The sequence below is a fragment of the Salvelinus namaycush genome, chromosome 13 (genome assembly GCF_016432855.1).
Source record: "Salvelinus namaycush isolate Seneca chromosome 13, SaNama_1.0, whole genome shotgun sequence".
NCBI lineage: Eukaryota > Metazoa > Chordata > Actinopteri > Salmoniformes > Salmonidae > Salvelinus > Salvelinus namaycush.
Window position 1 is genome coordinate 35,455,875 of NC_052319.1, and position 143,008 is coordinate 35,598,882.

At 43.0% G+C, this 143,008-nt stretch overlaps 5 protein-coding genes and 1 long non-coding RNA gene across 8 annotated transcripts; 4 read left to right on the top strand and 2 right to left on the bottom strand.

The window, feature by feature from the left end:
* Nucleotides 1-2,937: 2,937 nt before the first annotated feature.
* Nucleotides 2,938-34,630, top strand: dcbld2 (discoidin, CUB and LCCL domain containing 2). The gene is made up of 13 exons (XM_039007167.1): nt 2,938-3,286; nt 11,210-11,434; nt 11,698-11,835; nt 21,160-21,284; nt 26,274-26,407; nt 26,494-26,534; nt 26,711-27,051; nt 28,412-28,559; nt 29,603-29,734; nt 29,836-29,929; nt 30,577-30,626; nt 30,700-30,834; nt 32,533-34,630. The coding sequence occupies exons 1-13, from the start codon at nt 3,184-3,186 to the stop codon at nt 32,943-32,945; spliced, it is 2,079 nt and encodes a 692-aa protein (XP_038863095.1). The 5' UTR covers nt 2,938-3,183; the 3' UTR covers nt 32,946-34,630.
* A 254-nt stretch (nt 34,631-34,884) lies between these two features.
* Nucleotides 34,885-40,073, bottom strand: tmem30c (transmembrane protein 30C). 2 transcript variants are annotated; one of them, XM_039007168.1, is made up of 8 exons: nt 39,961-40,073; nt 39,383-39,591; nt 37,548-37,664; nt 37,302-37,409; nt 37,117-37,207; nt 36,800-36,949; nt 35,684-35,896; nt 34,885-35,303 (listed from the first exon to the last, which is right to left on the bottom strand). In XM_039007168.1, exons 2-8 carry the CDS (start codon nt 39,578-39,580, stop codon nt 35,116-35,118), a joined length of 1,065 nt encoding a protein of 354 aa, XP_038863096.1. In that variant the 5' UTR covers nt 39,581-39,591; nt 39,961-40,073; the 3' UTR covers nt 34,885-35,115. The 2 variants fall into 2 exon arrangements, with proteins under 2 accessions (XP_038863096.1, XP_038863097.1); XM_039007169.1 differs by lacking the exon at nt 39,961-40,073 and having other exon boundaries at nt 39,383-39,954.
* A 798-nt stretch (nt 40,074-40,871) lies between these two features.
* Nucleotides 40,872-120,708, bottom strand: cmss1 (cms1 ribosomal small subunit homolog). Its single transcript, XM_039007170.1, has 10 exons — nt 120,610-120,708; nt 45,488-45,624; nt 45,314-45,391; nt 45,049-45,187; nt 42,211-42,270; nt 41,798-41,900; nt 41,625-41,685; nt 41,428-41,515; nt 41,197-41,285; nt 40,872-41,054 (listed from the first exon to the last, which is right to left on the bottom strand). The coding sequence occupies exons 1-10, from the start codon at nt 120,656-120,658 to the stop codon at nt 40,971-40,973; spliced, it is 888 nt and encodes a 295-aa protein (XP_038863098.1). The 5' UTR covers nt 120,659-120,708; the 3' UTR covers nt 40,872-40,970.
* On the top strand, nt 73,857-75,582 carry LOC120058166 (filamin A-interacting protein 1-like). The gene is made up of 4 exons (XM_039006631.1): nt 73,857-73,901; nt 74,117-74,302; nt 74,998-75,174; nt 75,379-75,582. The coding sequence occupies exons 1-4, from the start codon at nt 73,857-73,859 to the stop codon at nt 75,580-75,582; spliced, it is 612 nt and encodes a 203-aa protein (XP_038862559.1).
* On the top strand, nt 89,824-93,251 carry LOC120057720 (filamin A-interacting protein 1-like). Its single transcript, XM_039006202.1, has 2 exons — nt 89,824-89,843; nt 90,117-93,251. The coding sequence occupies exons 1-2, from the start codon at nt 89,824-89,826 to the stop codon at nt 92,917-92,919; spliced, it is 2,823 nt and encodes a 940-aa protein (XP_038862130.1). The 3' UTR covers nt 92,920-93,251.
* Nucleotides 104,679-107,029, top strand: LOC120058482. 2 transcript variants are annotated; one of them, XR_005478016.1, is made up of 2 exons: nt 104,679-105,331; nt 105,981-107,029. It is a non-coding gene; the product is annotated as an uncharacterized LOC120058482 (long non-coding RNA). The 2 variants fall into 2 exon arrangements; XR_005478017.1 differs by having other exon boundaries at nt 106,014-107,029.
* Nucleotides 120,709-143,008: the final 22,300 nt, after the last annotated feature.

Genomic DNA, 143,008 nt, shown 5'->3' on the forward strand with positions numbered 1-143,008 from the left:
CTACAGACCCTGGTTCGATTCCAGGCTGTATCACAACCGGCCGTGATTGGGAATCCCATAGGGCGGCGCACGTGTTAGGGTTTGGCCGGGGTAGGCCGTCATTGTAAATAAGAATTTGTCCTTACAGTTTTTCTCGATTGCTTACACACGAAAACTGTGTCATTACCAAAAACACACACAGATTTCCCATAACGGTCCACACGTTTCAATATTCAAAACTCTTTCTGCAAAACCTTACACAAAAGCGGCCAAATAAATCATTCATTCCACTATATATTCCTTCACCAAACACATGCTCTCAATATAATTAACTCAAGTCATTACAACCTAAACTCAAAGAGCACACCTTTCTCCAGGTGCAAACACTAAGCCTCAAAATGGTTAACACCCCAATCAGAATTGCAGGATCAATAAATGGAGCCTAGAGTCATGTCCATGTGCTTTGTAACAATGGATCCTAACAATGCCGAAGTTGCAAGACAACAGAGAGAAAGAGGACAACAACAACAACAACAACAAAGACAAGTAATCTCAGATGAAATCCGTGCCACCCTAGTTCATCATGTGCTCATATATGGGAGGACTATGAGAGAACCTGGACTGCTAGCACAACCCAACCTAAGCCGTTACACAGTTGCATCCATTGTCCATACTTTCAGAAGGGAAAACAGGTTATTTGTCTTGTTGTTACTGTGATCCATGTAATGTTGTAGTGCATATAGACTGAATCTCAGTGTAGTTTTTAACTACAGTAATGGCTGACCATAGGTCAGTAATGGTCAAATAAAATGTTTGCAGAACTGAGAGGTATTGGAGGTAGGTGGAGACTTCTCACAGCTGAGCAGGAGACTGCCCTGGAGAATATGGTGATTGCCAATAATGCCATCCGTTTGAGGGAAATTCAAACCCAAATAGTTGAAGACCAGGTAGTCTTCCAAGGAATTGACAGCATCAGCATGTCCACCATTGACCGGATCGTTCAAAAGAACCACATAAGGACAAAGCAGCTGTACTGTGTGCCTTTTGAAAGGAATTCAGAGTTAAGGAGCAACGATTCCAATATGTGCAGGTAATTGCTATACTGTACAGAATTTTTACAATCTGTAGAGTATGACCCATCTCTCCAGCATATCAATACGGTACTTTATAGTAATGTGTTACAGTAACTGCAGTACACAATATTTCATTCCAGTACAGTAGTACACTACAGTACTGTATTTGTAGTACAGTAAAAAAAAAAAAAAGTTTTTACTTCTGTAGAGAATCTTTGAACTGGATGCCATGGCTGACCCACAGGAGTACATCTTCATCAACGAAGCAGGGTTCAACCTAACAAAAGGGGGCACAACATCATTGGTCACCGTGCCATCATACAAGTTCCTGGCCAGAGGGGAGGCAAAGTCACCCTATGTGCAGCCATCAGCAATCGTGGCGTCCCCCACCGCCATGTCAAAGTGAGTCCATACAATACGGCACAACTCCTTCAATTTCTAGATCAGCTGCACAATAACATTCTTCAACAGGATGGGGAGCCAGGGCAACCAGAGCAAGCCCAATATGCTGTCATTTGGGATAATGTGAGTTCCCATCGTCTCCTCTGGTTCGCATCTAGTTTAATGACCACCCCAGGTTCACCATTCTTTTTTTTGCCAGCATATTCCCCATTTCTGAATCCGATTGAGGAATTTTTCTCAGCATGGTGGTGGAGAGTGTATGACAGCAACCCCTACGCACAGCAAAACCTCCTGGAGGCAATGGTGGACGCCTGTGGTGATGTGTCTGTGGAGTCTATCCAGGGTTTTCTAAGGCATTTTCCCCACGCTGTCTGGCAAGTAGAAACATAATGTGTGACGTTGATGAGATATTATGGCCTGACCCAGACCTGAGACGAGATGACGAGAACACTGATGCTGAGTAACCTGTACATTTTCTGTATTTGGAAATAAAGCTTTTGGAAAATGGGTATTCTATTGTGCATGGACTCTTCCTTACATGTTTTGTCAGTGTGACATTTCAAAGGTCAGGTTTTTGACCAAAACAGCATATACAGTAGTATTCCCTTATCCACTAATGTAAGGTATTTATTACAGTACTGTTTTGAATTTCTCTCGCCAGGGTGTTCCTGAAAGGGTTATCTGGATAGTCAGTGCTGTGATTTTACAAAGTTCCAAGTTATTTATCTGAAATCTTATTCTAAAGATTTTGGTAGCAGTGTTTTGAATTAATCCCTTCAGTGTGTAGCAAACAGTCATGTAGTCGGTGTTTTTGACAGCTTGTGTGTGTTGTCTGAGGGCAAAGTCTGAATTGGGACACAGAAGTTAGCTGTTTGTACCATTAGGTGTGAGTTTTTAAAATTGTGTGTGAAGATTTGAGAAAATGGTGAGTTGTTCCAGGAATTCTCTAAGCAATTGAGAACTGTAACTGACTTAGTTAAATAAATAGCATGCTGGAAAATATGATAATGATGGGTGTGGTTTTGATGTGACTCTCCACAGTGTAAATCATTTCTGGTTATTAACAACACTGGGGTTATTTTACATCACTAAGTGTTAATTTCACTCTAACAGAGTGAATCCTGAATCAACACAAAACATGTTACACTGAAAAATGAACACTGGCCATTTTGCTGTGTACATACATGGAAAAATTTGTAGATTTGCAGGAAATTAACTTAAAATGTTATCTCAGCTCTCAAGAGGGGGGCCACAAAATGTTATTTTCCTCGGGGTGGAGGGAAAACAAATCTTGCTTAGTGCCCCCAAAATGCTAGATCCGGCCCTGCCTATCATGTCCAACGGGGGAAACTCGTTACAGGCTGCTCACAGGAGCGCAGGGGAAAGTCACGGTTTATTTTTTATTCCATCACACCACTTGGTGGACTAGGGGATTCCTACTGAATCCTATTGCAATGTGGGAGGAGGGGCGGAAGTGGAGGAAGTCGTTCCACAGCCGATTGGATAATGTTTCTTCAGATTCAGTTGTGGAAACGAAGCTGAACGCGACCGCGCAGTGATTTCAGAGAGAGTGGAGAGTGTCGGAGGTTTCAGAGCGCGGAAGGAAGCAAGGGTTAATTTGACGGAAGACGGAGGTTTTGGGAAGCGGCGTTTTAAACTGCTTGTATGGACTAAACTTGGAGTTCACCGGTGTGAAAGCGTGCATTATGCATTCAGACTGCAGGCTGCTATGGGCAGAGCGGTAATGGTGGGCAGGGGACCGACAGGGACCAGGCTTTTCTTCTTGTCGACTGTCATCATCCTCACCGCCAGAAGCAGTCGAGCGCAGCAAGGTTGGTGTCGGTCGGTGCCACTCAATGCAACCAAGTGTAATAAAAGTGTTACAAACTCGATACATATAGTCTGTTACTAGCTATACGTCGTTATGACGCAGTGGTCAAATGACGTTTGGCTACTCGGTTGCACTCGATAGTCAAACGGCAGCGATTATTTTGTTGTCCTCAGCAAGGGGAGCAAAACAGAGACTATATCGCCAGATGGCCTACCTTACATGGCTCGTTCTCTCCCCTATCCAAAATATGTAGCCAGAATCACAGACTGGAAAAGTTCCTCTTTTCTCCAAGTAGTTTGTTAATCATTGAAATGGGTTATTGAAGTGTAGCCCACAGCCTATATATAAAGGGTAGACAGTGCAAAATAAACACTAGTCATTTGTGGGCAGGATTTCAGGTAATGAAAGAGACAGCGATATCACAATTTGGTAGAATTTTGCCAAGGGGTTGAAGTGGTAGAAGGGGGTAAACAACCTCATATCAATTTATCGTGGCATTACAGGTAGTAACTAGTTAACAAATCTTAATCCAGCGAACTAGGTTAATGTGCACGTGGTTTAGAAACGTATTACACTTCTCCAATTGACACTTGCACGGTTGGAAACGGGTTTTGAGCGTTTGGAAACGTTGGTGGTTGAGTACAGTGTTTGGTTAGTGTTGGTGTAAACGGACCCGAAAGCTGCTTCTCTCGAAGTCCAGGGGATGGGGAGGTCACTGTGTTTTTGTCCAGTTCATCTGGCTAATGTCCAGCCAGTGTCAGTGATGTTACATAACACCAGCCAGGCCGCCATAATGTATGACTGTCCACTGTTAACGTGGTCCCCAAAAAATCCATAGCCCATTCCCCTATAGCTTATTAACCATAGCCTGTCCCCCTATAGCTCCTAGCCTGTTCCCCTATAGCTCATTTACCCTAGCATGTTCCCCTATAGCTCCTAGCCTGTTTTCCTATAGCTTATTAACACTAGCCTGTCCCCCTATAGCTCCTAACCCCTAACCTGTTCCCATATAGCTTCTAACCTGTTCCCCTATAGCTCCTAACCCCTAACCTGTTCCCCTATAGCTCCTAACCCCTAACCTGTTCCCCTATAGCTCCTAACCCCTAACCTGTTCCCCTATAGCTCCTAACCCCTGACCTGTTCCCCTATAGCTTCTAACCCCTAACCTGTTCCCCCATAGCTCCTAACCCCTGACCTGTTCCCCTATAGCTCATTAAACCTAGCCCGTTCCCCTATAGCTCATTAAACCTAGCCTGTTCCCCTATAGCTCATTAACCCTAGCCTGTTCCCCTATAACTCATTAACCCTAGCCTGTTCCCCTATAACTCATTAACCCCAGCCTGTTCCCCTATATCTCCTCACCCATAGCCTGTTCCCCTACAGCTCGTTAACCCTGTTCCCCTATAACTCATTAACCCTAGCCTGTTCCCCTATAACTCATTAACCCTAGCCTGTTCCCCTATAACTCATTAACCCTAGCCTGTTCCCCTATAACTCATTAACCCTAGCCTGTTCCCCTATAACTCATTAACCCTAGCCTGTTCCCCTGTAACTCATTAACCCTAGCCTGTTCCCCTATAACTCATTAACCCTAGCCTGTTCCCCTATAACTCATTAACCCTAGCCTGTTCCCCTATAGCTCATTAACCCTAGCCTGTACCCCTATATCTCCTCACCCATAGCCTGTTCCCCCTATAGCTCATTAATCCTAGCCTGTACCGCTATAGCTCATAACCCCTAACCCATTCCCCTATAGCTCATTAAGCCTAGCCTGTTTCCCTGTAGCTCATTAACCCTAGCCTGTTCCCCTATAGCTCATTAACCCTAGCCTGTTCCCCTATAGCTCATTAACTCTAGCCTGTTCCCCTATAGCTCATTAAACCTAGTCTGTTCCCCTATTGCTCATTAACCCTGTTCCCCTATAGCTCGTTAACCCTAGCCTGTTCCCCTATAGCTCGTTAACCCTAGCCTGTTCCCCTATAGCTCGTTAACCCTAGCCTGTTCCCCTATAGCTCATTAACCCTTTCCCCCATAGCTCATTAACCCATCGCCTGTTCCCCCTATTGCTCATTAACCCCTAGCCTGTTCCCCTATAGCTCCTAACCCCTAATCTGTTCCCTTGTAGCTCATTAACCCATCGCCTGTTCCCCCTATTGCTCATTAACCCCTAACCTGTTCCCCTATAGCTCCTAACCCATAGCCTGTTCCCGTATAGCTCATTAACCCTAGCCTGACCCCTATAGCTCCTAACCCCTAACCTGTTCCCATATAGCTCCTAACCTGTTCCCCTATAGCTCCTAACCCCTAACCTGTTCGCCTATAGCTCCTAACCCCTAACCTGTTCCCCTATAGCTCCTAACCCCTAACCTGTTCCCCTATAGCTCCTAACCCCTAACCTGTTCCCCCATAGCTCCTAATCCCTAACCTGTTCCCCTATAGCTCATTAACCCTAGCCTGTACCCCTATATCTCCTCACCCATAGCCTGTTCCCCCTATAGCTCATTAACCCTAGCCTGACCCCTATAGCTCCTAACCCCTAACCTGTTCCCCTATAGCTCATTAACCCTAGCCTGTACCCCTATATCTCCTCACCCATAGCCTGTTCCCCCTATAGCTCATTAATCCTAGCCTGTTCCCCTATAGCTCATTAACCCTAGCCTGTTCCCCTATAGCTCATTAACCCTAGCCTGTTCCCCTATAGCTAATTAACCCTAGCCTGTTCCCCTATAGCTCATTAACTCTAGCCTGTTCCCCTATAGCTCATTAACCTAGCCTGTTCCCCTATTGCTCATTAACCCTAGCCTGTTCCCCTATAGCTCATTAACTCTAGCCTGTTCCCCTATAGCTCATTAACTCTAGCCTGTTCCCCTATAGCTCATTAACCCTTTCCCCTATAGCTCATTAACCCATCGCCTGTTCCCCTATTGCTCATTAACCCTAGCCTGTTCCCCTATAGCTCATTAACTATAGCCTGTTCCCCTATAGCTCATTAACCCTTTCCCCTATAGCTCATTAACCCATCGCCTGTTCCCCCTATTGCGCATTAACCCTAGCCTGTTCCCCTATAGCTCATTAACTCTAGCCTGTTCCCCTATAGCTCATTAACTCTAGCCTGTTCCCCTATAGCTCATTAACCCTTTCCCCTATAGCTCATTAACCCATCGCCTGTTCCCCTATTGCTCATTAACCCTAGCCTGTTCCCCTATAGCTCATTAACTATAGCCTGTTCCCCTATAGCTCATTAACCCTTTCCCCTATAGCTCATTAACCCATCGCCTGTTCCCCCTATTGCTCATTAACCCCTAGCCTGTTCCCCTATAGCTCCTAACCCCTAACCTGTTCCCTTGTAGCTCATCAACCCTAGCCTGTACCCCTACTTCTCCTATCCCCTAGCCTGTTCCCCTATAACTCCTAACCCACAGCCTGTTCCCCGATAGCTCATTAACCCCTAGCTTGTTCCCCTATAGCTCCTAACCCCTAGCCTGTTCCCCTATAGCTCCTAACCCCTAGCCTGTTCCCCTATAGCTCCTAACCCCTAGCCTGTTCCCCTATAGCTCCTAGCCTGTTCCCCTATAGCTCATTAACCCCTAGCATGTTCCCCTATAGCTCATTAACCCTAGACTGTTCCCCTATAGCTCATTAACCCTAGACTGTTCCCCTATAGCTCATTAACCCTAGACTGTTCCCCTATAGCTCATTAACCCTAGACTGTTCCCCTATAGCTCATTAACCCTAGACTGTTCCCCTATAGCTCATTAACCCTAGCCCATTACAATATAGCTCCTAACCCCTCAATGGTTGCAGACCTGTAAAGTGTAGCAAAATGTGACAGACTCCAGCTTGACTTTAAATGGATTAAAGGAAGTGTATGCCATATGGCAACACCTACCTGGTCAAGGGATTGGGATTTCGGATAAGTCCTCTGACTGGTACAATATAGGACCGGGTTAAAGGTAAAGCCAAAGAACAGGGTTCCGGTTGGCCAAAGTCAGCTGCAGTAGATTTGTCCGCAGAACTCTGTTGGTATCCCGATAACTAAACAGTGATGGTGAAATCCTTACCCCTCATTCTCTCCTGTCCACTGTTCAAAGTCTGAACATGTCTACGTCTATCCCACTGATATCTCCAGTTCGACAGTTACCCATAATGTGTGTGTACAGTATTTGTGTAACACAACCCTTATGTGCATATAGGCTACATTCACCCATTATGTGTGGATAGATACATGTACAGTTGAAGTCAGAAGTTTACATACACCTTAGCCAAATACATTTAAACTCAGTTTTTCACAATTCCTGACATTTAATCCTAGTAACAATTCCCAGTCTTATGTCCGTTAGGATCACCACTTTATTTTAAGAATGTGAAATGTCAGAATAATAGTAGAGAGAATTCTTTATTTCAGCTTTTATTTCTTTCATCACATTCCCAGTGGGTCAGAAGTTTACATACACTCAATTAGTATTTTGGTAGCATTGCCTTTTAAATTCTTTAACTTGGGTCAAATGTTTTGGGTAGCCTTCCAAAAGCTTCCCACAATAAGTTGGGTGAAGTTTTGCCCATTCCTCCTGACAGAGCTGGTGTAACTGAGTCAGATTTGTAGGACTCCTTGCTCGCACACGCTTTTTCAGTTCTGCCCACAATTTTTCTATGGGATTGAGGTCAGGGCTTTGTGTTGGCCACTCCAATACCTTGACTTTGTCGTCCTTAAGCCATTTTGCCACAACTTTGGAAGTATGCTTGGGGTCATTGTCCATTTGGAAGACCCATTTGCGACCAAGCTTTAACTTCCTGACTGATGTCTTGAGATGTTGCTTCAAAATACCCACGTAATTTTCCTGCCTCATGATGCCATATATTTTGTGAAGTGCACCAGTCCCTCCTGCGTCAAAGCACCCCCACAACATGATGCTGCTACCCCCGTGCTTCACAGTTGGGTTGGTGTTCTTTGGCTTGTATGCGTCCCCCTTTTTCCTCCAAACATAACGATAGTCATTATGGCCAAACAGTTCTATTTTTGTTTCATCAGACCAGAGGATATTTCTCCAAAAAGTGTGATCCTTGTCCCCATGTGCAGTTGCAAACCGTAGTCTGGCTTTTTTATGGCGGTTTTGGAGCAGTGGCTTCTTCCTTGCTGAGCGGCCTTTCGGGTTATGTCGATACAGGACTCGTTTTACTGTGTGGATATAGATACTTTTGTACCCGTTTCCTCCAACATCTTCACAAGGTCCTTTGCTGTTGTTCTGGGATTGATTTGCACTTTTCACACCAAAGTACATTCATCTCTACGAGACAGAACGCGTCTCCTTCCTGAGCGGTATGACGGCTGCGTGGTCCCATGGTGTTTATACTTGCGTACTATTGTTTGTACAGATGAACGTGGTACCTTCAGGCTTTTGGGAATTGCTCCCAAGTACAAACCAGACTTGTGGAGGTCTACACATTTTTGTTCTGAGGTCTTGGCTGATTTCTTTTGATTTTCACATGATGTCAAGTAAAGAGGCTCTGAGTTTGAAGGTAGGCATTGAATTACATCCACAGGTACAACTCCAATTGACACAAATTATGTCAATTAGCCTATCAGAAGCGTCTAAAGCCATGACATAATTTTCTGGAATTTTCCAAGCTGTTTAAAGGCACAGTCAACTTAGTGTATGTAAACTTCTGACCCACTGGAATTGTGATACAGTGAATTATAAGTGAAATAATGTGTCTGTAAACAATTGTTGGAAAAATTACTTGTGTCATGCACAAAGTAGATGTCCTAATCGACTTACCAAAACTATAGTTTGTTAACAAGAAATGTGTGGATTTTTTGAAAAACGAGTTTTAATGACTCCAACCTAAGTGTATGTAAACTTCCGACTTCAATTATATGTCACATGCGGCTGGTAGAACCTTAATGTGGGAGGATGGCTCATACTAATGGCTGGAACAGAGTTAACTTCTTCTGGCTGCAAGCCCGAGGCCGGCCACAATATGACAACAGCCACTTCAAGTGCAGGGCGCGAAATTCAAAATATATTTTTTAGAAATATTTAACTTTCACACATTAACAAGTCCAATACAGCAAATGAAAGGTACACATCTTGTGAATCCAGCCAACATGTCCGATTTAAAAAAAAAATTACAGCGAAAACAGCACGTATATTTATGTTAGCTCACCACCTAATACAAAAAAGGACAGACATTTTTCACAGCACAGGTAGCATGCACAAAGCCAACCTAACTAACCAAGAACCAACCAAACTAACCAACAAACAACTTCATCAGATGACAGTCTTATAACATGTTATTCAATAAATCTGTTTTGTTCGAAAAATGTGCATATTTCAGGTATAAATCATAGTTTACATTGCAGCTACAATCAGAAATTGCACCGAAAGCAGCCAGAATAATTAGACACCAACGTCAAATACCTAAATACTCATCATAAAACATTTCTGAAAAATACATAGTGTACAGCAAATGAAAGACAAGCATCTTGTGAATCCAGCCAATGTTTCCGATTTCTTAAGTGTTTTACAGCGAAAACACAATATAGCGTTATATTAGCTTACCACAATAGCCAGAAACACAAGCCATTCCCCAGTAGCAAAAGTTAGCGATCGTAACAAACCAGCAAAAGATATATAATTTTTGACTAACCTTGATAAGCTTCATCAGATGACAGTCCTATAACATCAGGTTATACATACACTTATGTTTTGTTCGAAAATGTGCATATTTAGAGCTGAAATCAGTGGTTATACATTGTGCTAACGTAGCATCTTTTTCCCACAACGTCCGGATATTTTTCTGACACTTTTTCTGACACACATATTCTGACCAAATAACTATTCATAAACATAACTAAAAAATACATGTTGTATAGGAAATGATAGATACACTAGTTCTTAATGCAATCGCCGTGTTAGAATTCTAAAAATAACTTCATTACGACATCCAGCTTAGGTATAGCGAGAGAGTACCCAAAAGCTGGGCGCAAACGACTAGCACAACATGTACGACAGATATATGAAATAGCATCATAAAATGGGTCCTACTTTTGCTGATCTTTCATCAGAATGTTGTACAAGGGGTCCTTTGTCGGGAACAATCGTTGTTTGGATTTAGAACGGCCTTTTTCCCTCTCGATTTAGCAAGCACACTTGCCAAGTGGCGCGAATCTCTCCATGTCAACAAACGGAAGAGAACGGAACACGGCAAAACTCCCGAAAAAATTTCAATAATCTGATTAAACTATATTGAAAAAACATACTTTAAGATGATATTGTCACATGTATCAAATAAAATCAAAGCCGGAGATATTAGTCGTCCATAACGACAGCTTATCAGAAGGCAAATCCAGGTCCCTTGACGCGCTCTCCAGAAAACAGGAAACTGGTGACACGTCATACAAAGAGCATTTATGCGAGCCCAGATCAAGTTACACACTCCATTTCTTCTCTCACTGCTTATCGACATCTAGTGGAAGACGTATGAAGTGCATTTAAACGAATAAATATCAAGGACTTTAATAGGCAGGCCCTAGAAGAGAGCATCGATTTCAGATTTTCCACTTCCTGTCAGGAAGTTTGCTGCAAAAGGAGTTCTGTTTTACTCACAGATATAATTCAAATGGTTTTAGAAACTAGAGAGTGTTTTCTATCCAATAGTAATAATAATATGCATATTGTACGAGCAAGAATTGAGTACGAGGTCGTTTGAAATGGGCACCTTTTATCCGGCTACTCAATACTGCCCCTGCAGCCCAAACAGGTTAATGGAATGGTATCAAACACATACAACACTTAGTTGCTTGATACCGTTCCATTCATTCCATTTCAGCCATCGTTATGAGCCGTCTTCCCCTCACCAGCCTCCTGTGATGTATGTATACGTGTCCAGCCATCACTCATTGTGTGTATGTGTGTCCCTGCAGGCGATGGCTGTGGCCTCAGTGTTTTGGGCCCTTGCAGTGGGAGCCTGTCGTCTCTGGGTTACCCCGGTACGTACCCTAACCACACGGTGTGTGAGTGGGAGATCAGTGTGCCGCAGGGCCGGAGGCTCCACTTCCGCTTCGCTGACCTGGACATAGAGGAAAACAACTGTCAGGTCAACTACCTCAGGATCTACGATGGTATAGGACCTCATAGGACCCAGATAGGTGAGAGAGGGAAATGGGGAAGGAGGGAGGGAGATCATCAGGAAGGGGAAGGGGTATGAAATATACTGACACTGTCATATAGTGATTGCCATTGATTATGCACAGTATATGACAGACATATCAATAGAATAACACTGTCTGTACCACTGTATGAATGTAGATAATAACCTCTAGTTCAGAGTACAAGATGAAGTTGTACTGCCAAGGTAGGATCATGGAACTAGTGAGTTCTATGCTATTGAACTGACCCTCTCCTCCTCTAGTGAAGTTCTGTGGTCTGGGCCTGAATGTTCCTGATCTCATCCTGTCCAGTGGGAACCAGGTCACCGTCCAGTTCATGAGTGGGACCCACCAAAGTGGGCGGGGCTTCTCCCTGGCCTACTCCACCACAGAACACACAGGTACCAGGGGTTAAAAGTTAGGGGGCAGGTTCTGAGCTGCTGCTGGTGTCCAAACTTTCAGATATGACAATGTCACTAAGGGCCCAATCATAGGCTGTGTTGACTCTTAGTTGAGATCACAATAGATTGTTTTACAGTAACATTGTGCCCCCATGACTAAGAGAGTTGCCTAGGTAACAGTGTGTGTGTATGTGTTTGCATGATTAGGGGTCTCATGTGAGTCATATTAAAGATGCTTCTCTTCTCCGTCTCTTTTCCCTTTACTCCTCTACTCTCTTCCTTTTCATCCTTCCACCTCTTCCTTACTGGAGAAATAACTATTTTACGTCTATTACAGTGACTGGCATCTGTAAGTGGTGTCTCCTGCTGCTCACCTTCTGTCAGTGAGTGGGAGATATATGGAGTGAATTCAGTTACAGGGAGACGTGAGGGAAGTGATCTGCTGTAACATGGATTGTAATACAGCTGGCTGGCATTTACCTCTACATATAGCTGTGCGTGTGTTACTGCATTTTTGGTTTTACTATCCTTGTGAGGACCAGAAGTCCTTATAAGGATAGTAAAATAAGGAACATTCAGACATGTGGTGACATTTCGCCAGTCCCTACAAGGTACAGGGCTATTTTAGGCATAGGCGTTAGGGTTACAATTAGGGTTAGGAGTTGAGCTTAGGTTAAGGGTTAGGTTTAGGGAAAATAGGATGTTGAATGGAAATCAATTGTTTGGTCCTCACAAGGATAATAAATCAACATGTGTGTGTTTAAATTCTGTGTGAGCATCGTGTGTGTGTGTGAGCATTGCGTGTGTCTTTGTGAGTGTGTGTGTGTGACTAACAGAGAGAAGGTAAAGATGTGGCATAGTGAGAGATGAGGAGGTGAATAGAGAAGGAAGTTCCTGGATAGTTTCGGTAGAGGGCAGATGGAAGGACAGGGAGGCTACAGTGCCTTTGGAAAGTATTCAGACCCCTTGACCTTTGCCACATTTTGTTACGTTACGCCTCGCTCTAAAATTGATTAAATAAAAAAATGTCCTCAACAATCTACACACACTACCCTATAATGACAAAGTGAAAATAGGTTGTTAGAAATGTTGGCAAATTTATACAAAATCAAAAACAGAAATACCTGTTGTGGAAATTCTTACAGCATGACACTCAAAGTCAATCTTAAATGAATCATTGTTTATTGTCAGCGTACTGGAGAGGTTCCAACCAACTTAGTGAACGTCTGTCTGTCAGGAGCTCTAACGAGACAGTCCTGTTTAGTTCTTCTATATACTGCAGACAAGTCATATTTGCATGATTTAGCTTATTCATAATTAATTAATCATTAACGTTTGCTTCATTCAAGTGACCGACCAATACTGGGTCATGCACGTGACAGACCAATACCTCACAGGGCTTCTCTCTAAACTGACACCTTGAAACTGAGATATCCCTTTCCCTAAACAAGGTTCTGGGCGTACTGCCAAATTGTAGACACTGATAGTGAGGATTCGTTCAATCAGTCATTTGCATGAACACACATTGGTTTATAGAAAAGCACAAACGGAGAACACAGAAATGTATGGATGAAAAAGCACCAACATTTTTCATCACATACCTTATTTACATAAGTATTCAGACCCTTTGCTATGAGACTCAAAATTGAGCTCAGATGCATCCTGTTTCCATTGGTTATCCTTGAGATGATTCTACAACTTGATTGGAGTCCACCTGTGGTCAATTTAATTGATTGGACATCATTTGGAAAGGCACACACCTGTCTACATAAGGTCCCACAGTTGACAGTGCATGTCAGAGCAAAAACCAAGCCGTGAGGTCGAAGGAATTGTCTGTAGAGCTCAGACAGGATTGTGTCGAGGCACAGATCTGGGGAAGGGTACCAGTGGCCTCTATCATTCTTAAATGGAAGAAGTTTGGAACCACCAAGACTCTTCCTAGAGCTGGCTGCCCAGCCAAACTTAGCAATCGGGGCAGAAGGGCCTTGATCAGGGAGGTGACCAATAACCTGATTGTCACTCTGACAGAGCTCTAGAGTTCCTCTGTGGAGATTGGATAACCTTCCAGAAGGACAACCATCTCTGCAGCACTCTACCAATCAGGCCTTTATGGTAGAGTGGCCAAACGGAAGCTACTCCTCAGTAAAAGGCACATGACAGCCCTCTTTGAGTTTGCCAAAAGACACCTAAAGACTCTCAGACCATGAGAAACAAGATTCTCTGGTCTGATGAAACCAATATGGAACTCTTTGGCCTGAATGCCAAGCGTCACGTCTGAAGGAAACCTTGCACCATCCCTACGGTGAAGAATGCAGCATCATGGGGATGTTTTACAGTGTCAGGGACTTGGAGACTAGTCAGGATTGAGGCAAAGTACAGAGAGATCGTTGATGAAAACCCGCTCCAGAGCGCTCAGGACCTCAGACTGGGGGAGAAGGGTTACCTTCCAACAGGACAACAACCCTAAGCACATAGCCAAGACAACGCAGGAGTGGCTTCGGGACAAGTCTCTGAATGTCCTTGAGTGGCCCAGCCAGAGCCCGGACTTGAACCCGATTGAACATCTCTGGAGAGACCTGAAAATAGCTGTGCAGCAACGCTCCCCATCTAACCTGACAGAGCTTGAGAGGATCTGCAGAGAAGAATGGGAGAAACACCCCAAATAGAGGTGTGCCAATCTTGTAGCATCACACCCAAGAAGACTCGAGGCTGTAATTGCTGTCAAAGGTGCTTCAACAAAGTACTGAGTAAAGGGTCTGAAAACTGTAGATGTGTTTTTATTCGATTTTTTATTATTAATCTGCTTTGTCCTTATGGGGTATTGTGTGTAGATTGATGAGAAGGAAAAAAAAACGATTTAATCAGTTTTAGAATAAGGCTGTAATGTAACAAACTGTGGAAAAAGTAAAGTGGTCTGAATACTTTCCGAATGCACTGTACGCTTGACATTTAAAGGGAATTTCCAATTGTGCTGACATTGGTATTGTTACCTTGAATGCAATCTCCTGCGAACGCGGTAACATTGCCTTTAAAAGTCGCCTTATCTACAAGCTCAATCGGATGGTATCACAGCCTTAATGATGGGTTGTGTTGTTAACTCACCTCTGAACAGACACGCACACATGCACATATACACACTAGACATAACTTGTGCACTGCTGTTGTAGTTCTAGAGCTTTGTACCATTCTGTGCAGAGCACTTTCTTATCTCTCTGTTTGTGTTGCACAGTTCTAACAGTGTGTGTGCATTACAGTGAGAGTGTCAGGAATAGTGTGTGTGTGTGTGTCCACATCACCAACAAACTATAATGGTCCAAACACACCAACAAAGTCATGAAGAGGGCACGACAACGCCTTTTCCCCTTTAGGAGACTGAATTTTTTTTTCATTGGTCCCCAGATCCTCAAAAAGATATACAGCTGCACCATCGAAAGCGTCCTGACCGCTTGCATCACCGCCTGGTATGGCAACTGCTCTGCATTCGACTGTAAGGCGCTACAGGGGGTAGTGCGTTAGACCTACATACTGGGACCTATATACTAGGCGGTGTCAGAGGAAGGCCCACAAAATTGGCAAAGACTCCTGTTTTCTCTGCTACCGCACAGCAAGTGGTGCCGAAGCACCAAATCTACGTCCAAAAGGCTCCTTAACAGGTTATACCGCCAAGCCATAAGACTACTGAACAATTAATCACATGGCCACCTGGACTATTTGCATTGACCCCGCTCAACTAACATGGATCCCCGCGTATTGCCTGGTTACCGGTACCCCCTGTGCTCATTATTGTTTTTTTATTTTGTTACTTTTTATAATTTTTTTATCTTTAGTTTATTTAGTAAATATTGTCTTAACCAACAATGCAGTTTAAAGAAAATAGAGTTAAAAGGGATTTTTAGTAAGCATTTCACCTGTTGTATTCAGCACATGTGACAAATAACATTTGATTTTGATTTGATCCAGAACCCTTAGATGAATCCTACCTTGTCTCTGTGTGTCTGGGCCTTAGATTAATCCTACCTTGTCTCTGTGTGTCTGGGCCTTAGATTAATCCTACCATGTCTCTGTGTGCCTGGGCTTTGTCACACATCACTCCAAAGAGCTGTACTTCTCTGCAGACTAGAAGAGCCTGTGTGTGTGTGTGTGTGTGTGTGTGTGTGTGTGTGTGTGTGTGTGTGTGTGTGTGTGTGTGTGTGTGTGTGTGTGTGTGTGTGTGTGTGTGTGTGTGTGTGTGTGTGTGTGTGTGTGTGTGTGTACTGAGAGCCATTAGGGCAGTGCAGGTCCAGCGTGTGTGATCACACTTCTGTTGTGTCAGGAGTCTGTCTACATCACCAGTCTCCCTGGAGTACTGTGGGGAGGGAAGAGACAGATGAGATCGAGAGAGAGTGGATTGACAGGAAAGGAAGATGGAGGAGACTAAAGAGGGAAGCAGGGTGAGGGGAAGCAGGGTGATGGAGATCAGGGAGAGAGAGAGAAAGGTAGGAGAAGGGAGGAGTCCATTTTAATTGAAGAGACAAAGAAGAGGGGGAGGGGGGTTGGAGATTGATCCTGCCCAAGTTTTTTATTTTTATTCGCATACTCTGAAAGAAGGATATCAAATTACTGAAGAGAGAGAAAGAGATGGGGTGAATGACAGATTTGTTTGTTATTGCTCATTCACACGTTAGAGAGTGTTATATTGAGATAACATCACTGTGAGCTCCAGTATACAGGCAGTACTGAGCTAATGTAGACCTGGCCTACTCATCATCCTCTTGGTTTAGCAGAGCCACCTAGCAGGGCAGGCCAAGCCTATCTACATAGAATAGCCATCTAAGCGACCAACCGACTGACGGAAGTCATTTTCAACCGCTTTTACATGTAGAATCGGTTTGCAGTTTTCACTCGGTTTGCAAATTATGGGCGGCACTTTGTTCAGAGGTGCGTGGGCGAAATAAGGGAGTCTGACAACGTTACTGCCGGTGTAGATGTCCAATGTTTACCTCGCCATTATCGTTTCATACATGGTACATCTTGTGTCACACTTAATGATGTCCCCATACACCCCAGTTGTAGTGTACTAGTTCCGGTGTAACACCCACCCATCTACATTTTAGTCCGGCAGATGCTTGACAAACCTACGGGTCTGTTCGTGCCTTGACAACTTCTGGGCCTGCGTGCTGGATCACCAGTATAGGAAAGGCAAGCAAAGCAAAAATATATATCATTTGACTCTGTACCGGTTCCCCCTGTATATAGCCCCGCTATTGATATTTTACTGCTGCTCTTTAATTATTTGTTACTTTTATCTCTTACTTTTTTAAATGTATTTTCTTAAAACTACATTGTTGGTTAAGGGCTTGTAAATAAGCATTTCACTGTAAGGTCTACTACACCTGTTGTATTCGACACATGTGACAAATAACATTTGATTTGATTTGAATCAAGAAAGGGACTCATCTGTTTTTAGAGGGGGAGGGGTGTGTGTTTGTGATGGGATGGTGGTTAGCAGTTTGAACAGCCACTCTGCTCTAAATCAAAGTATATTTGTCAAGTGCCTTGTAACAGTGAAATGCTTACTTAAGGGCCCTTCCCAACAATGCAGAGAGAAAATTTGAAAAATAATAGAAAAAGAATAACACAAGGAATAAATGCACAAAGAGTAAGGATAACGTGGTTACAGTATATACACGGGGTAGCAGTACTGAGTTGATGTGCAGGTGTACGAGGCAATGGAGCTACATTGGCTTGCCAAAGTATTTACCCTCCTTGGAATTTTTCCTATTTTGTTGCCTTACAACCTAGAATTAAAATAGTTTTCTGGGGGGTTTGTATCATTTGATTTACACAACATGCCTACCACTTTGAAGATGCTAAGTATTTTTTCTTGTGAAACAAACAAGAAATAAGACAATAAAAACAGAAAACTTGAGCGTGCATAACTATTCACCCCCCCAAAGTCAATACTTTGTAGAGCCACCTTTTGCAGCAATTACAGCTGCAAGTCTCTTGGGGTATGTCTCTATAAGCTTGGCACATCTAGCCACTGGGATTTTTGCCCATTCTTCAAGGCAAAACTGCTCCAGCTCCTTCAAGTTGGATGAGTTCCGCTGGTGTACAGCAATCTTTAAGTCATACCACAGATTCTCAATTGGATTGAGGTTTGGGCTTTGACTAGGCCATTCCAAGACATTTAAATGTTTCCCCTTAAACCACTCAAGTGTTGCTTTAGCAGTATGCTTAGGGTCATTGTCCTGATGGAAGGTGAACCTCTGTCCCAGTCTCAAATCTCTGGAAGACTGAAACAGGTTTCCCTCAAGAATTTCCCTGTATTTAGCGCCATCCATTATTCCTTCAATTCTGACCAGTTTCTCAGTCCCTGCCGATGGAAAAACATCCCCACAACATGATGCTGCCACCACCGTGCTTCACTGTGGATGGTGATGGGAGATGTTGGGTTTTCGCCAGACATAGCGTTTTCCTTGATGGCCAAAATGCTCAATTTTAGTCTCATCTGACCAGAGTGCCTTCTTCCATATGTTTGGGGAGTCTCCCACATTCTTTTTGACGGACACCAAACGTGTTTGCTTATTTTTTTCTTTAAGCAATGGCTTTTTTTCTGGCCACTCTTCCGTAAAGCCCAGCGCTGTGGAGAGTACGGCTTAAAGTGGTCCTATGACAGATACTCCAATCTCCGCTGTGGAGCTTTGCAGATCCTTCAGGGTTATCTTTGGTCTCTTTGTTGCCTCTCTGATTAATGCTCTCCTTGCCTGGTCTGTGAGTTTTGGTGGGCGGCCCTCTCTTTGCAGGTTTGTTGTGGTGCCATATTCTTAAATTTTTAAAATATGGATTTAATGGTGCTCTGTGGGATGTTCAAAGTTTCTGATATTTTTTATAACCCAACCCTGATCTGTACTTCTCCACAACTTTGTCCCTGACCTATTTGGAGAGCTCCTTGGTCTTAATGGTGCCGCTTGCTTGGTGGTGCCCCTTGCTTTGTGGTGTTGCAGATTCGGGGGCCTTTCAGAACAAGTGTATATATACTGAGATCATGTGACAGATCATGTGACACTTAGATTGCACACAGGTGGACTTTATTTAACTAATTATGTTACTTCTGAATGTAATTGGTTGCACCAGATCTTATTTAGGGGCTTCATAGCAAAGGGGGTGAATACATATGCATGCACCACTTCTGTTTTACATTTTGTTTTTAAATTTCACTTCACCAATTTGGACTATTTTGTGTATGTCCATTACATGAAATCCAAATAAAATCATTTTAAATTACAGGTTGTAATTGGGGTAAAGGGGTAAAGGGGTAAAGTGACTAGGCAACAGGATAGATAATAAGCAGTAGCAGCAGTGTATGTGATGAGTTAAAATAGTTAGTGCAAAGGGGGGACATTGCAGATAGTCTGGGTATCTATTTGGTTAACTATTTAACTAACTATTTAGCAGTCTTATGGCTTGGGGGTAGAAGCTGTTCCGGGTCCTGTTGGTTCCAGACTTGTGCATCGGTACAGCTTGCTGTGCAGTAGCAGAGAGAACGTCTATAAAGGTCCTGAATGACAGGGAGCTCGGCCCCAGTGATCTACTGGGCCGTATGCAATACCCTCTGTAGCAACTTGCGGTCGGATGCCAAGCAGTTGCCATACCAAGCGGTAATGCAGCCAGTCAAGATGCTCTCAATGGTGCAGCTGTATAACTTTTTCAGGATTCAAAATAATTTTCAGCCAACTGAGGCGGAAGAGGCATTGTCGTGCCTTCTATGTTAGTTCCTTAGTGATGTGGACACTGAGGAACTTGAACCTCTCGACCCGCTCCACTACAGCCCCGTCGATGTGGATGAGGGCGTGCTCGGCCCGCCGTTTCCTGTAATCCACGATCAGCTCCTTTGTCTTGCTGACGTTGAGGGAGAGGTTGGGACCTGGAACCACACTGCCAGGTCACTGACCTCCTCCTTATAGGCTGTCTCATCGTTGTTGGTGATCAGGCCTACCACCGTCGTGTCGTCAGCAAACTTACGATGGTGTTGGAGGAGTGCACGGCCACGCAGTCGTGGGTGAGAAGGGAGTACAGGAAGGGACTAAGCACGCACCCCGTAGGGTCCCCCGTGTTGAGGGTCAGTCTGGTGAATGTGTTGTTGCCTACCCTCACCCCCTGGGGACGGACCGTCAGGAAGTCCAGGATCCAGTTGCAAAGGGATGTGTTCAGTCCCAGGGTCCTGAGCTTAGTCATGACATTTGAGGGCACTATGGTGTTGAACACTGAGCTGTAGTCAATGAACAGCATTGTCACATAGGTGTTCCTCTTGTCCAGGTGGGATAGGGCAGTGTGGAGTGTAATAGAGATTGCGTCATCTGTGGATCTGTTGGGGTGGTAAACGAATTGGAGTGTGTCCAGTGTGTCTGGGATGATGGTGGTGATGTGTGCCATGACCAGCCTTTCAAAGCATTTCATGGCTGCAGATGTGAGTGCTACGAGGCAATAGTCATTTAGACAGGTTACCTTGGTGTTCTTGTGCACTGCTTGAAACATGTAGATATTACAGACTGGGTCAGGGAGAAGTTGAAAATGTCATTGGAAACAATTTCCACCTGGTCAGCGTATGCTCTGAGTACCTGTCCTCGTAATCTGTTTGGCTCCCTGGCCTTGTGAATGTTAACCTGTTTAAAGGTCCTACTCACATTGGCTACGGAGCGCAAGATCACACAGTCATCCGGAACAGCTGGTGCTCTCATGCATGGTTCAGTGTTGCTTGCCTCGAAGCGAGCGTAGAAGGCATTGGGCATAGAAGGCATTTAGCTCGTCTGGTAGGCTCACATCACTGGGCAACTCGTGGCTGGGTTTCCCTTTGAATCCGTGATAGTTTGCAATGCCTGCCACATCCGATGATCGTCAGAACCAATGCTGTCTTTGGTGACTGGTAGTTGCTTTGGTTACACATCAGGTTGAATCACTACTTGATCATGTGGTCATGACCTGACCAGACATGACCAATATCCCCCATGGTCCAGTGTGGTCAAACCAGACCTTAGCATGGTCAGGCGGGGGAGTTTTCCATTTGTCACCCTCAGTGAATGGATGGGTTTTCTAACCTTGTGGTCAACCCCTCAGTGTTTGTCTAGAATGTTATCCCCTTAGTGTGTGTGTGTGTGTGTGTGTGTGTGTGTGTGTGTGTGTGTGTGTGTGTGTGTGTGTGTGTGTGTGTGTGTGTCTGTGCATACTTGTCTGTCCATATGTGTCTGTCCGTGTGTATCTGTTGCACTTGTGTTTGTGTACCTAGACAGGGTGTAGTGCAGAGCGAGAGCTGAGTTAATGTGATCTGTGTGTATGTCTTTGTAGATCTGATCACCTGTCTAGACAAAGGAATCCACTTCACTGAGGCAGAGTTCACTAGATACTGTCCAGCAGGATGCCTGACATCTGTTGGGGAGATCTCTGGGACCATACCCCACGGCTACAGAGATGTGAGTATATGCACATTACACAGATAAGGGTGTGTGTGTGTTTGCACGCGTACATCCAGGTGCCTGTGTGAGTGTGTGTCTGTGGGCCTGCATGTGTGTGCAGGCGCCAGTGTATGTCTGTGTGTGTGTGTGGTAGTCTGCGTGTCCCAGTCATTGTGGTGTGCACACGGTTCCCAGATGATTCACACTGCCACCCTTCCACCCCCACACACACACACCAAGTCTGTCTATCCTGCTGAACCCTCAGTACCCAACAGTACCTCCACCGCTACCCCACAGGAGCTGATGATTCACACTGCCCCCCCTCACCAAGTCTGTCTCTCTGTCCTGCTGATCCTTCTGTACCCACCAGCACCTCTACCCCACAGGACCTAACTGGCCACAGAGCCATGACTCACTTCATGGTCATGTTCCCTTCTCTTTCTTGTTCTATATCTCTTTTACTTTCTCTTTCTATCTGTTTTCTCTCTCTTTCTCTCTCTTTCTCTCTCTCTTATTAAGGACTATGTAAACAGGGCCTCTCTCTCAGCGGTATATAGGCACGTCCCAGGCTGATGACCTCACAATGCCCCGAAAGTGTCTGAGGTCATGGGGGCTGAGGTAGCCTCTGGCTGATGACCTCATACCTGGGTGGGTCAGAGGGCCCATGGGGTTGGGAAGGAAGGGAGGGTTATTGATGAGGGGAGGCCCAGGGGTGGCTGAGGCACGGTAGAGGGGAAGGGGGTGTGTGTGTCTCAAAAGCACAGGGGAGGGAAAGGGGTTGTAGGGAGGTGAGCTAATTGTTTGGCCGAAGGAACGGTCTGCTAATTCAGCCCAGCTGGAGAAGGGTGCTGAGAGGACTGGTGTGTGTGTTTGTTTGTGAATGGTGATGTGTGTGTTTGTGACTGGTGGTGCTTGTTAGCTTGTGTAGGCGGTGTTGTAGATTACATGGCAGAAAAGGATCCCTGGTTTTCCATGTTCAGCCAAACAGAGATGTAAGGGGTTACAACCATTACACCTAGAGTCAGTCTGACATTAGTTGCCATGGAGTGTTGCTCATTGGACCAGACTAGAGGTCTTTACAGGTCCAACAGGCCCAAAACTCTGAGATCCGACCTGGGACCCGAGCGGGTCCTAAATTCGGACTTTTCTCTCGGATCTTGGTCAGGTCTGATATACAGTGCATTTGGAAAGTATTCAGACCTCTTGACTTTTTGTTAGGTTACAGCCTTATTCTAAAATGTTGTTTTATTCCTCATCAATCTACACACAATACCCCATAATGACGAAGCAAAAACAGTTCTTTAGAAATTTTTGCAAATGTATAAAAAAAGAATAAGTATTTAGACCCTTTACTCAGTACTTTGTTGAAGCACCTTTGGCAGAGATGACAGAAATCCATGTAAGATGTCGGGAACATGGCACCGGCATATCTCTGTCTTTCTCTCGGTCTCTCTAGGGCTAGGCCTAAGCTTGTCTCCTTTAATATATATATTTGCATATGAATATTGTACAGTGGACACCTAGGCCTGTGCCTATATGCATTTAGCCCTCAAATCTGACAGCAGCGCCGTGAGGTAGACAATTACTGTTTTAGGAAAGTCAAAAACAAATCAAACAATAGACAGACTATAAAGTGTTGAATATCCTACACATCGAAACACAACGAATAGTGATTTTGTAATTTGTTATTGGTCGTTATTAAGTACACATAACTGTGGATAATATCGCATGTTTATTGATGGCGCTGGCAGCACCCAGTTGGAGGTTTCTTTCTCTCTCTCTTTCTACTCCCGCGGATCTGAATGGGTCTCTCGGATCCAAACCTGCACGGGTCTGTGGACTGGAAAACAGATCCAAACAGACCCGTGCAGGTTTGGATCTGTTTTCCACAGTCTTTTTCGGAAAGGGTCTGACTGTCCTCGGGTCCATTCGGAACGGGTGTCCGTTTTTTTAGAATATGTATTTATCCATATCAAACCAAATTGTATTTGTCACATGCGCTGATTACAACAGGTGTAGACCTTACAGTGAAATGCTTATTTACAAGCCCTTAAGCCCTTAACCAACAATGCAGTTTTAAGAAAATGCCTAAAAAATTTAAGAAATAAAAGTAACAAATAATTAAAGAGCAGCAGTAAAATAACAATAGCGAGGCTATATACAGGGGGAACCGGTACAGAGTCAATGTGCGGGGACACCGGTTAGTCGAGGTAATTGAGGTTATATGTACATGTAGGTAGAGTTATTAAAGTGACTATACATAGATAATAACAGAGAGTAGTAGCAGCAGCATAGAAGGGGGGGAGGTGGGGCAATGCAAATAGTCCGGGTAGCCATTTGATTACATGTTCAGGAGTCTTATGGCTTGGGGGTAGAAGCTGTTTCGAAGCCTGTATACTTGGCGCTCCGGTACCACTTGCCGTGCGGGAACAAAGACCTGGGTGGCTGGAGCCTTTGACAATTTTTAGGGCCTTCCTCTGACACCGCCTGGTATAGAAGGTCCTAGATGGCAGGAAGCTTGGCCCGGTGATGTATTGGGCGGTACGCACTACCCTCTGTAGTGCCTTGCGGTCAGAGGCTGAGCAGTTGCCATTCCAGGCAGTGATGCAACCCGTCAGGATGCTCTCGATGGTACAGCTGTAAAACCTTTTGAGGATCTGAGGACCCATACCAAATCTTTTCAGTCTCCGGGGGGGGAATAGGCTTTGTCTAGCCCTCTTCACAACTGTCTTGGTGTGCTTGGATGCCAAGGAACTTGAAGCTCTCAACCTGCTCCACTACAGCCCCGTCGATGAGAATGGGGGCGTGCTCGGTCCTCCTTTTCCTGTAGCCCGCAATCATCTCCTTTGTCTTGATCACATTGAGGGAGGGGTTGTTGTCTTTGCACCACATGGCCAGGTCTCTGACCTCCTCCCTATAGACTGTCTCATCGTTGTCGTTGATCAGGCCTACCACTGTTGTCATCTGCAAACTTAATGATGGCGTTGGATTCGTGCCTGGCTGTGCAGTCATGAGTGAACAGGGAGTACAGGAGGGGACTGAGCACACACCCCCGAGGGGGCCACCGTGTTGAGGATCAGCGTGGCAGATGTGTTGTTACCTACCCTCACCACCTGGGGGCGGCCTGTCAGGAAGTTCAGGATCCAGTTGCAGAGGGAGGTGTTTAGTCCCAGGGTCCTTAGCTTAGTGATGAGCTTTGAGGGCACTATGGTGTTGAACGCTGAGCTGTAGTCAATGAATAGCATTCTCACATAGGTGTTCCTTTTGTCCAGTTGGGAAAGGGCAGTGTGGAGTGCAATAGAGATTGCTTCATCTGTGGATCTTTTGGGGCGGTATGCAAATCGGAGTGGGTCTAGAGTTTCTGGGATAATGGTGTTGATGTGAGCCATGACCAGCCTTTCAAAGCACTTCATGGCTACAGACATGATTGCTACTGGTCTGCAGTCATTTAGGCAGGTTACCTTGGCGTTCTTGGGCACAGGGACTATGGTGGTCTGCTTAAAACATGTAGGTATTACAGACTCGGTCAGGGAGAGGTTGAAAATGTCAGTGAAGACACTTGCCAGTTGGTCAGTGCATGCTCTAAGTACACGTCCTGGTAATTCGTCTGGCCCAGCGGCTTTGTGAATGTTGACCTGTTTAAAGGCCTTACTCACATCTTGTGCATGTGCATGTTTCAGTGTTACTTGCCTCGAAGCAAGTATAGCATATAAGTTATTTAGCTTGTCTGGTAGGCTTGTGTCACTGGGCAGCTCTCGGCTGTGCTTCCTTTGTAGTCTGTAATACCGGGTCGGGTGGGAAAGCCACGGATTCATTTTAGAACGAGTCCAACTTTTTGGACCCATGGAGACCTCTAGATCACACCTCATGTCACAGGGGGGGTCAGTGCACCTCACCCAGTCCCTCTATCTTTGCACCTCTCCTTTACTTGGTCACACTCTCTGTCAACTTTCTCAGTCGGAATTTGTCCCTCTCTAGTTCTACCCCTTTGGGTTGGTTTGTGATGTGTTGTAATGAGGGAGAGTGTGTGTGTGTGTGTCTTTGTGTGTGCGTGTGTATGCATTGTGTGAGTGGTCTGTGCTCCGAGTGGCTGGGTGGGGTGGTTTAGTGCAGTGTGTTTGTGTTAGTGGTTTGGTGGGGTGCTGCTTCGGATGTGGTCTATGTTACTGGGATGTTTTAAAGCTGAGAAGGCAAGTGTTCAGTACTTGTGGGTGCCTCAACTATGTGGTTAAAGTCAGTTTGTGTGTGTTTGTGTGTGTGTGTGTGTGCCTTTATCATCTGACAGTGTGTGTATAAAACCATCCCACTTCCCACTTCACTCACCCAGCTAGCTGCCCACTGCTGGGAACTGGTCTCACTAAGTGTGTGTTCACTAGTGTGTGTGCGTGCATGTGTGTGTGTTTTGCTAATATATGCATGAATGAATCCATTTTATGATGTCAGTAAATTACTGAGTCAGTTACTGGAATGCGAAGGGTTTACTAAAGGGAAATAAGGAAAGAGTTTCAACAATCCAACTTCTTTCAGTGATTTTAATATAAGATTAATTGACGGAAGGAGGGAAGCATTTCTAAAGAGTTGAAACAGACCTTGGATCAGCGTTCTTTTCTTCATGCCACTCAGTGTTCCCCCTGCCTGGAAGTGACGTCGTCATGCTGACTTATCTCCTGTTATCTGTGAGGCTGAGAGCTGACCTCTGTGATCTATCTCACTGAAACTTTATACAACCCATTACTGTCCCTCACTGGGATATATGGCCTCTCAGCTGACAGTGGAATAATCACAACCACCGACACACTGCTCCCTTCCTCTCTGTCCATCCTTCTCTCTCCTTTCTCTCTACCTCTGCCACTCTCATGATCTTCTCTCTCTCTCTCTCTTCCTGTTCTAACCCCTTCTCTGCAACAGCAGGGATTCAATTGACGTAGCAGTCATTTTATGAAGATGGTCATACATCTAAATGTACATTTTCCAAACAGTCATGAATGGATCTCCTTCCCCCCTCAGTCGTCTCCAGTGTGTCTAGCAGCCATCCATGCAGGTGTGGTGTCTAACTCTGTGGGCGGTCAGATCAGTGTGGTCAACAGTAAGGGCATCCCTCACTACGATGGTTCGCTGGCAAACAATGTCTCCTCCACTGTGTAAGTACTCCTGTCTGTCTGGGAGAATACATCTGCATTCTCTTCCCTTTCCATCTCTCTCCATCATTATGTCTATCTCTCTCCAGTGGTACCTTGTCCAACAGCCTCTTCACTTTCAAGACGAGTGGTGAGTTCAATCAGCTACAATATACAAAAACAGACCATGATACCACAACCACCATAGCCACACATGCTTCTGTATCCTTTTCAACTACACCTGCCACCACAATCACTTCTACAATATCCAAAACAGCCATGTGTCCTCCCAATTTAATACAGACTCACAGTTTCTCTCTCTCTCAGGTTGCTATGGGACACTAGGTCTAGAGTCGGGCGTTGTTAGGGACTCCCAGCTCTTTGCTTCCTCGGTGTGGGAATGGAGTGACGTGATTGGCGAACCCAGCGAGTGGGGCCCAACTGGGGCCCGCCTTAATGGGGCGGGGCTTCCCTGGGCGTCGGCTCACAGCGACCAGCAGCAGTGGCTACAGGTGGATCTGAAGAAGGAGAAGAGGATCACAGGCATCACCACTACAGGCTCCTCCCTCCTGGAGTACCAGTTCTACGTGTCAGCCTATCGGGTCCTCTACAGCAATGACGGACAGCACTGGAACATCTATCGGGAGGCAGATGCTACCCAGGACAAGGTGATGAAAATATCCCTCTCATCAATAACCTTAAAGGTCCTGAATAGTCATTTTGAAAAGTACTTTTTCCCTCATGGCTAACTACCAGGAAGTTTGAAAAGACAGGCTAAGTGGGCGGGGAGCTTATATTCATGAGCTGGCCTTGACTGACAGCTCTTTGCAACGCTATAGCAACTTGGATGCAGTGAGCAGTGTTGCAGTAAAATCATCTCAAGCTAGTTTAGTGATACACAAAGCAACTCAAACAACATTGAAATTGCATCAATGATGTAATTTTTGTTCTCTTGTGATGAGGTTCAGCACTGACGGATGTGTTGACAACTGGGTGGGAGTTTTGAAGGACCCTTCCCCCCCTTTTGTTCCATGCTGACTGAAGACCTAGCTAGCCAGTAACTAGCTAGCACCAGACACAGATGAAGACCTAGCTAGCCAGTAACTAGCTAGCACCAGACACAGATGAAGAACTAGCTAGCCACTAACTAGCTAGCACCAGACACAGATGAAGACCTAGCTAGCCAGTAACTAGCTAGCACCAGACACAGATGAAAGGGGAAACATTTAAGTATCTTAGCACCAGTAGAGTAGCTATCTAACTATATAAACCACGCCCTTCTGCAAACGCCTTCTCCAATGTTGGTTACAAGGCTGTACTTATTTAAGTGAGGTTAGAGAATATCATGTTACCTTTGGTGTATTAAAATGAGAGTTTAAGGTGTCCCCTTAATCATTAATCCAAGTGTTTGACATGGGGGAGAGGACCAGTAACTTTATGATCAAACTTTATCATTGTAGAAGCAAGTCATTTTTCATACTTTGGTCATCATACTTTGATCCTGTGTCCTTCAAATATCATCAAATTTCATGGAAAACATGATTTTGGCTGTTCATGACCTTTAAGGAGAGAGAAAGCCTATTTAGACAAAATATGGGAGTGCAAGATGGAGTCGTTTGTTTCTATGGCATCAGTAATTGATTGTGGTTGTTTATGGCAGGAAACATGAGCTGACTGTGGTTGTTAAGTGCTGTGGTCAGTCAGACTCAGTCAGGACAGCAGCTCATTAAAGATGGATGGAGATTGATTGAGTGCTTGTGCTAGTCAGGCTCTGTAATCAGGGCTTTTTTTCCTTACTTATACTAGTGAAAATCTATTTTACAAGAGACTTGTCCCAAGAAGGCAGCAATCAAACATTTGTTATACACCATACATAAAATGTACAATACAGTAGACCTGTTGGCAGTAAGCACAGGCAAGATAACATGAGATATAATTAGTTAACATAGCTTCAGTGTAGTATTAGTAGTATATTATTAGGAACCCCATTAGCTATTGCTACAGAAGTCTGTTTCTGTTTCCTGATAGATTTTTAAAGGGAACACCAATTATCTCCAGGAGGTGCGCAATAACTTCATCCCACCAATCGAGGCTCGTTATGTGAGGATAAGCCCCACCCAGTGGCACCAGCGAATTGCCCTCAAGTTTGAGCTGCTCGGATGCCAGTTCCATCAAGGTAACCAAACCAGCCAATCACATGCAGATGTTTTGACTTTGTAGCCAATCAGTGAATTTCAATTATTTTATCATTGTGTGAGGGTAGGCTACCCTCATAGCCTACCCTCACTGTATCTGCCAGCTGTTGGCTAGAGCGCAGGTGCCAGGACCAGAGCAGGTACATTTAGTTATTCAACACAACAGTCTAACTCTCGGTAGAGTTGAAAATGCGATGGAAACACATTGAACTTTACATTTTTAATCGGTACATGTAAACTGAAGTGTGTGCACTACATCATCACTCACTGATTTTTATCTGCAACAAGTCAGTTTGGTGCGAAAATGCGCATATTTTCTTTGCGAATATTCGCATATAAATCTGTTGCCGATAGCGGAGAGGTGCATAAAGATGGCAGCCCCCATGTACTTACCACAAATACCTTGTTTGCTAAGTTCGCCGTATTGTACATTGCTCTTCGCTAATGTTTTTTTTTAAATCGTCATAAGCACAGTATACATGATCTCAATTTTAGCTCTAAGACGCCAGCAATTTGAAAAAACCCAACATTTGATTGTGCTGATTAACAGTGCATTGAACCATGTCGCGCACTGTAGTTAAACTGTGGATAGTGCTAAAACAATGACGTTAAATCTGAATTCCGACATCTTTATGCACCTTCGTCATTGGATGGCAACCTAGCTATTGGAGTTGAGGGATCCTATTGAGGCCAATGTGGATGCTATCTGTACAAAGGGAAATAAGAGCCTGTTCTTCCTGAGGAAACTGTTTCAGGGTGGATAGGACGCTGATGACCATATTTTACAGATAATATATAAAATCCATTTGAACATTCCATATGATCTGCTGTTTTGGCAATATAAACTTAAAGTGTAAGAACAGGCTGGGTAACATTGTTGAAGTAGCAGGATCATTGGTAGGAACTTATATTTGTTATGTGTTCATTGTGTTTTACTACGTGCTGAAAAATGAATAACAAAGATTAGTCTACTTTATTGGAGTCATGTGATCCTAACCGTTCTGTCTCTTCTTCCATTGGACAGCGAGGCCCCGGATATACCACCCCGCTCGGCCTCCCCCTCCCTCAGTGGCCACGGACACCCCCCCAATGTACAGCCGGACCACCCACACCCCTGCCATCAGAAACACCACTATGCCTCCATGCACCATCAACGGTGAGCGAGAGGAGAAAGGGAAAAGAGTCCATGTCTAGTTGATGTCTAGTTGATGTGTTGTTGATTGTTGTTGGTTCACACTGGTTGTGTTGTGGTCGTAGACGTGGCGTTGGCAACGGTGTTGGTGCCGGTGTTGGTCATGATTCTGACCACCCTCATCTTGACCATGGTCTGTGCCTGGCACTGGAAGAACAGGTGAGGATGAACTATAACTAGTAACAACTAAACAGATATCCACTCAGTAGCTCCCAACAACCTAGAACACTTACATGCTGACTAGGCCGGGCACGCGCCATTTCCCGCATGTTGATTTTGTCCATCCACACTAGACCCGATCAGGACACGCAGGTTGATGTGTGAAAACAAACTTTGAACCAACTATATTAATTTGAGGTCAGGTCAAAACACATGCTGTTGCTAGCTAATTTGTCCTGTGATATAAACATTTGGGTTGTTATTTTTCCTGAAATGCAGTCTTTTTTTCTGGATCTTTGTAGAATTTTGACCCATTTTGATTCACACAATTGTGTGTTCTCTACTCCAACAATTAATCCACAGATAAAAGGGGAAGCCTAGTTAGTTTCTAGTAATCCCTCCTCCTTCAGTCTTCTTCTGTGGACTTTATATGGTTGTTGGCAACCAACTTTAAGGTGCGTTACCACCACCAACTGCCCTGGAGTGTGGACCTCAGTTCATCTTTCAATCACCCACGTGGGTATATGCTCCTAAAAACCAATGAGGAGATAGGAGATTTTCAGCGCGTTAACAGTGTACATTTATTTTGCAATGCTTGCGGTGTGGTCAGCATGTTACATTTCTTTCTGTTTTGTCTTTCTCCTCAGGAAGAATAGTTCAGAGGGAGCTTATGACCGGTCTCTCTGGGACCGTACAGGTAAACACAACACTCTCAGTATGTGTGTGTGTGTGTGTGTTTAGATGTTTATTGCGTGTGTGTCTCTGTCCAGACTGGTGGAAGAGTATGAAGCAGTTCCTGCCATCCAAGATGGCGGAGGGGGAGGAGTCAGTCCGCTACAGCAGCAGTGAGGTGGGCCGGCTCAGAGTGAGAGGGAATACCCCCAGACTACGGGCCGAACCCGCAGGTACACACACAGGCCGTGTCCCAAATCTGGCTTGCCTAATACTTACTAAAAAGACATAAGCTGTGTTCGAATACTCATACTAACCGCACTAACCATACTATTTGTAACGTAAATTGAGTTTATAGTATGCTTATTAGTCATAGTATGGATTTAGTTAGTATGCCAACAGTTCCCGGATGTCATACTACCTACGAGGTATACAAGCAGTGGACACTATTGCCATGCTTTTAGGGCCCATAATGCAATTTTTCAGAAAATGGCCCTGGCTTCACAACGTTTTCAGATTTTAATAAAATATGCAGTCGAGCGAATACAAATTCATTGCTTTTACTAATTTTGACAAATGTTAAGCAATCTAATAAAATTAAGACTTTTCAAATAAGTTACAGGTTATGTTGGCTGACAATTTATTGGCTACGCTATCCTTACGAACCGCATATCACGACAGCAGTAGGTACCTAATGTTAGTTGGGTACTAATACATCAAACTTGCCAGTATATTAACTATATGCTATCCAACTAACTACCCAATGTTTATTGACTTTATTATTCACGTCATTCTTAGCAAAGTGGTATAGTCATTGTGCGTTCTCAATGGACATAAATTCGCTCTGGCTATCTACTCTGATTTCAGAGACTCTTGTCTGATTGCAGAATAACTAATGAATTTACAAACGCTCAACACCAGTTGAATATGACCGGTGTCAGTAAACGTTGGCAAAAAAGCATTATTAAAATTGTTCACCAGCAGCACAGTTGGTCACCAACACTCTGGATAACATGAAAACAGCCTAAGCAGCTCTGCCAGGGCAGGTAAAATGGTCAGAGTGAGGTATTCTCTCATTTGCCTGGAAGTAGCTAGCCAGTTAGCGTGTGTGCTTGACTGCCGTTGTGATGATGGTCAGAACGCTCGGATCAACCCTACTCCTCGGTCAGAACGTCCACTGTACTCTCTGAACACTCCAAGAGAGAAACTTTGAATTTACGAACTGACAATCTGACAACGCTGTGAATTTACAAACGCTCAGAGTGCACTCTGGGACTCCAGATTGAATTTACGAACACACCCGAAGTCGTAAAATGTCGAGATGGTAATTTGTTATGCTAGCAATAGCATCAACTTCGGGGAGACAAGCGTACCTCTAGTATGCTCAACTGAAATGATACCGTTCGTTTACAGTATACTAAAGTTAACTAATGGTATATAGTATGTAGTATATACTCATTAAGTATGTTGTAGACAGTATGTTAGTATGGGTATTCAAACACCGCTATACTGTGTTTGAATTGTGAAATAATTGTACTAAAAACTACTTAGAACGTTCTGTTTATTAAAAAACGAACGCAGTAAACAACATATCAACATACTAGGCTCCTGAGAATGTGTAATCTAACGCACAATTGTGTTGATTTGGGTACAGAACGTCCCCTTATCATCTTATCAGCTGTTGTCAGACACACATGAGTCTGGAAAGACTATTCTCTTCCTCAAAAGTCCACACTGAATTCTCCTAGAAGAAAATCCTAAATTAGTATAACATCCTGGCATTTAAAGCATCCTTGAAATTTCACATACTATAAACCTTTCTATTTTTGAATACTCAAAATGCATACTATTTAGATCGCAGGTATGGTTATTCGGACACGGCCACACAGTTGTTTGTATGTTGAACACACCCTCTCCATCTCTTCCATTAGAGTACGCCCAGCCCCTGGTCAGCGGTGTCGTGACATCACTAGGTCAGAGGTCAACTTTCAAGCCAGAGGAAGGTTCTGACCCCGGCTACATGGACACTAACCTCTATGACGCTCCCATGGCAACAGACATCTACCATGCCTACGCTGAACCCCTGCCCGCCTCCGGTGCAGAGTATGCCACGCCCATTATAATTGACATTGCAAGCCACTTATCAGGGAGCTCCACACTGAACCAGCCAACCACAGTCTCCAGCTTCATGGGTCGTGGCCCTGCCTCCCTTCTCACGCGAACAGACAGCGGGCAATCGGGGAGGTCAATGTATGACACGCCCAAGAGTACAGGACAGGCCACACCCACTAAGGATTTAGCCTATCAGGTGCCTCAGAGCAGCAATCAGAAGCCAGTGGGGTAGGGCTGAAGTGAGTACTTTGATTGACAAGGCCATAAACCACACCCCCCCATTGACAGAGGGGGATGGAGAGAGAGAGGGTGAATTAAACTGTAAAGAACATTACCTTCAAGTTAGATGTCTGTATGTGAGTGTGTCTAGAGGAGTCTGTATGCGAGTGTCTACAGAGGAGTCTATATGTGAGTGTCTACAGAGGAGTCTATATGTGAGTGTCTACCTGTACGTGCATGGCCGGAGAGTGCTAGCATAGTACCATACCAGTCCTATCACTGAAACCACAAAGATGAATGTCTACATGAGAGAACGGAAAGAGAGAAGAAACAAGGAGAGATGGAGAGCTCACTACTGTTTCAGCCAGGCTAAGTCCCCTCTGTGTGTCTCTTAATTTGATGTTTTGTCAAACTGAGTATCTATTAGTTCCTTTCGTGTCAATCTAAAAGTGAAACAATAGGTTCTCTGAAGTGGTTGCCTTCTATAGAAAGTCAATGTTTCTACCACTGAAGTGTTCTCTGCATAAAGGCCAAAGGTCACCTGTCTAAAGAGGAGCTTCCTCAGTTTACTATGGTACGCTTTGATTGGAGGCTTGTACTATTTCAGCTTTCAGTTAGTTCACAAAATCAGACCTGTCAAAATGTTTGAGTTTAACCAATCACCTTATACATAAAGCTAGAGTGAAATCCACACCAAAAACCTGTTTGAAGTTTCTGAAAAATTATTTTTTTTATTTTTTTTAAATAATTCCTGCTGAAAATGACTCACAAAAAAAATACACTATGGAAAGCGGTGATGAATCAGCTTCAAATAATTATGGTTACATTTGTCATGGACACCTTGCCTCACGTGACAGTCAAAAAGGACCTCTGCATAACGTTTAGGTGCCATTTGTATTTGCCCGATTGGATTCACACTGCCAGACTAGGACCAGTTACTTGAAGAGGAAGAATCTGCCCTCATGGTGATACTAGAGAGGAGCTGTCCAACAGAAGGGCTGTCTCTAAAATATGTCAGTGAGACTAAACATCGCCTTATGTTTTGTTATTATGCATCATTTATCATGGCCACCGTCTGTAAATTCCCAGAGAATCCAGAGGTTGGAGGACTTCTGTGTGCTAGAGGAAGATGATCCACTCCAGCCAAACTCACACTGGAGTAGTCTAGGTTACCGCGTCAGGTGTGTGTATGGTATGGCGAGAGAACATTATCACTAGTGACCAATCGGCATGCAGAAGTTAATATTTACAGAAACAACAAAGACGGTACGGCAAGATAACATTACTAGTGACCAATCAGCATGCAGAAGTTAATATTTACAGAAACGCCTCATTCTAGTATGTGTGTCTGAATTGCTGTCTACTGTCTCATCAATGTATGTAATGGCTTTCATTAGTGTCTTTGTATGGTTGTCCTAAAGAGAGTATCTGTGTGCGGCTAGCTATGTCTGTACGACTGTCCCTATGAGTGTACTGCATCTGTGTTTGATTAGTCATGTTTGTAGTCAGTGGAGCACATTAGTCCGGTCAATCCCTGTCCTGAACACCAAATCTGAACCTGGACCAGTTGAACTTTAGGTTAAAGGTTAGGGATTCAGTAGGTAAGGCTGGCCGTAGGTCAGTGTTTTCCCTGGTCACTGTTTCTGTCTTCACAGATTGTACAAGGAGAAATAAAGCCTTTTAAAGCTTTAAAAAAAACTTTTAGTCTACAGTGAATAAAATAAAACGTCAATGATTTCGTCATATTTCACATCTTAAAGTGGTTATACTCACGAGCGTGAGTGGTTGGTTGAACTCAAATTGCTAGAGAGCTGGAACACGTAGGGAAAATGACGTAGCAGTTTCTAGAAAAACTGGCTAATTGAGGTAAAACAGTAATTCTGCTCATAGATTATTCATTTATGAACTACACATTGACACACCCAGTGGGAGGCTTAAAAAAGACTTAGTCGTCAAAGTTCTAGAGCATGTCTTTAATGCATATTCAAGCACAAAACAATTTCCTATGGTTTCCCACCTCGTTTCATTCTAACAGCACTACTGCCACCACATGGTCATGTAGGGAAATTAAATCAAATGCTGAAAACACAAACCCCATCTAATCTAGAACTACAAATTTAGACCATTCACTGTATCTACAGTATTATGAATTCCATGTCTCCTCTTCTTCGTCACCTTTTCCATCACTCCTCCATATTCTGTCCGTTCTTACCAAACTTCCACCAGACGGCGGTGAGGATGACAGCGAGGAGCAGGATGAGACAGCCTGTGACCAGGTAGGCTATGGGCAGGAAGTTGTTCTGACCCCCAAACCAGCTGACTGTGGACAGGACCACTTCCTTTCTGCCCTGGAAGTACTCCACTGGGAAGTCTGGAGAGGGGGCAGAGGTCAAGGATAAACATAGCCACATAAGGTGAACACAAACTTTTCATCTAAACAGAGGATTTAAATAGGCTTACTATTAATGGGCTAACAATTGTTTTCACACAAATAATGGAAATAGCTGTTGGTGTTTTTGTGCTATGACTTTCCATTGTTCTTGTAACTGACCAAATAAACATCCAATATTCCAAGCCACAACCTACGGTTTTCACTACCATCCAAAGAGAGACTAGCTACATTAACCCCAATCTACCTAAGGGTTGGAAATAGGAACATGCTGTTGGAATATACAGTAAAAAAAAAATAAGAGTTTTGATTTGATTGACTGTGATCTCCCTGGTAACAGTAATATGCATAACAAAGGATACTGTAGGAGATAAGGACGCTGTAGTTTCCAGCCGGCAGCCCCTCGGTGAAGGGTTCTATGGCTCGGTTCAGGACCCCGTAGAGCTTCTTGAAGTTGGGGAAGGCAGCCTCCCTCATCCACACGATCAGGTCTTCGTTGATGAAGCCGTTGTTGTTGCGGTCCCAGGGGTCCAGGTCATACACTGGCTTCTGCCAGTACAGAGGCTGGCCCGTGCCTGACAACACACAGACAACGGTTACATCTAGAGTCCAGACAATGTTTTAACAACAGCAATACAACGGTTATACGACATTGAGATTTGGAAAAGGTTTTGACAACAGTCATACAACATTTGGAAAGGCAAGAGAGCAGCGATAGAAATGTCTATTAAATTAAAATGTGGTATTAATAATAATCATGACCATGAACACACTGTGTGGGTGCATTGTGACGCTGAACATGCTGTGAACACACTGTGTGGGTGTGTTGTGACGCTGAACATGCTATGAACACACTGTGTGGGTGCATTGTGACGCTGAACATGCTGTGAACACACTGTGTGGGTGCATTGTGACGCTGAACATGCTGTGAACACACTGTGTGGGTGTGTTGTGACGCTGAACATGCTGTGAACACACTGTGTGGGTGCATTGTGACGCTGAACATGCTGTGAACACACTGTGTGGGTGCATTGTGACGCTGAACATGCTGTGAACACACTGTGTGGGTGTGTTGTGATGCTGAACATGCTATGAACACACTGTGTGGGTGCATTGTGACGCTGAACATGCTGTGAACACACTGTGTGGGTGCATTGTGACGCTGAACATGCTGTGAACACACTGTGTGGGTGTGTTGTGACGCTGAACATGCTGTGAACACTGTGTGAGTGTGTTGTGACGCTGAACATGCTGTGAACACACTGTGTGGGTGTGTTGTGACGCTGAACATGCTATGAACACACTGTGTGGGTGTGTTGTGACGCTGAACATGCTGTGTGGGTGCATTGTGACGCTGAACATGCTATGAACACACTGTGGGTGTGTTGTGACGCTGAACATGCTGTGAACACACTGTGGGTGCGTTGTGACGCTGAACATGTTGTGAACACACTGTGTGGGTGTGTTGTGAGACACACCTTCAAACACCTGTGCTAACGTTAGGGTCTTGTTCTCCACCTGTGGGTTGCGGAACTTGACGTTCTTGTCGGTGTACCAGGTGATGCCCTTCCTGAACAGAGGAACCACCCGACTGCTCGCTGCTGAGTGGTACACCAGAGTGAAGGAGTCTGGGATAAACACAAACAAAACTCATCAAGAAATCAAATCAGTCAATTAATCAAAACCAGGTATTTCATGTCAGGGAGAGATTTGATCATATCACTGGATATTAATGCAGTGACATTATTAGCAGAGACTGATGACAAACTGATATTGCTGAGTAATGGTGTAATACCGTTGAACATGCTGTTGGCCACAGCCCCACAAGGGGCAATAGGGAGTCCGTTCTTATCCTTTATGAAGGGCTCGCAATAGGAGCTCGGGTTCTGTAGAGACAGACAGGAAGGATTTGATGTTGTAAAAGCTCAGAATTAACCAGGAAATTAAGAGGATGAAGATTGATAGATTAACAGTAGCTACCTTGAGGTTTTTATTTCTCCCAATCATCTGTCCATCATCCCTGGAGTCCATGTATTGCCGGAGGTTCTGGTGGAAGTTGATCAGGCCGTAATAGAAGAACACATCTCCCTGGGACAGGAAACACATAATCACTGTCCGTCTTACTTGGATTTGGTTTCCAACATTTTTAACACTGACACATACAGTACATTAGCTTGTGGTCTTGTCGAAGTGTACAGACCAAGACAAACACACATACTCACACACCTTGAACGTGTTCTCAATGGTAAACACCACAGTGCAGTTGCAGCTCTGGCTCGCATTGGAACGATTTTTACGCATCTCAAAACACTTATCACATGACCCTGCGTGTGTGTAGTCAACCTGTAGAGGGAGGGAAGGAGATATAGCAGGAGGGAGAGAAATATATACAGTGCATTTGGAAAGTATTCAGACCCCTTGACTTTTTCCACATTTTGTTACGTTACAGCCTTATTCTAAAATGGATTAAATAAAATATTTTCCTCATCAAATCTAAACACAATACCCCATAATGACAAAGCGATTATTTTGCAAATTTATTCTAAATAAAAAACAGGTACTTTTTTTACATAAGTATTCAGACTTTTTGCTATGAGACTCGAAATTGAGCTCAGGTGCATCCTGTTTCCATTGATCATCCTTGAGATGTTTCTACAACTTGATTGGAGTTCACCTGTGGCCAATTCAACTGATTGGACATGATTTGGAAAGGCACACACCTGTCTATAAAATGTCCCACAGTTGACAGTGCATGTCAGAGCAAAAACCAAGCCATGAGGTCGAAGGAATTGTTCGCAGAGCTCCGAGACACGATTGTGTTGAGTGGCCCTCCATCATTCTTAAATGGAAGACGTTTAGAACCACTAAGACTCTTCCTAGAGCTGGCCGTCCGGCTAAACTGAGCAATCGGGGCAGAAGGGCCTTGGTCAGGGAGGTGACCAATAACCTGATTGTCACTCTGACCGAGCTCCAGAGTTCCTCTGTGGAGATGGGAGAACCTTCCAGAAGGACAACCATCTCTGCAACACTCTACCAATCAGGCCTTTATGGTAGAGTGGCCAAACGGAAGCCACTCATTAAAAGTTCGCCAAATGGCACGTAAAAGACTCTAAGACCATGAGAAACAATATTCTCTGGTCTGATGAACTCTTTTGCCTGAATGCCAAGTGTCACAACGGAAGGAAACAAGGCACCATCCCTACGGTGAAGCATGGTGGTGGCAGCATCATGCTGTGGGGATTTTATTCAGCGGCAGGGACTGGAAAAGTAGTCAGGCTCGAGGGTAAGATTAACGGAGCAGAGTACAGAGAGATCCTGATGAAAACCTGCTCCAGAGCGCTCAGGACCTGAGACTGGGGCGAAGGTTCACCTTCCAACAGGACAACGACCCTAAGCATACAGCCAAGACAACGCAGGAGTGGCTTCGGGACAAGTCTCTGAATGTCCTTGAATGGTCTAGCCAGAGACATGACTTGTACACAATCGAACGTCCCTGAAGAGACCTGAAAATAGCTGTGCAGCGATGCTCCCCATCCAACCTGACAGATTTTGAGAGGATCTGCAGAGAAGAATGGAAGAAACTGTGCAAATACAGGTGTGCCAAGCGTCATACCAAAAAGGCTGTAATCGCTGCCAAAGGTGCTTCAACAAAGGGTCTGAATAGTTATGTAAATGTGATATTTCATTTTTTTTTTAATGGGGTAGTATGTAGATTTAGAGAGAAAAAAACAATTTAATCCTATTTTCGAATAAGGCTGAAACGTAACAAAATGTGTAAAAAGTCAAGGGGTCTGAATATTTTCTGAATGCTCTGTATAGCCAACACATTAAAATCTATATGAATCTTATGTTTGTTTCCCACAGCTATTTATTATACTGTAGCTTCACTTCTTCACAGAATACCCTGGAAGTCCTCTCTCTTATCGTCTCTTTCTACCTCTATCTTGTGTTCATGGTTAGATAAGCTATGCACTCTGGAGGGTGTTACCTGCTCCATTTCAAGTTATTGTGTGCAACGGTAGAATAAAAAAATATTTTATCTGAAAGGATCGCTTACTCACCTTCAGTTCATGTGTATTCTGCACGGTGACAAGTAGCCACACTCCCAGCAGCACACACACAGTGGCCATACCGTAGAAGAAAGGCAGGACGGTTTGAGCTGTGAGCATGGGGGACCAGGCAGGCAGTCTCTGCTGTTTGAAAGCAGAGTTATCAGGCCTCCGGGCCAGGGGCCCAGCGTTGGCCTTCGCCTTGCCCATGAGAGCTCCGGCTGGGGAAGGGTGATGAGACCGGGAAAGTCAGACAACCAGAAAACAAGCAAGGAACAGGAGTCTTCCCTCTCTTCTCTTCCGGTCTTCTTTAACGCAGTCTTATAAACATTTCTCTCCCTCGCTCCCTGCCTGCCAAGAGACTTTTCCCAGCAGGCTTAGGGCTAGGGTGGGGAAGACCTTTGAGACAGGCTGCTGGCTGTTACTCATTAACTAGAATCCTCTGCTCTACTTCCTCTTTTGTTCTTTTTCTACTGTTCTTCGCTCACTCCTTCCCTAGCGATTCAGTCCTACATACATACATACACACTGATGTATTACAGCCTATCATCCAAGTACTAAAATATCTCTGATTTATTTTCCGACAGTACCTTACGATCCGTTATTTCTTCCCCACTGAACTAGTTGCCGTTGTTCCAGCCTCCTTGTTGTAGAACACACTTACACACAGGATGTTATGACAAACCAGACTACCTACTGGACGAAACAACTCATGACATCACAGACTCAGTGGGAGGGGCTTCCCGCTGGTGTGAACAAACAAGAGAGTCTGGTTCCATTCAAATGTCTTTATTCAAACCATCACACAAAGGGCTGTGTCACACAGAGGGCTGTGCTATTGTTGAACTACAACACTGTATAAACCATATCAGACATTTTACATGGTCACTTAAAATAGAACAAGAACTCAGTGTCACAGAGAGAGAGGGTAAAAACAGGATAGGGTAGATGGTTGAAATGTCCAGCAGTCTTTGTCTGTTATGGAGACAGGATTGGTTTGAGGGGCCCCAATTAACTTTGTTGCGTGTGAGTGTTTGTGCGCGCGTGTGAACAAGAGCATGATGAGAAGAGGTCCAGTCTGACTTGGTTGGGTGTGTGTTTGTATGTCAGTATATAGCAGAGTATGGCACTAGGTGTGTGTTTGTATCTCAGTATATGGCATCAGATATCTGAGCAGCTCACCGATCGCTGCAGCTGTACACAGCCCATCTGTAAATCGCCCATCCAACTACCTACCACATCCCCATATTGTTTTTATTAACTTTTTTGCACACCAGTATTTATACTTGCACATCATCATCTGCACATCTCTCACTCCAGTGTTAATTTGCTAAATTTTAATTACTCTGCTACTATGGCCTATTTATTGCCTTACCTCATTACTCCATTTGCACACACTGTATATAGATTTTTCTATTGTTATTGACTCTACTTTTGTTTATCCCATGTGTAACTCTGTGTTGTTGTTTTGTCGCACTGCTTTGCTTTATCTTGGCCAGGTCGCAGTTGTAAATGAGAACTTGTTCTCAACTGGCCTACCTGGTTAAATAAAGGTGAAATTAAAAAAATGGAGGATTATGGCACTAGGTGTGTGTTTGTATCAGAACAGTCCCACTTTGACTTTTCCTTCCCTACAACCTTTCAAGATCCCCATATCCAGCAGCTTCAGCAAGTCACCTTTGACCTGGAAGTGAAAAAGAGGGCTGTGTTATTAAGAAACTCCATATAGTCTGTCTGGCAGAAAGCCCATGTACTACTAGAGTAAATTTTCCATGCTGTGTAAAGTGTGACTGTTACTGGTCCAGCAGGGGGCGTTGTAGTCTCACCTCAGGAACATCCACCATCCTGCGAAGCTTCTGGTCTCTCCAGTTCCAGTCCAGAACCAGGAAACGCAGGGGAGGCAGGGTCAGACCCTCTGGAAAAGGTCAGAGGTCAGATAGGAGTCAAATGGGGGTTAAATCCCTGAAGGGGAGTGAATTAGTGCACACCTCCGGTTGAAGGTTAGAGGATCAGAATAAAGTCACAGTAAGTTAAGCCACACTAAGGACAAGCTGTACCTTTCTCAATGAGGGCACTCAGTCTCCCTGGCGTCCCCACCCCGATGTGTGTCACCCCCGTCTGTAGGAGCTTCACCTGCTCCTCTACCTGGGGACAGAAAGACAGAGAGGACGGTCACGCTTGGCTTCACTCACAGAATGGCTCATCTGTACACATTAATATTCATAGGAATCTATTGTACTGTAAGGTCTGTTACCTTGATGTGCTTTGCAAACAGCTTCAGCACTTTGGCCTCTCCCTTGAAGGTGGTTAACTGTCTGGTGAAGATGTAAAAACAAGGGAGCATTATATTGAGCTGAGAAGTGCCATAAAGTATACACAATAAAAGATGATAAATGGCAAAAGAGGGAGATGTGCGTTGTCACTCACTTGATGAGCTCGATGACTCTTAGCGCGGCGCTACAGACGATGAGCAGAACCACAGAACTCTTCTCTGTGTGCTGCTTCTGGACCTTAGCCCATTTGGGACAAACTGAGCGAAAAGAGAAAGGGAAAAACATATATTGTGATACAAGGGACGGATGTCAATAGTCTAAAGTGGCTTCCTCTCCTCTCACAGCAGTGCAGATGAAGGAGAGGCGATTAGGAGGGGAAGCCAACATCAGACTATTGAGTTAATACCCAAGGACACATCTAGGAACATGACAGAAGACTTAGAGCACATATGGGACACAGTCCTATTAGTGTAACATGGAGGTTAAAAAGGAGTAATGTATTGGTGAGAGGTATGTAATGTAAATGTTATGTATTTAGGTATGTATGGTGTGATGGTTAGAACTCACTTTCTTTCAGGTAGGAGGAGAGGCTGTGTGTGAGGTCATTACTCCTCACGAAGCAGGAATCTGGGAGTGACCAACCAGAGAAGAAAGTCACATTAGGAAATTCAGAGAAAGTGAGTAAGAGTGAGAGAGAAAGAATGCGAGAGAAAGAGAGACTTGTCAGCATGCTTCAGTTCGGCTGGCACCTATCCGAACACAGCTAGGCAAACCGAACGAGTGTACTCCCATAAAAGGACAGCTTCAAAAACAAAACAAAAAAAACGGCAAGAGTACAGTTTGTCCATTTTGAGACATCGTAGCCAGTATACACTTCCTCAATAGTCAGAATGAATCTACGATAATTCAAGAAATCTGTCACTCATTTTGACGTTTTGCCGAGGATATCTTAATCACACAATTTTACATCGAACTAAGCTGTTTAGTGCAGTATTTCTTAAAACATCTACAAGATCGCCACCCCCCACCCCGCAGGACGGTTGAGCGAACGTGTGCTAATGTGATTAGCATGACGTTGTAAGTAACAAGAACATTTCCCAGGACATAGAGATGTCTTATATGGGCTTAAATTATTGTTAATCTAACTGTACTGTCCAATTTACAGTAGCTATTACAGTGAAAAATACCATGCTATTGTTTGAGGAGAGTGCACAAAAAACTTATCACGGCAACTGGTTTGATACATTCAACTCTGAAGGTAAATAATGTACTTACATTCAGTAATCTTGCTCTGATTTGTCATCCTGAGTGTCCCAGAGATAAAATGTAGCTTGTTTAAAAAAAATAAAAAATAAAAAATGATATTCAAATGTAGGAACTGGGTTCTACAGTTTGAACCCCTGCTGTGTGTCCCCCATCTACATGTGTGAAGGTTAGTGTCTTTTCTGCAGGGAAGCTAATTATCCATCGTTTCTGACATTCCTTGGAGTGTGTAAACTTCAATTTTTTATTACCATATTATTGTTGTATGTTCTCTATAGATATGTACTTGAAAATGTATCAATTGACCAATTCGGCACATTTGGGCAGACTTGATACAACATTTTGAACAGTAACGCAATGGTTCATTGGATCAGTCTAAAACTTTGCACATACACTGCTGCCATCTAGTGGCCAAAATCTAAATTGTGCCTAGACCCCTAAGATTACATATCGGCCTTTCTCTTACATTTCAAAGATGAAAAAAAAAGAGTTTTCCTTTATATTATCTTTTACCAGATATGTGTTATGTTCTCCTACATTAATTTCACATTTCTACAAACTTCAAAGTATTTCCTTTCAAATGGGATCAATAATATGCATATCCTTGCTTCAGGTCCTGAGCTTCAAGCAGTTAGATTTGGGTATGTCATTTTAGGCGAAAATTGAAAAGGATCCGATCCAGGTTAATGAAAAAATGTGCATGAAAATGAGTCGTCTCTCAGTGAATGACAACAAATCTCTACTGTTGACCAATCACTGACGAAAGGGCGTAGACTTCCGCTTGCCTGAGAAAACATTGTGTGCCCGAACAGACGAAAAAAACAAAAACTCCAAAACAAACAAAAAGTTTTTAAAAAGTCCAAAATGAACAAAAACGTCACAAAATGTCATTATAATATACTGTATGAAAGACCTCTTCTGAAACGTTTCGGCTGGGAAGCATGCGGACACCTTTAGACAGACTGATGGTCCTTAAAGCTCAGACACACCAGTAGGATTGTCCAATGCTTGCCTGCCTACCGTACTTAGCACCTCAGGTGTCGGCAGTCAATCTCTTTTGTGTTCACACAGCAAAGTCCTTTGAATTCGTCATCCACTCAGTCTTGTTAAAATACTCCAAACCAGAAAGTGGCAGTAGTGTTATTTTTTATATATATATATATATATATTTTAGTCATTTAGCAAACTCTTTTCCAGAGCGACTAACAGGAGCAATTATGGTTGTGTCTCGTTCAAGTGCACATCGACAGATTTTTAGGCTCAGGGATTTTAACCAACGACCTTTCTGTTACTGGCCCAACGATCGTAACCGCTAGTTTGGCAATCCATATCCATTGCTTATGGTCTAGATTCCAAGCTATCTGTGCTAATGTTGCCATTTTGTAGAAAGCCCTTGTTGATACTAGCCCTTGTTGATACTAACTTGATAACTACCTAGCAAGATGACGAAGAAACAATTGAATTCCCTCTCCATAATCCCATACTGCCAGTGCCAGCCCATAGCCAAATGTTTAGCTAGCTAGCTAATGTTAGCTAAGAACACTGCACAAACTCGGCAGCTAACACAGGCAGCTGTTTCATGGAAACTATTGTGATTTAATTACAATGTCAATATTTGCTTGCTACAGTGGTTAGCTAGCTTGGAGGAAGTATTTAGTGTTGTGTGCATTGCGTCTGTGCACTTAGCTCGCTACCATTACATATTACTACGGTACATTGCATATGAAGTGTGACTGGCTCATCTGTGGATGTACAGAGAAAATGCCCTCTTTTTTTCCTTTTTTGTTGTTGGCTCCCCCACGTGAGGGTTTGTGCTCTCTGATTGGCTCAAAGTAAAGTTGTTGGCCACTGGCAAACATTGCTACAAGTAGAATTGGCAGGTCCGTCACTACCGGGTCAGGACAGAGCAGGTACCACTTTTGTTCTAGCAAGAGAAGGAATGGCCCGCCACTGTGATAAGTACCTATCGGCAGTGAGTACCAATGTGTTTCATTTATTTTTTTAATTTCACCTTTATTTAACCAGGTAGGCCAGTTGAGAACAAGTTCTCATTTACAACTGTGACCTGGCCAAGATAAAGCAAAGCAGTGTGACACAAACAACAACACAGGTGTAACAGTTGGAAGGTCAAAGGTGACTCACCCTGTAGTTTGAGATCCTCCAGCTCGATGACGGAGCGTTTGTCTTTGAAGTGTTCTAGAACCAGGCTCTGCAGGTCACCCGGAGAGCCCGGTTTGGGTTCCGAGGTGGCGAGGACGTCTGTGATAGTCTTCTTCTTCTTCTGAATACACACAAAGCCACAATTCCCACGTTTAACTCCAATGCAATTGAATGTAGGCACATTTTAACGGCAGTTCCTCTTTGGTACAGCAGGTGTCTCTTCAATGCCCTCCATCCTCAATCTTACCTTTCTCTTTTTCTTGGGCTTTTTTTCTCCTTCATCCTCTTTCTTCTCCTGAGCCATAAAACACGCAGTCTGTGATTTCTGTGTAGACAAATAGAATTGAGAGAAGCAGTACATAATCCAAACAAAAACACATAGAAGTCAGAAGTGTGAAGTTTACAACAAACTATTATATACCAGTGCAGTCTTCTTCTTGACCGGGACTGGGGTTTCTGTTACACTCTTCCTCTTCTTTCCTTTCTTCTCCCGTGGGGATGCTTGCTCTGTGGGCTGTTTCTCCGGTTCTTCGCTCTCCTCCTCTCCCACGGGGGAATCTGAAAGAGCACAAAGTGCAACTTCTAGTGTGACTAATCAACCTCACTGGACAGGCATAGTTACAAGGTGCATTGTCACCAAGAGGAGTATACTTTGTCACCTTGCAAGCCAATGTTGTAACATACAGCCATACCAAATGCCTAGCTAGCTCTCATCCTCGCCTCTAATGCTGTGAAGTCATGCCCAGGCCCCATAGGAAAAGAGGACAGAAGAGAATGCCCGCTCGTAAATACCTCTGGTTTAATTTAAACAGGCAAACGCCACCATCCTACCTCTAAATCTGGACATTTCACAACACTGACTGGCCCCACCGTATTCAGTATTCAGAGCCCCCCTCTTTTTTTCACATTTTGTTACCTTACAGGCTTATTCTAAAATCGATTATTTTATATTTTTTCATCAATCTACACACAATGACAAAGCGAAGAGTTTTTTTGATGTTGAAATTTTTGCAAAGGGCCTTGGTCAGGGAGGTGACCAAGAACCCCATGGTCACTCTGACAGAGCTCCAGAGTTCCTCTGTAGAGAACCTTCCAGAAGGACAACCAATCAGGCCTTTATGGTAGAGTGGCCAGACGGTAGACTCTCCTCAGTAAAAGGCACATGACAGCCCACTTGGAATTTGCCAAAAGGCACCTAATGGACCATGAGAAACAAGATGCTCTTGGAACCAAGATTAAACTCTTTGGCCTGAATGCCAAGCGTCATGTGTGGAGGAAACCTGGCACCATCCCTACGGTGAAGTATGGTGGTGGCAGCATCATGCTGTGGGGATGTTTTTCAGCAGCAGGGACTGGAGACTAGTCAGGATCAAGGGAAAGATGAATGGACCAAAGTACAGAGAGATTCTTAATGAAAACCTTCTCCAGAGCGCTCAGGAACCCAGACTGGGGTGAAGGTTCACCTTCCAACAGGACAACGACCCTAAGCACACAGCCAAGACAACACAAGAGTGGCTTCGGGACAAGTCTTTGAATGTCCTTGAGTGGCCCAGCCAGGGCCGGGACTTGAACCCGATCGAACATCTCTGGAGAGACCTGAAAATAGCTGTGCAGCAACACTCCCCATCTAACCTGACAGAGATTGAGAGGATCTGCAGAGAAGAGTGGGAGAAACTCTCCAAATAAAGGTGTGCCAAGCTTGTAGCGTCATACCCAAGAAGACTTATGGTTGTAATCGCTGCCAAAGGTGCTTCAACAAAGTACTGAGTAAAGGATCTGAATACTTATGTAAATGTGATATTTCAGTTTTTATAAATTTGCTAACATTTTAAAAAACTGTTTTTGCTTTGTCATTATAGGGTATTGATCAACACGAGTAGAGGTGTTTTCTAGACAGAATGTGTAGGCTGAATAGTTTATCAGTTGATAATAAGTTTATAAGACTCCAACGCCTGATTCCCTCTTCATGTGTATACCACCAATAGTTCATTCTAATTCCCATGGATTCATAAGCCTATAAGGTCCTCCCACTACAATACAGACTGTGTGTCTGCATCTGGGCCCTCTACAATACAGATGACTGTGTGTCTGCATCTGGGCCCTCTACAATACAAGTGACTGTGTGTCTGCATCTGGGCCCTCTACAATACAAGTGACTGTGTGTCTGCATCTGGGCCCTCTACAATACAGATGACTGTGTGTCTGCATCTGGGCCCTCTACAATACAGATGACTGTGTGTCTGCATCTGGGCCCTCTACAATACAGATGACTGTGTGTCTGCATCTGGGCCCTCTACAATACAGATGACTGTGTGTCTGCATCTGGGCCCTCTACAATACAGATGACTGTGTGTCTGCATCTGGGCGCTCTACAATACAGATGACTGTGTGTCTGCATCTGGGCCCTCTACAATACAAGTGACTGTGTGTCTGCATCTGGGCCCTCTACAATACAAGTGAGTGTGTCTCTGCATCTGGGCTCTCTACAATACAAGTGCCTGTGTGTCTGCATCTGGGCCCTCTACAATACAGATGACTGTGTGTCTGCATCTGGACCCTTATAGACAGAGGCCATGTCCGAATATCCATACTATACATACATAAACTGCATACTATTTACTCATTGTAGCCCATATAGCCCCTCTATCCTATTTAAAAAGGACTGAAGACAGAAACAGAATTTGGTTCCATTTCAACATATTTATTAGTGAAACCAAAGTGCTGTAACATACAAATGTAATCAAATAGCCTAGTACACACATGTACACTTCAAATGTTCAAATCAAAACACTGTTGTACAGAAGCACGTGGACAGCCGGGTGCATCACAAATTCAGAACTGCTGGAAAGCAACATAGTAAACCAAAGCACTGATCATTGGGAACGAGATCAGAATGACTGCTAAGGCTTAATCCATCAATTAAATAGGTAGCCACGCCTACAAAACTAAAACAATCCATATGTTCCAATCAAACGGCCTGATTAACATGACATCAACAACACAGCCACATCCTGAGTCCCCGGTGCCCACACATTCTGAAATCAAAAGATGGTTTAATATTTAGTTTAAATGCTGACGAAGACCACGAGAACAATAAACACTTTCCAGTGAGAAAACAGACACGCTTTGGGTAAACATTTTGTTGAAAGACTTTTGTTTTCAAAGACGTAGCATACGATGCAATACTCGTTATCATTTTAAGGAGAACACAATCTACTTTGCCTACATTTGAACAGCACTGCAGAAGCTTTGGGTCCTTTCCCAATGAAGAAGACAAATTGTTTTGTTTGGCGGCTTGAATGGATTGTGGAAAAGTGTGCATCGAAATCTACCAAATGAAGAGCTGAGATAACATCCTGGCTTTTAAACCATAATCCATTCTCAAAATGTCGCATACTATTAAACATTCTATTTTCGCCCACCGTGGCGAACTCTTCAACCTCAGGATGTGGCCTGTCCCAAAGGTCCCTCACAGTGTACTACAGGAGCCCCATTGAGAGCATATTGTCTTGCTGCATCACAGCCTGGTACACGTACTCCACCAACGTGGATCGCAAGGCACTACAGAGGGTGGTATGCTTAGCCGAACCAATCATTGGGTGCACACTGCCTGCCCTCCAGGACACCGACAACACCAGGTGTCGCAGGAAGGCCAAGATCATCAGAGACCTCAGCAACCTGAGCCACGGCCTGTTCTCCCCCGCTTCCATCACTAAGACGCGGGCAGTACAGGAGCATCATGGCAACAATTGGAAGACTGGCCAAGAGCTTCTAACCCCAGAACATCAGGCTGCTGAATATCCACTAGTCAGCTACCTGCTCCCCCTGTTTCCTTCTTTAGTGTAATTCACATTTAACTGCATATCTGGTCCTTTAATGGTGCATCTAGTGATGGTTCTGTACTGCTGCTGCTCATGACAAATAATAGATACAAATGATATACTTCTGCCAGGTAAGCCTACTTTGCAGTTAACATTTAATTGAGAAGGCTTGGGTGAAAAAACCCATTTCAACCCACAAGACAGTTATCACATCAACTGGCTACACACGTAGTGACAGACAGGTGCAATATTTCTGGAAATGTATTAACAGACAGTGTGTTAGGATTGGCTTTTTAAGTCAATAGTGGCTAACCAGAGGTAGGATAATGTAAACGTCGCGTTGATTACATAGTAGCTGGGAGCTTGCGGTGTCTGATACTTGTGAGATTTGTTTATGACACTGTGCGATGGAACACATTAAAAATTGCATGCGCTTTCAGAATTATTTGGCGAGCTCCTCTTTGGTGAACTATGGTAGCTCACCATCGACCTGTTGGAGACCTCTGATTTAGAGTAATGCAGTGGTATATGTTTGGAGTAACACATGGGTGTCCACTGATCTTTTTAGTCCACTCACTTTGCAGGACGGTTGGTTCATGCTCTGAGTGTCCAGCATAGCTGACAGTGACATGCATTAGCCAGACATGCAGCTCAAAATACTACAATGACAATGACAAACTGCACCGTCGACCAACTGCGGACCGACTGGAGAGTGTGTGTGTGAAGGTTAACCACTTTCTCCATATTGGTCACCCTGTTTTGTCCTCTCTGCCCCCATCTCGATCTGTCCCTCGTTCTCCCACCATCACTTTTCAGTCAGTCCATCTGTCCAGGGGAGAGAGGGTAGGGGGTTTGTGGGTTTAGGCACTGGGGGGTCGTAGTTAGGGCTGTTGTAGTTAGGGCTGTTGCGGTGACCGTATTACCGCCACAACGGTCAAGAGTTACAAAAGCAGTCAAATTCCACGTGACCGTGTAGTCATGGTAATTAGGCTTCTCCCAGCTCTGATGCTGCTGCTGGTCATTAGTAGCCTACCAAACTTGTTAACTGCTTGTTCTCAGCACTCTATTGTCCCTCTAATCACTCTGACATCAATGCAAATGTAATCAAAAATCTAATCAAAACACTTCATGAGAGCCCATTAGCTCATGTTGCGCAACATTTCTATAGGCTATTCAATTGCGCGAGAAAAGAGCCATGACCTCCACTAAAAAGATCAGCTTTCTATAGGCTAGGCCTACTATATTTATTTCTCAACTTTCCTAATACTAAGCACATTAATTATATTTACAACAGGAATATAGTCTACCTGGCTGGCATGAAAATAAACCACGGGGAAAAGCGTCCTCCATACGCTAGTTAAGTTCATAGATTACATATTTTTCCCAGCTGCCCCGGTTTTGATACAGGTGCATGATAATGGTCCATTCTAAATCAAAACAAATTTCACACATATTATTTAGTATACAGTACCAGTCAAAAGTTTGGTCAAACCTACTCATTCAAGGGTTTGTCCTTCTTTTCTTTTTTTTTTTTTTTACTATTATCTACATTGTAGAATAATAGTGACGACATCAACACTATGAAATAACACATATGGAATCACGTAGTAACCAAAAAAGTGTTAAAACAATAAAATATCAAATATTTGAGATTCTTCAAAGTAGCCACCCTTTGCCTTGATGACAGCTTTGTACATTCTTGGCATTCTCTCAACCAGCTTCATGAGGAATGATTTACCAACAGTCTTGAAGGAGTTACACATATGCTGAGCACTTGTTGGCTGCTTTTCCTTCACTCTGCGGTCCAGCTCATCCCAAACCATCTCAATTGGGTTGAGGTCAGGTGATTGTGGAGGCCAGCTCATCTGATGCAGCACTCCATCACTCTCCTTCTTGGTCAAATAGTCCTTATATAGCCTGGAGGTGTGTTGGGTCATTATTCTGTTGAAAAACAAATGATAGCGGGACTAAGCGCAAACCAGATGGGATGGCGTATCGCTGCAGAATGCTGTGGTAGCCATGCTGGTTAAGTGTGCCTTGAATTCTTAACAAATTACAGTGTCACCGGCAAAGCACCCCCACACCTCCTCCATGCGGAAATCATCCGCTCACCTACTCTGCGTCTCACAAAGACACGGCGGTTGGAACCAAAAATCTCACAATTGGACTCGTCAGACCAAAAGACAGATTTCCACCTCTCTAATGTCAATTGCTTGTGTTTCTTGGCCCAAGCAAGTCTCTTCTTATTATTGGTGTCCTTTAGTAGTGGTTTCTTTGCGACCATGAAGGCCTGATTCACGTAGTCTCCTCTGAACAGTTGATGTTGAGATGTGTCTGTTACTTGAAGTCTGTGAAGCATTTATTTGGGCTGCAATCTGAGGTGCAGTTAACTCTAATGAACTCATCTTCTGCAGCAGAGGTAACTCTGGGTCTTCCATTCCTGTGGGGGTCCTCATGAGAGCCAGTTTCATCATAGCGCTTGATGGTTTTTGCAACTGCACTTGAAGAAACTTTCAAAGTACTTGAAATTTTCCGGATTAACTTCTTATGGCTGCAGGGGGCGTATTGAAAAACTGGAAAATATGTGCCCATTTTCAAACGGCCTCTTAATCAATTTTTGCTCTTACAATATGCATATTATTACTACTATTGGATAGAAAACAGTCTCTAGTTTCTAAAAACGTTTGAATTATTTCTCTAAGTGGAACAGAACTATTTTTACAGCCCATTTCCTATCCGGAAGTGAGATTTCCAACATCGATGTCTCTCTTCAAGACCTTGTCTATAAAAGGGCATGTCACTTAGGACTGTAGAAACACGTCATACGCCTTCCCCTGGGTGTCATGCGGAAGTGAGAGCAGAAAGGACTTGAATATCTCGTCCAGGGACTGAACACAACCTCTTGGAGTGAGACTTGCGCACTTTATTTTTTTTTTCTGGGCGCGAAGTAGGACCTGTACTCGGCTCCTGGAAAACGCTCGTTAAAGGTGAATATGACCTCCGGCTTCGATTTTATTTGATACATGTCACAATATCATCCTAAAGTATGTTTTTTCAATATAGTTTAATTATATTATTGAAATTTATTCTGGACTTTAGACGTGATGCGACGCAAGAATTTTGTCAAGATGGAGAGGTTAGCGTCGCACTGCCAGTGTGCTTGCTAATTCAAGAGGGAAATCGTTCGTTCTGGATCGAAATAAAGACGTTTCTGAACAAAGGACCCCTTGGAGAACATTCTGATGGAAGATCAACAAAGATAAGGACCCAATTTGGGATGCTTTTTCATATATCTGTCGAACTGTGCTATGCTACCGTTCGACTAGAATCAATGCTGCTGTGTGCTAGCTAATGTAGTAAGCTAATATAACGATATATTGTGTTTTCGCTGTAAAACACTTCAAAAATCGGAAATATTGGCTCTTTTCACAAGATCTTTGTCTTTCATTAGCTATCCACCATATATTTTTCTGAAATGTTTTATGATGTGTAATTAGTAGTTGACGTTGGTGTCTGTATTTTCTCTGGCTACTCCCGTGCGATTTCTGACTGTAGCTATGATGGTAGCAGTAATGTAAAACTGATTTATAGCTAAAATATGCACATTTTTTGAACAAAACATAGATTTATTGTGTAACATGTTATAGGACTGTCATCTGAGGTAGTTTTTTCTAGGTTATTTAGGTTGGTTCTAGGTTAGTTAGGTTGGCTTGTGCATGCTACTTGCATCCTACTTGTGCTGTGAAAAATGTCTGTCCTCTTTTTTATTTGGTGGTGAGCTAACATAAATATATGTGGTGTTTTCTCTGTAAAACATTTAAAAAATCGGACATGTTGGCTGGATTGACAAGATGTTTATCTTTCAAATGCTGTATTGGACTTGTTAATGTGTGAAAGTTAAATATTTAAAAAAAATAGATTTTGAATTTCGCGCCCTGCACTTGAGCTGGATGTTGTCATAAGTGTACCGATGTCGGGACAGCCCGCCTAACAGGTTAACTGACCTTCATGTCTTAAAGTAATATCACTGTGCTTTTAATGTGTAAAAATAGACAACATTTTAAGCTAAATATTCTGATCTGTTGCGTCAGATTATTTTATGCTAGTGGTTGTATTGATTTGTATTAAATTGACAGGCTAGTGGTTTTGCTGTTTGTTAGGCCTACTCATCTTGTTGGCTGATAAAGTAAATGTGGACAGTTTTTCCAATATCTTCAATATGCATCTCGGAATTGGATAAGGAAGCACGCAGTTGCGTCCACAATGTGTTGGTCTTCACTTGTAGCCTGTGAGAAAGACCCGATCACGTGATGGAGCACAGAGTACTCAGGGAGAAAGACACCGCCCACTGGCCGCAAAAGGCATCGATTTTTTTAGGGTGCAAAGGGGATGCCGCCGTGAAATTCTAGACATTATCAAGTGCTTGTCAAATTGTGAATGAGAGACTATTGGAGTGTGTACAGCCTGCGCAAAAAAAAACTAAGCAGAGATCATGCCTTTCAAGCAACTTTTTTCAAATCAGAGTTGCATCACGCAGCCTTACAATGTACTAAAAATCAAAACATATAGCCCAATGTTTGTAGAACAACTAGTTACATTAATAACTCTAAATTAAGCATATAGGAATAGCTATCTTTGTTAACTGCTCAACACAGAATAGTCGTATGTGCGCACTCCCTCAAATCGTTTGGAGAAAATATCCTTTCTATTTAATTCAGCTTTGTTCAATGGTATTCTTCTTACCATAAAATAATGCCACGGAATTCTAAGCAAATCTTGTCTGCTAAATGAACTAGTGTAGCCCAGCCATTTAGCATAACCAGATCAGAACCTAACATAAGGACAACTCAGAGTATTCTGTTCTGTTCTTCTGAAATAGACTAAATTTTCTTCATATCACGCTTCTTTAGACCTGTCAAAAAATAAATAATGGACTTACTGTGGAGGTGTAGGCTATATTACATGGATTTATTCGACTTTTTAAAATGTAGATGTTCCAAAGATCTGCATCAGTGTGTGGAAGCCAGGAGATGCTAAACGTGTTTATGTTAATTAACGACCAATTACAGTGAGACCGACAGTTATTTACTTGACAATCACCGGCTGACTAAATTTCCTGACCGCCACAGCCCTAGTCATAGCAGGAAAGAGGGTGTGGGTGTGTGTGTGTGCGCGCGCATGTTACATTTAATTAGGGCCAACTCATTTCTGCATGGTAGGTCTGATCCTATCCACTCCTCCCTGGCCCCACCCCTTCCCTCTATCCTTCTTTACAGTCATCTGTCAGGGCAATCGCTCCCTCTCTCCATCCGTCCACCCTCCCCATCCCATCTTTAAGGACCAAACCACACACTCTCCATCTCACACAGACACACACATCCCCCTCTCTTTCCTTCCTATCTGGACATCTGAGGAAATGTGAGGACACAAGAGAGAAAAGAGAATAAAGGAGAAGACAAAACACGGACAAGAAGAGCGCATAAGGGGGATCATTTTATTGGATGACAGTGAAGGAGGAGGAGTACCAGACGGAGTAGCACAGCCAAGGCCTCACAGAATCACCTGTCTGGTCCATCAGCCCTGCAGGTACGTTGGCCTGTCTATTAACTGGTCTGGTGTTAACCCAGGTTGACAGATAGAAAGTCAGACCAGTTAAATGGTCTGTCTGAACACTGGCTTTGTAGACAGAGTTGCTCTCATAGAAATAGAACCTCCTCTGGGCCGGTCTGCGGTTGCCCTGGGCCGGTCTGCGGTTGCCCTGGGCCGGTCTGCGGTTGCCCTGGGCCGGTTTGGATAGAGCTCGTTTTAGCTGCTGTTTATTTCTCAGTTCTAAAAATTGTGGTTGTCTGCTTCTCAAGTTTGACTGCCTTCAAACTCCTAACACAGTCGATGTGTGAGGATCTGAGTGTGTGACTGACTGTGTGAAACTGAAATGATGCCCTTACTTCTGTCTGGTGCTGGGAAACAAGGACTGACTCACCAAACACAAGTCCCTGGTTGACTTTGAACAACCCAGACTATTTGTGCGCCAAGGGAATGTAGGATAAACGATGAACCAAGAACTGTATGTCTAATGAGTGCAGAGAGACAAATCCAACTCTAATCTCTTTAAGCCACAAAGACCCCCCTGACAACCGGTCAAGCAGTATCGGTGCGTGTGTGTGTGTGTGTGCTAAGCCAATTCAGCGAGTGTCTGACTGATTTTAGGATTATGCTGGAGGTCAGGTTTACCTTGACAAACCAAACACGATAACGTTGGGGGTCTAAAAACAGGAAAGGCATATGTGTGTGTATGTGAGAATGTCTGTCTGTGTGTGTGTGAGAATGTCTGTCTGTGTGTGTGTGTGTGTGTGTGTGTGTGTGTGTGTGTGTGTGTGTGTTAGGGATGGGCATTTGAAATAATTTCACTAGTCAAATAACATGTCAATTTTTCAGATATATGGATAGTCGAGTTTGACACGGGAGGGAGAGAGTAGCCATACTGACTCACGTTAGTTAGACAAACCTGTAGATGCCATAAGTTATCTATCATTCCAGCTGGTAGTGCCTGTCTTGACAGCGTCAAATCAATGTTAAAAAAGCTAGTTAAGATAGCCAGCTAGCTAGTTTGCTATCTAGGCAAAAATGGTTACTGATTGTTCAATGCACTTCCCATCCTAGTCTACAACAAGTCCATTTAGATGAAACAGCCTACCTGATGGTTTCTCATTGTAGCCCACTCCTCATTTAACTTAATTCTGTCATTTTAATTCCATCTTGCATTGATTAAAGATCTCCTGTGTTGCTGGCTACACATGGATGGGGCCACTGACTGTAGACAGCGCATGTCAAAACTACATTCAAAAATGTTGTTTTATTGAATTAAGAATTTCCAAATGTCATGTGTGTATCAATGTCACATATATTTAATTTAATTAGACAATGCGTTTTCATTGTTAAAATAGGCCTATGATTATTTTTATTTTTTTTATGAATACTCTTGCAAGTATTCAAATACTAATGTACGTTCTAATATTTTGACTTTGAATAACCGTGACCATCTCTAGGTGTGTGTGCATGTTTTAAATGTGTACCTGTGTGAATGTTTGTGTGTAGTATGGTCAGTAGGGGAACCGAGGGCCTCGGTACAAGGGATACATTTCTCCCCCATGGAACAGCGGAGAGATCAAATTTCCCTCCAGAATACCTGGAGGTGACTCTAGGAAAAGAGCTCTATTAATACAACATTCTAACGCTAGAGCACACTATGCTAATGCTAGCACAAAAACCCCTCAGAGCAGCTGGACTGCTAAAGCTAAATCAGATTTAAAGCCACTAGCGAGGATGCTATCAATGATCAAATACATGCAGTACATACTATGGCTACACAACTACAGTAGCCTAGTATGTAAATATGCTAATAAAAATACATAACTCACAAAAAGACCAACATTGCCATAAAAAGCAAACATGTTTCTTCAGATTATTGCTTCAGAGGCCTTTTATCCCCCGCCAAGGGAGAAACAAGCTAGGGGAAACACTGCTAGGCTGTGTGTATGTATGCCTGTCTGTGTTCTCGTCAAAAAGTACCGACGGGCATTGGGCACATTCAATCCCTCATTTACACAGAGTGACGTGTGAACAGTAAAAATACCCCCAATGATGCATCACACAGAGGTCGCTCCTAAAAGTCACTGGCATTTTGGGACCAACGACTGTCACACATCTGGGCCCATCACGCCACACACACACACACACACTTCTAGGCCAGTCCTACCAAACACACACAGGTCGTCCAGGCTGGAAAGGTGAAAGGTCAGAGGGGGGTGATAATTGGCATCCCTCTCTATCATGTCATGTTGCTTATTGGGACATCCCAAAATGACACAGTAGCACCCTAGACACCCTCATTAGAGACACAGGATTAGAGAGCCTATTTTACACCCAGGACCACATTCTGACCCCAACAACACCAGAGACAGAGAGAGACACAGACAGAGAGAGGTGAATAGAGGAGAGAGAGGGAGGGAGGGGGTATGAGAAAGAGAATGGAGAGCAGAGAGAGTTGGTGGACGGGGAAAAAATGAGACACACACTGCCCAAGTTCATTCCAGACAATTTCCTACAGAGTTAAGGGGTAGGGAAAATTACCCACAGTATTTACATTTTAGTCATTTAGCAGACAGACTCATCCAGAGTAGAGGTCGACCGATTAATCGGAATGGCCGATTAATTAGGGCTGATTTTAAGTTTTCATAACAATCGGAAATCTGTATTTTTGGACACAATTTTACACCTTTAATTAATCTTTATTTAACTAGGCAAGTCAGTTAAGAACACATTCTTATTTTCAATGACGGCCTAGGAACGGTGGGTTAACTGCCTCGTTCAGGGGCAGAATGACAGATTTTTACCTTGTCAGCTCGGGGGATTCAATCTTGCAACCTTACAGTTAACTAGTCCAACGCTCTAACCACCTGATTACATTGCACTCCACGAGGAGCCTGCCTGTTACGCGAATGCAGAAGAAGCCAAGGTAAGTTGCTAGCTAGCATTAAAGTTATCTTATAAAAAAACAATCAATCAATCATAATAACTAGTTAACTACACATGGTTGATGATATTACTAGTTTATCTAGCGTGTCCTGCGTTGCATATAATCGATGCGGTGCGTATCGTTGCTCCAATGTGTACCTAACCATAAACATCAATGCCTTTCTAAAAATCAATACACAGAAGTATATATTTCAAACCTGCATATTTAGCTAAAAGAAATCCAGGTTAGCAGGCAATATTGTGTCACTTCTCTTGCGTTCATTGCACGCAGAGTCAGTGTATATGCAACAGTTTGGGCCGCCTAATTTGCCAGAACTTTACGTAATTATGACATAATATTGAAGGTTGTACAATGTAACAGGAATATTTAGACTTATGGATGCCATCCGTTAGATAAAATACGGAACGGTTCCGTATTTCACTGAAAGAATAAACGTCTTGTTTTCGAGATGATAGTTTCCGGATTCGACCATATTAATGACCTAAGGCTCGTATTTCTGTGTTATTATTATGTTATAACTAAGTCTATGATTTGATAGAGCAGTCTGACTGAGCGGTTGTAGGCAGCAGCAGGCTCGTAAGCATTCAAACAGCACTTTCCTGCGTTTTGCCAAAAGCTCTTCGTGTGCTTCAAGCCTATCAACTCCCGAGATTAGGCTGGTGTAACCGATGTGAAATGGCTAGCTAGTTAGCGGGGTGCGCGCTAATAGCGTTTCAAACGTCACTCGCTCTGAGACTTGGAGTAGTTATTCCCCTTGCTCTGCATGGGTAACACTGCTTCGAGGGTGGCTGTTGTCGATGTGTTCCTGGTTCGAGCCCAGGTAGGAGCGAGGAGAGGGATGGAAGCTATACTGTTACACTGGCAATACTAAAGTGCCTATAAGAACATCCAATAGTGAAAGGTTAATGAAATACAAATGGTATAGAGAGAAATAGTCCTATAATTCCTATAATAACTACAACCTAAAACTTCTTACCTGGGAATATTGAAGACATGTTAACCTGTTGGGGATGAGGGCGCTGTTTAGGCTATTTATGCTAATTGGGTACTTTTTTTAAACGGCTTCCCACAAAATCCTTGATCGTACAATATGCATATTATTATTATTATTGGATAGAAAACAGTCTATAGTTTCTATAGGAGTTGAAATTTTGTCTCTAAGTGGAACAGAGCCCATTCTACAGCAATTTCCCTGACATGGATTCAGATTTCAGAAATGTTGGCCACTGTTCTGAAGTCAGTTAAAAGGGCACTGATTTTGCTATGACTATACGGACACTTCTTACGTCTTCCCCTGGATGCCTTTACGTGATGACGATTCCAATGGGGTCGATTGCGCGTTCACAGGCCCTACAAATGAAAAAACCCTGAAGCTAGTCATTCTTTTGGAGCTGCGTCATGCGCCTAGAGGACACCGGCCCGCACCTTTTCCAAGCATTAGTGAAGGGGGTAATATTACTCGGGTCATGTTTCTACTCGTTATGGGAGTTAAAAACATCATAAGGTAGTTAATTTAAAGCGTTTTATAGCAATTTATATCCGTTTAGTGCGATTTTGGGACATTTATTTTTGCAACGATGTGAATAGTTGGGCACGCTTTTCAGTTCATCCCGAACGCAGTTGGCATTTCCACATGGCAAGAGGACAGCTTTCCACCAAAAGACGATTTCTCCCAAGAAAGGATCCTTTGCCCAAGATACTGATGGAAGAACAGCTCAAGGTAGGACATTTTTATTATGATAAATCGTGTTTCTGTCGAAACATTTTAGTGGCTTAGGACGCCATGTTTTTTGACGTAGCTTCGCTTGGCGCAAACTGTATTGAAAAGTAAGGATAAATTAAAAAATGTAATAACGCAATTGTATTAAGAATTAAATTGTCTATCAATCCCTGTCCACCCTATATTTTTTAGTCACGTTTATGAGTATTTATGTATAAGAGTAGATCACTGTCTAAGTGGCGCAAGGACATTTTCTGACCAGCTCGGCTACTTTTCTCATTGTATAACCACGATTTTGGTGGCTAAATATCCACATTTGCGATCAAACTGTATATGCATGTTGTAATGTGATGTTACAGGAGTGTCATCGGAAGAATTCTGAGAAGGTTAGTGAAAAAATTAATATCTTTTGGCGATGTTGACTTTTATCGCTCACTTTGGCTAGAATCAATGCTGGGCTGCTATGTGGTATGTGCTATGCTAATATAACGATTTATTGTGTTTTCGCTGTAAGACACTTAGAAAATCTGAAATATTGTCTGTATTCACAGGATCTGTGTCTTTCGATTCGTGTATGCTGTGTATTTTTACGAAATGTTTGATGATTAGTAAGTAGGTAAACACGTTGCTCTAAGTAGTTTTTCTATTCCATTTGTGACGGTGGGTGCAATTGTAACCTATGCCATCTACCTGAAATATGCACTTTTTTCTAACAAAACCTATCCCATACCATAAATATGTTATCAGACTGTCATCTAATGAGTTTTTTTGTTGGTTAGGGGCTATAAATATCTTAGTTTAGCCGAATTGGTGATGGCTACTGGTGTTGGTGGACAAATAAAAGATGGTGGATTATGCTAATGTGTTTTTAGGTAATAGATGTACATCTTTACATATTGTGTCTTCCCTGTAAAACATTTTAAAAATCGGACATGTTGACTGGATTCACAAGATCTGTGTCTTTCATTAGCTGTATTGGACTTTAATGTGTGAAAGTTAAATATTTTAAAAAAATATTTTTTTTGAATTTCGCGGCACTGGTTTTTCAGTGGGGGGGGGGGGGGAGTGCCGCTAGCGGCACACTCATCCTAGAAAGGTTAAAAGAAACCACCATCTTTCATATGTTCTCATGTTCTGAGCAAGGAACTTAAACGTTAGCTTTCTTAAATGGCACATATTCAAATCAAGTTCAAATCAAGTTTATTTTATATAGCCCTTCGTACATCAGCTAATATCTCGAGGTGCTGTACAGAAACCCTGCCTAAAACCCCAAACAGCAAGCACATTGCAAACATATTGCACTTTTACTTTCTTCTCCAACACTTTGTTTTTGCATTATTTAAACCAAATTGAACATGTTTCATTATTTATTTGAGGCTAAATATATTTTATTGATGTATTATATTAAGTTAAAATAAGTGTTCATTCAGTATTGTTGTAATTGTCATTATTACAAATAAATAAATAAAAATGGGCCAATTAATCGGAATCGACTTTTGTTTGTCCTCCAATAATCAGTATCGGCGTTGAAAAATCATAATCGGTCGACCTCTAATCCAGAGAGACGTACAGTAGTGAGTGCATCCATTTTATTTTTTCATACTGGTTCCCAGTGGGACCCCTGGCGTTGCAAGAGCCATGCAGCCACACGGGACCACATGAATGCCCTCATTTCCTAACCCCTGATCCTCCCTGGTCAGACCAGATGGTTATAGGCTGTTCTGGTCACAGATAAGGCTAACAGGTGAATGAGTTCACAGGAGGGAGAGACGGGGATCAATGGAGATGCCTGGTTTAAATGGGAATCAATAATGTTAATTGGTTTTTGAGATGATCAATAGATTGGTTTCTGCTGATTTCTGCCTCAGACAGGCACCATGTTGTTCACTGGGCACTGTTGTAAAGTCATGATCAAATCACAGACTGGTTTTGAGTACTGTATAAGAACCAGGTGGACTCTTGAAAATACACACACACACACACACCAAAAACACGTGCAGACACACACCAAAAACACGTGCAGACACACACCAAAAACACGTGCAGACACACACCAAAAACACGTGCAGACACACTCCGGGTGATTATCCCTGCGGGGCAGATAGGCCTAAGTGCCCTGAGTAAAGCTCTTAATCACTAACAGGGCTAACTATTAGTCTGATTAAAGATACCACTCAGACCTGCAGGATATCAACCGCTGTGTGCTTGTGCGTGTGCAATTTCAACACAATTAATCTCACTTGAGATGTTATATGCGTAAAATTAACATCCATTGGTAGTGGACGAGGTGAGTAACCTCCTAATACAATATAAATCACCCTAAGCACCTGCAAAAGAGGTGTATAAAGCCTAACTCCTCAACACAATTCCTTTTAAAGCATCTTTCTGTCTTCCACTCTCCTGGCTAGACAACAAGTACACAGCTGCCAGGTAAACTGGGTTTGGTTCTGAATTCTACAGTACCACTGAGCACTATGATATCCCAGGCCCATTTCTCATCATGTTCACTTTGACCTTTCAGGTCAGCAAAATAACATGTTTCCGTGTTTCAGAAATTCTAGATAACTTTTTTTAATCAATGAAGTGGTTAAAAATCTATACTTCATCCCAGGTCAAGTAGAAATGGCCCATTTTGCAGTCCAGAGAATATATTGATGACGTTGAGGCCTGTTCTTTCTTCCTCCTTTAGACACTATTGAACATCCGTTATTGTTAAATCAATAGCGAATTTAGCAAACTACAGGCACAAATTAAACAACCCTTTTAACTGTCAGTGAAAGATGTCCGAGATTGAGGAAACGTGTTTGGGGAGATTCTCTGCTCATGGGGTCAAGAGACATTTTCCTCCCCTACTGAAAAAGGGTAAACCATTTGTTGACTATTTTTAGGTAGTTTAAGAGTATAAATCTAATGTTAAATGGAGTGTTAGGAAGTGACAAGTTCAGGAAAGGGGAGAGGCACAGGTTGTAGACTGTGAAATGGATCAACCACTAGCCTACAGTCTATTTAGTACAATGGATGATAAGAGTTCCCTAGTCACAAGTGTCATCACAACAGAAAAGGCTAAATGCTGCCCCCTATTGGATTGACCAACACATTAGCTCTCACATGAGACAGATGGTAATGAACTGGAGCAAGCTTTTTAATTCAGGCAAGTGTCAAAACACCCCAATGATTTAAACTGAATAAGAAATATACACAGGGTACAAGTACTGCATATCGACTGATGGTACTTAGTGTATATAGTCATTGTTACTCAGAGGCTGCTGCCTACATACAGGCTTGAAATCACTTGCCACTTTAATAATGCAACTTTAATGATGTTTACATAGCTTGCATTACTCATCTCATATGTATATACTGTATTTTATATACACCATCTATTGCGTCTTGCCAATGCCGCTCTGTCATTGCTCATCCATATATTTATATATTCTTATTCCATTCCTTTACTTAGATTTGTGTGTATTAGGTAGTTGTGGAAATGTTAGATTACTTGTTAGATATTACTGCACTGTCGGAACTAGAAGCACAAGCATTTTGCTACACCCGCATTAACATCTGCTAACCATGTGTATGTGACCAATAAAATGTGATTTGATTTATTCCTAACGTTATTATTTTTCTATCGTTTCTCATTTTTCTCTCTCTGCATTGTTGGGAAGGGCCCGTCAGTCAGCATTTTACTGTTAGTCTACTACACCTGTTGATTACAAATCATTTGGCAAACACATTTGATTTGCTTCTATTTTCTTAGTAAGACAGTAATACAACACATACTTAAGTGCACAAAGTGTGTAGCGTCATTTCCCAGCTGGTTCTCTTGCCCCCTCTCGTGATGTAACATCCAGGATAGTTAGCCTTGGGTTTATTCACAACGCAGGGGTATAGAATCATATAATCATTGACCTGTGATGTCAGAGCGGTTGCATGTGATATCCATGTGTCTATGAGGGCCAAAGCACATCTCTGAGCTCTCTCTTTCCCCCTGACAGATAGTATGTGATGTTTAATGTTTAAGATCACTCCAGCCTTTCTCTATCATCTCTGTAGCACTCTGATGCAATGCCAGAAGAATCTACAACCTGATGGCTGTGGATGGACGGCAAGTGTGTGTGAATGTGCAAACCTGACTACCTTGCAAGCATACTGTATCCATCACACAGACACACACACACACACACACGTGGACTTTCACATGATTCCCCTATCCAGAGATTGTACTAAGCTCTCTTGACAGAAGGTCAGTCTTTATTTTGCAGCAGAGGACTCACACCCCATTTTATATCCTCAGTCCAAAATGTAAAGGACATGTCATTACATCACAATGACCTTCAAATGGACTGTGCTTTTCCATGTTACAGTGTTATGGTTGACAGGCTTATATCCTGTATTTCTACAGTCTGAAAGAGTGGTTTTAGGTCTGTTTAAAGCCAAGAGACTACACCCAGCCAAGAAAATAACCACTCAAATTGTAAAAATATATTACCCACTGAGAGGACAGTTCTGCCAAAATAAGAACAATAAATAAGGCCCATTAAGCTGATGGGAAGTTTGGTATGCATCAGTCATGAGTATGTGAGAGCGTAGCACTAGCCATGCATGTGTGAAACAGAGGCCAGCAGTTGGAATGCTCCAAGAGAAGAAACAGAGAGACAAACCCCACAAAGAAAGAACTGTTTCATAAACGGTAAAAAGCCTATAGAACGTCTAACCATTCCAGCAGTATGAGACTAGTAAAAGCTACACAGCAAATCTGTTGTGCAAGGCGACTTCATCGCAATGGTAGCAATTTAGTTAATTCCCATGAATTGTGATTTTTCTCTCATACTGTTTCTAAAAGGTAGAAGGTGGTTCACAACATTCACCGTAGACAATTCCTGGACTGTAACCAATAGATCCCTTTTCCTTCATGCACAGTGATTTGAAAGAATTGGAGTGCTGCGGGGGATATGGTGGAGTAGACCTATCAGTGGCCATGAAGGGAGGGAGATGAGGATGGCCAACCGAAATATTGAACACTTTCTGACAGCAGTTCAAAAACAAACGCCTCAGAAGATGGAAAGGAAGGGGATGTTTAAAAAAGGTTTTCAATTCTCTGGTGGGCGTGTCATTAGATGCAAACATCTATCACAGGTGCAAACCCAATGTTTAATGTTAAATATTTGGAAAAACTTTATTGCTCATGACTTGTTTCTCTGGTCCAATTCCATGAAGAGGATATTGTAAAACGTCATATCTTTGAAAACTGCCTCACCCCCGAGATTCTATAAAACCTTACTTCTCCGAGGGCCGCTGAATACTAACTTGTCAGCTAACATGAGTGAACATAGCTTTAGTAATTCATGCATTGAAGTCAAGGCAAAGACACAACCCGAGACTCCCCTGCATCCTATTGATTAACCACATCAATAGGCATTAACAGCTCCTCAACACATGACTTCATAAAAGGTCAATAGGGTTCAGCTAATTCATGTGCTGTGTTTTTCCATCACAGCTGAGCTTTAAGGCTGATCTCAGTGGTAATGGTTGGCTGTCTGAAACGTAACTTGGACTCATGTCACTAATATAAGTGTTTTACGATCAGTAGAAAACCTGAAGTTATGATGTAATCTATATTGTCCTAGGTCTATGGCACAGAAACTTTGCCTAAATAATTGTACACCGACTTATTTGAAGTTGATTCAAACAATGTCATGTAAACAGGTCATGCAGGATGAAAGTTTCCTAATCTGCATGACTGCAGCAAATGTTTACTAAAGCAAGAATGATGGAATTGTTGGGAGAGCCATTATTTTCCCTTTGTTGTGTTGGTTGTGGGTAAGCGAGCTCCTGGAACAAAGACTGTTGTTGGGTTCTAGAACTCCTGCTCTTGGAACCAATAATGTTGTTGGGTTCTACAACTGCAGCTGGAACCAAGATAGTTGGGTTCTAGAAATTCTGCTCCTGGACCAAAGGAGTTGTTGGGTTACAGAAATCCTTCTCTTGGAACCAAATGTGTTGTTGGGTTCTAGAACTTCTGCTCCAAACAGGTGATCTACTGCACTACTGTTCCAATATGTCTGACACGTTTACTAGCTCTCTATAAAAGCAGAAAACTGAGACAGAGAGAAATAAAAAGAGAAGTGAAGGACTCTCCTGCTGAGAAAGAGGTAACTGAGCCATTTTCTAACAGATGAGAGGTTAGGGGAAGGTGATGACAGCCTTGTTCCATTGTTAGAGGAGCTGAGCAGAAAGAAAACTGACAGAGGGAACCAACTCATTCATCCTCCCTAGACAGTGACCACCAGTAGGGCATAATCTTGACCATGGCACCTACAAGTAGCCACCTACACCCCAAAACTCCTATCCCCCAACGTGTACGCCAGGGCATAATCCTGACCATCTACTCGGGGACCATTTAACTCTAAGGTTGTCTGAATGTTGCACATTCAGTTTGTTTTTTAACTCATCCACCAGCTTGGCAGGACTGAGGTAGTAGCGGTATCATTTATCCGTCACAATAAGTCTTACAACCAGGCACGCTGTCACCTACACGTCAGCTTTTGTAAAACACTGATTTAAGGAACGTTGATGTGTGCCATCTTAACCCTGGCACGAGAGGAGCGGGAGGGAACCTCAACCTGAACCCAAGCCTCCCATAACAGGTGGGTATTACATCGGTGTATTGGGAGTGAATTGGTAGCGACAGGCTGGACAAGCCAGGCCTTCTCTCAGCCTTTTATTAAACATGTACTAGACCTTTCCACGGTTAATTAGTTTAAATGGTTACATAAGGGTTCAGAACGTCAGTGAATAAATGTGCATTCATAGACTGAAGTCATGTTTATATTAATCAAGCTTTAAGATGGTATTTAAGAGGGCAGGCGAGTGGTGAAAGTGTGTGTGTTTCACCATGTACAATATTAGAGTTATTTAAGGGTTGGGTGCTGAACGGGTGTGTACACGTGACCATGTTTTTATTTCGAGGTGTTAGTGATTTTGGATCCCGGGGCAGCCTGTAGAAGGGGAAGACCGGGTCGACGCGGGCAGCTCTCCATGGTTAAGAAAATAAACCAAGGAGCCAATGGGCATGTGGCGCTGCCATTCTGTCTGCCAGGGGAAAGCCCTCAACTGGGTCCGTGACGAACACAGACACTGCACATGTACTGGGCTGAACTTACACTTAGGCGTTTGTTGTGTATGAGCAAATGAGTCTGCATTTGTCAAGAGATTAAGCGTATAGGCTAGGCTATAAGCCGGAGTGCATATCTGTGAGTGTGTCCAGATGAGTCCTGTGTGTGCGTGCAGAACTCAGCTGTGTCTCTCATCATTAGGCACAGGGAACACAGAAGTGCAGATGTAATGGAAAGCAGGATGGACAAGAGAACATGAACTGGTCCACGTGAAACACAGACCAGGCCAGCAGATAGAATATAATTTCTATTAACTTCTTATGGCTGCAGGGGCAGTATTGAGTAGCTTGGATGAAAGGTGCACGGAGGTGCCCAGAGTAAACGGCCAACTCCTCAGTCATAGTTGCTAATATATGCATATTATTATTAGTATTGGATAGAAAACACTCTGAAGTTTATAAAACTGTTTGAATTATGTATGTGAGTATAACAGAACTCATATGGCAGGCAAAAACCAGAGAAAAAATCCAAACAGGAAGTGGAAATTCTGAGGCTGGTGGATTTTCAACTAAGATCCCATTGAAATCACAGCGAGAAATGAATGGGTTTGCACTTCCTACAGCTTCCACTAGATGTCAACAGTCTGTAGAACTTCTCCGGTTGGAACGTTATTCAAGATTTATGTTAACAAACTATAGTTTTGGCAAGTCGGTTAGGACATCTACTTTGCGCACCACACAAGTAATTTTTCAAACAATTGTTAACAGAAAGAATTTTTCACATAATTCACTGTATCACAATTCTAGTGGGTCAGAAGTTTACATACACTAAGTTGACTGTCCCTTTAAACAGCTTGGAAAATTCCAGAAAATTATGTCATGGCTTTAGAAGCTTCTGATAGGCTAATTGACATCATTTGATTCAATTGGAGGGGTATCTGTTGATGAATTTCAAGGCCTACCTTCAAACTCAGTGCCTCTTTGCTTGACATCATGGGAAAATCAAAAGAAATCAGCCAAGACTTCAAAAAACAATTGTAGACATCCACAAGTCTGGTTCATCCTTGGGAGCAATTTCCAAAAGCCTGAAGGTACCAAGTTCATCTGTACAAACAATAGTACGCAAGTATAAACACCACGGGACCACGCAGCCATCTTTCCGCTCAGGAAGGAGATGCGTTCTGTCTCCTAGAGATGAATGTGCTTTGGTGCAAAAAGTGCAAATCAATCCCAGAACTATAGCAAAGGACCTTGTGAAGATGCTGGAGGAAACAGGTACAAAAGTATCTATATCCACAGTAAAACGAGTCCTATATCAACATAACCTAAACGGCCGCTCAGCAAGGAAGAAGCCACTGCTCAAAAACTGAAATAAAATAGCCAGACTACGGTTTGCAATTGCACATGGGGACAAAGATTGTACTTTTTGGAGAAATGTCCTCTGGTCTGATGAAACAAAAATAGAACTGTTTGGCCATAATGACCATCGTTATGTTTGAAGGAAAAGGGGAGAGGCTTGCAGGCCGAAGAACACCATTCCAACCGTGAAGCACGGGGGTGGCAGCATCATGTTGCGGGGGTGCTTTGCTGCAGGAGGGACTGGTGCACTTCACAAAATAGAAGGCATCATGAGGCAGGAAAACTATGTGGATATATTCAAGCAACATCTCAAGACATCACTTAGGAAGTTAAAGCTTTGTCGCAAATGGGTCTTCCAAATGGACAATGACCCCAAGAATACTTCCAAAGTTGTGGCAAAATGGCTTATGAACAACAAAGTCAAGGTATTGGAGTGGCCATCCAAAAGCCCTGACCTCAACCCTATAGAAAATCTGTGGGCAGAACTGAAAAAGCGTGTGTGAGCAAGGAAGCCTACAAACCTGATTCAGTTACACCAGCTCTGTCAGGAGGAATGGGCCAACATTCACCCAACTTATTGTGGGAAGCTTGTGGAAGGCTACCCAAAACGTTTGACCCAAGTTAAAGAATTTAAAGGCAATGCTACCAAATACTAATTGAGTGTATGTAAACTTCTGACCCACTGGGAATGTGATGAAAGAAATAAAAGCTGAAATAAATCACTCTCCACTATTATTCCACATTCTTAAAATAAAGTGGTGATCCTAACTGACCTAAAACAGGGAATTTTTACTAGGATTAAATGTTAGGAATTGTGAAAAACTGAGTTAAAATGTATTTGGCTAAGGTGTATGTAAACTTCTGACTTCAACTGTAGCTAGGTGTAAAATAACCCTAATTTATAAGACAGTTCTTATTTTATCTTTCAATGACATTCGCAACTCAACAATCATCTATTTGGTAGCTATGAGACCTGTTGGCAAAGATGACGATAACTAACCCTTTTATCTGTGGTGTTCGCAAGCTGTGTTGGTCCCATGTTTCATAAGCTGAAATAAAAGATCCCAGAAATGTTCCACACAGAAATGTTCTACACAAAAGGCTCCCTTCTCTAACATTTTGTGCACAAATTTGTTAACAACCATGTTAGTGTGTCTTTGTCCTTTGCCAAGATAATCCATCACACTGACAGGTGTGGCATATCAAGAAGCTGATTAAACAGCATGATCATTACAGAGGTGCACCCTGTGCTGGGGACAACAAAAGGCCACTCTAAAATGTGCAGTTTTGTCACACAACACAATCCCACATATGTCTCAAGTTTTACGGGAGTGTGTAATTGGCATGCTGACTGCAGGAATGTCCGCCAGAGCTTTTGCCAGATAATTGAATGTGAATTTCTCTACCAATGTCATTTAAGAGAATTTGGCAGTACGTCCAACCGGCCTCACAACCACAGTATGGCGTTGTGGGGGCGAGATGTGTGCTCGCCCCATGGTGGCGGTGGGGTTATGGTATGGGCAGTCATAAGCTACGGACAACAAACACAATTGCATTTTATCAACGGTAATTTGAATGAACAAAGATACCGTGACAAGATCCTGAGGCCCATTGTCGTGCAACTCATCCGGTGCCATCACCTCATGTTTCAGCATGATAATGCACGGCTCCATGTCGCAAGGATTTGTACACAATTCCTGGAAGCTGAACATGTCCCAGTTCTTCCATGGCCTGCATACTCACAAGAGCATGTTTGGGATGCTCTGGATCGACGTGCACGACAGAGTGTTCCAATATCCAGCGACTTCACACAGCAATTGAAGAGGAGTGGGACAACATTCCACAGCTCACAATCAACAGCCTGATCAACTCTATGCGAAGGAGATGTGTCACATTGCATGAGGAAAATGGTGGTGACACCAGATACTGACTGGTTCTCTGGTCTACGCCCCTACCTTTTTTTAAAGGTATCTGTGACCAACAAATGCATATCTGTGTTCTCAGTCATGTGAAATCCATAGTTTGACTGATTTCCACACACACACACACACGTTCAAAAGTTTGGGGTCACTTAGAAATGTCCTTGTTTTTGAATGAAAAGCAATTTTTTTTGTCAATTAAAATATCAAATTGATCAGAAATATGGTGTAGACATTAGTAATTTACAACATTAACATTCTAGCTGGAAACGGCAGATTTTTTATGGAATATCTACATAGGCGTACAGAGGGCCATCATCAGCAACCATCACTACCGTGTTCCAACGGCACGTTTTGTTAGCTAATCCAAGTTTATCATTTTAAAAAGGCTAATTGATCATTAGAAAACCCTTTCGCAATTATGTTATCACAACTGAAAACTGTTCGTTCTGATTAAAGAAGCAATAAAACTGGCCTTCTTTAGACTAGTTGAGTATCTGGAGCATCAGCATTTGTGCGTTCGATTAAAGGCTCAAAATGGCCAGAAACAAATAACTTTCTTCTAAAACTCGTCAGTCTATTCTTGTTCTGAGAAATGAAGGCTATTCATTGCGAGAAACGGCCAAGAAACTGAAAATCTCGTACAACGCTGTGTACTACTCCCTTCACAGAACAGCGCAAACTGGCCCTAACCAGATGATGTCCTTCCATACAGACATGACATGCTGGAGTGACGCTCCTACTCAAATGTTGTTGATCAGTAGGCTAATGTAAGTCCCAAATGGAAAGCAAACAGACGGTCATCTGTAGCACCATAGTCTCCACTGATCAGCTAAAACAAGCTTAATAAAGCGATGCATGCATACACTACTATTGAAAATACATTCACCTGTATTGTGAGTAGGCCTATGCCATCTTGATTGACCCAGTGTATCAAGAGATTTCCCATTCAAATAAAACGATTACATTATGTTGTTAGATTGATTAAATTTGATGCATTAGTACATATATGGCTGTCTCTGGGAAATGTCATCAACATTTTCTCATTTAATGACATTGAATATCGGCCATTGGCATCCTTGACCCCCCCCCCAAAATAAAAAAAATGTGGTATTGGCATCGGACCCAACAAAATCCTTATCGGTAGTTCTCTAATAGGTGCTATAGTTACCCCCGGGGCCCCACGTTTCACCCCACCCCCTCCAATGAACTGAATTTACCTTAACCTGTTTAGGCCAGGGGTGCCGCTAGCGGCACTCCTCCCACATTCCATTGAAAAGGCAGAGCGGCAAATTCAAAAAAAAAATTCTTTGAAATATTTAACTTTCACACATTAACAAGTCCAATACAGCTAATGAAAGATACAGATCGTGTGAATCCAGCCAACATGTCCGATTTTTTAAATGTTTTACAGGGAAGACACAATATGTAAATCTATTAGCTAAACACCTTAGCAAAAGACACCATTTTTTCTTTGTCCACCAACACCACTAGCTATCACCAATTCGGCCAAATAAAGATATTGATAGCCACTAACCAAGAAAAAACCTCATCAGATGACAGTCTGATAACATATTTATGGTATAGGATAGGTTTTGTTAGAAAAATGTGCATATTTCAGGTATAAATCATAGTTTACAATTGCACCCACCGTCACAACTCGACTAGAATAAATACATAGAGCAACGTGTATTACCTAATTACTAATCATAAAACATTTCGTAAAAATACACAGCATACACTAATCGAAAGAGACAGATCCTGTGAATACAGACAATATTTCAGATTTTCAGAAGTGTCTTACAGCGAAAACACAATAAATCGTTATATTAGCATAGCACATGTGCAAACATTACCAGAGCATTGATTCTAGCCAAAGAGAGCGATAACGTCAACATCGCCAAAATATATTAATTTTTTCACTAACCTTCTCAGAATTCTTCAGATGACACTCCTGTAACATCATATTACAACATACATATAGAGTTTGTTCGAAAATGTGCATATTTAGCCACCAAAATCATGGTTAGACAATGACAAAAGTTGCCCAGCTGGTCAGAAAATGTCGTGCGACATATTAGACAGTGATCTAGTCGTATACATAAATACTCATAAACGTGACTAAAAAATATAGGGTGGACAGCGATTGATAGACAATTTAATTCTTAATACAATCGCTGATTTACATTTTTTTAAATTATCCTTACTTTTCAATACAGTTTGCGCCAAGCGAAGCTACATCTAACAAAATGGCGGCATAAGCGATTAACATTTTTCGACAGAAACACGATTTATCATAATAAATTGTTCTTACTTTGAGCTGTTCTTCCATCAGAATCTTGGGCAAAGAATCCTTTCTTGGGTCTAATCGTCTTTTGGTCGAAAGCTGTCCTCTTGCTATGTGGAAATGCCCACTGCGTTCGGCATGAACTGGAAACGTGCCCAGAAGTTCAAAGTGTCTCAGAAATAAATGTCCCAAAATCGCACTAAACGGATATAAATTGCTATAAAACGGTTTAAATTAACTACCTTATGATGTCTTTAACACCTATTACAAGTAAAAACATGACCGGAGAAATATTACTGGCTACACTAAAGCTTGGAAAAAGAGCAGGTCGGTGTCCACCGTGCGTCCGGCGCAGCTGGAAAAGGGAAACTACCTACACGTTGTTCTGTTTTATAGAGGCTGTGATTGCGCAATCGACTCCATTCAAAGCGTCATCACGTAAAGACATCCAGGGGAAGACGTAAGCAGTGTTTGTATCCTCATAGCATTCACAGGGACCTTTAAACTGACTCCAGATCAGGGGCCAAGATGTGTGAAATCTGACTCCATGTCAGGGAAAGTGCTGTAGAATGAGTTCTGTTCCACTCAGAGACAAAATTTCAACGGCTATAGAAACTAGAGAGTGTTTTCTATCCAATAATAATAATAATATGCATATTGTACGAGCAAGAATTGAGTAGGAAGCCGTTTAAAAATTACACGATTTCCAGAAAAAGTGACAACAGCACCCCCTATCCCAATGAAGTTAAAAGTTAATTTTTTCAGCTTATTTGCCGATCAAAAGATGTATACAGTTTAATAGACAGACTAAGTTAGCAAAACAATACCATATAATCAATAGTTAACACTCCCGATATGGGTAAAGTATATCTACATAAAAATAACATTGTTTTATCAATGTATTACATGTTTTTTTATCAATGGTTTTGACAGTTTTTTTTCTCTCTCATGCCGGTCTCCATCCAAAACCGTCAATGCCATGGTTTTCCAATTACCGTCACAGCCCTATGTGTGTGTGTGTGTGCGCGCGCTGTGGACTGGCATTTGAGGCTGTGTCCTAGGTTGGAAGTACTTGCTGTTAGAATGGGACCTCATTAAAGGCTTACTTTATCATTCCTTCCATCCCAGTAAACGAGTGGAGCGAGGGAGGCCAGAGAAAATGAAGGCCAGATATCTCCATCTGTCTTAGTAGTCGATAAGGAGAGGATAACAACTTAGACAGACAGCTTTGACACACACACAATTGGATTTGTCACGACTTGTTTTTGCTGTACTTTTTTACATTGTAATTATTTGTGTACTTGTTTGACATTTTACTGCATTGTTATGAGCTAGTAACATTGGCATTATGCTGCACCTGCTATAACATCTGCTAAACTGTGTACGCACCAATAAACTTTGATTTGACAAATCACACACGCACAAAACCCCCTTTAATAATCTGTCTACTTCGGCTTCCTCTTTCAAACGACCTTATTGGACTGTTTTGATGACAGCATCCAGCTGTAGCCTACATTCCTACTCCCCCATTCTTGTGTTGTTGGGACATCGGACTCATCTTTCACTGCTGTGTAACTCTGGAAACTCTTGTCCTGTTTATAGTGTATTTGTGTACGTGCGTTAGCGTGTGTTACCAGGCCTATCTTGTGTGCATGCGTGTGTGTTCTGTGTATGAGCTCACCTACTGGCTCGAGCTGTGTGTGACCCTTAAATTCTAAACATAGAATGCTTTGGCTGGGTATTAGGATGATTCTCTCAGATGCTTTAATGTTTCTCCTTCTAAATGAGTTTGTGCAGAGATACTATTGGGCCTACTTTATTAAAAGGATATTCTGCGGTTGGACCAGCATTGTTTGCCGTTGCTGTAACCTGTTGGAGTCAGCGTTGAGAACACACACCCACGCACACACACAGAGACAGACCGGCAGTTCATATGGTCTGTAATTAAGCCCTTGGTCAAGCAGACAGCCAGCCCCCCCAGTCAATTATGTGCTAACAGAGAAACTATAGATGGCCTGAGAAACATAAGCAAGCATGCTGAAGCTATCTTTTAAGCCCTGGGCGGCTGGTTATGACTACGTACCTCAGTGTTTACATCAGCTGTAATAAAGTCATTAAAGCTGTAACTGATACACACAGGCACTAGTTCATTCAAACAAGAAATTGATTGAAATTATACCACTGTCCCCATCACTGCAATAACCTCCCTTTACTCTCTCCCTCTTTTTCTCCCCCTCTCACACTTCCATGTCCCTAAATCTCTCACTCCTTCACTTACTCTCACTCCCTCCCAGGTGCGTTCCCATAGCAACATCTGTAAGATGGCTGCCCGGAACGGCTATGGTTCACAGAACTCCGTGGCCCACCTAGACCCCCTCAAGGGCACTGTCCTGAGGGACAGCATGGGAGGAGAGAGGGGGAAAGACCTGTCCAGGGATGACCTCGTGTTCCTCCTCAGTATAATGGAGGGAGAGCTGCAGGTGAGGACAGGACAGGCCAGTCCTAGTGTATCTGGACCTAGGTTTATAGAAGTGGAGTTAGCCTATTAGCCTGATCCACAGTCATGACCGCTGCGCTCTGTAAGCTCAACAGATCAGGATGGTCATACGAGGCTATAGCTCAGACTTGGCCATGTTCAAAACCACAATATGGTCAAATCCGTATAAGTGAAAATACGAGTCGTACATGGTTTCCACTAGATACAACAGCCACAAAGTCAAAATTGGCTATGGCGTACAAATATTTGCTTTTTGGTCTTAATTGAAGGTTAGGGTTAGGAATAAGGTTAGCAGTGTGGTTAAAGTTAGGTTTAAAATCACATTTTAATAAGAGAAATTGTAGAAATAGGCAAGGTTTATGATTTTGTGGCTGTCGTAACCGTCATACATCACGCATTGACGTCATCACTGGGACATTTGTTCTAAACTGAGTTGAGCCCAGCTGTATGTGAGCTGTAGAGAGAATGATTCCCTCTCTAACAGAGGAGCCTATTGTGACGGTGACTAAAACCATGGGTAAAACACTCCTAGACATGCCTCACAGACCATGACACACACACAGCCTACACCACAGCTGTATAGGACAGATTTATTTTCTCCTTCTGTTGGGAGTCCAATCTCTTCATCCCTTTCATTCTTCATCCCTCCATTTTTATTATATCTATCCATCTCACCAGGCAAGAGATGAGGTGATCACGGTCCTGAAAGCAGAGAAAATGGATCTGGCTCTGCTGGAGGCCCAGTATGGCTTTGTCACCACAGGAGAGGTGCTTCGAGCCCTGCAGAGAGACTCACTCCAGGACCAGGCTTCTGAGGCCCAACAGCAGGATGTCTATGAGAAACCCATGGCTGAGGTAACAGGCTATAAACCCTATTTCTATTAAAGCCATCAGTCAAACTTAGGAGTGTGTATGCTTTGAGGCATGGGTTTGCAGTATAGATAGCAAATGATAAACCAACCAACATATTAACCCATTGCCAGTTTCAAACGACACAATGAGAACCACGGTGTTTTAAGTTTGGCCCAGTCTTCATGTCCATCTCTCGCTCTGAGTTAGCTGGACCGGTTGGTGGAGACGGGGAACCAGAGCTACAGGCGGATGCTCGAGCAGCTGCTGCAGGTGGAGCGTTCCCACAGTTGCGCCCTCTGCAGGCTGGAGGAGCAGGACCAGCAGCACCGCGCCTTCATGCAGCGCAGCGACGACCTCACCTGTCTACTGGAGCAAGACCGTGAGAGGTCAGTGACACTGACCGACCGCTAGCTCGCTAGCACATTTTTAGCAATATTAAGTCAAAACACCTCAAAACAAGACATGGTATCAAGAGCAAGATCAAACGAGCCACTTAGGATTCCCCACATGGCATCTTCTTGTCATTTGTTGCTCGCTATCTGGCCATCCAGAATCACTACACAGCCTTCTGACCCTTTGAAGCACACGCATCGTTTCCTGACGTTGTCGTCAGCTAACCAGTCTATCATTCCTCTACTTGATGTCTTCGAAGAGCTCATTCTAGGCATAGGACAGGCAAGAGGACAGGGGTCGTGTTAATGCAGAATTATGCCTTTTTTACACACAAAAAAATATCTTGCTGCGTTTTGTAAACACAGCTCTAAAACGCTTCTTATTGTAATTTCTGCTCGGCATCTGACTAAGTTTGTGCTTCAGTCGGACTTCTCTACTCACAACTTCATGAACGGGCATTCTACCAGCAGACAGCGCTCTGACTGAGCTGTACACTTTCTGGTAAAATGCAAGATTAACTTCAAGCTAAACATTAGGAAGAATGTAACCTGCTACATTTCCTATGATAAACATTATAAATATGATGACCATGCATAGTTTTCGGGAAAAATAGGTTGTTTTTTCGTTCAGCTTGTTCACTTGTGTGGCTGCTAGCCAAATAGTGTTGCACTTCTATTATCATCTGATGAAAATGAAGCTTTGTCTTCCTGATGTGTTGCACTAATGTATTTTCTGTGAAGGAAAACTATAGTTGCACGCCCCTGATCAATCTATTGAATAAAAAAAACGTTCAATATAAAATATAGGTGAAACTGTCTAAATGCAGATTTGCACTTTGAAAATGCAGAATTCTGAACTATATAAAGTATAAAGGGCATGCTTATCTCTGAGAACATTCTAAAAGAGTGAGATCACACACGCACTTCTAAGCCTCACAATGCTTAAATTTAATCTGCCATGTTTATCTTTGATATTAGACACTCCTTCAATCAGACTGTCTTTTTACTGCATTACTTATCCTCTCGGCTTCTCTCCCTTTCTAAAAATAAACACAGGCTACTCCCTGGAGCTTGACAGAGAGAAGGATGGACATCGGGTCTGTGACTCAAAACATTACAGCAAGAGAAAATGTCTACACCTTGACAAGAGACTACACATGGTTGTTAGTGCTGGAGGGAAAAGTAAATACTGGAAGCAGGAGATGACACTGAGCAGGGAACGTATCTCAAATTTAATCTGCCCTTTATCTCGCTCGCTCTCTTTAATCATCACTCAATCCCATCTCCTGCGTAATTCAGACACTGATCTTAAGTCTCTCTCTCCCTCTCATAATATTCAGTGCCTCAGAGAGGAATGTCTCCCACTCATCTCCTCTTAAATCTCTCTTCCTCATTCTCTCAATTCATCCACTCGGGGGTTCAAAGACATCCACATAATATCGGTCCCCCCTTCCCTCCCTCTTTCTCCATCCTCTGGTAAATGAAAGAGATGAAGGATGATGTAATCTTAGCACGTTATAGCATGATCTAGTGTTGGGCGGGATCCAGTTGTTCATACCGTTTCTGTACCATACCTGGGTATCCTGACCCCCTCCACCGGTAGTTTCTGTACCATACCGGGGTATCCTGCCCCCCCCCCCCACCGGTAGTTTCTGTACCATACCGGGGTATCCTGACCCCCCCCCACCGGTAGTTTCTGTACCATACATGGGTATCCTGCCCCCCCACCGGTAGTTACTGTACCATACCAGGGTATCCTGCCCCCCCCCCCCCACCGGTAGTTACTGTACCATACCAGGGTATCCTGCCCCCCCCCCCCCCACCGGTAGTTACTGTACCATACCAGGGTATCCTGACCGCCACCCCCCTCCACCGGTAGTTACTGTACCATACCAGGGTATCCTGACCGCCACCCCCCTCCACCGGTAGTTACTGTACCATACCAGGGTATCCTGGCCCCCCCCACCGGTAGTTACTGTACCATACCAGGGTATCCTGGCCCCCCCCCACCGGTAGTTACTGTACCATACCAGGGTATCCTGGCCCCCCCCACCGGTAGTTACTGTACCATACCAGGGTATCCTGGCCCCCCCCACCGGTAGTTACTGTACCATACCAGGGTATCCTGGCCCCCCCCACCGGTAGTTACTGTACCATACCAGGGTATCCTGGCCCCCCCCCACCGGTAGTTACTGTACCATACCAGGGTATCCTGGCCCCCCCCCACCGGTAGTTACTGTACCATACCAGGGTATCCTGGCCCCCCCCCACCGGTAGTTACTGTACCATACCAGGGTATCCTGGCCCCCCCCCACCGGTAGTTACTGTACCATACCAGGGTATCCTGGCCCCCCCCCCCACCGGTAGTTACTGTACCATACCAGGGTATCCTGGCCCCCCCCCCCCACCGGTAGTTACTGTACCATACCAGGGTATCCTGACCGCCACCCCCCTCCACCGGTAGTTACTGTACCATACCAGGGTATCCTGACCGCCACCCCCCTCCACCGGTAGTTACTGTACCATACCAGGGTATCCTGCCCCCCCCCCCCACCGGTAGTTACTGTACCATACCAGGGTATCCTGGCCCCCCCCACCGGTAGTTACTGTACCATACCAGGGTATCCTGCCCCCCCCCCCACCGGTAGTTACTGTACCATACCAGGGTATCCTGGCCCCCTCCACCGGTAGTTACTGTACCATACCAGGGTATCCTGACCCCCCCACCGGTAGTTACTGTACCATACCAGGGTATCCTGCCCCCCCCCCCACCGGTAGTTACTGTACCATACCAGGGTATCCTGGCCCCCCTCCCACCGGTAGTTACTGTACCATACCAGGGTATCCTGACCGCCACCCCCCTCCACCGGTAGTTACTGTACCATACCAGGGTATCCTGACCGCCACCCACCGGTAGTTACTGTACCATACCAGGGTATCCTGGCCCCCCTCCACCGGTAGTTACTGTACCATACCAGGGTATCCTGGCCCCCCCCCACCGGTAGTTACTGTACCATACCAGGGTATCCTGGCCCCCCCCCCCCACCGGTAGTTACTGTACCATACCAGGGTATCCTGACCCCCCCCCCACCGGTAGTTACTGTACCATACCAGGGTATCCTGACCCCCCCCCCACCGGTAGTTACTGTACCATACCAGGGTATCCTGACCCCCCCCCCACCGGTAGTTACTGTACCATACCAGGGTATCCTGCCCCCCCCCCCCCACCGGTAGTTACTGTACCATACCAGGGTATCCTGCCCCCCCCCCCCCACCGGTAGTTACTGTACCATACCAGGGTATCCTGCCCCCCCCCCCACCGGTAGTTACTGTACCATACCAGGGTATCCTGCCCCCCCCCCACCGGTAGTTACTGTACCATACCAGGGTATCCTGACCCCCCCACCGGTAGTTACTGTACCATACCAGGGTATCCTGGCCCCCCTCCACCGGTAGTTTCTGTACCATACCAGGGTATCCTGGCCCCCCCCCACCGGTAGTTACTGTACCATACCAGGGTATCCTGGCCCCCCCCCACCGGTAGTTACTGTACCATACCAGGGTATCCTGACCCCCCCACCGGTAGTTTCTGTACCATACCAGGGTATCCTGACCGCCACCCCCCTCCACCGGTAGTTACTGTACCATACCAGGGTATCCTGACCCCCCCTCCCACGCCCACCGGTCGATAGGCTGTTGGTTGACAGATTTCTTTAGTCGCGCAGTCGCAAATAGATTAAAAAATAATTGTGGCGCACAAGACACCCGTGGAGTGAGGAGAAAACAGCCTGTGACTTTTTTGTATAAGAAAAGTGAGGAGAGGGGAAACCAACTTAATTAGGTCTGTAATCAATAGCCTAGCTGTTAAATGTGCCTGGCTTTAGAAATCATCCATATATACACTAACAGTCAAAAGTTTGGACACACCTACTCATTCAAGGGTTTTTCTTTATTTTTACAATTTCTACATTGTAGAATAATAGTGAAGACATCAAAACTATGAAATAACACAGATGGAATCATCTAGTAACCAAAAAAGTGTTAAACAAATCAAAACATTTTATATTTGAGATTCTTCAAAGTAGCCACCCTTTGCCTTGATGACAGCTTTGCATTCTTTCAACCAGCATCATGAGGTAGTCACCTGGAATACATTTATATTATCAGGTGTGCCTTGTTAAAAGTTGATTTGTGGAATTTCTTTCCTTCTTCATCGTCATAAGTAGGATTAGTATAGTAGACTTGTTTTACCACCATCGAGCTGTAGGCCGAAGAGTGCATCCTGTTTAGTCTTAATACCGTAACTTACTTAGGCCTGTATTTCAAAATACAGGCTACTGTATCCATCATTAATTTGTTCATGCCATCACAGCATGAGTCACTCATGCTTTGAAATGCAATAAAGCATTTTAGTTTTAAAATGAAATGATCCTTGAACAATTAGCCTAAACAATAAATAAACTGCAACATGTCAGCAATTGCATTCACGAATAAAACTTTTTTGTTTGTTAGAACACCCACTTTAGTGTTGTTTCCATTGTTCCAAACAGTCAGAATTTTCTTTTATATTATGTAGTGCTTCCTCTTAAAACCATCCTCCTTTTTCTGGATCAAAGGTCTTCCAACACAGACTTCCCCTTTCCCTCCTGAGCAACCAGTTTTTTTTCACGTCTTCCGTATCTATTATGCTGTCACATATTATGGTGTTGGAGTTTGTTTATAACCAATTTATTGATGTGATTATGATATGCTATCGGTCAGGCCCTATTGGTCACGGGCATGTGATGCATACATGTGTCACGTAAAGAGAGCAAGCGCTGAGGGAATATTTTTCCTAAACAAATAAGGGATTTCGGTAAGTTAACTTTTCAGTCAGAGAAAAAAAACACAAGAAAGTAGAAATGGCTGTAATCATGTTGCAGCTTCAGCACCACAGACTGTGCCACAAACACTGCTGCTGTGCTGTGGTCCCTGGTTGCTGCAGCAGGGAGGAGAGACAACATGTGCCAGTCACACAGGCACCCGCTGTCATTTTTTAATACAAATGTTTTATTTATTTTTTTACACTGCGCGGCAAGTCCAAGCCCGGCCCAAATCAATTCCCGCCGGGCTACCTCGAGTAAATTGTGTCTTCAATATTTCAAACAGTGTGCTTAAAGTATCAGACAAGCTCAGTGCATATAGTTGATTTTATTGAAACACTTAGGGTGTGTTTAAATATTGAAAAATACACATTTAAAAATGTCAACCAATCGATTGGTGGAAAGGACAGGGGTGGGGGGCATAGCACAGTAATACCTGAAGCCCACACAAGCGCCGATATTTCACTTTATTTTATAAATAAAAACTATTTAGGCAACAGGGATATTGATCCAGGAGGGGATTGAATGTCTCTATTCTGGGTACCAGTCTTTTTGGCTAACATTACATTCCTTGCCACTCCATTTCATTGCCAAAGCGACTGGTCTTTTGGCAATCTCAGGATTTATGGAGGAATTGCTCATTGGTTGTTGGAAAAAACATCAACATAAAGTCAAAAATAATCCTTTAGCTAGGATAGTATTTTGATGCTTAGAAACAAAGCAAAGAGGTTTTGTGGTTGGAATTGCAGTATGTATTTAGTTTGAGAATTAAGACATGAGCTAGCTGGTTTCATCTGGACAAACAAAACAATGGCTTAGCAACCGGATACCAGCATGTTCTGTGGAGAGAAAAAAAAAGTGATATAGTTCCAATATTTGGAAAATCGTTGTGATTGGAGGATAGCTGTGAGGGTTATCGAATCAGGATCAACTGTTAGTTAAAGAGACTGGTACTCAGGCTAGAATGTCTCTGTTGTAACCAAGAAGCTTGAACTTAAACTTGACATCTAGCCACTTAGCTAACAAGTTTGCTAACCAAATGCTGGAGCTTTAAACTGGATAGAATTTATTTGGCACATCTTAAATGTCTTATAGTTATACTTCAAATTGACAACATTTTAGGGACATGAAATCTTATCCAAATCTGTTCATATACACCCCCAGAAAGAATAGGACTACTTTTTTACATTTGAGAAGCAAGCACTTAGATATGGTCATTTTCACACTTTCGTGACTGTTTGGGAATGATGTAGAGTATGGCAAGTGAAAATTCTATATCAATATAGAGTGGGAAAGCGGCCGTGGGTTTGGACAGTTGATATGCCCTGCAGTAAATGAAATGTGTCAGTCTTGTCCAGCACCAGACTCTACACAGACAGGTACGCCATAGCCAATCATAGCTTCAGTAGGACTATATGCAAATAAGCCATTTGGCACACGGGCCTGCCATCATTCACTCTGAACTGGACTGTGTGTTACAGGCAGTAGGGCCTGCCATCATTCACTCTGAACTGGACTGTGTGTTACAGGCAGTAGGGCCTGCCATCATTCACTCTGAACTGGACTGTGTGTTTACAGACAGTAGCAAAAGCGTGACTTTAGATCATTAGAACACATTTGCCAAAATACACTTGAATGGATTTCATTGGGTTGACAGGTCTTCAGTGTTAACCGTTTACACGTTGTTGACGACACACACAGATGTTCAGCGCACACACACACGTGCATTCTACAGGACTCACTCACACCCCAAACGTCCCCAACTCTTTCATGATCTCAAACGCCCGTCCCCATATTTAGTTTTCAGATGATCTTATCAAACGTCTCTGAAGGTAAGGGAGTCTTATGGCATCATCACCTAACAACCGATGGGCACTCCACGTCCCCAAGGCAGAGGGAAAGATGAGTGAGAAAGGATTTCCCCCTCTTAAATCCGTGCTGTGTTAGACACCAAAGAAAATGTTTTGCTTGCTCGTCCCGAGAGACTGGACACTGTAAAATTGGCCGAGTTGCCATGGAAACAGCCAGCTGTTCATTCTGTCTAACATGGTTATGCATCCATCAGCCCAGCCAGTAATGTGTAAGGGATGTGGGGATCTCTCACTGCAAACTCACTGTCAGTACGGTCTAAACTGCTTGGTTCATTCAGATTTCTACTAGTATGGTCTAAGATATTGGTTAATGACTTGATACAGGCAAAAACATGTGCATCCATAGTCTGAACTGCTGGGCTCATTCAGTTGCCTTGCGTAGAGGACTCTGAGGACAGGCTCTGGACTGTACCAAGCTCAAAATACACAGCCCCAAACCACGCAATAGTTGTGTCACAAACACAGAGCAGTTCTAAATCCCAACTGAACACCCTGTGGAGAAGTCTGGCATCAAATGACTCGATGGAGAGTTGGATCTAATTAGAAAGAGAGCAGATTAAAGGCATTTAGGACTACAGGGAGCCCTTGACAGGCGCAACACTGATGGAGTAAAACCCCAGATACACACCCACACACTGCTGACTAAGGACTACTACCACTGACAGGGACATAAGACACGTACATATAGATAATTGCAAACAGCCTCTGCATTGTCACAAACATCTATCGGTTTCATAAAAGTCACGTGTTGTTTAAAAACCATTCTGTCCAATCGCCTGAGTTCTAGTATTATGTTGAGTAGAGAGCAGAACATGCAGATACGGCAGTGTAGCAGTGTACGATAACTAGTGAACAGCAGTTCACTGTGCATATCTGTTCAGCCTTCTAAATGACCCTGGAAAGGGATCGAGTGCTGGCCAACTGGTGGACTCATCAACCGTGGTTGAAAAAAATTCTCTAAATGTCTAGAAATTATACCTCTCAAACAGTGGAAAGAAGGCGAGAGATCTACAAAGAATTCGAAAACAAATCCAATTTTGATAGACTCCCATATCTACTGGGTGAAATACCACAGTGTGCCATCGCAGCAGCAAGATTTGTGACCTGTAGCCACAAGAAAAGGGCAACCAGTGAAGAACAAACACCATTGTAAATACAACCTATATTTATGTTTATTTATTTTCCCTTTTGTACTTTATTTGCACATCATTACAACACTGTATATAGACATAATGACATTTCAAATGTCTTTATTCTTTTGGAACTTCTGTGAGTAATGTTGACTGTTAAACAATAGAAATTATTTCACTTTTGTTTATTATTTACTTCACTAGCTTTGGCAATGTTAACATATGCTTCCCATGCCAATAAAGCCCTTGAATTGAGAGAATGTGAGAGACCGAGAGAGACCGAGAGAGAGAGACCCCGAGAGAGAGAGACCGAGAGAGAGAGAGAGAGAGACCGAGAGAGAGAGAGAGAGACCGAGAGAGAGAGAGACCGAGAGACAAAAGAGAGACCGAGAGAGAGAGAGAGAGAGACCGAGAGAGAGAGAGAGAGACCGAGAGAGAGAGAGACCGAGAGACAAAAGAGAGACCGACAGAAAGAGACCGACAGAAAGAGACAGAGAGACAAAAGAGACAGAGAGAGAGACAAAGAAGAGGGAGAGAGAGACGTAGAAAGAGAGCGAGACAGAAAGAGAGACCGACAGAAAGAGACACAGAGAGACAAAAGAGACCGAGAGACAAAGGAGACAGAGAAGAGGGAGAGACAGAAAGACAGACAAAAGAGAGACCGACAGAAAGAGACAGAGAGTGACCGAGAGACAAAAGAGACAGAGAGACAGAGACCGAGAGAGAGACAAAGAGGGAGAGACAGAGAAGAGGAAGAGAGAGAAAGAGAGCGAGACAGAAAGAGACACAGAGAGACACAGAGACAAAAGAGAGACAAAAGACAGACCGATAAACAAAAGAGAGAGACAAAAGCGAGACCGAGAGACTGACAGAGAGAGAGACAGCGAGAACGCGCAAGAGAGACAGCGCTCTTCTCATAACAGGCCTATTACGAGGAAGCCATGTTTGAGGGCTTTCCTGGAAATGCCTTTGAGGGCTCCAATCATCCGTGTAATTGTGGACAGGCAATGACGCAGCCAGACCCTCCTTGAAGGGAAACAGGACCCCATTAAACCCTGTGCTTAGAGTTAGTGGTCCTCTGAATACTTTCAAAAAAACTTCCTTCCTTCCTTCTTCCTCCCTTCCTAGGATTTATGTGTCACGATCGGCAAGGCTTCAATTACATAGCTTTCACCTATCCAGTGATGTCAGGGCGTATAGGCTACTTATCGGATACTTCAAGGAAGGAACAACGTCTTCCTGAAGTATTTACAGGACTGTGGATTGAATGAGGAGCACTGTCTGATCCGCACCAAATTCCTTCCGTTTCCAAATAATTGATTATGCAGTACTCTTTAGGTAGGAACAAGAGTGTTTCCCTGACCATGGGGCCTGACCAGGTAAAATGCCTAGGCTAATGGTCCAGACAAAGTTTTACAGCAACGGGTTATAGAAATAAATGTAAAAAGCTCTGGCTCTAGCTAACACACTTAGGAAGCAACAGTAGTAACACAACATCCAGTAGTTCCTGCCGTCAGACTAAACTACGACCTGAAAGAATCATGGCTATTACAGCATTGTAGCATACTGGAATTGGAGCCACATGCTGCTAATCAGATTGGTCCAAGTTTAAGGGATGTCACATGAGCGACTTCCTCGTGTGTGTGTGTGTGTGTGTGTGTGTGTGTGTGTGTGTGTGTGTGTGTGTGTGTGGGGGGGGGGGGGGGGGGGGGGGGGGGGGGGGGGTAATTGGCCAGAGTTTTAGTCCTATGTTGACTAATTCACAAACATACCAACAGTCCCTTCTATAAATAGTGACATTTCCAGAGAACTGGGGGCCTTCAGGCGGTTTTGGAAATGCTTGTGTGATGACGGCATGTCACAGGGGACATATTTCACCCTTAATTGGGACTGGAGGCCCCCCCTGCAAAAACAAAAGGGAAAAACATCAATTTCCTCTTCAGAGTAGATTGAGCAGTGTTTAGCCACAATGCTGTGTTCCTCTAGAGCAGCAGTTCCCATGAGAAACAGAGGCCGCTCCAAATGCATCTTTCTGTGGGTGAATAAGGGGGGGATATTGTGTGTGCGTCAGTATATGTGTTTGAGTACGTGTCTCAGTATACAACAGAGTGTACAAAATACCTGCTCTATCCATGACATGGACCGACCAGGTGAATCCAGGTGAAAGCTATGATCCTTTATTGTTAAATCCACTTGGAATCAGTGTACATGAAGAGAAGACAAAGACAAAAAAAAAAAGACTTAAGTGCGTTTGAAAGGGGTATGGTAATAGGTGCCAGGCGCACCAGTTGGATTGGGTCAAGAACTGCAACGCTGCTGGGTATTACATGCTCAACAGTTTCCCATGTGTATCAAGAACGGTCCACCACCCAAAGGACATCCTGCCAACTGTGAAAATGATTGGAGTCAACACGGGCCAGTATCCTTGTGGAATGCTTTTGACATAGAGTCCATGCCCTGACAAATTGAGACTGTTCTGGGGGCAAAAGGGGGGTGGGGTGCAACTCAATATTAGGAAGGTGTTCCTAATGTTTTGTACACTCAGTGTATGTAACCAGTATGTGTTTTTGAGAACATGTAACCAGTATGTGTTTTTGAGAAAACATACAGTACCAGTCAAAAGTTTGGACCTACTCATTCCAGGGTTTTCTTTATTTTTACTATTTTATACATTGAAATAACTATGAAATAACACATATGGAATCATGTAGTAACCAAAAAAATAGTTAAATCAAAATATATTTTATGAAATTCTTCAAAGTAGGCACCCTTTGCCTTCATGACAGCTTTGCAGACTTGGCATTCTCTCAACCAGCTTCATAAGGTAGTCACCTGGAATGCATTTCAATTAACAGGTGTGCCTTCTTAAAAGTTAATTTGCATTTGTTAAAAGATCATTTTGCATTTGAGCCAATCAGTTGTGTTGTGACAAGGTAGGGATGGTATACAGAAGATAGCCCTATTCGGTAAAAGACCAAGTCCATATTATGGCAAGAACAGCTCAATTAAGCAAAGAGAAACGACAGTCCATCATTACTTTAAGACATGAAGGTCAGTCAATCCGGAACATTAAGAACTTTGAAAGTTTCTTCAAGTGCAGTTGCAAAAACCATCAAGTGCTATGATGAAACTGGCTCTCATGAGGACCGACACAGGAAAGGAAGACCCAGAGTTACCTCTGCTGCAGAGGATAAGTTCATTAGAGTTACCAGTCTCACAAATTGCAGCCCAAATAAATGCTTCAGAGTTCAAGTAACAACATCAACTGTTTAGAGGAGACTGCGTGAAAATCAGGCCTTCATGGTCAAATTACTGGAAAGAAACCACTACTAAAGGACACCAATAAGAAGAGACTTGCTTGGGCCAAAAAACACGAGCAACGGACATTAGAGAGGTGGAAACCTGTCCTTTGGTCTGGCTAGTCCAAATGTGAGATTTATGGTTCCAAACGCCGTGTCTTTGTGAGACACAGAGTAGGTGAACGGATGATCTCCGCATGTGTGGTTCCCACTGTGAAGCATGGAGGAGGTGGTGTGACGGTGACACTGTCTATGATTTATTTAGAATTCAAGGCACACTTAACCAGCATGGCTACCACAGCATTCTGCAGCGATACGCCATCCCACCTGTTTTGTGCTTAGTGGGACTATCATTTGTTTTCAACAGGACAAAGACCCAACACCCCTCCAGGCTGCGTAAGGGCTATTTGACCAAGAAGGAGAGTGATGCAGTGCTGCATCAGATGACCTGGCCTCCAGAATCACCCGACCTCAACCCAGTTGAGATGGTTTGGGATGAGTTGGACTGCAGAGTGAAGGAAAAGCAGCCAACAAGTGCTCAGCATATGTGGGAACTTCTTCAAGACTGTTGGAAAAGCATTCCAGGTGAAGCTGGTTGAGAGAATTCCAAGAGTGTGCAAAGCTGTCATCAAGGCAAAGGGTGGCTACTTTAAAGAATCTCAAATATATTTTGATTTGTTTAACACTTTTTTGGTTACTACATGATTCTATATGTGTTATTTCTTTGTTTTGATGTCTTCACTATTATTTCACAATGTCGAAAATTGTAAAAATAAAGAAAAACCCTTGAATGAGTAGGTGTCCAAACTTTTGACTGGTTCTCTGTGTGTATTTTTTGCACACGTGTGTGTGTTGTTCCTCAGCCAGGGTTCCTGAGGAGAAAGCATTTCTGTACACCTATAGAACACCTTATATGGATTAGAGCTGCCATAGGCCTCACAATGCATCTGTCCCATATATTAGAAAGAGAGGGTGATGGAGAGGAAAGAGACCATACCTCTATACACACACACATGTGGATGTGATTGCAGACCTACGATGATGTCATCCCTCAGTCAGGTTATCAGGCTCGGCGGCTAGCACAAACGTATAGCTCCAAAACACACACACACAGCACTGTCCTTACTGTACTCTACACTAAATGTGAGCGTTGCCAAGTAACTTGTTAGAACTGAGATGGAGTGTGAGGTCCCTGTTCTATCATTGATTCTCTCTCGGAGTACACTCTCTTCCTCTGTCCTTCCCTTCAGCCTGTGGCATGGCTGCAACATGACCTCATCTGGAATGGGCTGATATCCAACACACACACAAATATATATGTTTGAACACAGAGATAAAAAAGTAACAAACATGACAAACACACATCTTTCAAAATGCGTTCACACACTAGAGGCTGTCAGAGCCCCTTATAAGGTCTTGTTGATGATGTAATGTGCTGTAGGGCTGTGCTGTCTGGCTGGGAGTGTGTTGAGAACACGTCTCATAATGTTAGTTTTCTGCCTGGAATGCCCACATTGCGAGGAACGCCGGGAAGGAGAGGTGGGTGAGCGGAGGGAATAGGAATTGATCCGAGACTTTACAGATAAGGTAGGAACAAACCCAGATGAACTAAGGAAAATGCTCCCTTTAGTGTGTATGAGTGGGTGAAATGGTTTAGCCTACTTTTAGGTTCCGCAAATAACTCCTAAAATTGCAAGTAATTATTTAGCTATCCAGTGATGGATTTAAATCTGCTCTTATTAGCCTACACATAGCCTGGATGTACGATACAAAATAATGATCAAATGCTAAATTAGGCTTAAAGTATTTGTCAAACACTCAAATTAAATTGCACCCATACGTTTGGCTTATCAGACAAGTCTAGAAAACAAATACATCCATTCTATAGAAAAGGTAGCCTATAACAGTAATACAGCTGCTAAATCATGATCAAATATTCCTCTTCATTGAAATTACTAGAAATGATAGGCTACATTAGCCTACATATTCACACACAGACACACAAAATGTTGAGTATGGTTACTATCACTAATCACATTTACCGGTAGAGCGATGAGCTAATCCCAAACTCTGTTCACATTTCCCACAACGCTCCCAGCATGGATTTTACAGCATTCCGAACCATGTTGGTGATAAATCAGTTGGGAATTTTCAGTGAGAAGATGTGCCAAGTTGAAACGTATTAAGTTAAATAGCACTAATAGAACACAGCATTCAGTTTTTCCATGAAGGAATCCTGTAAAAGTTCAAAATGAAGGGTAAACTTTGTGACCAGTTTGTCTAGCTACTGTAGAATAGGCTGGGTTTTGGGCCTGTCTGTGTGTGTCTGTGTGTGTGTCTGTGTGTGTGTGTGTGTGTGTGTGTGAAAATCCCCATTGAGTACCGACAGTTATCAAGCTCATTAGCATTTCTGTACTGTCGTAAAACTTATGACATGCCAAGAAATTGCTCATAAAAACAACCAAATATTTAGAGAAAATAAACTACTAAATTGCATTGCAAATGTATCAAACATAATACATCAATGCAAGACCTTACACAACACGTCAGAACCCCTCAATGATGTAACTATGCACGCTAGCCCTATAGAAACCCTATAGGCATCCGTATCCAGGCTATAAATGGGAACATTTTTACAACACAAAAAATGTATATGAAATTAATGTTTAAAAAAAATTCACCTTACATCAGCTTTGTGCATGCTAATGTTAGTGTGTGTGTTTGTGCATGTATGTGTAAAGTGCGTGTATTTGTGTGTAACATTTTTATGCCGGTGTGTATGCTGAAATCTGGAGGACTTTGTAAATGTAGCCAGTCTCTAATTGCCTGTGGAACAAGGGGGAATTCCTATCAGAGTAGGTACACGGGCAGGACAAGATGCAGTAGAGAGGGTACTAAGGGGTAGAGGAACCCCTTAATTAACCAACTGCTCTCTGACAAAGCACCATCTGTGATGCCAGTCAAAACATCCTCGCAAACACCAGCGGGACAGGGCCGTGGAGACCGGAGGAAAATGAGATGGATAACACGCAGTTGTCCATCTAGGAACAGAGTTTGTTCCTAGAGAGCACGGAGGGCCAGGGAACAGGGAGGAAATGATGTCTCCGTCAAGGACATGGTACATTTCCTGTCTGAATGTTAGCTCACCAGCTCAGCAGTGTACTGTAGTAGACAGAGGGAAAAGAGTGTGGGAGAACTTCCACATTGGAAAACATTGCATTCAGATGAGAGACAAATGCAGGCAGCCATCGCATGTCTTAATTGAATGTAAAGGCTCGTAAACCTTGAACAGAAGTCTAGTTGTAGACTTTTAAATATGTTAGCCTACATCACTAAGTTAAACCACACCGTTCAATATAAACTACATTTTGTTTGTCTCCCTCTTCTACAGGCTGAAGCTGCTGCTCATCCAGGAGAAAGCCTACAGGGAAAGAAAGGAGGAAAAGAGCGAGAAAGAGGTCTCTGCTTTAAAGGAAGAGCTGACTAAGCTCAAGTCTTTTGCATTGTTGGTCATTGACGAGCAGCAACGCCTTTCAGATCAGCTTTCACAGCAGAGAAAACGTGTCCAGGAACTGACGGACATTGACGACCACGCCCAACAGGAGCTAAACTCCACCCATTCCAGGGCAAAGGAGCAGGAGCTTAAAGTAATTCGCTTGGAAGCAGAGTTACGCGAACAAGCTTCCCACTTCCACCTCAACCAGGAAGCCATGATGGCCAAACTGGCCAATGAGGATGCACAGAACCGACAGCTGCGTCAGCGGTTGGCCGCCCTCAGCCGACAGCTGGATGAGCTGGAGGGGACCAGGAGCGCCCTCAAGAGGGCAGAGGAGGAACTGCAGGAGCTGAGGGACAGGCTAAGCCATAGGGGAGAAGGGTGCGCAACAACCCCTGGCTTGCTCTCAGAAGTGGAACAGCTGAGGAGGAGAGTGGTGGAGATGGAAGGAAACGACGAGGAGCTGATCCGCATGGGAGACCAATGCCGGGACCTAGACCGCAAACTGGGGAGGGAGTCCAGTCAGAGCCGAAGCCTGAAGGCCGAGGTGGACAAGCTGAATGATCGGATCAGTGACCTGGACAGACTGGAGGAGGCTCTGGGAAAAAGCAGGCAGGAGTGCAGTGCTCTGAAGGGAAGCCTGGAGAAGGAGAGGGCCAGCACCAAGCAGCTGTCTGGAGAGCTGTATACCCTCAAGGTGCGGGTGAGGGAACTGGAAGTCATCGAGGGCCAGCTGGAAAGATCAGAGGGGGCGTTGAGACTGGACTTTGCCAAGTTGAGAACACTCACAGTGGTGCTGGTTGAAGAGAGGAAGAACATGGGCGAGAGAGTCAGGCAAACAGAAGAGAAACTCCAGGAGAAGAAGGATGGGAAACTGCAGGCTGAGCGTGACAGCGTGTCGACAGCCACAGAGAAACTCATTGAGGAGAGCCGCAAGGCACTGAGGTCTAAAGCAGAGCTCGAGGAGAGGATTCAGAGAGTGGCGAAAGACCGGGACGAGCTGCGGGTGAGGCTGAGGGCAGAGGAGGAAAGGAGCGGGGATCTGCAGAGCAAAGTTAGCACCATGAAAAAGAGGATTCAGGTCCTGGAGGTCAAAGGGGGGGAGTTCTGTCGAGAAGTCAAGATCCCCCTGCTGGACAACACTAACCACTGCTACCAACAAGAAGAGAATAAAGTCAAAGAACTCACCCAGGAGGTAGACAGACTGAGCAGGAGACTCATGCAGAATGGAGTGGTGGAGGGTGAGCTGATGAAGGCCGAGGAGGACTTTGATTCCCTGGAGATGAGGTGGTTCAAGGAGCAGGAGAGAGCCAGGGCCCTGGCAGTGGAGCTGGAGGAGTCCAGGAAGGAGGTCTCTAAGTACCAGCTGGCAGAGAAGAAGGAGAAAAACCAGGAGCACCTCCTCCTCAGGCGACTTCAGGAGGAGCAGGTCAAGTCTGTCCTCCTCAAAAGGGAGGTGGAGGCTCTCAAGGAGAAGGTCCAGTGGCTGATGGGGACGGAGGAGTCCATCTGTCAAGTGCAAATGGACAGCTCTACCCTGCAGAAGAGGCTGACCCAGCAAGAGGTCAGGAACAGGGAGCTGGCCAGAGAGATGGAGGGACTGACCCATGAGCTGGACAGGTACCGGCGAGTCAGCAAGAGCCTCCGGCCCGGCATCGCTGGTCGACGCTTCTCAGACCTCCACCTGTGCACCAAGGAGGTGCAGACGGAGCCTGCAGACACCCTGCCACCTGACTACAGGAGCCTGACTCCGCTGGAGCTCAGCGGTAAACTGTATGAGGAGATCGATGGAGAAGACCCAAATCAAAACGAGGATCTTGGCCTTAAGTGCAACTCGCCTCAGCTAACAAGCATTGAAAGCTTGAACCACCAAAACAGTAATGTGAGGCCATTCAGCAAACTTTCACCCAACGGCAAGGACAATCCCCATACCATTAACAGCAAATTGTTAAAGGGTAACTTTGTCCAGAAAGGAGATGTGACGCTTGCACACACCCCAGGGCAGCCCTTACACATCAAGGTAATGCCGGACCATGGGCACAACACGGCCACACTGGAGATCAGCAGCCCCACCGCCGACAATGCCACATCCTATACCAGCACCGCAGTTATCCCCACCAGCGGAGTCCCACCAAAACAGAGAATCACCATCATCCCAAACGCTGCCATCTCCCCAGTGGCCAGAACAAAGAGCTCCCTGCCCCCAGAGGGGTTTGGCAGCCCTGAAAGAGCCCTCTCCCCTCTAACTATGACCCCCATCACTGTAAACTCCCCAGACTCCTCCAGGTCAGTGTCACCTGACTACACCGTCTCTCCCATCCAGATGGTAACAGTCAGTACTGGATCGCTTGAATCCAGTGAGGTCATAGGTCAAGCAATGTTTCGTGTGAGCCCGGAGAGGCGGAACGGTTGGCAGATCCAGAGGTCTAACAGCACTGGTCCCAGTGTCATCACCACAGAGGACAACAAGATCCACATCCATCTTGGGAGCCCCTACATCCAGTCTATTAATGGTATAACTCAGAGCCAGTCTGGGGGACCGTACCACACCCCCGGACAGGAACCAAGGACGCCAGTACTGACCAATGGCTGCCACATCAAAGGCGGCAGCAAGATCACCAGTAGCATCACCATAACCCCTGCCAACACCCCTGTCGCACGACCCTCATACATTACAGTAAGTTGCCCTTATGATTGAAACGCCCACCTCCATCCAGCCTCTAGTGACCTAGCTTCTCTTACCCAACCCCCGAGTCCCTTTCACCAGAAAAGCAACAGAGAATCAGCCCTAACCAGCCTGTCGGAACAGCCACATCATCATCATAATAAGTGTACTATTACATAACTGTGTGCATGTGAAAGCACTTATCTAATCCTGTTTGGACTCACACCTGCACTGAATGTAAATGGTCACCTTAATCTATTCAAGACTACTACTTACAAATATATCCTCCCACATTTCTGATATGTGCATTTAATAATTCACTATACCTTGTTACATTTAACCATTAAAAACAGTTTGGTTTCTTTTGTTGTTTCCCCTGTTGTCCATTTACTAAAGACCATTTCCTAATTAATATTTTGACTATAAGTCTAAAATAGCATGTATTTTATATTTATATTACTTAGGCTAACCACGTTTGTTAATTAGGCTATATATTTTTCTGACGAGTCTCATTCACTGTGAAATACTTAAACAATGACCATGTTACCATGTGCACCAATATTCCACTATTATTCGGGATACTTGACTTGACGCATATAAAACATCATATCCCGGGGCCTCCCGAGTGGCGCAGCAGTTACAGCACTGCATCGAAGTGCTAGAGGCATCACTACAGACCCGGATTCAATCCTGGGCTGTATCACAACCGGCCGTGATCGGGAGTCCCATAGAGTTCACCTCCCGAGCCCTTTGGGGAGTTGCATCGATGAGACAAGATTGAAATTGGGGAGAAAAAGGGTTATGAGAAACCCGCGGGATAAATTTGCGAGTTCCACGCACCAGCTAAGCTTCTGGGAGAGTGCAATGGTTCCCTTTTGATTAGTTATTAAACCCGGATAAGATGCCTGGGATATGCGGATCTTAGACGGGATACTGTGGCATGTAAACATCTTATCCCATTTACTGCGGTCTGCGCAGGCTCAGTTTTGCATATCATGGATGATTGACAATCAGATCACTTCAAAAACTAGGCTACCTGCACAGTTCCATCCACCATTATAATTCCATAATCATTTATTTTGCTGATCCTCCATACTAGACTGTATAGCCTACTGGCTACTTTCACCCCTAATTTAGACAACTTTCTGCTAATAATTTCAGATATTTGGTAGGGTAATTTATAATTTGACATTTGGTAGGCTATTGTTTGTAAACTATAGTTAGATACATGCAGCTTCTCTTCTGTCACAACCTGTTGCCCTTTGAGACTAAATATAGTGGTGCTCACCAGAACGTCTTACATTGATAGAATGAATGCATTAGTAATTTAGTTAATACCGGTAAAGTTGTCTGTTTTGAATCTCATCACGGACAACTTTAGCATTTTAGTTAATTAGCAACTTTAACTACTTACTACTTTATAGCTACTTTGCAAATACTTAGCATGTTAGCTAACCCTTTTAGCTAACCCTTCCCCTTTAACGCCTAAACTTAACCCTAACCCAGCTAACATTAGCCAGCTAGCTAGAATTCGTATCATATCGTACATTGTGCACATTCGTAAAATATAATAAATTGTAATTTGTAACATATCATACGAAATGGAGTGTCCCCGGTTTACTTACAGAATAATACAAAATGCTCTGAGACCAGGTTGTTTATGCTGTTGAAATACTGTCTGCTTGCATTACCGTCAAAGATAACACATTACAGACACATTCACAATTTCTCAAGAGACGCTGAAAGAAATCATATTTCTCCACTCCTGTTCACAAAACCAAATTAACATTTGTTCTATAATTTTACTGCAAGAAATGCAATATTCTGCAGGAGTTAATATTATGCTACATGTAAGAGGTTATAGGCCTCCATATTTCAGTTACTATTCCATTTAACTCATATGAACTTAAATTAGGAATATTCTGTTTATTCATGGCTACAGGGATACTCGTAGGTGGGATATCAAAAGGTGCATGTAAACAGCTTATCCTGAATGAGACCTGAAGCGTGATATGAGTTACTAATAAGAATACTGAGCGCATGTAAACGTGGTCATTGTAACTCCGAACTGGTTGAAAATAGCAGTTGGAAGTTGGATATTTTTTTAAATGCTCTCATTTTTAATACTCACTGAGACCTAAAAGGGCAACTCCACCACTTTTCAACCTCATTTTGCATTATCTCCAGCACAATACCAGTGTCAATAAATGTGATAACAGTACATTTAAGTTTTGTAGGAGGTGGTAGAAGCAAGAAAATCCACTCCCTTGGGCTAGAAACAACTTTCAGGTTTTGAAAATCACCGTCTTTTACTTTTAATCCTACCCTGTGATGTCACAGAAGCATTTTTTGAGGACCACCTTATATTTTTTACCACAGATCATAGAAAATGTGCTGTTTTCACATATGTAGACAATGGTTTGGTGCTGGAGATGATGAATGAGGTTGAAAAGTGTCAGAATTGATTTTTAACACAGAGGATGGTAAAAACCTCTGTGTTAAAAATCAATTCTGACACTTTTCAACCTCATTCATCAAGAGGCTCACAAACCAATAGGGATTAATGGGACAGAAAAAAAAGCAGTAAATTCCAACATATGTGTGCTTGGATCAGTGAGATTCACAGGCTGATGTCATCACCAATTCATCTCTACCACACCACAACCCCAGCATGAGCATATGCCTGTATTCTTTGTAGGCCCGTGTGTGTGTGTGTGTGTGTGTGTGTGTGTAGTCTTATCCAATGATACACAGGAAAATTCAGCTCAGATAAAAAGAACTGTGTAGTAGACTAGACCGAAGAGGGCAGCATCACTGTGTAGTAGACTAGAGCAAAGGGAGCATCACTGTGTAGTAGACTAGAGTAAAGGGGGCAGCACTGTGTAGTAGACTAGAGCAAAGGGAGCATCACTGTGTAGTAGACTAGAGCAAAGGGGGCAGCACTGTGTAGTAGACTAGAGCAAAGGGGAGCAGCACTGTGTAGTAGACTAGAGCAAAGGGAGCATCACTGTGTAGTAGACTAGAGCAAAGGGGGCAGCACTGTGTAGTAGACTAGAGCAAAGGGGGCAGCACTGTGTAGTAGACTAGAGCAAAGGGGGCAGCACTGTGTAGTAGACTAGAGCAAAGGGAGCATCACTGTGTAGTAGACTAGAGCAAAGGGGGCAGCAGCACTGTGTAGTAGACTAGAGCAAAGGGGAGCAGCACTGTGTAGTAGACTAGAGCAAAGGGGAGCATCACTGTGTAGTAGACTAGAGCAAAGGGGGCAGCATCACTGTGTAGTAGACTAGAGCAAAGGGGAGCATCACTGTGTAGTAGACTAGACCGAAGGGAGCAGCATCACTGTGTAGTAGACTAGAGCAAAGGGGGCAGCATCACTGTGTAGTAGACTAGAGCAAAGGGGAGCATCACTGTGTAGTAGACTAGAGCAAAGGGGGCAGCATCACTGTGTAGTAGACTAGACCAAAGGGGGCAGCATCACTGTGTAGTAGACTAGAGCAAAGGGGGCAGCATCACTGTGTAGTAGACTAGAGCAAAGGGGGCAGCATCACTGTGTAGTAGACTAGAGCAAAGGGGAGCAGCACTGTGTAGTAGACTAGAGCAAAGGGGAGCATCACTGTGTAGTAGACTAGAGCAAAGCGGGGCATCACTGTGTAGTAGACTAGAGCAAAGCGGGGCAGCACTGTGTAGTAGACTAGAGCAAAGGGGAGCATCACTGTGTAGTAGACTAGAGCAAAGGGGAGCATCACTGTGTAGTAGACTAGAGCAAAGGGGAGCATCACTGTGTAGTAGACTAGAGCAAAGGGGAGCAGCACTGTGTAGTAGACTAGAGCAAAGGGGAGCATCACTGTGTAGTAGACTAGAGTAAAGGGGGCATCACTGTGTAGTAGACTAGAGCAAAGGGGAGCAGCACTGTGTAGTAGACTAGAGCAAAGGGGAGCATCACTGTATAGTAGACTAGAGCAAAGGGGAGCAGCACTGTGTAGTAGACTAGAGCAAAGGGCAACACTGTGTAGTAGACTAGAGCAAAGGGGGCAGCACTGTGTAGTAGACTAGAGCAAAGGGCAACACTGTGTAGTAGACTAGAGCAAAGGGGGCAGCACTGTGTAGTAGACTAGAGCAAAGGGGGCAGCACTGTGAAGTAGATTAGAGCAAAGGGGAGCAGCACTGTGTAGTAGACTAGAGCAAAGGGGAGCAGCACTGTGTAGTAGACTAGAGCAAAGGGGGCAGCACTGTGAACTAGACTAGAGCGAAGGGGGCAGCACTGTGAACTAGACTAGAGCGAAGGGAAGGGGGGCAGCACTGTGAAGTAGACTAGAGCGAAGGGAAGGGGGGCAGCACTGTGAAGTAGACTAGAGCGAAGGGAAGGGGGGCAGCACTGTGAAGTAGACTAGAGCGAAGGGAAGGGGGGCAGCACTGTGAAGTAGACTAGAGCGAAGGGAAGGGGGGCAGCACTGTGAAGTAGACTAGAGCGAAGGGAAGGGGGGCAGCACTGTGAAGTAGACTAGAGCGAAGGGAAGGGGGGCAGCACTGTGAAGTAGACTAGAGCGAAGGGAAGGGGGGCAGCACTGTGAAGTAGACTAGAGCGAAGGGGGGCAGCACTGTGAAGTAGACTAGAGCGAAGGGGGGCAGCACTGTGAAGTAGACTAGAGCGAAGGGGGGCAGCACTGTGAAGTAGACTAGAGCGAAGGGGGGCAGCACCGTGAAGTAGACTAGAGCGAAGGGAAGGGGGGCAGCACTGTGAAGTAGACTAGAGCGAAGGGAAGGGGGACAGCACTGTGAAGTAGACTAGAGCGAAGGGAAGGGGGGCCGCACCTGGGGAACTTTAACTGAGTACTCAGTGAGGTTAGGCCTACTTTATATGGTAAAAAAAATTCCCAAACGTGATCTATTTCGAGGATCAGTGTTCCAATGTGAAAATAAATAAACTGTCTGTAGCCTTATTTGGGCAAGCAATTCAACCAAACAAACAAACATATTGCCTAAGCCGAGATAGTCAAGGATAAGAAGCACACACAAAGTTGTGACGGAGACAGACACAGAGCATACGTACTCTACAGAGGGAAGTAAGGAATAGTACTTTTAAGCTTCAAAGAAAAAGGGCTCCCGAGTTGCGCAGTGGTCTGAGGCACTGCATCTCAGTGCTAGAGGCGTCACTACAGACCCTGGTTCAAATCCAGGCTGTATCACAACCAGCCGTGATTGGGAGTCCCATAGGGCGGCGCACAATTGGCCCAGCGTCGTCTGGGTTAGGATTTGGCCGGCCTAGGCCGTCATTGTAAATAAGAATTTGTTCTTAACTGACTTGCCTAGTTAAATAAAGGTAAAAAAATCTAAACGAAAATAAAAAAAGAAGAACAGAGAACCAGACTTCTAATGCAGCATCCTGTATCTATGGTGACAAGCTGAATCCTACCATTATAACACCAGAGGAGAGAAGACTAGCTGGGAGCCATCAGGAGCAGACAGACAGAACCTGACATAGATGGAGCGTTTCCAGTGCTGATGATATTCACTTGGCGAGGCCGTGACCAGGTGATTGCCTGAGGCCATACATCAGAGGCCTTACGCCCACAAACTCAGTCAGTCAGTCAGAATATTGAAGACTCATGTTAAAAGGAACCACCAGCTTTCATATGTTCTCATGTTCTGAGCACGGAACTTAAACAATAGCTTTTTTACATGGCACATATTGCACTTTTACTTTGTTTTTGCATTATTTAAACCAAATTGAACATGTTTCATTATTTATGAGGCTAAATTGATTTTATTGATATATTATATTGAGTTAATATTGTGTTCATTCAGTGTTCATAGTGTTCATTCAGTATTGTTGTAAGTGTCATTATTACAAAAAAAATTATTATAATAAAATCGGCCGATTAATCGGTATCGGCTTTTTCTGGTCCTCCAGTAAATCGGTATCGGCGGTGAAAAATCATAATAATTCTAACCAGAACCCACTGGATTCTCCAATTAATGAACTACAGGACAAAATACAAACCTTCCAACCCAAAAAGGCCTGTTGTGTTGATGGTATCCTCAACGAATTGATAAAATACAGACCACAAATTCCAATTGGCTATACTTAAACTCTTTAACATCATCCTCAGCTCTGGCATCTTCCCCAATATTTGGAACCAAACTCTGATCACCCCAATCCACAAAAGTGGAGACAAATTTGACCCCAATAACTACAGTGGGATATGCATCAACGGCAACCTTGGGAAAATCCTCTGCATTATCATTAATAGCAGACTCGTACATTTCCTCAGCGAAAAAAATGTAAAAATGCCAACCTCGACCCGATGTCTAGTTTAACTTTACTTAATACCCATCCCGGATCCGGGAGCATCCTCATCAAAAAAGCTGACTAGCATAGCCTAGCGGGACAGGGATATCATATAATATCATTTCATGAAATCACAAGTCCAATACAGCAAATGAAAGATAAACATCTTGTGAATCCAGCCATCATTTCCGATTTTTTAAATGTTTTACAGCGAAAACACAATATGTATTTATATTAGCTAACCACAATAGCCAAACACACAACGGCATATTTTCACCATGTTTCCACCGCATAGGTAGCCTTCACAAAACCCACAAATAGAGATAAAATTAATCACTAACTGTTAGGAATTTTGTTAATAAATAGTTAAAACAAATTCTAGCTTTAGATAAAACTATAACTAATTGAACTCTGCATGCCTGGTGAAAAGAGATTTGTGTTGTGGGTCATAAAATAAGCAGAAAGGGTCGTTAAACTATGGTTGAACTGACCCAACTTAGCCCTGAGGTGTTTAGATAACTTTTTAGGTTTTCCATTATCTTGAGTTGTCTGCTAAAGTGGTAATCAATTATAGTGAGCCTTCAGGATAAATGATTATATGGTGTTTCATGTGAGTGCCCTGTGAGGTTAGAATGAACTTTTGAACCTGTTTTCTATTTGTCAGGACAATGAGACTCATTCTGTAATCTATGACGTCATATCTTGTATATAAACCTGTGTTTATGATCAAATGGGAGCTTGCTCCGAGAATAAACTCTATTATCTAATTTTAATAAGACTGTATCCTGTCTATTTTATGTTAATAAGTATCTTACAAATTCTTATAAATAGACAGATTGAATTTAATTAATGAGTATATTGTAGGAATTATTTAATTCCACTAACAATTGGTCCTTCGAGTGGATTTCCAAACTTTGCCTCTGTCATCCGAAGATATTAGCCGAAAACCGTGCACGGGCGGGTCTAGACCCGTTATTTAAAGTCCTGGCCTCTGAATTGAGGTTAAAAAACAGGCCGGTATATATATATATATCTGTGGTCGACAAAGACGGTGACGGAATCAAATCGGCATTGTTTTTCCAGTCTGCAAGACGAAGGTAAATAGTCTTTATTCTCGAATGTGGGGGGTATGATGTAAGTTATCTTTGATTTTAAATTCTAAACGTGTTTAGCATTTATCAATAATAGTAGGTTCGGATATTCCAAACATATTGTGGGTTACTTGTATGACCGAAATACAAGGAAGGGAGTTATAGGTCCGAAAAGACCTATGGTGGGTGCATTACCGGGGAAAAAATATTGGCCTTAAATGATCCTGGCCTTGCAAGCCGTAAGGATTATTTAGGGAGGATATAGTAAGTGTTGTTAGATAGGACGGTCGTTTTGTACAAATAGGACAGCCATTAATTCAAAAGACATACCTAAATAAAGTTTTAACCTAAATAGTCTATCTGTCTGGGGGACGTAGTCTGACTATGAAATATAGCGGATAGGGATATTAAAACAGGTGAGGATAAATTCGGTTTGGTGAGAAGGCAGGGTAATCCTAGGTGAACGGAATAACTGATCCTATTCAATACTGAAAGAAATAATATCCAAAAGAGTGGGAGGGAAACTTAATATAGCGAAGTGAGATTGGATAAATACAACCAGAGTTGACCAGGGAAGTAAGTCCCCTGGCTAATAACTGATAGTTTAAAGTGAGATCTAATGTCCGATCAATAACAACGCTATAGATAAAGTTTCCAGAGAAGAGAATCATATAAATTCATACACATAGATTATAACTAGGTAAGTGGTAACACACACATAGAGAAATAAATAAATAAATAGAAAGACATAGATAGGTGATAATACCATAACTACTAGTAAAGGCAAGGATTTATCAAACATGGGTAGTAAATCCTCCAAGGAGGTCCCGGTATTAACGGGAGACCAGCGTTTTATGGAACTGAAAGATAAGAGGAATTTAGAATTTTGTCCAAAATGGGGTAAGCATTATGGATTTGATGGTAGGCTGAATGTTGAAAAACTAGAATTACTTATCAAACAGATACATAAGAAGTGTGGTAAGGATGAGAAGAAGCAGAATAAACAGGGGTTAGCCCAGGGGTGGGCAAACTTTTTGACTCGCGGGCCACAATGGGTTCTAAAATTTGACAGAGGGGCCGGGCCAGGAGCATTTGGAGGGAGTGTTTGGGCCGGATATACTAAAGCATTAAATGTAGTGTGTGCAAACCTCATAGCACAGTAAGAACACTACAACCCAATTTATTAACTGTCTTTCAAATGTGAAAAATAGCCCTTATCAGTTAATAAATTTGTCTCAAGGAATATGCAAGATATGGCATTTACATATTATTTCGCCGCCCGTTCTTGTGTTGACTGCTTGCTAGCATAGTTTGCATGCTTCGTGGCAAAGTGACGGCTGATATTGTACTCTTTGAAAACCGCAACAGCTTCTTGGCATATCAGACATACAGCCGTTGATCGGACTTCAGTGAAGAAGTATTTTGTTGTCCACTCCTTATTAAACACTCGGCATTCGCTGTCCACTTTCCTTCTCTTTGGTCCGCTCATTTTCACAGAAGGGCTTAATGGTGACTTGAAACGAAGTGAAAATTAAAGTGAAATAAAGAGAAATACGCGCCACTCCAACAACGGTCAATGTGTTTTGAGTGCGCCATCTATTGGGGAAACGTGGGCATTGCAGGGAAAGGGGAAAAAAAGGAGGTTTTTACTATAATTTGGACAAGTTCGGCGGGCCGGATTAAAAAGCCTAACGGGCCGTATGTGGCCCGCGGGCCGTAGTTTGCCCATGTCTGGGTTAGCCACAGCTAGAGTCTGGCTTTCGGAGGCTAGGAAAAGAGTAGAGGGTGACAACAGGAGGAAACACATAGAGAGCCAGAATACGTTCCCCTCCGCTCCCATAGATGAAAAAGTTGGCCAAATGGGCGGGGGTGGGAGTCAAATACTATGTCCTTCTCTAGTAGACCAGATATACAGAGGTAATACTGTTGATGAGATAATAGTGGTGAGAATACGGCTGCAGGAGATAACGGTACAACCACCACCCAAAATTGTGGAGTCTGCTGAAGCCGAAGGAGGAATAGTCGGTGTAGAGAAAGAAAATAAGTCGAGAAAAGTGGGAAATGCGAGTCCAAAGAAAAAGAGAAAATGTTTTAATTGTAATGAAATTGGACATTTCGCCCGGGAGTGTAACACTCCCTGCAAACATTGTGACAGGATTGGACACAATCACCGAGATTGTAATTTAACTAAGGGAAAGGTAAGGCGCGGATATCGGGAGAAAAAGAGTTGAGTTCTTGATGGCGGTGCTGGAAGAAATATGTTACATGAGTAAACAATCTACATTTATTAAAAGGCACGAGATCTGTTTCCTAGTCTATAAATGTTGATTTTATTGTTTGACTGCTAATCTATTAATTTGGCATGGGGGAAATATAGCCGGAATAAGGCTTGTAGCTTTTAAATTAGGGAATAAGGCTTGTAGCTTTTAAATTAGGGCTATTTTTGTAGTCTCTGTGTTGTCACCAAGAATACAGATAAATGTAAAGTGGGTTTAAATACGGATAATGTTTTTGTTATTTACATGGCTTTGGTGGATCAGTGGTAGAATTCTCGCCTGGAACGCGAGAGTCTCGGGTTCGGTTCCCGGTAAATGCTTTGACTAGAATCAGAGTTTTTGATTCTAATTAAACTATTTGTATGTTTTGCCTAGAAAGTTATAGTTGCTAGTGTTTGTATAAGATATAAACTGAACGTTTTAATAGATTGTATAGGTTAAATTAATAGACTAATTCGTTCCACTTAAAATAATAACGAAGCGAATTTCGATGCAAGACGATGTCTGTTGCCTAAATTATATGTTTGAATAATGTATTGGGAATATAGTCGTAATTAAAATGCTGAATCAAGGAAGAGACAGTTGCCTACATTAAAGAAATTCTAAACCATAGCGGAGAGATAATGGCGATAGAAAGTGATTACCGAAATGTTTTCATTCTTATAGATTGACTGACATATGTTATAATTTTGGCGCTGCGTGTGTTATTTTTAAAGAAATAGGATACATTTCATAAGTGTGAAGAGCAAAGAAAATTGGAAATGATCATTAGGTTTGATTAATGGTTCACTTTTGAGTTTCTGAATCGATGTAGCACAGTGAATGCTAGTTAGGCACTTTGTGTTTTATTGTCTTCTTGAATGTTTAAAGGGACTATTATCTTGGGGAGAGATTGAAGAGTGAGATTGAGGCCATAAACGACCAAATTGGAAAGGGCCTGAAAGGTTTTTGTTTTTTCATTAAGGTTTGCAAATATACACACATAAAACATTTGTTAGGACTATTCGTTTTAGTGCAAAGGTATTTTAAAGGGGGATGCTCACATATGGAGTTTTATGAGTTTTTATCTTCTGAGTTTTAATTACACAAGTGAATTTTTTGATTTTAAGGATAAAGGGTTCTTTAAAATGTCTAGGAACATGACTATACAGGGGTGGTATAACCTTTGACCTTTATCATGGCTGTCTCTTGAAGTCTGATCAGCTTCAGGGGAGGGCCATGTAGATAATGCATTTGTAGTCATTTGGGATACTAGTTTTGAGGTAAATTAATTGACTATTATTGATTTGGTATTACAACTGGAAAAATCCCCTTTGTCATCAATAATAAATGAGGGAAGATATGATACATTGAGGTTTGGACAGGAGATATTTTAAGCCAATAGGGCAGGAAAATACATAAGCATTCAAATTATTTATGAGAAGAAATAAGTTTTAGTTCTTAGGAGTGGTAATTTACTGTGGATAAGGTATCCACACTGTAAAACATATATTAATTATTTATGAGACTGAGGTTAAGTTTAACCAATATTATTATTTAATAAAAAACAGTGGACTCCTGGGGGAGAGAGCTTATTAGTAAAGAAAGGATTTGATATGGTTACCATTTGTTTTGGCCATTAGAAGATTTTTATTTAAATAGTATTAAAATTGACAGGGGTATATGACATGTGTGATGATTTGGGATTATTGATAGGTTGATTAAGGTTATGTAAGGATTTTAGAGATTGACACTATAAGACATGTTGTTTTTTTAAATCCATGATTTCAGATAAAGCCAAAACAGTGAGACACTTAGTTAATATTTGGATGGAACACATAGTTGTTATTGACTATTATGAGAAAAAGGCAGACAGAGGGGTCTGCCACGCACTGTTGAGATCTTGAAGGTTTGAGAGCAGAGTGGAGAGGGGGGACCAGGACATGAGCAAGGTAGGCTGTGAAATAAGATAGGTGAGAAGAGGGATACGGTTTAAATCAATAAATATATATATATTTTAAGAACATATATAAGCAGCACAGATACTTTTTAAAGTAGATGAGTCACTTGACAGAGAATTGGAAAAGGATAGATATGAATGGACACCCAAGGGAGAATTGGACATGCGGCGAATGAAAGGGGCGTTCCTACATGATAATAAGACATAAGGATAATTTACACTAATTTTACCTAAGTCATTGGTTAGGTTAGGCAAGGTTGTTACCTGGCAGAGCCAGGTAACAAAGGGGGGATGGGTAAGTTGTGGTCTAGGATAGGATGTGGCCTATTGGATGATAAACTAATAAATAAAAAAATCTAGCTAAACAAGCAGATATAGAAATAGAAAGAAGTATTGTTAATTACATGAAAAGGTTGTTTGTTTAACCAAACCTGTATGTCCAAGATTTTATGCACTACAGGTGAATTACAGGTGAAGTCACTCAATCCAGTCACTGAGGCCTGTTGGGGGGACTATACCAAGACTCCTGGTAACAGCTAGCTGAAAGAGTTACCCGGATTCATATCACACTGCGGGAGGGTAAGACACATTGACACTGTCGAACAAGCACAGTGTCCGAGAGGAGAACTGGAATTAACAGAATTCTGGGGGTCATCTCTCGGATGAAGATTTCCTTTTCCCGTCATTCCATCCCTGTGTTTGTTCATAGAAGTGAAAGTGTGTCTGGCTTCTTGCTGATGATGTTTTCTCTGGGAGAGGGTGGGGCTTTATAGGTGGGCGGTCCATCCTGAGCTGTCTGGTTGTGGGAGCCATATTCCTGATACACCATGAACCCCAAGAAGGCCAGAGGGTAATATTGACCCATAGTTAGAGAGGATTTTGTATTAACCAAGCATAAGAGATCACTTGATCTGGATAAACAGGAAGTGAGAGTGGGATTGGGAAGGAAGTCTCAGTGGAGTTCTATGTAGACCAAATGGGGCCTCTGACTCCTTGGCAGTTTAGGACTAAGAGCAGCCATTGTGGAAGACATTTATGCAAGTCCCTGTGTAGCTCATGGAAACAGGTTATAGCTCACATCATGAGAGAGGGCTACATAAATCTACATACCCAGTATGGAGAAGATGGAGAGTAGTGAAAGTAAGGGTTTCAGTTGACAACCTAGTGCCATTCCGAGTACGAGAAGTTAGAGCAGATGATAGTCAGCCAGAATACAAGCAGAGCCCCAGACAAAGCAGATACTGACCGTAGAGTTGTCCAGAGCCAAGGCCGATGTGGATGGTTCAGATGAAAGATTTTAAGGAAGTGATTGAGGTGGAAACTGTTATGGGATTCTAACCTATGGTTAGGCATGCCTCAGCAAAACCTCAGTTCATAACCATTTCCTTTCCATTTGATGGAATTGCTACACCCATGAAATGGCCTGTATGATAAAGCGGTTCAAGAGGGCAGGAAGCTGAACTATGACAGTTGCATTGATCTGTGATATGTGTCTCCAGGTGCCGATTACATCCAGATTTTCTCTTTCACAGTGACAGGATTTTATGGATCGCTACATAACACACGGATGGGAAGTAGGGGGAGTCAGTACATGCAATAGGACTGAGTATGTTACAACCGAGAAGACAATGAGGGACCTGACTGGCAGATGAAAAGGTTTAGAGTGTGGAGGTATGAAGCTGTGACCTAACCTGCCTACCAATTGGAATGGTAGTTATGCACTAGTGCAGTTAGGCATGCTCTTTACCCTTACTCAGATCCAATTCAAAGCGAGGAATTAGATCTTAGCAGGATTAGAGTCAAGTATTTTCTAGTGGTCCACTCTCAATAAGAATGTGGACTAGATCAATTATACCAGAGATGTAATGAATGGCTTGGCAGAATAGAATAGAATCGAGATAGATATGTTATTGGCAGAAAAGGGTGGGGTTTGTGTGTTATTCGGGTCGATGTGCTGTACGTTTATCCCAAGTAACACAGCTCCAGATGGATCTGTGACTAAGGCCTTGGAGGTTTAACCACCCTAGCTCACGAGTTGGCAGTGACCTCAGGGGTGGATACTTTTCTGACTAATTGGTTTGACAGTATGTTTGGGAAATGGAAAAATTTCATGATTACTGTGTTATGGGCTACCTTCACCTGTGTGACTGTTAGTTTTGTGTGGATGTGGTTTGATTCCGTGTGTGAAAGTTCTCATTTCCAGGATTCTGGAGAAATCGATGACACAACAGATGATGAAGTACGGACCAATTCTAAGCTCTGACAAGTGGAAGGATGAATGTATGGGGCCGGATCTAGTGGAGAACGATTCCGGATCTTTTAATTATGAGGAACCGAGATTGGACGAGACTGTATTTGACGTTTAGAGAATTTAGACGGTTACATGTTTCAATGGATAGACTGTTTCTTTAATGAAGACTGTAACGAAAATCCTAAATATGGAATTATGTTTCTGATGTAGGTTAGAACAGTCATTGATGTTGATGGAGTGTAAATACATGTATTGATGTGGTTTTATTCTTGTATAAACATTTATGTTTCTATATGATATTTGATATGTAGCTATGAATTGTTTTGTTATTTAGGGTGGATTGTTAGGAATTTTGTTAATAAATAGTTAAAACAAATTCTAGCTTTAGATAAAACTATAACTAATTGAACTCTGCATGCCTGGTGAAAAGAGATTTGTGTTGTGGGTCATAAAATAAGCAGAAAGGGTCGTTAAACTATGGTTGAACTGACCCAACTTAGCCCTGAGGTGTTTAGATAACTTTTTAGGTTTTCCATTATCTTGAGTTGTCTGCTAAAGTGGTAATCAATTATAGTGAGCCTTCAGGATAAATGATTATATGGTGTTTCATGTGAGTGCCCTGTGAGGTTAGAATGAACTTTTGAACCTGTTTTCTATTTGTCAGGACAATGAGACTCATTCTGTAATCTATGACGTCATATCTTGTATATAAACCTGTGTTTATGATCAAATGGGAGCTTGCTCCGAGAATAAACTCTATTATCTAATTTTAATAAGACTGTATCCTGTCTATTTTATGTTAATAAGTATCTTACAAATTCTTATAAATAGACAGATTGAATTTAATTAATGAGTATATTGTAGGAATTATTTAATTCCACTAACACTAACCTAGAACAACTTCATCAGATGACAGTCTTATAACATCATGTTATACAATACATTTATGTTTTGTTCGAAAATGTGCATATTTATAGCTACAAATCCTGGTTTTACATTGTAGCCACCATCACAAATAGCACCAAAGCAGCCAGAATAATTACAGAGAGCAACGTGAAATACATAAATACTCATCATAAAACATTTATGAAAAATACATGGTGTACAGCAAATGAAAGAAACATCTTGTGAATCCAGCCAATATTTCAGATTTTTTAAGTGTTTTACAGCGAAAACACAATATATATTTCTATTAGCTCATCACAATAGCCAAACACACAAAGCTATTTATCCACCGCCAGCATAGATTTCACAAAAACAGCAATATAGATCAAATTAATCACTAACCTTTGGACAACTTCATCAGATGACAGTCTTATAACATCATGTTATACAATACATTTATGTTTTGTTCGAAAATGTGCATATTTAGAGCTGCAAATCGTGGTTATACATTGTGAATATGTAGCAACAATTCACAAATCTCCGGAGATATTTTGGACAGTCACCTAATCTAATCAAAGAACCCATCAAACTTTACTAAAAAATACATGTTGTACAGCAAATGAAAGATACACTGGTTCTTAATGCAACCGCTGTGTTAGATTTTTTTAAATAACTTCACTACAACATACAAAAAGCATTATTGTGAGACAGCGCTCACATATTCTACCCCCTGTTGGAGTGAACATATTCCACAGAAATACGAAATAACATCATAAATTGTGTCTTACCTTTGCTGAGCTTCCATCAGAATGTTGTGCAAGGAGTCCTTGGTCCAGAATAAATCGTTGTTTGGTTTTAGAATGTCCATTTCTTCTGTCGAATTAGCAACCTTGGCTAGCCATGTGGCGCGAACATGCCCATCTTCTCTTGGCGCAAAGAACAGAAAATTCCAAAAGTCCCAATAAACGTTGAATAAACTGATAAAACTCGGTTGAAAAATCCTACTTTATGATGTTTTTCTCATATGTATCAAATAAAATCAGAGCCGGAGATATTCGCCGTGTATACCGAACGCTTTTCAGAAGACAATGTGGAGCTCCTTCGCGCGCTGTGGAAAACTGACAAAATGGCTGACCTGCCACTCCAAAAGCTCTTATTCGGCCTCAGATCAAGCTAGACACCCCATTCAACCTTCCACTGCCTGTTGACATCTAGTGGAAGGCGTATGAAGTGCATACATATCGATAAATAAAAGCCAGTTGAATAGGCAGGCCCTGAAACAGAGCCTCGTTTTCAGATTTTTCACTTCCTGTATGGAAGTTTGCTGCCAAATGAGTTCTGTTTTACTCACAGATATAATTCAAACAGATAGTTTTAGAAACTTCTGAGTGTTTTCTATCCAATAGTAATAATAATATGCATATTGTATGATCTAGAACAGAGTACGAGGCCATTTAATTTGGGCACGGTTTTTTCCAAAGTGAAAACAGCGCCCCCCTATTGACAAGAAGTTTAACGCCGATGTGCAAAACCGATGTCAAAGCTGATGTGCATACGTATATAACGTAACGACACCACGGAAAATACAGCGCTACACAGAACAAAAGCAGAAAAATACTAAGCGCACACTTCCAACAACTAAACAAGTTGAGCAGTCATTTGAAAGAGTAAGAAATGATCCGCGAGACAACTCAAAGGTGAAATCCATTAGCGCCAAAATAATATAATTCATTATGCTACTTGCTATGGGCGTCACGACAGATATTTGGACAAGCGATGTCAGCCCCATGAGCATGCTGAGTCTGGCAGCACAGTTGGTCGATGAGGATTTCGTACTGAGGAAAACCGTATTGCATGCTCAAGAATGTGCTAGTTCTTATACCGCTGCCGCCATTTCAATGGCATTTGAGAACATGTTTGAAACATGAACACACTCCTAGCGCCATTCGAACAACTGACTCGAGAAATAAGCTCATCAACTACGTCTGCAGCAGACGTGATAACCTCTGTCATGGCATTGAAACACCTGCTCAACAAAACTGCCGACAAACCGTGGGGTTAAAACTTACAAAAGTACTCGAGGCTGTGAACAAGCAATTTGGTGGTATTCTCTCTGAGCCTCTTTACTGTGTCACCACCATGCTTGATGCTATTTACAAAGACAGCAACTTCGATGCAGACAAGAAACAGGGTTTACGTGAAATGTTACATACACAGCTAGACAAAATGGAAACGGACACAGTGACAGTGCGCACCCAGGCCACGGACAGACAAAGCTGAAACTTCACTGCTTGACATGTCTGATGAAATCCTGGTTGAGAATGAAACGACTGAACAAAACAATGAAACAGCACAGCAAGTAAGTGAAAGAAATAGGTTTTGATTATGTTTTACTGGTAATGGGGACATACGTAAACGCCAACAAAATAACTTTTTGGTCAGTGTGGTATGGTGTGTAACTTTTATTTAACTAGGCAAGTCCGTAAAAAACAATTTCTTAGTTACAATGACGGCCTACCCCGGGCGAAGCTGGGCCAATTGTGTGCCGCCCTATGGGACTTCCAATCATGGCCGGATGTGATACAGCCTGGATTCAAACCAGGGACAGTAGTGACACCTCTTGCACTGAGATGCAGTGCCTTAGAACGCTGCGTTCATGTGTGTTAAATAGTTAACTGTACTAGAATGCTTAAAAAGGCCACTAAAATGTTAAATATTGGTTATCGGTATTGTTGTTGTTTTTAGGCAAGGAAAATATCAGATATCGGTATCGACTAAAAATGTCATATCGGTGCATCACTATCTTCGACTATGTACAAACTCAGTGAGCATAGCCTTGCTATTTAGAAAGGATGCTGTAGGCAAACCTGACTCTCAAGAGAAGACAGGCTATGTGCACACTGCCCACAAAATGAGGTGGAAACTGAGCTGCACTCCCTAACCTACCAAATGTATGACCATATTAGAGACACATATTTCCCTCAGAATACACAGATACACAAAGAATTCAAAAACAAACCAAATTTGAATGACTCCCATATCTGAAGGATGAAATACCACAGTGTGCCATCACAGCAGAAATATTTGTGACCTGTTGCCACAAGAAAAGGGCAACCAGTGAAGAACAAACACCATTGTAAATACAACCTATATTTATGTTTATTTATTTTCCCTTTTGTACTTTATTTGCACATCGTTAAAACACTGTATATAGACATAATGACATTTCAAATGTCTTTATTCTTTTGGAACTTCTGTGAGTGAAATGTGTACTGTTAATTTTATTGTTTATTATCTACTTCACTAGCTTTGGCAATGTTAACATATGTTCCCAATGCCAATAAAGCCCTTAAATTGAATGGATATAGACACAGGGAGATGGATATAGACACAGGGAGATGGAGGGGGGAGGTAAAGGAGATGGATATAGACACAGAGAGATGAGGTAAAGGAGATGGATATAGACACAGAGAGATGGAGGGGGGAGGTAAAGGAGATGGATATAGACACAGAGAGATGAGGTAAAGGAGATGGATATAGACACAGAGAGATGAGGTAAAGGAGATGGATATAGACACAGAGAGATGGAGGGGGGAGGTAAAGGAGATGGATATAGACACAGAGAGATGGAGGGGGGAGGTAAAGGAGATGGATATAGACACAGAGAGATGGAGGGGGGAGGTAAAGGAGATGATATAGACACAGAGAGATGGGGGGAGGTAAAGGAGATGATATAGACACAGAGAGATGGGGGGAGGGAAAGGAGATGATAGACACAGAGAGATGGGGGGAGGTAAAGGAGATGATAGACACAGAGAGATGGGGGGAGGTAAAGGAGATGATAGACACAGAGAGATGGGGGGAGGTAAAGGAGATGATAGACACAGAGAGATGGAGGGGGGAGGTAAAGGAGATGGATATAGACACAGGGAGATGAGGGGAGGTAAAGGAGATGGATATAGACACAGAGAGATGGAGGGGGGTGGTAAAGGAGATGGATATAGACACAGAGATGGAGGGGGGAGGTAAAGGAGATGGATATAGACACAGAGAGATGGAGGGGGGAGGTAAAGGAGATGGATATAGACACAGAGAGAGATGGAGGGGGGAGGTAAAGGAGATGGATATAGACACAGAGATGGATATAGACACAGAGAGATGAGGTAAAGGAGATGGATATAGACACAGGGAGATGGAGGGGGGAGGTAAAGGAGATGGATATAGACACAGAGAGATGGAGGGGGGAGGTAAAGGAGATGGATATAGACACAGAGAGAGATGGAGGGGGGAGGTAAAGGAGATGGATATAGACACAGAGAGATGGAGGGGGGGAGGTAAAGGAGATGGATATAGACACAGAGAGATGGAGGGGGGGAGGTAAAGGAGATGGATATAGACACAGAGAGATGGAGGGGGGGAGGTAAAGGAGATGGATATAGACACAGAGAGATGGAGGGGGGGAGGTAAAGGAGATGGATATAGACACAGAGAGATGGAAGGGGGAGGTAAAGAAGCGGATATAAGAGCACCTTCCTCAGGTACTCAGTCATTTAGATGTGACTGAAGTGACAGTTATTGGGTGTCTTTGAAGCATCAGATCAAATACTGATTGAACTCTGCTTTGGCAGTGTGTGATGATGCAAAGCCCTACAATGGCAGCGCTAGTGGGTGATGTCAGAGCTATGGCAGCCAGAATGGTTCAGCTGCACCCCTACTGACAGACTGTCAAAGTCAAGCAATGGAAAAAATGATTCGTTTTCCCCCTATTTTCATTCAGTGCAGAAACCATCATGACTGTGTGTCAGGGTTTGGAGCACAAAAAAAGCAGATAATTAAAATTGACTCCGGCCAAGAAGAAAAATCCCATTGCAAAATAATGCTTTTTAGTCTATTCGTGGATGGAAATAGCAGTTGATGAAAATAAATTTGACTGGTCATGCTTATCGGTCTACAGGTTAATTTGCATAATTTAGTGGAATAAAATTGATGCTTGTACAGTATATCCGTTATGTATCACACACATACAGCATAGTGTCTGAAATCTGTCAGACAGGGCAAGAGCTGATGCTGCAGCATCTTGTGGTGCTTTAAGAGACAACTGTGAAAAATACGAGGTCAAAACATGACGTCGCTGATCTCCAGGTCGGAAAGTCGGAGCTCGAGAAAGAGGCCCGAGTGGGATTTCCCAGTTGGATGATCATTCAAAACTATTTTTTCCCCCAGTAGCAATTTTTTTCTCTCCCAGTTGTCTTGAACGCACTGAAGTTGGAAGTCGGAGATTTCAGACTTCACAGTTGTTTTGAATGCAGCATCAAACAGCAACAGAAGCCAGGCTTCCTCAGCCCGTCACACACCACTTTACAAAGAGCTGGAGGAAGTAGACATTTTGAAAACATACCTATTGTTTGAAGCCTGAACGTTTTAATATATGTTATGATGCATGTCTTGCCTTGCTTCAAAATAGCCTATGAATTTGGTATCTATCATCCCACAACTGTCCCAGAGTCTGTTTGGAACAGGCCATTTCTTCCTCCACAAGCTGACCAATAGAATAGGTAGCCTAAACGTTTCTAATTCAGAGGATTGACATAGTGATTTTGCTGTTACTGGTCTTGTTGGCTGAGGAAATGTAAATGTGGACAGTTATTATATGTTTAAAGAGCACATCAGAATTCGGTAAGAAGGACCGCACATCGTTGCATCCTTGACTTGCATGTTCTGTTCATATGAATTACCATATTCTAAAATGTCTGTCATTCTGAGCACCGTGGGTGGATGCCGTAATCAGGTTACGCAACCAAAGCACATGGGTCCAGTAAATGTCTCAAATGCCTAGTAAATGAAAAATGTTGCCGGTCCTAACGGAAACCCTGTTGTGTGTGAGTACCTGATCAGGAAAGACTCCTGGCCCTAATAACAACATATTGTGACCGCTGTTGACACATTTCCATTTCCACTCGCCAGGTTCCTGCAATTCTGAAGCCCGGCCCCACCAGGATCCCCAAACCAAAGGCTACAGTATGCCGAGAGGGACAAACAGCACAACTAACACTGGACAGAGCAAAGGACAGCCGCATGCCGCCGCCATGCAATCTGGGAAAACACTGAACGGTCAGACTGTGTTCAACATGAGAAACTAACCAACCACATCCTGAGAAGCACAATAGACACGGCTGGGGTGAATTCAGGGGAAATGTTCAGAACATTGCCTACATCTGAACATATATAACTACATCTGAGACAATTCCCTATTTTACTAACTAGGGAAATAACACATTGCAGGTGCTATAATATTTGAAACCAACTGCTTGCATTAGTGCTGTGTAAATCAATAAAGAATGTATTATGCCATTGTGCGCAATCTGTTAATTTCCTGATGGTCTATTTAAAAATGTCAAAATCTCCTTTATTAGGTGCTACTTTGTAATTTCAGAAAACGTCCATAATATATAACATCCATATTCTACACTGTTTGCTCAATTTCAGTTTATATGAGAAAACAAGCACTGAATAGTGTACAGAATCATTGTACCATCTAAATCGCCGTGACATCTTTTCAATAACAAAAAATAGTTTTTACAGCTGTTTCAAGTTGTTGAACCAAAAGTAACTTTAGTTTTGGTCCACCAGCTTCAAACATCTGTAAAAAGCATATTTTGGTTATCGAAAAGATATGTCACAGCGATTTGATGGTACAATGATTCCCTACACTACGCAAAAAATACTCCTATGTGTAGTAGGGTGGGGAGATATTTGGGTACACCTCTTCTATGATATGCTACTCCAAATATCACTATATCCAATATAATAGTTTTGCGCCGTTAATGACAGTCATTCCAGACTGTGTCATTTTTGTGCTTATTTACAATATTATAGTTGCATTCTCATTAAAATAATATTGTATGAAGAAATAAGGCTTAGTTAATTAATGTATAACATAAGCGCAACTGATAAAACTGCAAGATTTTGATTGGTAAAGTTCAAATAGAGTATATTCTTGCACATCACAATATATCGTCAATGTCAAATATCACAATATTAAATGTAATCATACTGTGTAACGACAACCCTAAATATGTAGCATCTTTAAAGTTGTCTAGGTAGGAGCATGTTCATACTCGACAAGTACAGTTGATTTCGGAAGTTTACACACTTCGGTTGGAGTCATTAAAACTCGTTTTTCAACCACTCCACAAATTTCTTGTTAACAAACTATAGTTTTGGCAAGTCGGTTAGGACATCTACTTTGTGCATGATGCAAGTCATTTTTCCAACAATTGTTTACAGACAGATTATTTCACTTATAACCAGAGGTGTGGACTCGAGTCACAAATATGATGACTTGCAACTCGACTTTGACCCCAATGACTCGTGACTTGACTTGGACCTTATGACTCGACCAGCCACACTCCCCAAGCCCAAAAATTAAAAGTTATGCTATTTTAAAAAGTGTGCAGCGCATCAACTCTTCATTTAACGGATTACAGTTTGAATCGGACAGCAGCCAATCAAATTGTGCCAGCTGAAAAAAAGTTGTGCGTGGCAGTGCAGAGGAACGTCGACGGGTGAATTCAGATGGAGCCCTTGGAAAGATGATACCCAAAATTATTATTTTCGGATATAAAGACGACACTGTATCAACAAAAAATGGATTGCAACTTGCAAAACATGAGGGAAGAAAATTACTGATGGAGGCGCAACAATTTCCAACTTTGTTTGACAATTGAAGCTGCACAAAGAACGGTAAGTCGTGGCAGTGTACGCTCAAACCGGTGTGATTAGAACGCTTATTTAGAACATCCAGTTTTGATTGACACAACAGTCTGCATTTAAGCTAGCCACACTGTTTTTTCATAGAAATATTTTGCACAAACACAGTCCTTACGAAGTTATGTCCTGAATGTGACCAGTTTATTATTAGATGCGATATTCAGACATTCACAGAAGTATCTACAGCATAACACAATCATCCAAACCGGAAAATGTAGGCTACATTAGTCCTAGCTCTAACTGAAGAAAGATTGACGTAACACAAGCAGTCATATTTGGATAACTCTCGGCTGTCAGAAAACGCAATATGAATTAGCAAATAGCAATTACTATTTAGAATTCATCATGGGTGAGCGCACAATTGATCAAAATAATTTAGTAAAACACTTTCTAGAAATTGAAAGTAATCCGATGGGTAGTTTGTGCACTCCGCCATGTTTTTTTTCTTCTTCGCATCAACCAAAGATAAGAGGCGACAAGATGAGTTTGGTCTGTTTGCAGTATGCATGTTGAAGGGGGTGTGTCGTCTATGATCATTCACTTCCCTTCCGGAGGTTTACCCTTCACCTCATTATAACATCTTTGGTCTGACAGACGTTCAAATGACAGCCAGAATGAATTGCATAATGTCAAACATGGAGCCACACATGGTAAATAGCATTATCTCAATATAAATCAGTACAACCTTTTTCACACATCATAGGTGTCCATTACAATCTATGCAATAATCGGAATGCATTATTTGTCACCAGTACTTGAAAACACATGACTAAAACTGTAAATACAACATGCTCCATCCATACATACTGTATGCTACAGTAGGAACACCACAACATACAGAAAATAAGGCACTTTGACAGGACACATCACTGCGCTCTATTCTCCTCTGTAAATTGGTCATCTCTGTATACCCGTCGCAAGACCCACTGGTTGATGCTTATTTATAAAAACCCTCTTAGGCCTCACTCCCCCCTATCTGATATACCTACTGCAGCCCTCATCCTCCACATACAACACCCGTTCTGCCAGTCACATTCTGCTAAAGGTCCCCAAAGCACACACATCCCTGGGTCGCTCCTCTTTCAGTTCGCTGCAGCTAGCGACTGGAACGAGCTGCAACAAACACTCAAACTGGACCGTTTTATCTCCATCTCTTAATTCAAAGACTCAATCATGGACACTCTTACTGACAGTTGTGGCTGCTTTGTGTGATGTATTGTTGTCTCTACCTTATTGTGCCCAATAATGTTTGTACCATGTTTTGCTTCTGCAATGTTGTGTTTCTACCATGTTGTGTTGATACCATGCTGTGTTGTCATGCGTTGCTGCTATGTGGTTGTCTGTAGTCTCTCTTTATGTAGTGTTGTGGTGTCTCTTGTCGTGATGTTTGTTTTGTCCTGTCCTATATTCTTAATCCCAGCCCCCATCCCCGCAGGAGGCCTTTTGCCTTTTGGTAGGCTGTCATTGTAAATAAGAATGTGTTCTTAACTGACATGCCTAGTTAAATAAAAGGTTAAATAAAATAGATAAAAAATAGGAATGCACACATGTCCAAAGTTATTATTTGTAAGGAAAACAACAAGGAAGGCAATGTGAGCAACAGCCAGAAAATGTGCCAATTCCTGCAAGACTGCGCAAATGTCTCCGGAAACATTGGTGAAGTGCTTGGGCTCTGTGGAAGAGAGAAGTTTGTCCGGCTCAGTAAAGCTTCAAACATAAATCGTCCGAAACACTGAAATAGGCTACTTCTATGTGAATTAATAAGGAAGCGGAACACACCTCAATTCAAACTGTTGTTAAAAAATAAAACTTGTTAGAAAATAAGTTGAAATTGAAAAATGTAAACATAGCCTATAGATAATTAGCAGGCAGTGCGTGTTAACTGTCCTGTTGGGTAACAATCACATTTTGGAACAGTGACTACATTCTGACATCCTGCGCATAAAACAACTCACGCTGGGGCGACCGTTAGAGATATTTTGAACTCACTTGTGAAAAGGTTAAGTTGCCAAGACCAACAACACAAACGAAGACTATACAGCTACAATTAACTTCTTATGGGCAGGTGGGACGGTAGCGTCAACATCCGGTGAAATTGCAGAGCGCGAAATTCAAACTACAGTATTATAAATATTTAACTTTCATAAAATCACAAGTGTAACACATCAAAATAAAGCTTAATTTCTTGTTAATCCAGCCGCGGTGTCAGATTTCAAAAAGGCTTTAAGGCGAAAGCAAACCATGCAATTATCTGAGGACATCGCCCCGCATACAAACACATGAAAAACATATTTCAACCAGGCAGGTGCGACACGAAAGTCAGAAATAGCGATATAATAAATGCCTTACCTTTGATCGTCTTCTGTTGGCACTCCAAAAGGTCCCAGTTACATCAGAAATGGTCCTTTTGTTCAATAATGTCCTTCTTTATATCCATAAAAACTCAGTTTAGCTGGCGCGCTTCAGTCAACAATCCACCCAGTTTCCCTCCATCAAAATGCATACAAAATGAATCCCAAACGTTACTAATAAACTTCTCCAAGCAAGTCAAACAACGTTTATAATCAAACCTTAGGTACCCTAATACGCAAATAAACGATACAATTTAAGACGGAGAATCATTATTTTCTTTACCGGAGAAAAATACCAAAGAACGCGCTCTCTTCCACGCGCTTGGAACACTACAGCCAAAATGGGAGCCACCTAGAAAAACTACAATTTCTGGCTCATTTTTCAAAAAACCAGCCTGAAACTCTGAAGACTGTTGACATCTAGTGGAAGCCCTAGGAACTGCAATCTGGGAGGACTTGGCCTTATAATTAAAGTGATAGCCATTGAAAATAGAGGTAGGCCGAATTTTTTTTGGGGGGGGAGTGGTTTGTCCTCGTGGGTTTCGCCTGCCATATCAGTTCTGTTATACTCACAGATATAATTTTAACAGTTTTAGAAACTTTAGAGTGTGTCCTATTCAAATCTACCAATTATATGCATATCCTAGCCTCTGGGCCTGAGTAACAGGCAGTTTACTTTGGGCACGCTTTTCATCCGGGCGTAAAAATACTGCCCCCTACCCAAGAGAGGTTAATGAGTGGAGTTACAAACGGACTGTACCAAAGAAGTTAAATTTTGTATTACCTGTAATTAAATGTTTTCCACACCCATGTCTACGTGTAGCCTACTTCGACACCGTGTCCCCACATTTCCCACTCCGAATAGCCTGAAGCCACAGGGCTCTTATCACAGGCTCTATTTCACTACATGGGATTATTGCAAACCATAGGTTGGGATTTGACCTGGCTACATGTACATTGAACACCACAGCAGCTTTTCGGGATGTTTTGTTATTTCTGTATAACAAAAAATCTACGACAAAGTTGCCTCTTTTACAACGGGAGGTCAACGGGAAAGAATGTTGGTTTTCCCCAATTTGTGGGCGTAGTCAAGAGGAATTCCTTATTATTACCAACTAAGACTCTAGTCCGAGTACCAGTCTCTTTAGCTAACATTCCATTCTTTACCTCTCTGTCATTGCCAAAGAGACTGGCCTTTCGTCAATCTCAACATTCAATATGTGCTGGATGCTCATTGGTTTTGGAAATAACGTTCATATTTTCCATGACAACATGTGGAGCCTCAAAAGTAGAACTAGAATTTCTAACAAAGTCAAAAACAATAATTTTGCTGTTAGTGAGCTAGTTGATGTATTTTGACGTTTTGTGGTTGGAACTGCAGTATGTATTTAGTTTGAGAATGTAGATGTGAGCTAGCAACTTTTGACAGACTGGTTTCATCTGGACAAACAATATGGTTGCTTAGCAACCAGATACCAACATGTTCTGTGGAGAAAAAAAGTTCAAATATTTGAATAATTATTGTGATTGAAGGACAGCTGTGAGGGTGATATAATCAGGACCAAATCCTCTGTTCTCTTCAAGCTCATTAACATTCATGATAGAATATTCATATTTGAAGATGGCAGAAAGGCCAGTCTCTTTGGCACATGATATCAAGTACAGAGAGTGGATTAGTTATCTCTGGTTCAGGCAAAGATTTTTTATAACTAACCCAAGATAGACCACAGCCTGTCGTTTCCGATGAGAGCAAATTAATCATAGTCCGTAGAGCAAGCAAGGAGGTGGGCAGAGCCAAGCATGACATTGTTCTACAGTTCATATCTGTGCCAATGAAAGATATTTCACTGGATTTTTAAATGTGAAGCATCCGCTTGGTGTTTCCACAAACCCACTGGCGTGCAGTGGGAGAAGATTGAACTAGATGGATTTTGGCAGACATTTCGCAAATGTTCTCATCGATGAAACATTTGATCTCAATACAGTTCTGTTTCCAAAACTAGAATCTGTTATAAACAGAGTGTACTAAGGTTTGTAAACTTTAACCATGGCGATTTAAAAAAAAATACACTTTTGCATTGTTTAGGAGTGCAAAGGCGAATTGAATTACACACACACACACACACAAAAGAGTAGGCGTCCCATAAAGAAAATATGCAGATGATGCTAGAACGTGCCAATGGGATCTCGCTAGCTCGTGCTTGGCTCTGCCCACTATGGCTCATTTGTTCCCATTGGAAACGACAGCCTGTGGTCTACCTTGGTTTAGTTATAAAATCTTTGATATTGGCAAGTTCTACCATTATTTGCATATTTCTGTTAGGGAACGCCTTCTTTGAACTGCGCGTGTGTAATAACAATTCGCCCTTATACTCATAAAGGCATTTATTTTTACGTTTGCAAAGGGTAGAGTCAACAAAACTTAGTCCATTCTGTTCGTAACAGATTTTAGTTTTGGAAAAATGAAAACTGTATCGAGATCTGTGGTACAGGTCTAAAAACGCGTCGAACATCAACTACCACAATACACCTCGGTGTGAGCTCCATCAGCTACACACGTGTAAAACAGAACATACACGCATGTTGCTTTGGCTAACTAGCTCAACTCTATGGACGAACACAGCGCAGGCATAATATTAAAATACATTAAACCTGCTCGGAAGAGGACAGTTGAGCAATTGCTTTGAAGGCCTTCAGCTAAACATGGACAGAATAGCCAAGCATGGGAGTCTCGTTAGCTAGCTACTAGTTATCTATGTTAGCTGTCCTATAGATATTTAAAATACACCCAGTGCAATGACAAATATGAGACGGTATCTTGCTCAGCCAAAGGCACACATACTTCCAGCTGTTAGAAATATTATAACTTACCCGAATTGCCCTTTTGTTCCCACCAGTCATCACCTAAATCGTCCCCCATCTTCAAATCCAAAACTACCGCTGCGCTGTGGCTTCTGGTTGTTCACAATCGCATGACATTTGTTAACAGTTTAAACGGAAGTGTTACCGGGTCATGGACAAGCCATCAAGTCTACACTTACTACATTAGGTTAAGTCTACACTGACAAAGCCCCTGCAAAAGAAACAGTCACCAAAGTGGCATCTGTTATTGTGTAAATGTTTCAAGAAGGGTTACAATAAAGAATTGCTAAACCGCTGAGAAACGTTATGTGACATTGCGGTATATAACGTAACTCAAATATTTGTATTTTAACATTAAAATCTACAGATTCAAGATAAATGTGCATAATTAACGCAGGGCATATGTCATGACAAGTTTATGTATAAATTAAAATGTTTTAAAATGTAACGTAAGCTATGCTATTGAGAGAGAATGTATTTCTGATTGATGTCTTTTATGGGGAATCTGTAACTTGAGTCCTATTCTATTCAGACTTTATTGGCAGCGTTTCAAATTCGAAGTAGACAGCCCTTGGCCAAGCAAGGGAAGTTTGCAACGTAAGCCCCTCAGCCCTCGCTTTTAATGGAGTTTGCGAGTGTACAATTTTGTTCGCTTCGTGCCTGAAACGCCCCATATTTCAATTCGCGATGATTGTACATCCGCTAAGAAAAGTCCTCCGTCAATATGGAGTCAACATACAAGTGTAAGTAAAAACGAATGTAAATAAGTTAAATTGTGCTACTAATGCACAAACACGTCTCATAAAAGTAATGATGTTTTTGTTTGGTTAGTTTTTGGAAATTGTAGAAAAAAGAGAAAAAAATCCTTGGCAGGCTAATGTCTGTTAGCTAATTAATTTGCTAGTTATCATAGAGTAGACGTATATTAATAATTATATAGTTAGTTATAGTAGACATGAAATCACAATTGACTGTAGCTCATATAAAGCACCCACAAGCTACCCGTGGCTGAAAACACAATCATCGCGGGATGAACGAGGGACGAATTTCCTGGCAAGGGCGGTCCATTTAAAAATCATTCCTTCCTCCCTCCCTCACCCCTTGCCCTGTAAGTGTATACTCATCAGACGTCATGAAACGTCATCAGAAGTGTCCACTTAATTTGAGGGCTGAGGAGATAGGGTGTGGCTTTTTTAAGAGTTTGAAACTCACTCTATCTAGGCTTGCCTAAACATCAGACTGTTACGATTTTCAGTCTAACCAAAGTTGACCTAAAAAGATGCAATTTTGCAAAGATTACAAGCCAGAATTTGAATAACATGATATTTACACTACTTTACTGGTTGTTGGCTACATGCTATTGGTCCTTTTGGCGGTAGGAAGTGGAGAAGGGGTATCCACAGGAAAGTGTTGTTTACTCGACTTTTTGCTGCACTGTTACCTGATGCACAATATGTAAACAATAACCTAATGTAAACCGAACTAAGTCGACCGTAGCACATTTCCTTGCAATCACCTGAAAGTGTTTGTCATTTGGTTTGTGATTCGGTTAGGCTCGGCCATATCTTGCAAGTGTTTGTCACATGCGAATTGTATCAATATTGACAATAAAACGCAAATACAAACTGATATACAGGCCAGCATACTGAAGGTCAGGTTGATAACACTTCCCTATGTATAGTCTGTACCAGATTACCTCCGACAGGGACAAAATCGATGGACAACAGGTAAAGTAAATTGAAATTAAGTTTGTTCATCATTCTGACTTGTAATGGGACTATTTGGGAAAGCTGAGCCTACATGTTGGAGACAAGTGTATAACTATTTCACACTCTGATTCTAAAATAGGCCATATTACTAAGCCTATTCTATTCTGTATTTAATCCAGAATGTTTTGTACAATCAATGTATAATCTATGTCTGGTTGAATTTTTTTACTTTCTAAGTGGAGGTTTTAAGCAAAATGCCCAGTTGAAAATGTGGTTGTCCTAATCAGAACACATTGTCCCAGGGTGGCCTCCTATAGGCCTACTTCATAAGCTGAGTAGAGATAGTGGCTTTTGTTTCACATGCAGTGGAACTATATCTCAAACTCCAATTTAATTACGCGTCAAGAGGCAAAGGGGAGGCTTTGCATAATACAGCTCCACTTTCTGACCTTTGGGAGATGACAGAGGCAATTACAGAAGAGTACAATACCACTACACATGCATTAGTCATCATCATCAGAGGTAATGCCTCCTCAGGGCGTTGGGCTGCAGCGGCCTGTTCCCTGGGGTGTCTTTCTCTGCAGTTTACATTACACACTCTGTTCTGTCATCATCACAGAGACGGGCCTTCTCATTAGTTTTACACACAGAGAGAAAGAAAGAAAGGGGGGAAAGACAAGAAGAAAAAGGAGGATGTGATTGGAATGGTGCCCTCCTTTCTGCAGCTGTGGAGGGAGGGAGGGAGGGACACGTCTTCCGGGAGTAATTGTGTGTTTCTGTCGGAATAACACATTTTCTGGCTGCGAGACGTTTGATTAAAGCTTCGCCACCACGTAGAGAGAACAGGCTGATTACTGAGGAAATTATACAGAGTCAGGATGGCTGTGCTGTGGTACCCCCAGAAAGCAGAGATAAAGAAAATAGGTAAGGGAAAGAAAGGAAGGACAAAGTGAACACATTGAGCTGAGTGCAGCCAACATTCAGATGAGACAATGGGCCGTAAATGGCAGCTCCACATGTAATTAACTGGTCTATCATCCCTAGAAAGAGACAGACGTCTGCCTCAGCTCTCCTCCTCTCTGGGAGTGTTGGCTGTGTGCTAGTGAGGTACAATGAATCTACAGCTTCTAGTTACTGTGTGTGTGTGTGTGTGTGAAAAGGAACAATCCCGCTCTCTGCCACTTGGAACAATAGGGAAATCTACTTTTCTTTCAAAGTTCATCAGCCATTCATATTGTTTGGCACAAAAGCTGATATGATTAGTTTTGAAGAAAACATCTGTTAACTCATATGAGAAGAGAGAGAAACAGACTCTTACCAAAACATGAGCAGATGACTCTCCTGATACAGAGAAAATCAATAGAAAACAGTGGGAATCAAAAAGATCACCAGACTTTCTCCTGAAGCCTGTTTTTGTGAGGGAGATAGAGGATGAAAGTCTTTAAGACTAGGCGCTTTAGCAGCTGTGTCTGTGGACCTGTGTGTGTTAATGTGTTGATTTTGTTGGATGCAGCTGTTCCTCACTTTCCCTTTTTAATGATCACAAGGAGACATGTTGTTTTTGGAATATCGTCCTCTCTGATGCTGGCCATTTCTTCACTGAGCACTAAGAGAGAACAACAGAGGAGGAGGAGCGAGAGAGAGAGAGAAGTCTAATTAGCACTGAAATCGTTCACTGCTAATTACTGTGTGCCCGCAAATGTCTCTCTCTCTCTCTTGTTTTTCTCTCCCAGAACTTATAACACTCCCTATTCTGATTTTCTCTCTGACCTTCCAACTCCATTTTTGTCCCTCACCCTCCCTCCCTTACTATTTTCTTCCTTTCACTGAGCCTCTACACACAAAGTGATAATCCCCTCCTCACAACTGGAATGAGAATCACAACAAAATCTATTTCATGTGTGTAGCACCATACACTAGGTTTTTAATGAGGTAGATGTGTGTTTACTGTTGTCTCTTGTTTGTTTGTTTGTTTCTCTGCTTGTTCTCCTGACTGTAGCATTGAGACACTCGTACTCAGTCAAGTGACACTCGTTCACACTCACTCTTTCTCTCACTCAATTCGAAGGGCTTTATTGGCATGGGAAATATATGTTTACATTACCAAAGCAAGTGAAATAGATATTAAACATTTTGTGAAATAAACAATACAAATTGTACAGTAAACATTACACTTACAAAGTTCCAAATGTCATATTATGTGTATATACTGTATATACAGTGTTGTAATGATGTGCAAATAGTTAAAGTACAAAAGTGAAAATAAATAAACATAAATATGGGTTGTATTTACAATGGTGTTTGTTCTTCACTGGTTGTCCTTTTCTTGTGGCTACAGGTCACAAATCTTGCTGCTGTGAATGCATACTGGTATTTCACCCAGTAGATATGGGAGTTGATCAAAATTGGATTTGTTTTCAAATTCTTTGTGGGTCTGTGTAATCTGAGGGAAATATGTGTCTCTAATATGGTCATACATTTGGCAGGAGGCTAGGAAGTGCTCTCAGTTTCCACCTCATTTTGTGGGCAATGTGTGCTTAGCCTGTCTTCTCTCGAGAGCCAGGTCTGCCTTTGGCGGCCTTTCTCAATAGCATAACTGTGCTCACTGAGTCTGTACGTAGTCAAAGATTTACTAAATTTTGGTTCAGTCACAGTGGTCAGGTATTCTGCCACTGTGTACTGTATGTTTAGTGCCAAATGACATTCTAGTTTGTTCTGTGACAAGTAATTATATTTTTGTTTTCTCATGATTTGGTTGGGTCTAATTGTGTTGCTGTCCTGGGGCTCTGTGGGGTCTGTTTGTGTTTGTGAACAGAGCCCCAGGACCAGCTTGCTTAGGGAACTCTTCTCCAGTGTTTTTTCTCTGTAGGTGATGGCTTTGTTATGGAAGGTTTGGGAATTGCTTCCTTTTAGGTGGTAATGGCTCTTTTCTGGATTTTGATAATTAGTGGGTATCGGCCTAATTCTGCACTGCATGCATTATTTGGTGTTTTCCGTTGTACACAGAGGATATTTTTGCAGAATTCTGCATGCAGAGTCTCAATTTGGCGTTTGTCCCGTTTTGTGAATTCCTGGTTGGTGAGCGGACCCCTGGCCTCACAACTAGGATTGCAAAGGGTTGGTCACTTTTCGGTAAATTCTCTGAATTTAAACCGGAAATTTCCCATGGGAAGTTAAGCCTGGGAATTTAGCTTAAATTCATCAAAAAAGTTAGTTTATAACGATGAACCCTTTTTTCTGGGATACACATAAGGCAATTCTAGGTCTTGTGGCATATTTTGGTTAAACTATCCCCAATTCAATGGAATTGCAACCCTCTGCATGCACAGTGCATTCTTCCATCACATGTGCAGTGCACTCTTCCATCACATGTACAGCTGACTCTCAAGATCTTGCACACTAATGAGATGCTATTGAGCCCACACTACTACACTGTCTGAGCAAAGGACTACATGCATTCTGGTACGTTTTGATTACAATACTGGGTGGGGTAATTGTTTTATATGACATGCATGATTTTTTGTTAACTAGTAAATGGTAGCCTACAGCAAAGTATGTTTAAATCATTTCTAACCTCTACATTTCTGCTAGCTAGTTTTTGCTACCATGTGGGTTTTAGCTTACTTGAGCCTGCTAACTGAGGAGTGTTAATTCACCTGTTTCTATACATGTTTCATTTTAAAACATGTATCTTACAAAGGAGTTGTTTAATCGAACTGATTAACTATTTATTTGTACATGGAATTGTATTTTATCTATTTTTTACTCATTTTTTCTCATCTTTACAGGTAAATGCCACAGGCACTATCTGCAACTTACTGAAGCTAATGCAGAAGGAAAAGCTGTGTACATTTGCAAATGCTGTGCCAAATCATATGTGAATAATGCAACAAAGATGCAGAATCCTCTGGCCAAGTGCATAAAGTTCCCTCAGCGCTCTGACAAAAGTCCCTCTACTTCTATTCGAGGTGAAAATGATGAATCAGATACCTTATTGATAGCAACAGCTCATGGTCCTCCTGGAATCAGAAGTTTTTTTGACTCAATGGAGGAACGTAGTCAAAGAAATGGTTATGAATGTCTTGCTCGAGCTGTGTATGCAACTGGTTCGACTCTGATGCTCACAGGCAATGTGTATTGGAAGAGATTTCTGAATGTTCTTCACACAGCATACACCCCTCCAACCAGACATGCTTTATCTACTAATTTGCTGGATGCAGAGTTCAACACAGTTCAAGTGAAGGTCAAGCCAATCATAGAGAAAGCAGACTGTATTGCATTCATCTCTGATGGGTGGTCGAATGTTCGTGGGCAAGGAATAATTAACTACATCATCTCCACCCCTCATCCAGTATTCTACAAGAGCACAGACACAAGGGACAACAGACACACCGGTCTCTACATTGCAGATGAGCTGACGCCAGTCATCAATGACCTTGGACTACAGAAGGTATTTGCACTGGTGACAGACAATGTTGTGAACATGAAGGCTGCTTGGTCTAAAGTGGAGGAGTCCTACCCTCACATCACACCCTTTGGCTGTGCTGCTCATGCATTGAATCTGCTCCTCAAGGACATCATGGCACTGAAAACAATGGATACACTACAAGAAAACCAAGGAAATGGTTAATTATGTGAAGGGTCATCAAGTTATAGCAGCAATCTACCTCACCAAGCAAAGTGAGAAGAATAATAGCATCACATTGAAGCTGCCCAGCAACACCCGTTGGGGTGGTATTGTCATAATGTTTGACAGTCTCCTAGAGGGGAAGGAGTCTCTCCAAGAAACGGCCATATCACAGTCTGCTGATATGGACAGCCCCATCAAGAGGATCCTCCTGGATTATGTATTTTGAGAGAGAGTGGTAAGCAGCCTGAAACTCCTGAAACCTATAGCAGTAGCCATTGCACAGATTGAGGGAGACAATGCCATCCTGTCTGATGTTCAGACTCTGCTTGCTCCAAGCAGAGGAAACTGCAGTTCTGAAATGCATCAAAAAGCGTGAAGACATCTGCCTGAAGCCCATACATGCAGCATCGTACATGTTGGACCCCAAGTATGCTGGCAACAGCAGAGATCAACAAGGCCTATGGTGTCATCACCACCGTGTCTCGCCACCTTGGCCTGGACGAGGGCGAAGTCTGGCGAAGTACACTTCCAAGCAAGGGCTTTGGGATGGAGATGCAATATGGCAGTCGTACCAACATATCAAATCAAATGTATTTATAAAGCCCTTCTTACATCAGCTGATATCTCAAAGTGCTGTACAGAAACCCAGCCGAAAACCCCAAACAGCAAGCAATGCAGATGTAGAAGCACGGTGGCTAGGAAAAACTCCCTAGAAAGGCCAGAACCTAGGAAGAAACCTAGAGAGGAACCGGGCTATGAGGGGTGGCCAGTCCTCTTCTGCCTGTGCCGGGTGGAGATTATAACAGAACATGGCCAAGGTGTTCAAATGTTCATAGATGACCAGCATGGTCAAATAATAATAATAATCACGGTGGGAATATCTCATCAACCACCTGTTGGAAGGGACTTCGTTGATCTGAGGCTCTTTCCCCTGTTGCCTCCATCATCCTCCAAATCCCACCAACATCAGCCACCTTAGAGCACAACTGATCCTTGTTTCGGAACACACACACCGAAGCACACAACAGGCTGACCAATACAATGGTTAAAATTTGGTGGCCATCCGGGCAAATTTGAGGCTTTTTGAGCCTTACAACGAGCCATCCTCATCCTCGATCCTCAAGGTTAGAAAGTGGCAGTGAAGATGAGGCCTCAGAGTCTGATGTTCAAAAGGTGGACTTTGAGGAGGTCCAGGGAGAAGACATGGAAGCCTGAGAGGAAGACGACCACATCTTTGACTATCATTTTACAGATGTATGTTGAAAACGTTTTTGGGAGATGCGATGGATCGTTAGGGATCATTCAATATTCCCTTTTGTTGTTCAGTGAAACCATCCCATGTGAAGAGTCAACTCATTTAATTAAAGCTCAATTCGTACATTTTTTTTATTTCTTTTGGAAGTATTTAATCATTTGCAATTATGTCTACTTATGATAAGGTAAAATGTTTATGTTTCTGTCTCCATATGATATGGTAAATATATCCAATGCAAAATACATCTACATTTAAATGGTATTTATAATCATTTGCATATATTTCCGTTAATTCCCACGGAAAGTTTCCACCTCTGAATATTCCCCAAAATGTGCAACCCACTCACAACCATGAAGGGCAATGGGTTCTATAACTGATTCAAGTATTTTTAGCCAGATCCTAATTGTTATGTCGAATTTTATGTTCCTTTTGATGGCATAGAAGGCCCTTCTTGCCTTGTCTCTCATATCGCTCACAGCTTTGTGGAAGTTACCTGTGGCACTGATGTTTAGGCAGAGGTATGTATAGTTTTTTGTGTGCTCTAGGGCAACGGTGTCTAGATGGAATTTGCATTCGTGGTTTTTCCGTGGTGTATTTCTGTATTGTTTTAGTGATTCACCATAGTGAAGGCGTAGGCTCAGGTTTTCTGGGTCTATGTTTTTGGTTGGACAGGTTTCTCAATTTCTTTCTTAGGTTTTTGCATTCTTCATCGAACCATTTGTCATGGTTCTACATTTTCTTCGGTTTTCTGTTTGAATTTTTTAGATTTGATAGGGAAGCTGAGAGGTCAAATATACTGTTTAGGTTTTCTACTGGCAAGTATACAAATGTATTTGCTTTTTGGTAGATTTCCACACTATTTTCCTTTCATCTTTAGCATTTCTTGTTATTCAGCTCCTTTGTCTTTGATGCCTCATGATTGGGCATAGCTCTGTTCAAGTTGAGTGTGATTTTGCTGTGGTCTGATAGGGGTGTCGGTGGACTGACTGTGAACACTCTGAGAGATTCTGGGGTGAGGTCAGTGATAAAGTAGTCTACAGTACTTCTGTCAAGAGATGAGCTATAGGTGTACCTACCATAGGAGTCCCCTCGAAGCCTACCATTGACTATGTACATACCCAGCAACCGACAGAGTTGCAGGAGTTGTGACCCGTTTATGTTGTCGTAGTTGTGTTTAGGGGGGCATATGGGGGAGGGAATGTTGTCACTTCCAGGTAGGTGCTTGCCCCCCTTTTTGCTGAGGGTGTCAGGTTCTTGTCCAGTTCTGGCATTTAGGTCGCCATAGACTAGTACGTGTCCCTGGGCCTGGAAATGGTTGATCTCCCCCTCTAGGATGGAGAAGCTGTCATCGTTAAAGTATGGGGATTCTGTTGGGGGGATATAGGTAGCACACATGAGGACATTTTTCTCTGTTGAGATAATTTCCTTATTCATTTCTAGCCAGATGTAGAATGTTCCTGTTTTGACTAATTTAATAGAGTGGGTTAGGTCTGCTCTATACCAAATTAACAGACCCCCTGAGTCTCTTCCCTGTTTCACACCTGGTAGTTTGGTGGATGGGACTACCAGCTCTCTGGAACCTAGAGGGCAAACAGTGGGTCCGTCTCCTTTATACCATGTTTCTTGTAGGATGACAATGTCTGTATTTTCAATTTCTTTGAAGTCTGGGTTCCTTCTCTTTAGGCCAAAGGCAGATGACCTCAGACCTTGTATATTCCAGGATGAGATAGTAAAAGCTTTGTGTTCCATAGTGTTTAGTGTTGTTTTTGTGTGGTTTAGGGCCGGACCATTACAGTAGGTGTGAGCAAAGCATGTTGAGCATCTGATATATACCTCTTAGCTCTCTCGTTTGAAATTTCATATGAAATAGTCCCATAAGAATGCTAATTTTAAATTCTAAGGTTCAAAACTGTTCACTGTTATGTGGTCAGCCCATTACTCTGGCTTACCACATTACGCCCTGGTCACTTCGGGCCTACTAGCCGTGGAGAGGTCAGGGGTCAGCAATGACATCTCTGATTGGACAGCTCTGTCTGAGGAAGAACAAACAAACTGGAAGTGACCTTGAGCTCCACTAAACTTTGTCACAAACAACTTCCTGTGTCTCCAAATTCCCTCTGCATTCATGAGCATCTGGTTGGGCTTAACCCGCAAGTAGCCGAGCTGCATTCATGAGCATCTGGTTGGGCTTAACCCGCAAGTAGCCGAGCTGCATTCATGACCATCTGGTTGGGCTTAACCCGCAAGGAGTCGAGCTGCATTCCTGAGCATCTGGTTGGGCTTAACCCGCAAGTAGCCGAGCTGCATTCATGAGCATCTGGTTGGGCTTAACCCGCAAGTAGCCGAGCTGCATTCATGAGCATCTGGTTGGGCTTAACCCGCAAGTAGCCGAGCTGCATTCATGAGCATCTGGTTGGGCTTAACCCGCAAGTAGCCGAGCTGCATTCATGAGCATCTGGTTGGGCTTAACCCGCAAGTAGCCGAGCTGCATTCCTGAGCATCTGGTTGGGCTTAACCCGCAAGGAGCCGAGCTGCATTCATGAGCATCTGGTTGGGCTTAACCCGCAAGTAGCCAGGCTGCATTCATGAGCATCTGGTTGGGCTTAACCCGCAAGGAGCCGAGCTGCATTCATGAGCATCTGGTTGGGCTTAACCCGCAACTAGCCGAGCTGCATTCATGAGCATGTGGTTGGGCTTAACCCGCAAGTAGCCGAGCTGCATTCATGAGCATCTGGTTGGGCTTAACCCGCAACTAGCCGAGCTGCATTCTAAAGACTTGGCAGGGATCTTTATTGTTGTTTCATTCATCGTGTGTTGTAGTTTATGTTTTTTTGTCTTGGGGGACTCAGTGGCACTCTGCTGTTCGATCATTCTGCTATTCCAATGGATTGCACTACCTGACCTGTGTGTGTGTGTATTTGCATGCTTACATGTGTGCATGTGCGTTTTGCCTGTATGCATTTGTGTGCAGTTCCTGTCAGCCGCATCAAATGTTTAAGCACGTGGGTCAGGTCAGCGCAGCAATCAGTGCTGGAACTCATTGGTCAACACTTCTTACAGCCTTTTGACTGCAATATATTCACTGCAAACTGGGTTGATTTACTTTGAGGCTACATTCACTATGTGGTAAGGTATTAGATATTATAAAAGGAAATTAGTATAGAATAAATGTATTATAATAAAGGTTCTATCTTCCATTGGTATTCCAGCCATTCACATTATCATACAGTGTGAGTGTGTTTGCGTGAGTGTGTGTGCGTGTGTGTATGTTTTAGAGGTCGACCGATTATGATTTTTCAACGCCGATGCCGATTATTGGAGGACCAAAAAAAGCCGATACCGATTAATCGTCCGATTTTATATATATATATATATATATATATTTGTAATAATGACAATTACAACAATACTGAATGAACACTTTTATTTTAACTTGTAAAACATCAATAAAATCTATTTAGTCTGAAATAAATAATGGAACATGTTCAATTTGGTTTAAATAATGCAAAAACAAAGTGTTGGAGAAGAAAGTAAAAGTGCAATATGTGCCATGTAAGAAAGCTAACGTTTAGGTTCCTTGCTCAGAACATGAGAACATATGAAAACTGGTGGTTCCTTTTAACATGAGACTTCAATATTCCCAGGTAAGAAGTTTTAGGTTGTAGTTATTATAGGAATTATAGGACTATTTCTCTCTATACCATTTGTATTTCATATACCTTTGACTATTGGATGTTCTTCTAGGCACTATAGTATTGCCAGCCTAATCTCGGGAGTTGATAGGCTTGAAGTCATAAACAGCGCAGTGCTTGAAGCACAGCGAAGAGCTGCTGGCAAATGCAGGAAAGTGCTGTCTGAACGAATGCTTACAAGCCTGCTGCTGCCTCCACCGCTCAGTCAGACTAATCTATCAAATATCAAATCATAGACTTAATTAGAATATAATAACACACAGAAATACAAGCCTTAGGTCATTAATATGGTCAAATCCGGAAACTATAATTTAGAAAACAAAACGTTTATTCTTTCAGTGAAATACGGAACCGTTACGTATTTTATCTAACGGATGGCATCCCTAAGTCTAAATATTGCTGTTACATTGCACAACCTTCAATGTTATGTCATAATTATGTACAATTCTGGCAAATTAATTACGGTCTTTGTTAGGAAGAAATGGTCTTCACACAGTTCGCAACGAGCCAGGCGGCCCAAACTGCTGCATATACCCTGACTCTCCTTGCACAGAACGCAAGAGAAGTGACACAATTTCCCTAGTTAAGAGAAATTCATGTTAGCAGGTAACATTAGCTAAATATGCAGTTTTAAAAATATATACTTGTGTATTGATTTTAAGAAAGGCATTGTTGTTTATGGTTAGGTACACATTGGTGCAACGACAGTGCTTTTTTTCGTGAATGCGCTTGTTAAATCATCACCCGTTTGGCAAAGTAGGCTGTGATTCAATGATAAATGAACAGGCACCGCATCGATTATATGCAACACAGGACAAGCTAGATAAACTAGTAATATCATCAACCATGTGTAGTTAACTAGTGATTATGTTAAGATTGATTGTTTTTTATAAGATAAGTTTAATGCTAGCTAGCAACTTACCTTGGCTCCTTGCTTCACTCGCGTAACAGGCAGTCAGCCTGACACGCAGTCTCCTCATGGAGTGCAATGTAATCGCCCATAATCGGTGTCCAAAAATGCAGATTACCGATTGTTATGTAAACTTGGAATCGGCCCTAATTAATCGGCCATTCCGATTAATCGGTCGACCTCTGGTATGTTTGTGTGTGAGTGTTCAGGTGTATCTAGGGTTGCTTGTTGACAATGCCGTTTAGAGAGGTAAGCAAAGACCTTTCAAAAACCTGGTCAGAGTGCCAGTGATATTTTGTTCCATTTCCTGATTAGAATACAGTGCTGGCCATCATTAAGTGAGGAAGTGATATCGCTAAAGACCAAAGAGCCTTCATCTCAGCTGTGCTCTGAGTGACACGAACAATGCCAAGGTGACACCTGAATCAGAACACCTGTGGCAGGTTATACGTACACGCAGTGAGACTTTCGGGTGAGAGGGGGTTGATGTGTAATGCTCCTTTCAGGTGAGAGCTTGTTCTCCACGTGGCATTTAATGACACAACACCCACAGGTCAGGAAATAAACAGGAAGGAAATAAATGCTGATGGTGTTGAAACGAACGGGACTGGTGTACCAAACTATATTCCATAGTGTCCGTATGGTTTCTCAATTTTTAATCTATTTTTTCCCTCATCCTCTCTATATCCAATATTGCCATATCCTCAAAGCACGGTGTTTCTATTTCTTACCAAACCAAATATGAAAGGACACACAATAGCCGTGCTATTGGCATTTCAGCTTCTCACAGCTCGTGCAATAACATCCTTAGTGACATATGCAAATGAGGATGATAATACCATGGCAACACAGGACCCCCTGCCCCCAGTACAACACCAAGACAGAGAATAGCTTCATAATCTTCCTTATTAATCATAATTTCTGCAGCAATCCATCAAATATAATTTGGAAAACAATCCCCTGGCATCAATTCAGACTGGAGGTTATTGGGATTGGCACTGTGAGTGTTTGCTTGACGGAGGTCAATAAAGCTGCAAGTTCATTGTGTTATTACTATACGTTTCAGCCGCGCTGTGTGGCTGGCTTCTCTTTCCATGCAAATATTTGACATCCAAACTTTTTGGTGATGGAGGCACATGTTTCCTCATCAACAATTCCCAGTGTACCGAAGCTGAAAACATCTCGAGCTCCTGTAAACCAAACTGGAGTATCTGATGCTAAAATCCGACCCCACTATATGCCGAGGGAATTCATGTGTTATTATCACAACTGTGTACATACCACCACAAGCAAACACCAGGGCGGCACTCAGCGAAATGTTCAAGATCATTAGCCAGCATGAATTCGCTAACCCAAAAGCAATCTCTATTGTCGTGGGTGATTTCAACCAATCACGTTTAAAACACCATTTTTTCAGAATTTCACCAACATGTATCCTGCCCCACAAGAGGAAGCAATGTGCTAGTCCATGTATATACAAACATTCATGATACATCCCCCGCCCCCACTTCGGCCAATCAGATCATGTCTCTCTGTTCCTACTCCCCGCCTACAAGCAGCAACTTAAGAGGGCGCCATCAACACAGAGAATAGTGAGGCGCTGGACAGAGAACGCAGACTCAATGCTGCATGACTGTTTTGAGAATACTGATTGGAATATGTTCAAAGATTCATCCACCCAGGACTCATCCATCAACATTGTGGAATATACATCGTCAGTCATATGCTTCATTAGGAAATGTGTTGATGATGTTGTACCCACAATAACAAACTGAAAACCCTAGATGAACGGACATATCCATACCTTGCTGACAGCCTATAGTGCAGCATTCAATGTCAGCAGAACGAAACCCAATGGCTTGGTGGTGTGTCATGCGTACAAGGCTAGCAAGTATGAGCTCTGCAAATTCATTAGGGACGAAAAAAGACATTACAGACTCAAACTTGAATTGATGTTCGGCAACTCAGACTCTTGATGCATGTGGCAAGGACAGACTATCATGGACTACAAAGGCAAATCCAGCTGTGTGGTGCCCTCCGAAGCCTCCCTGCCAGACGAGCTAAGCACATTCAATGCTCACTTTGAGGCACACAATACCGAGTCATCCTGGAAGACTCTCACTGCTCCGGACAACCAGCTGTTTTTGCTCTCCGAGACTGACGTGAGAAACTCTTAAAAGACTGAATAATCACAAAGTTGCAGGCCTAAATGGCACTCTGGCCGTGTCCACGGAATCTGTGCTGACCAGCTGGCGGGCGTATTCTCGGACCTTCAACCTGTCCCAAGTTGTAGTCCCCACCTGCTTCAAGGAGACCACCATTGTCCCAGTGCCCAAGAAAAACAAGGTGACATGCCCAAATGACTAACGAACAACATCCGCAATGTGGAGAACATGGATGGAATCACAGAATCCAGACATTAAAACAGAATTCAACAATATTAAAAAATGTATTGAACTTAGTAGGGAATCAACTAAATGCGTTGAAAATGTATTCATTTGCCAAAGTTTATCATAAGACAAGAATAGAATGCATCAGTGATTCGTATTTCCTTAAACTTTCTGAAGAGGCAACGAGAATCCACTTGTCTCTGTATGTGCGGTGTGCACGTCTACCACTTTGTGTGGCCATTGGCGATAATGCTAATGAAAAGTCTTCTGGTAGATGGAAAGGCTTTCCCAAAAACCTTCTTAATTAAATGTTAAATACAAAGTAGCCTATGCTTACCTGGCAGAATGGGTATTGTGGGTGTAGTTACCCATATCCAGTGGGTATTTGTTTTGCAAAGTCTACCATCACGTGAGCTACAAAAACACGCTAAACAACAGCTTCTTGCTAGGTGCACACTGGAATTAAAGGGTAACTACACCCAAAAATGTACATTTGTTCAAATTTTCCCAGACCTCAAAAGTGGTCTCCTGATGTGGTTTATGCATTGTTGTGGACTTTGAACATCCATTATAGTTGTTTTTCTATTAAAAAAAAAAAATGTTTTGTGCCAAAGCATAAATAACCAGGGGGAAACCAAAAGCAGGAAATACAAAATGGAGAAATAGGAATTTGGGATAAAACTAGACGGAATCAGGTAAAAAATACAACAGATTTTATAGGGCCCTACTATCACCCGCTTCACTCACTCCGGTCATCATGAAGTGCTTCGAGAGGCTGGTCATGGCCCACATCAAGGCCAGCATGCCAGGCACACTGGAACCACTCCAATTTGCCTACCGCTCCAACAGAACTACGGAAGATGCCATTTCCATTGCTATTCACACAGCAGCAAAACACCTGGACAAGAGGAACACCTACAGTTGAAGTCGTAAGTTTACATACACTTAGGTTAGAGTCATTAAAACTTGTTTTTCAACCACTCCACACATTTCTTGTTAACAAACTATAGTTTGGCAAGTCGGTTAGGACATCTACTTTGTGCATGACACAAGGAATTTTTCCAGCAATTTTTTACAGACAGATTATTTCACTTATTATTCACTGTATCACAATTCCAGTGGGTCAGAATTTGACTTACACTAAGTTGACTGTGCCTTTAAACAGCTTGGAAAATTCCAGAAAATTATGTTTTGGCTTTAGAAGCTTCTGATAAGCTAATTGACATAATTTGAGTCAATTGGAGGTGTAACTGTGGATGTATTTCAAGGCCTTCCTTCAAACTCAGTGCCTCTTTGCTTGACATCATGGGAAAATCAAAAGAAATCAGCCAAGAAAAAAAATGGTAGACCTCCACAAGTCTGGTTCATCCTTGGGAGCAATTTCCAAACGCCTGAAGGTACCACGTTCATCTGTACAAACAATAGTACGCAAGTATAAACACCATGGGACCACGCAGCCGTCATACCGCTCAGGAAGGAGACGCGTTCTGTCTCCTAAAGATTAACGTACTTTGGTGCAAAAAGTGCAAATCAATCCCAGAACAACAGCAAATGACCTTGTGAAGATGCTGGAGGAAACAGGTACAAAAGTATCTATACCCACAGTAAAATTAGTCCTATATCAACATAACCTGAAAGGCCGCTCAGCAAGGAAGAAGCCACTGCTCCAAAACCGCCACAAAATAGCCAGACTACAGTTTGCAACTGCACATGGGGACAAAGGTTGTACTTTGTCCCCATTTTAAATGTATTTGGCTAAGGTGTATGTAAACTTCTGACTTCAACTGAATGTGAGAATGCTGTTCATTGACTACAGTTCAGCATTCAACACTATTGTTCCCTCCAAGCTCGACACCAAGCTCAGAGCCCTGAGTCTGGACACCACCCTCTGCTACTGGATCCTGGACTTCCTGACGGGCAGACCACAGGCTTTGATGCTTGGCAACAACATCTCCTCCACACTGACTCTTAACAAAGGAGTGTCTCAGCCCTCTGCTGTACTCCCTGTTCACCCACGACTGCGTGGCTTTGCACAACACCAACGCCATCATTAAGTTTGCTGATGACACCACAGTTGTAGGCCTGATAACCAACAACAACGAGTCAGCCTATAGGGAAAGAGAAAAGTGAACTGACATTTTGATGCCAGTACAACAACCTCTCCCTCAATGTCAGCAAAAGAAAGGAGTTGATTGTTGACTTCAGGAAGCCAAGGAGGGAACATGACCCAATACACATCAACTGGACTGCGGTAGGGAGAGTCAGCAGTTTTAAGTTCCTCAGCGTCCACATCATAAGGACTTGACATGAACAAACAATAACACCACTCTTGTCAATAGGGCGCAACAGCATCTCTACTTCCTATGGTATCTTTTGAAATTTGGCATGCCACCCCAGGTCCTCTCCAAATACTACCACTGCACCATAGAGAGAGTCCTGACCGGTTGCATCACGGCTTGGTACAGGAATTGCACCTCCAACCCATCCAGGACATATACTCGAAACGATGTCTGAGGAAGGCCCAAAGCATCATCAAGAACCCCACACACCCCAGCCATGAGCTGTTCACAGGCTCAGAGACCATTTCTATCTACAAGCCATCAGACTGCTGATCACTTGAACTGGTCTGACCACCTGTTCTTCTCTGCACCTTCACACACACACCACACACACACACTACATACACATCACAACTGCTGCTACCATACTCGTATAATGATTGCTAAGTAATGCACAATTCAAACACTTGGCCCCAATCCCCCCTTCCCCAAAGCACGTGTAAATATTGGATTATAAATTGTGTATTACATTTATGCTAAAATGTTATTATATTCTACTAAGACATTTACTTAATGTTCCTATTTTTATATTTTATTATTTCTTATTGTTGCATTTCGAGAAGGAACCTTCAAGTTAGCATTTTCGTTGGAGGGTGTATACCATATGTATCCCGTACATACAGTACAACTAGTAAAACTTGAAACACACTCCCCACACCTTTCACCACCTACCAGTGAAAGCATGAATGAATCCCCAAAGATCTACAGTAGCTACCTGTCAAAATAACAGAAATATTACCCCTTTTATTATACTGAACAAAGATACCAATGCAACATGCAAACATTTCAAATATTTTACTGAGTTAGAGTTCATAAAAGGAAATGTTAGCAATTGTCTGAGAGAGAGAGAGACTCCTTCACAACTGCCATTTCATTCTCACCACACTCTCATTGTCTCCTTTACTACAGAGAGAAGTTTGTGTTCTCTCTCTCTCTCTCTCTCTTCACGTATTCATTTACCCTTATCTCACCAGGTCAGACTGATCATTCCTAACAAATGTCATGAATAGATCTGACGTGATTCCAACACCTACATGTCAGAAAGGTTAGCGCAACCTGGGATCCTTGGGACGTCCCTACCCTAAACCCTAACCTTAACATGAAACCTAACCTTAACCCCTTCCCTAACCCTAACATTGACCTTAACCTTAACCGTTTTAAGGACGTTGGGACGTTCCAAGGACCCCTTTCCCATGTCAGAGAGGCATGTTTGTGGTCAGGGAAAAGTAGGGGGAAATGTTTATCAATTGTCAATGGATGGAGTTCTAGAAACCAGTGGAAAAACACAGCTGATCTGTCATTAGTATGGGTTCCTCGTCATGGCTGGCTCACAGCTCTATAGCTAGAGCACAAGGGGGGAGCAGCACGGTGCAAATTAGGTTGGATTTCATCTTTAAAGAAGCTCTAAGCCCTTTACCCCCACCACAGGGCCGGTGTGTGTGTGTGGATGGGTACATGCTTGTGTGAGACAGAGAGCGAGAGGAGATTCCTCTCTCTCTCTACTTTGTTCTATGCCTGTACATCATGTTCTCATTCTAGGAACAGGAGTAAATATTTTTCACCTATTTCACAATATGTAAATTACTGTAACTAGTAGTTACTGGTTATTAGTAAGAACAGTACCCACTGGGCAAACACTGGTTGAATCAAAGTAGTTTCCTGTCACACCCTGATCTGTTTCACCTGTCTTTGTGCTTGTCCCCACCCCTTCTCCATGTGTTGCCCATCTTCCCCATTGTCCCCAGTGTATTTATACCTGTGTTTTCTGTTTGTCTGTTGCCAGTTTGTCTTGTCTTGTCAAGCCTACCAGCGTGTTTTTCTAGCCCTCCCGGTTCCGACCTGTTCTGCCTGCCCTGACACTGAGCCCGCTTGCCTGACCATTCAGCCTGCCCTGACTTCGAGCCTACCTGCCCCCCTGTACCTTTCAGACTCTGACATGGTTAATGAACTTCTGCCTGTCCTCAACCTGCCTATTGCCTGCCCCTTGTATTCTAATAAATATCAGAGACTTGAACCATCTGCCTCCTGTGTCAGCATCTGGGTCTCGTCCTGTGTCATTATAGTTTCCATGTCATTTCAACAACAAAATATATGATGACGTTGAATCAACATGGGAAAAAAAGGGAATTTTGTATTTTTTTTCACCTAACTTTAGGGCGACAGGTAGCCTAGGGGTTAGAGCGTTGGGCCAGTAACCGAAAGGTTGCTGGATCGAATCCCTGAGCTGACAAGGTAAAAATCTGTCGTTCTGCCCCTGAACATGGCCGTTAACCCACTGTTCCCCGGGAGACCGTCATTGTAAATAAGATTTTTTTCTTAACTGACTTGCCTAGTTAAATTTAAAAAATAATAAAAAAATCCATATTTTTTGTCGTTTTCACGATGAATTCAGGTTAGTTGACAACTCAACCAAATATAAATGAAAACTAGATGTTGATCTGACGTCCATGCCCAGTGGGTAGTTTGTAGTTTTAAGTTGAGGAGGTGGGGAAAGCAAATCCTCAGTTAAAGTAAGGGATCCCATTCTGGTCTGTATTATAAGAAAAAGCTGTGAGAGGCGAGCCAGTCTAGTGGTTCTCTTTAGTCCATCTTGCTGTGCTGCTTCACCAGTTTCACTGCTTGTTATCGTTTGAAGAGGCTAACCAATGTCACATCCCAACAGCTGTGTGTATTGATAGTGAACAGTAGAAATACTGCCTATACGTGGCAGTGGGAAGTCTTTTTCTGATGCCTCTCTGGTATTGTGTGCCTAAAGATAGAAGGCCTCACACACAGTGACACATGCAAACACACACAGCATGCTGCTTTTATGTCCTCTACAGATAATCCGAGAGAGAGACCAGGTCCAACTCTACACGGCAGCAATCCCAACTTTTGCCAGGACCCTGAAGGACGTCACCCTCAACCGTAGCCCCAGCACTTCACACAGGAGCAACAGAGCAACGGGCACCCCGCCCAGACCAGCGAGACACCCTCCCAGACCTGTAAGACCTACTCCTGAAGGACCTGCACCGAGAAAACCCACGCCAAGAGGACCTACACCAGAACACAGCGTCACCAGCCACACCCCAACCAGCTAAGACCACCCCAAGCAAACCCTGGCCACACCCTATATAGGCCCCCCCATATCAGAACTATGCCCCTTCTGCCCACCCAATGCCCCTGCGGCAAGGACCTCAACATGACAGCAAGGACATATGCCCAGGCCGTGAGCAGAGCAACAGGCCCAACCCCACTGTTACACCCACACAAGCCCCATCCTGAGACCTAAGAGGTATGTATCATGCTCTGCTCACACCTAGTGTGATGGTCCGGGCCTAAACCACACAAAAACAACACTAGACACTATGGAACACAAAGCTTTTACTATCTCATCCTAGATTATACAAGGTCTGAGTTCATCTGCCTTTGGCCTAAAGAGCAGGCACCAAGACTTCATCAAATAATTTGAAAATACAGACATTGTCATCCTACAAGAAACATGGTATAAAGGAGATGGACCCACTGTTTGCCCTCTAGGTTCCAGAGAGCTGGTAGTCCCATCCACCAAACTACCAGGTGTGAAACAGGGAATAGAGGAGATGGACCCACTGTTTGCCCTCTAGGTTCCAGAGAGCTGGTAGTCCCATCCACCAAACTACCAGGTGTGAAACAGGGAATAGAGGAGATGGACCCACTGTTTGCCCTCTAGGTTCCAGAGAGCTGGTAGTCCCATCCACCAAACTACCAGGTGTGAAACAGGGAATAGAGGAGATGGACCCACTGTTTGCCCTCTAGGTTCCAGAGAGCTGGTAGTCCCATCCACCAAACTACCAGGTGTGAAACAGGGAATAGAGGAGATGGACCCACTGTTTGCCCTCTAGGTTCCAGAGAGCTGGTAGTCCCATCCACCAAACTACCAGGTGTGAAACAGGGAATAGAGGAGATGGACCCACTGTTTGCCCTCTAGGTTCCAGAGAGCTGGTAGTCCCATCCACCAAACTACCAGGTGTGAAACAGGGAATAGAGGAGATGGACCCACTGTTTGCCCTCTAGGTTCCAGAGAGCTGGTAGTCCCATCCACCAAACTACCAGGTGTGAAACAGGGAATAGAGGAGATGGACCCACTGTTTGCCCTCTAGGTTCCAGAGAGCTGGTAGTCCCATCCACCAAACTACCAGGTGTGAAACAGGGAATAGAGGAGATGGACCCACTGTTTGCCCTCTAGGTTCCAGAGAGCTGGTAGTCCCATCCACCAAACTACCAGGTGTGAAACAGGGAATAGAGGAGATGGACCCACTGTTTGCCCTCTAGGTTCCAGAGAGCTGGTAGTCCCATCCACCAAACTACCAGGTGTGAAACAGGGAATAGAGGAGATGGACCCACTGTTTGCCCTCTAGGTTCCAGAGAGCTGGTAGTCCCATCCACCAAACTACCAGGTGTGAAACAGGGAATAGAGGAGATGGACCCACTGTTTGCCCTCTAGGTTCCAGAGAGCTGGTAGTCCCATCCACCAAACTACCAGGTGTGAAACAGGGAATAGAGGAGATGGACCCACTGTTTGCCCTCTAGGTTCCAGAGAGCTGGTAGTCCCATCCACCAAACTACCAGGTGTGAAACAGGGAATAGAGGAGATGGACCCACTGTTTGCCCTCTAGGTTCCAGAGAGCTGGTAGTCCCATCCACCAAACTACCAGGTGTGAAACAGGGAATAGAGGAGATGGACCCACTGTTTGCCCTCTAGGTTCCAGAGAGCTGGTAGTCCCATCCACCAAACTACCAGGTGTGAAACAGGGAATAGAGGAGATGGACCCACTGTTTGCCCTCTAGGTTCCAGAGAGCTGGTAGTCCCATCCACCAAACTACCAGGTGTGAAACAGGGAATAGAGGAGATGGACCCACTGTTTGCCCTCTAGGTTCCAGAGAGCTGGTAGTCCCATCCACCAAACTACCAGGTGTGAAACAGGGAATAGAGGAGATGGACCCACTGTTTGCCCTCTAGGTTCCAGAGAGCTGGTAGTCCCATCCACCAAACTACCAGGTGTGAAACAGGGAATAGAGGAGATGGACCCACTGTTTGCCCTCTAGGTTCCAGAGAGCTGGTAGTCCCATCCACCAAACTACCAGGTGTGAAACAGGGAATAGAGGAGATGGACCCACTGTTTGCCCTCTAGGTTCCAGAGAGCTGGTAGTCCCATCCACCAAACTACCAGGTGTGAAACAGGGAATAGAGGAGATGGACCCACTGTTTGCCCTCTAGGTTCCAGAGAGCTGGTAGTCCCATCCACCAAACTACCAGGTGTGAAACAGGGAATAGAGGAGATGGACCCACTGTTTGCCCTCTAGGTTCCAGAGAGCTGGTAGTCCCATCCACCAAACTACCAGGTGTGAAACAGGGAATAGAGGAGATGGACCCACTGTTTGCCCTCTAGGTTCCAGAGAGCTGGTAGTCCCATCCACCAAACTACCAGGTGTGAAACAGGGAATAGAGGAGATGGACCCAC

What these genes read in the sequence shown, in the direction of transcription:
- dcbld2 (XM_039007167.1), top strand. Translation starts at nt 3,184, where the DNA reads ATGGGCAGAGCGGTAATGGTGGGCAGGGGACCGACAGGGACCAGGCTT. An exon ending in CAGATGCTACCCAGGACAAG is followed by an intron (nt 27,052 to 28,411) that starts GTGATGAAAATA and finishes GTTTCCTGATAG; the next exon opens with ATTTTTAAAGGGAACACCAA. An exon ending in ACTACGGGCCGAACCCGCAG is followed by an intron (nt 30,835 to 32,532) that starts GTACACACACAG and finishes CTCTTCCATTAG; the next exon opens with AGTACGCCCAGCCCCTGGTC.
- tmem30c (XM_039007168.1), bottom strand. Translation starts at nt 39,580, where the DNA reads ATGGGCAAGGCGAAGGCCAACGCTGGGCCCCTGGCCCGGAGGCCTGAT. An exon ending in CCATTGAGAACACGTTCAAG is followed by an intron (nt 37,410 to 37,547) that starts GTGTGTGAGTAT and finishes TTCCTGTCCCAG; the next exon opens with GGAGATGTGTTCTTCTATTA. An exon ending in GGCCAACAGCATGTTCAACG is followed by an intron (nt 36,950 to 37,116) that starts GTATTACACCAT and finishes TGTTTATCCCAG; the next exon opens with ACTCCTTCACTCTGGTGTAC.
- LOC120058166 (XM_039006631.1), top strand. Translation starts at nt 73,857, where the DNA reads ATGCTGAAGCTATCTTTTAAGCCCTGGGCGGCTGGTTATGACTAC. An exon ending in GGGCGGCTGGTTATGACTAC is followed by an intron (nt 73,902 to 74,116) that starts GTACCTCAGTGT and finishes ACTCCCTCCCAG; the next exon opens with GTGCGTTCCCATAGCAACAT. An exon ending in ATGAGAAACCCATGGCTGAG is followed by an intron (nt 75,175 to 75,378) that starts GTAACAGGCTAT and finishes GCTCTGAGTTAG; the next exon opens with CTGGACCGGTTGGTGGAGAC.
- LOC120057720 (XM_039006202.1), top strand. Translation starts at nt 89,824, where the DNA reads ATGTCTCCGTCAAGGACATG. An exon ending in ATGTCTCCGTCAAGGACATG is followed by an intron (nt 89,844 to 90,116) that starts GTACATTTCCTG and finishes CCTCTTCTACAG; the next exon opens with GCTGAAGCTGCTGCTCATCC.
- cmss1 (XM_039007170.1), bottom strand. Translation starts at nt 120,658, where the DNA reads ATGGGGGACGATTTAGGTGATGACTGGTGGGAACAAAAGGGCAATTCG. An exon ending in TCAAGAAGAAGACTGCACTG is followed by an intron (nt 45,392 to 45,487) that starts GTATATAATAGT and finishes TTGTCTACACAG; the next exon opens with AAATCACAGACTGCGTGTTT. An exon ending in GAGTGCCCTCATTGAGAAAG is followed by an intron (nt 41,286 to 41,427) that starts GTACAGCTTGTC and finishes GACCTTTTCCAG; the next exon opens with AGGGTCTGACCCTGCCTCCC.